At 35.8% G+C, this 141,665-nt stretch overlaps 17 protein-coding genes, 1 long non-coding RNA gene and 5 pseudogenes across 25 annotated transcripts in view; 9 read left to right on the plus strand and 14 right to left on the minus strand.

The window, feature by feature from the left end:
* Nucleotides 1–1,615: 1,615 nt before the first annotated feature.
* On the plus strand, nt 1,616–8,543 carry LOC120182133 (annotated as a pseudogene).
* A 1,317-nt stretch (nt 8,544–9,860) lies between these two features.
* Nucleotides 9,861–12,503, plus strand: LOC120182170 (ribosome biogenesis regulatory protein homolog). The gene is made up of 8 exons (XM_039187168.1): nt 9,861–10,042; nt 10,341–10,491; nt 10,651–10,702; nt 10,827–10,955; nt 11,039–11,156; nt 11,656–11,839; nt 11,929–12,042; nt 12,163–12,503. The coding sequence occupies exons 1-8, from the start codon at nt 9,942–9,944 to the stop codon at nt 12,331–12,333; spliced, it is 1,020 nt and encodes a 339-aa protein (XP_039043099.1). The 5' UTR covers nt 9,861–9,941; the 3' UTR covers nt 12,334–12,503.
* Nucleotides 12,504–13,540: 1,037 nt separating this feature from the next.
* Nucleotides 13,541–14,087, plus strand: LOC120182172 (uncharacterized protein At1g15400-like). Its single transcript, XM_039187170.1, has one exon. The coding sequence runs from the start codon at nt 13,673–13,675 to the stop codon at nt 13,979–13,981; it is 309 nt and encodes a 102-aa protein (XP_039043101.1). The 5' UTR covers nt 13,541–13,672; the 3' UTR covers nt 13,982–14,087.
* A 707-nt stretch (nt 14,088–14,794) lies between these two features.
* LOC120182134 lies at nt 14,795–16,062 on the minus strand. Its single transcript, XM_039187137.1, has 2 exons — nt 15,646–16,062; nt 14,795–14,950 (listed from the first exon to the last, which is right to left on the minus strand). The coding sequence occupies exons 1-2, from the start codon at nt 16,060–16,062 to the stop codon at nt 14,795–14,797; spliced, it is 573 nt and encodes a 190-aa protein (XP_039043068.1).
* Nucleotides 16,063–17,401: 1,339 nt separating this feature from the next.
* On the minus strand, nt 17,402–18,113 carry LOC120182135 (metallothiol transferase FosB-like). Its single transcript, XM_039187138.1, has 3 exons — nt 17,971–18,113; nt 17,770–17,875; nt 17,402–17,683 (listed from the first exon to the last, which is right to left on the minus strand). The coding sequence occupies exons 1-3, from the start codon at nt 18,111–18,113 to the stop codon at nt 17,402–17,404; spliced, it is 531 nt and encodes a 176-aa protein (XP_039043069.1).
* A 758-nt stretch (nt 18,114–18,871) lies between these two features.
* On the plus strand, nt 18,872–40,057 carry LOC120182137 (annotated as a pseudogene).
* Nucleotides 33,529–58,011, minus strand: LOC120182230 (early nodulin-93-like). Of its 2 annotated transcripts, XR_005521811.1 has the most exons (6): nt 57,854–58,011; nt 57,636–57,697; nt 57,464–57,539; nt 57,226–57,377; nt 38,462–38,470; nt 33,529–33,539 (listed from the first exon to the last, which is right to left on the minus strand). XR_005521811.1 is itself a non-coding variant. In XM_039187234.1 (4 exons), exons 1-4 carry the CDS (start codon nt 57,930–57,932, stop codon nt 57,277–57,279), a joined length of 318 nt encoding a protein of 105 aa, XP_039043165.1. In that variant the 5' UTR covers nt 57,933–58,011; the 3' UTR covers nt 57,185–57,276. The 2 variants fall into 2 exon arrangements, 1 of the variants encoding a protein (XP_039043165.1); XM_039187234.1 differs by lacking the exons at nt 33,529–33,539; nt 38,462–38,470 and having other exon boundaries at nt 57,185–57,377.
* LOC120182227 (broad specificity amino-acid racemase RacX-like) lies at nt 50,702–52,369 on the plus strand. The gene is made up of 2 exons (XM_039187230.1): nt 50,702–51,828; nt 52,046–52,369. The coding sequence occupies exons 1-2, from the start codon at nt 51,121–51,123 to the stop codon at nt 52,334–52,336; spliced, it is 999 nt and encodes a 332-aa protein (XP_039043161.1). The 5' UTR covers nt 50,702–51,120; the 3' UTR covers nt 52,337–52,369.
* LOC120182229 (uncharacterized RNA-binding protein C17H9.04c-like) lies at nt 53,226–54,461 on the minus strand. The gene is made up of 4 exons (XM_039187233.1): nt 54,347–54,461; nt 53,899–54,231; nt 53,645–53,715; nt 53,226–53,550 (listed from the first exon to the last, which is right to left on the minus strand). The coding sequence occupies exons 2-4, from the start codon at nt 54,213–54,215 to the stop codon at nt 53,540–53,542; spliced, it is 399 nt and encodes a 132-aa protein (XP_039043164.1). The 5' UTR covers nt 54,216–54,231; nt 54,347–54,461; the 3' UTR covers nt 53,226–53,539.
* Nucleotides 58,012–60,943: 2,932 nt separating the features above from the next.
* On the minus strand, nt 60,944–62,759 carry LOC120182226 (protein kinase PINOID 2-like). The gene is made up of 2 exons (XM_039187229.1): nt 62,034–62,759; nt 60,944–61,922 (listed from the first exon to the last, which is right to left on the minus strand). The coding sequence occupies exons 1-2, from the start codon at nt 62,600–62,602 to the stop codon at nt 61,061–61,063; spliced, it is 1,431 nt and encodes a 476-aa protein (XP_039043160.1). The 5' UTR covers nt 62,603–62,759; the 3' UTR covers nt 60,944–61,060.
* A 3,755-nt stretch (nt 62,760–66,514) lies between these two features.
* On the minus strand, nt 66,515–73,879 carry LOC120182231. The gene is made up of 4 exons (XR_005521812.1): nt 73,776–73,879; nt 73,478–73,688; nt 67,084–67,086; nt 66,515–66,525 (listed from the first exon to the last, which is right to left on the minus strand). It is a non-coding gene; the product is annotated as an uncharacterized LOC120182231 (long non-coding RNA).
* On the plus strand, nt 70,978–73,264 carry LOC120182228 (deSI-like protein At4g17486). The gene is made up of 4 exons (XM_039187231.1): nt 70,978–71,221; nt 72,040–72,361; nt 72,665–72,742; nt 72,862–73,264. The coding sequence occupies exons 1-4, from the start codon at nt 71,066–71,068 to the stop codon at nt 73,062–73,064; spliced, it is 759 nt and encodes a 252-aa protein (XP_039043162.1). The 5' UTR covers nt 70,978–71,065; the 3' UTR covers nt 73,065–73,264.
* Nucleotides 73,880–75,119: 1,240 nt separating the features above from the next.
* Nucleotides 75,120–78,921, plus strand: LOC120182165 (protein arginine N-methyltransferase PRMT10-like). Of its 3 annotated transcripts, none has more exons than XM_039187159.1 (8): nt 75,120–75,438; nt 75,867–76,059; nt 76,167–76,272; nt 76,793–76,982; nt 77,344–77,529; nt 77,616–77,699; nt 78,007–78,220; nt 78,568–78,921. In XM_039187159.1, exons 1-7 carry the CDS (start codon nt 75,250–75,252, stop codon nt 78,181–78,183), a joined length of 1,125 nt encoding a protein of 374 aa, XP_039043090.1. In that variant the 5' UTR covers nt 75,120–75,249; the 3' UTR covers nt 78,184–78,220; nt 78,568–78,921. The 3 variants fall into 3 exon arrangements, with proteins under 3 accessions (XP_039043090.1, XP_039043091.1, XP_039043092.1); XM_039187160.1 differs by having other exon boundaries at nt 78,007–78,215; XM_039187161.1 differs by lacking the exon at nt 78,568–78,921 and having other exon boundaries at nt 77,616–77,701; nt 78,008–78,173.
* A 2,820-nt stretch (nt 78,922–81,741) lies between these two features.
* LOC120182138 lies at nt 81,742–83,420 on the minus strand (annotated as a pseudogene).
* A 1,697-nt stretch (nt 83,421–85,117) lies between these two features.
* On the minus strand, nt 85,118–85,826 carry LOC120182148 (EG45-like domain containing protein). The gene is made up of 3 exons (XM_039187144.1): nt 85,691–85,826; nt 85,303–85,603; nt 85,118–85,220 (listed from the first exon to the last, which is right to left on the minus strand). Exons 1-3 carry the CDS (start codon nt 85,809–85,811, stop codon nt 85,214–85,216), a joined length of 429 nt encoding a protein of 142 aa, XP_039043075.1. The 5' UTR covers nt 85,812–85,826; the 3' UTR covers nt 85,118–85,213.
* Nucleotides 85,827–101,108: 15,282 nt separating this feature from the next.
* LOC120182203 (serine-threonine kinase receptor-associated protein-like) lies at nt 101,109–105,444 on the plus strand. The gene is made up of 7 exons (XM_039187201.1): nt 101,109–101,605; nt 101,929–102,064; nt 102,301–102,382; nt 103,426–103,601; nt 104,379–104,516; nt 104,593–104,732; nt 104,955–105,444. The coding sequence occupies exons 1-7, from the start codon at nt 101,488–101,490 to the stop codon at nt 105,182–105,184; spliced, it is 1,020 nt and encodes a 339-aa protein (XP_039043132.1). The 5' UTR covers nt 101,109–101,487; the 3' UTR covers nt 105,185–105,444.
* Nucleotides 105,445–105,913: 469 nt separating this feature from the next.
* Nucleotides 105,914–108,238, minus strand: LOC120182202 (annotated as a pseudogene).
* A 691-nt stretch (nt 108,239–108,929) lies between these two features.
* LOC120182206 lies at nt 108,930–113,118 on the minus strand (annotated as a pseudogene).
* A 3,907-nt stretch (nt 113,119–117,025) lies between these two features.
* On the minus strand, nt 117,026–119,800 carry LOC120182208 (leucine-rich repeat extensin-like protein 4). Of its 3 annotated transcripts, XM_039187212.1 has the most exons (3): nt 118,338–119,800; nt 117,798–118,217; nt 117,026–117,662 (listed from the first exon to the last, which is right to left on the minus strand). In XM_039187212.1, the coding sequence occupies exons 1-3, from the start codon at nt 119,661–119,663 to the stop codon at nt 117,537–117,539; spliced, it is 1,872 nt and encodes a 623-aa protein (XP_039043143.1). In that variant the 5' UTR covers nt 119,664–119,800; the 3' UTR covers nt 117,026–117,536. The 3 variants fall into 3 exon arrangements, with proteins under 3 accessions (XP_039043143.1, XP_039043142.1, XP_039043144.1); XM_039187211.1 differs by having other exon boundaries at nt 117,026–118,217; nt 118,338–119,799; XM_039187213.1 differs by having other exon boundaries at nt 117,026–117,932; nt 118,281–119,796.
* Nucleotides 119,801–122,477: 2,677 nt separating this feature from the next.
* Nucleotides 122,478–141,665, plus strand: part of LOC120182207 (kinesin-like protein KIN-13B) — a 20,719-nt gene continuing 1,531 nt past the window's right edge. Inside the window, exons 1-9 of one of the 3 annotated variants that reach the window (XM_039187208.1) lie at nt 122,478–122,490; nt 138,604–138,925; nt 139,009–139,185; nt 139,481–139,669; nt 140,183–140,284; nt 140,466–140,543; nt 140,624–140,705; nt 140,993–141,152; nt 141,232–141,534. In XM_039187208.1, coding sequence (XP_039043139.1) covers nt 138,794–138,925; nt 139,009–139,185; nt 139,481–139,669; nt 140,183–140,284; nt 140,466–140,543; nt 140,624–140,705; nt 140,993–141,152; nt 141,232–141,534 — 1,223 coding nt within the window. In that variant the 5' untranslated portion in view covers nt 122,478–122,490; nt 138,604–138,793. Of the gene's footprint in view, nt 122,491–138,567; nt 138,926–139,008; nt 139,186–139,480; nt 139,670–140,182; nt 140,285–140,465; nt 140,544–140,623; nt 140,706–140,992; nt 141,153–141,231; nt 141,535–141,665 lie in introns of those variants that run through there. The other 2 variants (XM_039187209.1, XM_039187210.1) reach the window with 2 other exon arrangements.
* LOC120182210 (probable sulfate transporter 3.5) lies at nt 125,459–126,241 on the minus strand (the record flags this gene model as incomplete). The annotated part of the gene is made up of 3 exons (XM_039187215.1): nt 125,459–125,794; nt 125,876–126,002; nt 126,089–126,241. Coding segments are annotated over 3 exons (591 nt in total), but the record flags the coding sequence as incomplete, so codon positions are not given.
* LOC120182139 (probable sulfate transporter 3.5) lies at nt 126,275–127,699 on the minus strand. The gene is made up of 5 exons (XM_039187139.1): nt 127,390–127,699; nt 127,098–127,305; nt 126,844–127,015; nt 126,659–126,724; nt 126,275–126,406 (listed from the first exon to the last, which is right to left on the minus strand). Exons 1-5 carry the CDS (start codon nt 127,697–127,699, stop codon nt 126,275–126,277), a joined length of 888 nt encoding a protein of 295 aa, XP_039043070.1.
* On the minus strand, nt 128,013–129,102 carry LOC120182209 (protein Shroom4-like). The gene is made up of 2 exons (XM_039187214.1): nt 128,760–129,102; nt 128,013–128,473 (listed from the first exon to the last, which is right to left on the minus strand). Exons 1-2 carry the CDS (start codon nt 128,973–128,975, stop codon nt 128,273–128,275), a joined length of 417 nt encoding a protein of 138 aa, XP_039043145.1. The 5' UTR covers nt 128,976–129,102; the 3' UTR covers nt 128,013–128,272.

Here is a 141,665-nt window from a genome sequence, read left to right on the forward strand (position 1 = left end):
GAGCTCAACATCGACGCCATGTTTTAACCAACAATCTCAAAACGGGTGAAGAAGAGAGAACGGGAGAAGAGAGTTGATTTTTACTGGGATTAAATTGAATGATGGTTTATATTTTATAACATAAACTGAGTCTGAATGCTTGAATAAAATATTGGAATCAAATGGTCAATTATTTATATCTCTGGAGAGGAAGAGAAGCTATGATTGGTGGATTGAAAGGAAAGGGATGACTGGCGTTGTTGTTGGCTTTTACAGACAAAGCTGTAGGATTGGAATTTCTTAACTGCTGCTCGTGCACTACACGGCAATGCCCGACGAGAAAACCAAACCCCTCGGCTAATCTTTTGCAGCTCGTGATCCGGACGCTTCACTTTTATGTGTTTCTTTTTAATTCGTATTTCTTTAGTATATTACAAATTGGGATATGGGAATTTATGTCTAAATGTTAGGGAATAAAGTCTGGATCTTTGGGTTGTTGGTAATAATGTTAAGGTTTTTTTTTTAGTTGTTTGTAATGACTAGATTCTTTGGATAAGATGTTAATTAAGGGCACTTTCAATGCTTGTTTATCTGTAAAAATCAGTTAGAAGTAGCTGATGCATGCATGAAAGGTTAGGTGGTTGCATTTTCATTTGCTTTCTCAAAGTTGTTCCCCAGATCCTTGATTTTCATTAGGAGAGTGGATTTCACGCCCTTGTGAGAATTAAGGGAGCGTATTGAGAGCTTTGTCTGCTAAATAATCTATTAGTTAATTAATTTTACCTTTAAGTTTCGTTTGCATTGTGTCATGCATGATGTGTCAGAGTCTGCCATCCCAAGGCATTGGTCATTGGAGTTTTAAGATTTATGGGAGGTGCCTAAGAAGGCAACCGAAAATGTTGTACGACAGAATTACCTATATGTATGGGAAATTCAAGATAGGAAAACGACTGTGCCACCAATTGGGTAAGAGCTTTGATAATTTACAGATATTTAAAATGAAAAAGGCTGCTGTTTGGGGCTTCATCGGCACATGCTTGTACTTGAGCCATTAATTAATGTCCTCCGGTAGTAATCAAACTCATTAATCATGAGATTTTACTTATTAAGAGGGAAACAGGAAACTGGTAAATGACGTTTGCAGAAGTGGGTGCCATGTGATTTTGTGCAATGATTTTGTTTTATGCAAGATTTTTTTGATGTATCGACAACAGTAACCGAATTCGGATAAGAGAAATCCTTTTCCAGGTTTCTATTCGGCTTGGACAAGTCTCGACTAAAATCAAATCAAACCATTGACTCATTTCACACTCATAAAATCAATAGAGAAAAACGTTAATCCTGTTCAATCCCAGATTTTAAAGCCTGGAAATAGTTTCAAAGCAAGCTCTCAATCGTGTCCCGGAACTCAATCTGCAGCCACAAGTTCAAGGCTTGATGTGGCAAATGTGAAAGCACATTTCTATCTCTTTAAGACCGTAATGAATGACTGTAGGAACATTGTGGGCGGGCGGACATGACCTAAAGTATGAAACCATTGAAGAATATTACAGGACCGTCCTTTTCCCAAAGCAAATAATAATATTTTAGGGTGAATGGATGAAAAGGTAAGCCTATAGACCATCATCATACGGTCATGATTCACCAAAGAAAAGAGGTTTTGGTACAAAGGTTACTGATGGAAGCCACATGTAGTTTTCTGCAAATTGCTAGAGATGTATTATCTATCTACCTACCAACTAAAGTCATACACATGTTATAGCGAAGTACTCGGTGATGTTTTCATTAGTTGAGGGGCAGGGATGAGGTTTGCAGAATGGATTCTATTCTTCTTCATGTCCAAAGGCTGAAGCTGTTGTAAGGTCCATAGTTGAATCTCACTTCAACGATGATCCTACCGTTGCTGCTGGCTTGCTTAGGCTTCATTTCCATGACTGTTTTGTTCGGGTCACTCTCTTCTTCTTCCTCATTTATTGTGTTGGCAATGATCACATGATTTCCGTGCAGGAATGTGAAGGCTCGGTGTTGATCTCCGGCTCATCCAACGAGAGAAGTGCATTGCCAAACCTTGGACTTCGGGATTCGAAGTTATCGACGATGCTAAAACACAACTGGATTCTCTATGCCCGGAGTCGTCTTGTGTGCTGACATCCTAGCATTGGCAGCTCGGGACGATGTTGAGTTGGTAGCTTTCTTTCTTTCCCTACTAACAATAAACCCGTGCACGCACGCACGCACAGACATGCATCGACATGAGATTTTCATTAATTTGATTCCATTTCAGAGTGGTGGTCCAAGTTGGACCGTTCCAACCGGAAGAAGGGATGGCAGGGTTTCTTCATCATCACAAGCCTCAAGTTTACCGTTCCCATTCCATTGCTTCTCAAAGGAAAAAATTTGCGGCAAATGGCCTAGATGACAACGATCTTGTAACATTAGTCGGTATGCATATACTGCATACATAGATTCTTTGCCACCAAGTTTCCGATTGTTTAATTACATGTTATGTTTTCTATGTTAGGGGCACATACCATTGGGCAAATGGATTGCTTGTTCTTTCGCTGTTGTGGAATTCGGGTTAATTTCCACCAATAATAACAAATTCACCTTGAAAACTATTATCTAGGTGACTAGTGTGAAAACGATTGTACTAAAAATCACCCCAAGGTAGATTCCCAGGAAAGAGGAGGGGTCACAATAGTCTCTCTTAAAATCCACTTTCCTTAGACAGAACTACCAAGACAAATAATTTTAATAGGACAATAATTAACAACAACTATACTCGACAATAGCTATTAAATAGACATAAAGAGAACACCAAAATTTAACGAGGTTAGGCCAAAATTATGCCTACCTCCTCGAACACTACTAAAATAATATTTCACTAATAGAGAAAATATTACAAAGAGAGAAAGAGTACAAATAGTCTTTAATAGTGAAGAATGCTTATATTTGTGAGATGCTTAACTAAGGAGGAAGATGGCTCTATTTATAACAAAAGAATTTCCCCTCCTCCTTATACACAACCAATGTGGGACTTTGCCAAAAAACCAACAAATCTCTACCTTGGCAAATTCCACACACATCTCTCAAAAATTCAATCTTCAGAGTGTCTGCAAATTTATCTTTCAATTTGTAACAATATTGACCAAGTCTAAACAATGTTTAAACTTGACCGCAGTTACCACTTTTCTCAACATATCAGCAAGATTCTCAGTGGTCCGAATCTTATAGATTATGACTCCACCTTCTTCTAGAATCTCTCGTACAAAGTGATATCGAACATCGATATGCTTCATCCTTGCATGGTAAACCTGGTTCTTTGCTAAATGAATAGCACTCTGACTGTCACAATGCACTTTGATGTGCTTCTGTTCCATTCCCAATTCACCAAGCAACTCTTGAAGCCAAATTGCCTCCTTCACAGCCTCTGTAACTACCATATACTCTGCCTCTGTAATAGACAAAGCCACTGTTGACTGTAAGGTGGACTTCCAACTGACTGGTGCTTTTGCAAATGTAAACACATAACCAGTAGTTGATCGACGCTTGTCCAAATCACCTGCATAGTCTGAATCACAATACCCAACTACACACTGACCATCTTGTTTGTCCTGCTGAAAGACCAAACCAACATCTACGGTGTTCAAAATATACCGCAAAATCCATTTCACAGCTTGCCAATGCTCCTTTCCATGATCATGCATATACCTGCTCATAACCCCAACTGCCTGTGAAATATCGGGTCTCGTACACACCATTGCATACATCAAGCTACCAACAACACTTGTATACGGAACCTTTTACATGTATTCCCGTTCTGCATCATCCTTAGGTGACATGGATGCACCGAGCTTGAAATAAGGAGGAAGAGGTGTACTAACTGGTTTTGACTTCTCATTCATGCCAAAACGTTTTAGTACCTTCCTCATATATTCTTTCTGAGACAAACAAAGCCTCCCCAATTTCTTATCCCTTGATATCTCCATGCCTAGAATCTTCTTCGCTTCACCAAGATCCTTCATCTCAAACTCCTTGTTCAATTGAGTCTTTAGTTTCGCAATTTCTGTCTGACTCTTAGAAGCTATTAGCATATCATCAACATAAAGAAGAAGATATATATATGATCCGTCTTGTAGCTTGCATAAATACACACAATGATCATATTTGCTTCTTGTGTACTTCTACCATATCATAAACTTGTCAAATCGCTTGTACCACTTTCTTGGAGATTGTTTCAATCCGTACAACGATTTTTCTAATTTGAACACCATCTCTTCTTTTTCAGCAACTTTGAATCCATCTGGCTGAGTCATGTAGATTTCCTTATCCAAGTCTCCATGTAAAAATGCAGTTTTTACATCCATCTGAACTAGTTCTAAATCCAACTGTGCTACCAAAGCCAACAAAATTCTGATGGATGAATGTTTTACAACTGGAGAAAATACTTCATTATAATCAACTCCCTCCGTTTGAGCGTAGCCTTTAGCCATCAATCTTGCTTTGTAGCGGATGTTATTCTTGTTAGGAAATCCATCTTTCTTTGCATATACCCACTTGCACCCAATTGTCTTCTTTCCCTTCGGAAGACTAGCTAGTTTTCACGTCTGATTCTTTTGAAGGGATTGCATTTCTTCATTCATGGCGATCCTCCACTTTTTATGTTCTGAACTTTGGACTGCTTCATTAAAAATGGCAGGAACGTCATCAATTGCAATTGGTGATGCAAAAGAGACCATATCAACATAACGAGCAAGTTGTCTAATTGTCCTCTTTCCCTTTCTGAGTGCAATTGATTCATGTTGTTGTGGAGGTTCTTGGGTCTGAACCTCTTCTTCATCTGACTCTTCTTCTACCATAGGAGAGTCATCATCAGTTTCTTTACTGGCTGGGTTAATTCTGCTTCCTTCAAACTCCACCTGTTTGGGAGTTCTATCTGTCTGTTCCAATTTTTCTGAAGTCAGCTTTCTCAACATGATAGATTCCTCAAAGTTAAAATCCCTGCTGAAGATTATTTTCTTTGTTTCTGGACACCAAAGATGACAGCCTTTCACACCAGAGGTGATCCCCATAAAGATCGCATTCTTGACTCCTTAACATAGTAGTATGCAGTGGAACCAAACACATGTAAGGAATCATAATCTGTAGCAGGTACTCTAAACCATTTCTTTAATGGTGTTTTACCTCCAATAGCAGTCGATGGTAAGCGGTTGACAAGGTGACAAGCATAGACCAAAGCCTCAGCCCAAAATTCTTTGCCTAACCGAGCATTAGACAACATACACCGAACCTTCTCCACTAATGTCTGGTTCATTCGCTCTGCCACCCCATTTTGTTGTGGTGTAGATCTGACAGTGAAGTGCCTGACAATACCTTCTTCTTCACAGACTTTTAGAAATGGATCATTTTTGTACTCTCCACCATTGTCTGTACGGAGACGTTTGCTTTTTCTACCTATTTGAGTCTCTACCATTTTTTTCCATTTAAGGAAAAATCCTAGCACCTTATCATTTGTCTTCATTGTATACACCCAAACTCTCCGGAAAAAATCATCAACAAATGTGACATAATAGTGTGTTCCTCCCAATGAAGTTGTCTTGGAAGGCCCCCATACATCTGAATGAACATAATCCAAAATACCTTTAGTATCATGGATTGTTGTTCCAAATTTCACCCTCGTCTTCTTCCCTTTGATGCAATGCTCACAAAAAGCTAATTTGCAAGCCCGAGCACCCTTCAATAATCCTTGATATATCAGCAATTTCAAGGATTTTTCACAAACATGCCCCAAGCGCATATGCCATAATCTGGTTGCTTCTGACTCCTGTTCATCAGTAGAAGCTGCCACTACTGCTGTCCCAACAATTGTACTACCCAGAAAGTAATACACATTGTTTCTTTTCCGGATTCCCTTCATTATCACCAATGCACCAGAGATAATCCTCATAATCTCATATTTTTCCCTCACTTCTAAACCTTTTGACTCTAAGGTTCCCACAGAGATGAGATTTCTCATTAAATGTGGTACATAATTGACACATGTTAAGGTTCTGATTGATCCATTCTGATTCCTCAAGCGAATTGAACCAATCCTAAGTGTGTCAAGAGAGGAATTATTTGTTATGTAGACAATTCCACCTTTTAGTTCTTTAAAATCAAAGAACCATTCTCTATTGGGGGTCATATGGTGGCTACAAGCTGAATCTAACAGCCATGAACTGGAAAAACTGGTTGATGACGTAGCAGCGAATGCGAAATCTGAATCTGTATCATCATACTCGACCACATTTGATTCTGAGACAGCCTTTCCCCTTTCAGGTTTGCCTTTATTCTTTAGCCTGGGACATTCTTTCTTCCAGTGCCCTTTTTCTCGACAAAAGGCACATTCATCTTTGCTCAATCTGGACTTTGACTTCGATCTCCCTCTCATTCCTTTATTCTGACTCTTCGAATGACCTCTAACAATAAGAGCTTCTGCTTCGACACTTGTGTTTTATTGTTTGTCTTTCTTTCTCAATTCATAATTATACAAGGCAACAGTTACTTCACTGAGAGACACATCAACCTTCCCATGAAGTAGAGTAGTTTCAAGATACTCAAACTCATCAGGAAGTGATCCCATCAACATCAGAGCTAGATCTTCGTCTCCAAAAGTCACGTCCATATTCATCAGATCAGTCACCAGCAGATTTAAGGTAGTAATGTGATCATTCATAGTGGTACCTAGTACATAGTTGAAGCGGAATAATCTCTTTTTCATGTAGAGCTTGTTCTGACCGCTTTTCTTCAAAAATTTCTCCTCTAGTGCCTTCTACAATTTACTTGCAGAAGTTTTCTTAGAAAATGCATATTTCTTCTCTTTAGAAAGACACGATCGAATAGTACCACATGTCAATCTATTGATCCTCTTTCATTCTTTCTCCTCAACATCATCTGGTTTCTCTCCTTCAATAGCAATGTCTAGACCCTGCTGAAATAGGGCATCTAGAACCTCACTTTGCCACATGTCGAAATGACTGGTGCTATCAAAAATCTCCACTGCAAATCTAACATTTGTCACAGCATTTCTTACGGATGTTTTTGTGTCGTCTGCCATTTCTGCTACAAATTCTATTTAATAGCTGTCAATGCAGAATGTCAATTACCCCAAGGAATTTTTTTTTTGATGTGGAAGATCAGCCTAAGCCGCAACCACAGAGCATACTAAAATAAACCAAGAGCTCTTATACCAATTGTTGTGGAATTCGGGTTAATTTCCACCAATAATAACAAATTCACCTTGAAAACTATTATCTAGGTGACTAGTGTGAAAACGATTGTACTAAAAATCACCCAAGGTAGATTCCCAGGAAAGAGGAGGGGTCACAATTGTCATTCTTAAAATCCACTTTCCTTATAGACAGAACTACCAAGACAAGTAATTTTAATAGGACAATAATTAACAACAACTATACCCGACAATAGCTATTAAATAGACATAAAGAGAACACCAAAATTTAACGAGGTTAGGCCAAAATTATGTCTACCTCCTCGAACACAACTAAAATAATATTTCACTAATAGAGGAAATATTACAAAGAGAGAAAGAGTACAAATAACCTTTAATAGTAAAGAAGGCTTATATTTGTGGGATGCTTAATTAAGGAGGAGGATGACTCTATTTATAACAAAAGAATTTCCCCTCCTCCTTATACACAACCAATGTGGGACTTTGCCAAAAAACCAACATTCTCTACCGCCCATATAACTTCATGTATCTGAAAATGCAGACCCGACGATTAACCAATCATTCTTAGCACAACTCCAAGCTCTATGTCCGAGAAACAGTGACGGTTCGAAAAGGGAGGCATTAGATATAAACAGCCAGACGAAGTTCGATGTGAGCTTCTTCAAAAACGTTCGCGATGGCAAAGGGGTATTGGAATCGAACCAGAGGCTTTGGGGAGATGCTGCTACGGGTAGTGTAGTGGAAAAATATGCAGGGAACATAAAAGGATTGTTGGGGTTAAGGTTTGATTGCGAGTTTCGTAGAGCGATGATAAAGATGAGTAGCATTGAAGTGAAAACTGGGTCCGAAGGTGAGATTAGGAGGATATGTTCAAAGATTATTTTATCATTGGTTGCATCATTTAGCAGTAACAGAATATCTCTACGTTCACATGCACTACAAAAGTCTATCAATTTTGCAAATCTCATATAAGGATGTATGTTATTGTATTTAATTAATCAAAATGGTACCTATTGATCACTATATATATTTTTGTAACCCTGTAATTTGTCTAAAAGCATCAATTGGAAATGCTTGGTATTCTCATCTTGATGGAGACTTAATTGTATTATGTAATTGATGGAGATTTAATCATTTTGCTCACTTTGTCGTTAGCTTTTTAACGGTGTTATGACGTGACACAATAATTAAAACGTTGTTATTTTGAAAAACTCAAATATCCACCAAAACATCATCATTTCAAATCCTCTTCTTTTCCCCGTTTTCTCTCTACTTTGCAGTCCAAGACCGGCGTTTGAAGACCCGGTATTTGCAGGATTCAGACGCTAAATTCTAAACTTGCTGACCCAGTAAATCTAAATACTGATAGAAGATGTAGACTTTTCACCGGTTGTTATTAGTTTCTATCAGTCTATTGGCAAGGTTTACATTAGAACAATCAGTCTTAAGTTCAGCGAGTCAAAGAGAAATACGAGCGTGACATTTTATCAATAGGCATGTTATCAGGGATGCTAACCACCGATTCTGCCATGTTGATATCCCCCATGGCTGTCGTTGCCTCCACAACCGATTCATCATGAGACTTGTCTTGAACTCCACGGTTTTTAACTTTCTTGTGTGCCCTAGCACTTTGTGTTGGTAAGGGAGACCCCGGGCGATCCAGACCAGAAAGGGGAATAGACACCGGCGCCTGAGAATCCATCATTCAAAGAAAAACCCCAGCGTGTCAAACAAGGAAAGAAAAAGAGAGAACAATAAAATGTTTATCAAAATTCCAATTAATATTAAGTTTTAATTTTGTTTTAATTATATAGTATTAAATAAAATTTTTAATTAAAATTTTTAAAAGAATATTATTTATATGATATATTTTTATAACTAATATATTTTTATAATATAAATATAATTGGTCTAAATTATATTTTAAGCTAAATATTATTGTCAACTATGTATTAAGTTTTAAATTTGACATAATGGTTGAGATCTCAATTTTAAACTTTTCAAGACAATATCTAATCTAATTTTGATTTATCGGTACAAATCATGTGATCTCTATAATAAAAAAATTATTAGTATTCTTTAAATACACTAATTCGAACATCATAAATGTCAAAAGTATAAATATTCAAAAACTCCAAACAAATGACACGAAAATGAAGTAACAGTGGACTCTATAATGGGTTAAGGCCTACAAAGTGGATGATTACTAGCAAAAATTGTCTAATATGTCAGACGAGATAAAAATTTATTTATTAGATCATTCATAAGATTAATTTGAAATCTATAATAAATATTATAGTATAGAAAAAACTTATTTCGCTTGCATTATAATTTTATCTAAATAATAATATTTTTTTATTTAAATTATCACGTTAACATGACGAATTTTAAAAATATATATTTTTATTAAATTTTATCATGTAATAGTAATATATTCTAATAAAAATATATTTTATTAAAATTCGTCATATTTATACGACAATTTTCATTCATTATAACAAATGTCTTTTCGAACTAAGTTATCTGATGCCGTATTAGGTTAAATAAAAAAGCCCGCTTGTTGTAGTGGGCTAATTTGGCCGATGATTACTAGTTGAATCCTATATCAATATAATTTGATAGCCGCATTCTTCAGCAGGTTTTGTTTTGCCATTTTCGGCGTTAGGTTTTGGAAGGACAATCCAAACCAAAGCTGAGCAGTTAGCTGAGCTCCATACAGCGAAACAAAGTGGAGATGGCAATGGAGATGGACAGCCCGAAACCTTTTCATGTAGACGTGGGAAATCTTTTGGCTTTTAACCCTTTTCATAGCTTTCCTTCGCTCCCGGCTTCCAGGTTTACTTCTCTCTCTTTCTTTTGTAATTACAATTTTCTATCGAATTAGCTGAAAGAGGTTTCCTTCTTTTGTTTCTCATTTGATTTTATCGATTTCTGCAATGGGTTTTGAATTTGATGCTATAAATGGACATACTTTGGAATTGGGACACTTGGTTTCCTTCAAACCTAGTTTAGTTGGTCTTTTCAAAGCATGCTCTACCTTTTGTATGTTGCTTGTTTGGTTTATAAAGAAGTTGTTTATGTTCATTTGCGTTCCTTTCCCTGATCTTATGTGTATCCCGGACAATATGTTCAGGGATGAGCTAGTGAAGGAATGCTTAAAGGAGGGCAGCAAGTTAGTTCAAGAAGTTGCAGATAGTCTTTTTAACTTGCCTTCAACTGAAGATGTAGATGGACCACTTGTTAAGTTGCCTCCCACAACAACAAAACTTCCTAGGGAGAAGCATGTAAGCCTTCATTTTTAAATATGCCATTTTGGTCTTCTGTAAGTAAAGAACGATTATATCCTACCAAATGAATTTGAATTTTCTTGTTCAGTTGTTTATATGCATTGAAAATCTAGTTTGTAAGGTGCCTGAATTGCTTTATTGTGCTTGTGCTTTCAGCTTCCGAAGCCTAAACCTCCCACAAAATGGGAGGAGTTTGCTAAAAAGAAAGGTAAACCATTTCACCTGTCATCTTACGTTTACATGCCTATGTTAAAATTTTGTGTTAAATCTCATTTTCCATTGGCCTGAAGATTCTCTATTTTTTTGTTGTTCTCTTTTGAGATATCTTTTAGGTATAAAGAAACGTAAAAAGGACAAAGTTGTATGGGATGAACAGACTGGTACATGGAAACGTCGTTTTGGTTATGATCGTGTCAATGATGATAAAGATATACCAATCATCGAGGCCAAGATGACTGATGGTGAGTAATTAATGAGTCTTCTTCCCTGAAGAAAATAAATATAGTTGACTTTTTTGCTGATCATGGTTGTTTTTATTTTGCAGAGCCAGGAGTGGATCCTTTTGCTAAAAGACAAGATGATAAGAAGAAACGAGTTGAGAAACAAGAGAAGAATCGCCTCCAGAACTTGAAACAAGCTGCAAAAATTGGTGCTTTGCCAAGGTTTTTCCAATCTATTGTAGTTTTCTGTATGTAGAATCACAGTAATTATCTTCAATAAGAAACTGATATCTTAATCATGTTTGAGATACTATTGGTATAAATAGCTCCTCTTCGCTTATTCTTTATCTATCATCATTATGCTGCATTAGTCTTTAAATCTTATTCTTTGATACTATTCCTTTACACCCCTAATATTCATGTCATTTTAGCACTTTCGGTGTTAGACTATGGTTGCGGACTATGCTCATAAAAATTCATATATACATCAATAGTTTGAAGTCAACTTTGATTCTTTTCCGTAGGCAGTTCTTGATGAGAAAAACTCTGGCAGATACTTTAGCTTTGATTGAACAAACTCTAGATCTTTGGTTGAGTTTCATGTAATTGCTTTTCATCAGATTCTTTTAACTTCCAAGAGGACACTTTTATCTTTTCGTTGGTTCTAGAGTTTGACTATTTGTGATGTTTTTGTTGATTTTAACTTGGTGGTTTGCTGCAGCCATGTTCAGCTTGCTGCTACTGCTCTGCCCATAACAGGAACACAGGCTCCACCTAAGAAAGTTACGAAAGATGAATTAGGGAATGTAGCTGGGATGGCCGCTACTTCTACAGCTAGTGGCGGGAAATTCGATAGGAAGTTGCCTGGAGAAAAGCCTGCTAAAAAGCAAGGAAAGCATCGCAAGGTTTGCATCCTCGGCCTTCACTTCAGTGTAAATATTTCTGATGAAGTGTGATGGCATGCTCTGATATGGTCTTTTTGTACTTCTGTTAGTTCTTACCTGTTGTCGAAGGATCAGGGATAGGCTCGCGAGAGAAGGAACAAACCGAGAGTGTTCTAAATAAGCTAATCTCTAAGCATTCGCATGAGATACTCAATGTTAACAAGGTATGTTCGAGCCATATGATTTGGCTAACGTAGGTTCATCAGTTGATATCCAAAATGGAAATACATTTTTTTTATCTGAGAATGGCTTTTAATCTAATTTCGTGTTATCTTTGAGATCAGGCTGTTACTATGTATAATGTGAAGAAAGAGAAGAAAGCTAGGAGTAAAAGGAATCAAGAAGGGAAGTCCTCATCAACCACAAACAAGTTGAAACCAAAAAAGCAGCTTCATAAGAAGACTGGCCAAAAGAAAGGAGGAGCAGGGTCTTCCAAGAAAGGGAAGGCAAAATGACTTTATCACTGGGTTCCAGTAGATCTTGTACGATCGCAATTTTGTTTACTGGGGAACAATAGAGTTTTATTTATCAAATCATGTATTGCTTAAAGGCAGGTTTTAATTTTACAGCATTCTTCCTGCTGACCTCTTGCTCCAGAGAAACAATCAAAACTAATTATGTTTCATTTCCCATCTGTTGGTGAAAATTCTCTTCCCTGAGAAAAAAAGAAATTAATCAACTAATAAATCAAGGCAAAAGGGTAACCTTTACCCTTATAATAGATTAAATTTATCAATTTTGTCCCTATTGTATTTTCGTAAAAGGCTGTAAAGTTGTTTGCTTTCAACCTAGCGTTGGAGGTAACCTACTACCCTACCTCTCTTTTATCTTATTACATATGAGAATAGGGTCAGTTATTTTTTTTATATCTTATCCCTTAAAACCTTAAATCATAAGCTCAATTTCTAAATTCTAAACTTAAACTCTAGTTTAGGATTTATAATTTAAGGTTTTAAGTTGAGGATAGGGTATAGAATGATCTAATTAAATAACTTTGTGGGTTAAATTGATGCAAAATATGATAAGATCGAAAATGATAAATTTAACCTATAACGGAACAAAGTGATCCTTAAACCATAAATTAAATATTGATGATTTTTTTTAAATGATCAAAGGCATGAATTAGCTTTTGTATGTCATATTTTGTGTGACCTTAGAATAAACTTTGACTTCAAATGGTCAAAACTTATCACCTTTTTAATTCTATTATTGTATTTACAATGATTAAAACTTTCTAATGTTTTATGTATCATCTTCAGTCTATAGTTAGCGAAAGTGTAATGTAATTTAAAATATGATGCCATTTTGGACTAAGCCTTGATGCTATTATATTTAATTAAACTAGATTATTCAAACGTTTACGATCTTAACTCAAGCGTTTAATAATTTAAGTATTACAACCAACGAGGGTTGATATAAATGGTTGAGATTTATGAATTTGAGTTGATAAGGTCAAATTCGAATTTTACCACACTTACTTTTGATAGACAATTTATAAATTTCAAAATAAAACGCAATTAAGTCTGAAGTATGTTGTGACACATGATTGAAAGAATCACCCCTTACCTATACGAAAACAAGAGTTTTGGTAAATGTTTTGAAATATTTATTTTATTATTTTGAATCCGTCAGCTGTTCGGTGTTTCAAATGGTAGACCGAAACCCCACCTTGAAAAAGTCGCACTACACCACGTTCCTCCGGACTCCCTTGTACCAATTAAAGCCTATAACCAACTGCAACCGGATTCCATAACATAAACCAGAGAAGAAGGAAAAAAGACTTTCGAAGAAGAGATGGAGGGTTTGCAGAGGTCTACGACGTCCTTCAGGAGGCAAGGGTCGTCGGGTTTGGTATGGGACAACAAGGTTGTATCGGGGGATTCGAACCAAACGAGGGGTAACACCCCGGAAAATAAAGAGAGCAGCCGAGGGAGACGAAGCCGATCAGACGAAGGCAGCGGCGGACATACCTACCGCACGACCCAGGCGGCCACTCCCAGCGTGGATCCTCCTTCTCCGAAGGTATCCGGATGCGGTTTTTGCGGGGTTTTCGGCAAACCAGATTCCGTCAAGAAAAGAAGATCAAACAAGCGTAAGGCCTGATGATCATTACGTAATTTTGTATATGTTTTTGAATGTGATACACAGCTTTCCACATTCCATTTCAAATTATGTGTGGTGTTCGCATGTAGAATTTCAACAGTTTATGTTTCATAGGATTTTGTTATAGAGATGCTTTCCTTCTTTCCTTTTCTCTTCGATTTCCCCTGAGCTCTGGGTTGATTCCATTCCAGTTTGTTCTTTAAAGGTGTCAACGTATACCAACAAAACTCAGGTAAAATTGATTAACCTCATCGCCTTCAAGTTGAGTTACTAAATACCAGACCCCCTTCAATAAATGAATTTATTTATTTCATTCATTTTGGACTGGTAACTGATAAGGCAGCCGACTTTTAATTTGTTTGTTACCCAATAGTCAATAGCTTGATTGATGAGGTGTCCAATCTTAAAATTCAAATTTTATTCAATTAATCAATTATTTTTATTAATAACCTTTGATCTTAAGTTAGTAATATATTCATTCTAAAAAAATATTTATAGATCTATCAATGCACCGATAGAATCATTTATAACACTCCCAATTTATTTTCTAAATTAATAACAAATTAAATGTCATTCTCGTAAATTAATGTGTATATATATATTATAATTTCTTCAATTATGAGCACTTCATCTTGAAAGTTACGTCAAAAAGGACAAACCGATCAAGCCAACCATTTACACACATTGCTATCACATTCGATCCATCAGCAGCCACAGAGGTGCCAAAATGGTCCGGTCTGGCTACCAATAATTCAGGTAGAAATTCATGCCAAGGGAGAAAATAACATACAGTAATTAGTAGCCTTCGATTGTCTAATTCCCAACCCTACGAACTTTTGTTTTGAATATTAAAATGTACAGTTTCTCCATTGAGAAATAAAGAAAGCAACCCGTTGAGTGTGTAACGAATGAGCCGAAATTTGATCCCACGATACAATGCCAGGTCGGTCCATAAACTTTATCAAACTCCTGTATAAAAAAAGCCCAAACTGCTAAACCATAAGACATAATTGGATGTCTAAAATGATTAAAATAACTCACGGGGATGGACTTCAACTCGACATTATACTACTCCATTGTTCTACACATGCAAATGACTTGCAGTTTTTGGATGGACATAAAAATTTATATCAGAGGTATGAATTTAAGAAATTATATTAAAAATTTTAAGTTGAGATCGCATCTCAAAACCCCTCGATCCATCGCAGCCTGTTTTTACAGATGATGAGTCGGATCGGGTCTCATCTCACTATGGATTCCCATACTTGAGGTTTATTTTTTCCCATTTTTCAAGAATGTAAGTAATAGCCAAAAATATTAGTCAAGGGTTCCATGTGCGCCTTAACACCTAGATTCTGCTGGAAGAAACAAATCGGAAAGAAAATCTCTATCTGTCCTGCAGAATATTGTCTCCTTCCTTGTGACTCGTGAGGTTCCATGAATGAGCCTCAATCATTCAAACTCAGGCAATTCCAAAAAGAAACACTTCCATAATCAATCTACCTACCTAGCTAGATAAATACTTTTGCCACTGTCATTACAGACCGTGAAACTGTGAATAGATTAAAAAAGCTTATTCATGTTTACATGAATCTACATGTACAATGCGAAACTGATCTTGAAAATGCAGAGCATGTGAAAGAGTTGAGCTTTTTGAAACATACCTTCTTGATGTTATAAGCCATGTGCCTGGAGCTAAACTTCTCCAAACTGTCGTATGTTCTTCTGGCAGAGCGGAAGGCATGCACTTGCATGAACCCTGGCATGTCGGAAACCAAAACTTTCACCTGAAGAAATGAGATCACCGATGACAGATTCGTCTCGATGTGGGACACTGACTTTCTTCCTTCAACGACCACCTTTCCTCCTTCGATACCTTTTTTTTTTATTCCCTTCTGGCCATCCTTGTCTACAGTTTGGCCATTTTCAAGTTTCTTCAACAATAAACTCGGTGGAACAGGCTTGTTATTTGCCGCTACAGGAGGCTCGGGTTTTGACTTCTGACTTCGTGTACCGGACCTATAAAAACTGCTCAAGAAACCACCTATTAGTTTCCTCTGCTTATTCTCTCTGGAAGCCATTAATCTCTCTCTCTCTCTCTCTCTCACCGTGTCTTGTTCTAATAATGTTGTATTAGTCTATGAAGTCAAGCCACGAAGGTGCATAAATATATATATATATACATAATGTCAGCAGGGGAGATGTTCGGGAATCATTAGCCAAAAGAAATAGCCATATAGAAAATAATAATTTGAATAGAAAGAGGATGGAATAATTTATATAAGCAAACCATGTGTTGTTGCCTGTGATGAAGGATAAATTAAAGGAAGATGATTGCTTTGAAGAGATTTGATGGGCCTTTTTCTCTAACGTTGAAGGTTTAGTCTGTGTCTGGGTTAGAGTTGATTTAGAGTTTGGGGGGGGGGATATTTGTCCCCAAAGTGTTGTTTTGTGAAGAGCCGGCAACCCCATGGGGATCTTCCATTAGGCTACCTGATGGAACTGTCACTTTCAAATGATTATATTTGTGTTGGGATTATACTTTATAGATTAGACGAAAAATTAAGATAGAATTACAACTAATATGATAGGTATATTTCTGATCAACTGAGTTAGTTCATAATTAAAGTGAATTTGATATCGTTTAAGTAATATTTTAGGTTTGGATATGTCCAAATTAGTTTGGGAGCGGGAGGGCAAATAAAAAAATGATGGGTATAATTCTGGTAATAAAAGACAGATTGGCAGTGACCAACTACTTCTAGACGATGAGTTTGGAATCTATTAAGAAATTATGTTCCAACTAATATAACTTTATAGGTGTAACTTTGGCTCAACCTAGGTTAATTTAATTTATATATTTCAGTCACTTATATGATTGGACCACATAGATTCAGATTTAGCCCTCCTATTTATTAACATGTCAGTAGTCGGCTATTAAACTAAAGGAGATAAAAGCCAGCAATTATTTTTTGTTTCACGACTTTCATCCTACCAGACGAGCACGCTTCACATTGCAACGTTCTCTCGATTCCAGTGGAATTGACTTCGAAGCATGGCCGGAGCATGTGCATCAGGATTTGCTTTCTTCTTCCTTTGCAAAGTTAAAAAGTGAGTCCGTAATTTATATATAAAAAAAAGTTCTTACTTAGACAAGCGATCGAAGCCATGGACCGCAAAATTATACAATCATATATTTACATGTTTTGATGACATGAATGTTGATTGAAGTTTTTGGATTTTGGTTGCTTATCTTAAGAATAATTCTAATAACTTTAAGTTCAATGGCCCCCCTTGTTCTGTTGGAATATTATGGCGCCATCAAATCTCGACACAGTAAACAATTTATCAAGACGGTGGTTGATCAGGGCAAAAAACATTAAACATGTTGACATTGGCAGAGTTCCAGCACATAAGTCACTAGATTTCTACCGGATGCTCAATCATCTGCGCCTGTATTTGTTGTTGCTGCTGCCGTTGTCGTGCGTTGCAGTCGGTCAGCGAACATGACTGGATAGCGTCGACGGGCAGCGGAATTACAGGTAGGTTGTCGCAGTTGCATAGCTCAATCATGTTACCGTCGGGATCTTGGAAGAAGAGCTGATCAACGAGGATTCCACCTTCTTCTACACTACCCTTCGCGTATTCTATGTTCAGCTCCTTCAATTTGTTCTCCAGTGTCGCCATGCTATCGCACTGGCACTGGAATCAGCTAATTACTATAAGAACGTATTCTAATAAATATTTAAGCATATATGTATCATTAGCATGCAATATATAAAACATACCTGGAAAGAGATATGATTGTCCTTGGGATAAATATGTCCGATCTTAGGCATGCTTTCAGGATTTTCTGATCGGAGAATATGGATACCGATGCCATAGCTGAACAGCCTATCCAATCACAACACTGGGAATCAATATTTCAACCCAAAAAGAAATAACAAATGGTTTAAAGAATCTCGTTGGTAGAATTAAATTAAAATTACCATGCACCAGAGAAATCGAGGGAACCGGGTCTCTTGATGGGAAGAAACCCTAGAATATCCTGATAAAACTCTACGGATTTCTCAACTGATCTACACGATAGTGAAACGTGATTCAAGCACTTCAGCTGTAGAGGATTCTCCATTCTTTTTCTTCCTGTTCTGCCTGGATTTCTTCGGCTCGAGCTAAACATAATAACGAACAACGTAAACAACTGTTGTACTGTTTTCTGTATGCAGCAGGGGTTGTTAAGAAACGGAAGCTAAAGAAGATCTGATAAAGATGATGAGATCGGACATCGCTCGACATATTTATAAAGACCGAAAACTCAATGTTTTGTCACTGTTTCTTCCAAGTTTGGTTAAGACCGTATTTATCCGTATCTTGTCATTACAACGTTAATTTGACAAGTAATGTGCATACATACTTATTTTTGTAAATCTACGTCAGAAGATGGAAAAATTTAAGAATATAATAAAATAAAGATTATATCAAATAATTAAAAGATAATGGTAGAAAAGATATTTGATTTCATATGCAACAAACGGTTGAAAAAAACACTTGGTGTTTGAAATTATCGGTCGTGTGTCTCCTCAGATACAACAATTAAATAATCAGTTACAATGATATAACTATAGAGATCACGAGCTATATATCCATGTGTATCACCAAAAACTACATAATATGATTAAAATTAAGGCATAACAATGCTTGTGGAACTACAATACCACATTTTACTCGAAAATAAATTTATAGATAATATATTCACTTTTTAATCAAATATAAATTCTTAAATAATATAATATTATCCTATTACTATGCGAATTTTTAAAGAAACCGTAAAATATTTAATTAAGAATATTAATTTGGTTGACAACTTGTGTTTGTTTGATTCTTCAAAGCATGGTATTGCAATCCAAGTTTGTTCAGGCTTTCAGCAAAGATTATAGTACCATCTACTCCTTCAATATTCTAATAACCCTCAGCTTTTAATTCTTTTCAACCCAGACAGAAGCGTTCAAAGTTTCTTATCTTGAAATAGTAAGTTGGATAAGATTTTAATTAATTCAATGTTGTTGCATGCACTGCGATACCTGTTTCAGAATTCAGATAAACATTTGTGCGACGTACAATCCTGCATCCGTTCCTGGTCCGCGGGATATATGTTTAATTTCTTAGGTCTATCATTAATCTCCAAATGCACGTAACGCGTCCACCGCTGATTGCCCCCCCGGAGAGTATTGAACCAATGGCTTTCAGCGATTATTTTCAACGTAAGCAAAAAATAGTAGGCGTAGGTATATGACGTTTTGCTAAGAGAAGTCTATAAAGAACAAAACACATGCGAGGGAAGAGTTGGCGTTGGTGTTTAGCTACCCGAGTGCACCGCAGCTATACAAAGAGTTTTATTGTTGACTGGTCTCAACTCTTGAGGTGTTCAAAGTCTGCTAATGCATAAAATCTCTGTGGTCCTATCCATATCTTTGCATCTTTGCTCCTTGCTGGAAGTCATAACTAGTCAGGTGGTACATTATCATCCAGCTGAATAATTTCTGTAAACAAAATGGTCCCAAATCCAATGAAATGAGCAAAGCTACCTCCACGATTAAAAAAATAATTGTTATTTTTAAAGTCATGTATTCGAGCACCAACAACTAAGGATATTTGAGCGTTCATTGTTAAATGACTAAGCAACTCATGTATTTAAGCGTTCATTGTTAAATGACTAAGAATCTCTAAAACATATATTACAACTTATAATCACTATACATTAGTAAAAACTCAACAATAAAATAAACTGCGATGACAATGCCCTGAATAAATAGGAGTGTTTATTATTTAATTTTAACTTAATTGCTTGATCAAATCAAAATTTATTTTGATTACTCAACCAGATTAGATATTATATCAATTAACAATTATTTTTTTAGATTTGATTATCGATTAATTTAATTTAAAATCATTTATTCCATAAATAATATCAAATTATAATAAATTTTAATTTTAATAAATAAATTTTGAATCAAATTAACCGATAATTCAATTAATTGGATTGATTTATATGACGTTTGCATCCATTTATACGAACCCAAGCCTAATTGAACCTAACCTTTGTTTCTACCGGCCTACTTAACCTTTCCGTCAGGCCCTATTCATCAGTCCATACTTCATACTAAAACTCCATGAGCAAAATAGAGGCTTATTTGGCCCATTAGCAGTCGGTTTAATTATTTAGCCTAATACCATATAAAATAAATTATTTATAGATCTACAATATGTATTACAGTGATTTTATACTCGTTGGCGAGTTTTAAAAAATATATTTTATTTAAACTTTTCACCCAATGTGATAAAATCTAATAAAAAATTATATTTTCTTAAAATTCATCACGTCAACGTAATAAATTTATATATATAATTATTATTTAGATAAATTCGTCTAAGTACGTGATGAATTTTCCTGCACTGTAACATTTATGGTAGATCCAAAATAATCTTACGATACGGCCTGATGATTTAAATAAGAGAAAATCGCCTCAGTGACCAAAAAAAAGTTATAATATACGATTTTAACCAACTTTTTTTGGATTTGCCAAAATGACCAACAAAATCGCAACGCGAAATAAAAATCGCAACGCGATCCCCAGAATCGCAAATCAGTGTCCAAAATCGCAACGCGATTCTTGAAAATCGCAATGCGATAGTCAAATTCGCATTGCGATTTTCCAAAATCGCAACGCGAATATGAAAATCGCAACGCGAACACATAAATCGCAATGCGTATCCGTAAATCGCAACGTGTATCCGTAAATCGCAACGCGTTTCCGTATATCGCAACGCGTATCCGTAAATCGCAACGATAATCCGTAAATCGCAACGAGAATCTGTAAATCGCAACGATAATCCGTAAATCGCAACGAGAATCTGTAAATCACAACACTGAAATTTTGGGTATATAACACTGAAATCATAAACTAAATCCCTAAATCGCAACTCATTCCATCTCCATCTATCACTCTCTCCGGCGACATCCGTTCCTATATCCAACGACATCCTTCCCAATCCGGCAACAGGTTTTAGTTTCGCAGCTCGTCTGTTTAGTAAATTAATTTACAACCATGAAATCATCTAATGTTGATCATGTTTGGATAGATTTGTGTTTTGGAGGGTCATGGGATAATGTTCATGGTGTTTTACAATATATGCCTTTACCCATGAATCTTCAACTAAAATTGTCTTTACAAAAGTTAACTTATGAAACTCTAATGCTACGTGTTTCAAATAAATTGAATTTAGAGCCCCTAAGTGGATTTAGGCTATCTTATCAGAGAAATGGTAAAGTTTATTTGTTAACCGACAATGAAGATGTTGAACGATTCATTGCTTACATTAGGGTTTCACAAGATGATGTTACATTGTATGTTGTTGAACCTAGAAGTAGTATTGTTGGGTCAGTAGCGGGTAGTAATCAACTAAGTTTTTCTCAAAACCCACAACCTTTCTCTAATCCAAATCCCAATCAACTTTCAGCACCAAATTCCGGTTTTCGTATTGACCAATTAGACGATGATGAGCCAACAGAAAAAATTGTGAGTACTAGTCAGTATTCGAAATTTGGTCTTGGTCAATATCCGGACTTTGCTATTGGTCAATACACGGATTTTGATGATGTTTCAGAAGAAGAAACAGACCATGCGTGTAATGATATTGATATTGGTCAATACCCGAATTTTGATGATGAAACAGCCGTTGCCGAAGAATGTAATGTTGATGATAATGAGGAGGAAGTTACGACTGTGAATGAACATGTTGAACATCCATTCTGTTATTCATATAATCCTGAAGAAGAAAAAGAAGAAGAAAAAGTCCCCGAAGAAAAGAAAATGCCACGGGCGTATAACTGGAATATGCCAGAATTACTTCAGATACCGGAAGAAGAGTTGATAAAGAAAGCAGTTGATTGTTACACAAAAGTTATTCGTATCAAGAAAGATGATTGTTTTGATACAAAGGAAGACTTGAAGATAGCTTTATATACGAAATGTGTGGAAGATGGCTATCAACTAAAAGTTAACAAATCAAGCAAAGATCGTTTCGAAACAAGGTGTATGATTGACAAAAACTGTACGTGGCGTATGATTGCAAAGAGAATAAAAGATTGCAAAATGTTTCAAGTTAGGACTTTTATTGATAAACATACATGTTCAAGAACCCAAGTTTTTCCTCACCATAGACAGGCAAACAAAAAGGTGTTGGGTGGTTTTCTGGCTGAGTTAATGTTTTTGAATGGCAGGGTATATCGGGGACATGAAATTATGACTGACATGAATGCTCGGTTCAAGATTAGTATATCATATTCTCAAGCTTGGAGAGCCAAATGTTATGCCTTGGAATTGTTGAGGGGGTCGCCAGAAGCATCGTTTGCCCAACTGCCGGCTTATTGTCACAATTTAAAGCTGAAAAATCCTGGGTCGGTAACTCATATCAAAACAGATAGAGATGGACGCTTTGAGTTGCTGTTTATCGCCATTGGTGCTACGGTTAGTAAATCAATATAATTTTGTTGACTCATTTTGTTAGTTACATGCATTTCACATTTAAATGATTATATTTCTTGTGTATATTATTTTGTAGATTCGTTCGTTTATTACTTGCATGCGCCCAGTTATTATAGTTGACGGAGCACATTTGAAAGGTCGATACCTTGGAGTAAACTTATTAGCAGTAGCCATGGATGCTAACAATGGGATATTGCCAATAGCTTACGGGGTTGGCAAATCTGAAACCTCTGATTCATGGACATGGTTTATGGGGCATCTTAGGGATTGCATAGGTCCTATTAGCAATCTGACAATCATATCCGATAGGGCAAACTCAATTGACAACGCTGTTAGAAGGTGTTTCCCAGATGCTTTTCATGGACTTTGTGGTGTTCATTTGTATAGAAATCTAAAATCAAGGTCTGCTGGTATAAAAAAGCACAAATGAACATACTGGAAGGCTGTAAAAGCTTATCGGGAAGTGGATTTCAATAAGCATATAAATTGTTTAAGACGTGTTTTGCCTCAGTGTGCTCAAACACTAGAAGATGTCGGGTTTGAAAGATGGTCAAGAGTACATCAACTTGGAGCAAGATATGGTTTCATGACGTCTAATAGTGCAGAATCAATCAACGCTCTAAGTCGTCATTCCCGGAAATTACCCATTACTATGTTAATGGAGTTTTTTCGAGCCTCTATTCAACAGTGGTACTACAAGAAAAGAAACCATGCAGGTATTATTTCTTTGAATTCGTAACTTATCATATTTATATATTTTACTAAGTATTGTTTATTTAAATTTACAGGAACATTGGAACATCGTGTTACACCATGGACTGAAAAAAAGATAACGAAACGTGTTGTGAAGTCAACGTCATGGAGAGTTGAACCATGTTCAAACACTTTGTTTCAAGTATTGGATAATAACTTAAATGGGCTAGTCGATCTAAATGCAAAGACGTGTAGTTGTATGAAATGGCAAACATCTGGTTATCCGTGTGGCCATGTTATAAAAGTTGCTCTTCATTTAAACCAAGATGATTCAAGCGCATACGCTATGGATTGCTACACTACAGAAGTTTATCGACAGACTTATGCCGAGATTGTCTACCCTATTCCACATCCTTCTGAGTGGGACATACCAGATGACTTACAAACAGTTTTGCCACCAGCCATGGACAGAAGGCTACCTGGCCGACCAAAAAGTCACGATCGTATACCGTCTAAGGGTGAAGAGAAGAAGAGATCGACATGTAGTCGGTGCAAGGAAAGTGGTCATACAAGGTTGACATGTGGATCACCAGTGCCATCAAAATCATCTTTTCCTCTACCAAAATATGGATCCTCATCAAAATCCAAAGCTCATATGGTGTCAAGCAAAAGGCAATCATCTTTAAAATCCCAATCACAATTGGCTTCACCTTTTGAGACTGTTAACTTAGGTGATTTTTAAATGCAAACGTTGTATTATGTGGATTTTATGTGTGAACTTTTAACATTTTCAGTTGAATTAATGACTCAGGCCAACCATTTTGACTTAACCAACTCTTGTTATTCAGTTGTTATCACTATTAGGCATGCATTTGACTATCGCAACACGGAAATTACAATCGCAACGCGAAATGAAAATCCCAACATGAAAATCGCAATGCGGAAATGAAAATCGCAACGAGAGAATCGCAATGCGAAATGAAAATCGCAATGCGAAATGAAAATCGCAACGAGAGAATCACAATGCGAAATGAAAATCGCAATGCGAAATGAAAATCGCAACGACAGAATCGCAATGCGAAATGAAAATCGCAATGCGAAATGAAAATCGCAATGCGAAATGAAAATCGCAACGACAGAATCGCAATGCGAAATGAAAATCGCAATGCGAAATGAAAATCGCAATGCGAAATGAAAATCGCAATGCGAAATGAAAATCGCAACGAAAGAATCGCAATGCGAAATGAAAATCGCAATGCGAAATGAAAATCGCAACGAGAGAATCGCAATGCGAAATTATAAACGCATTGCGATTTTCATTTCCGCATTGCGATTTTCATTTCGCATTGCGATTCTCTCGTTGCGATTTTCATTTCGCATTGCGATTTTCATTTCGCATTGCGATAGTCATTTTTGCCTTCAACATAATGCAGATTGAAATCAACAAAATCAACCATTACATTTCAATCAATTAAACAAGCACAAATAAGAATTATGTTCGCATCAATTACACAAATCAACTTTTACAAATCATCTTTTACAAATCAATTAAACAATCAAAAAATAAGCAATAATTCTTATTTCCGATCATCTAATATTGAATCAACTTTTACAAATCAATTAAACAATCAAAAAACAATCAATTAAACTATTGAATCAACTTTTGCAGCTCGACATCATTTTCACGCAGTTCACTTCTGAGATTAACCTGCAGAAACCAAACATTTGTTCAAACAACACTTTCTACACATCTAAAACCTACAAACAGCAAATTATTGAATTCTAGTTACTTAACCAAACATTTTCAAACCAAAAGTATATAAACTTACCAATTGTTTATGGACATTTTTATAACGCGGATGCAGGTAGGCAGCGTCTCGTATATATCGATTTAGCCATATAATGCCGAAACCACAAGCCTACTGCAGCTTTATCTCTATCGGTGGGAGGTAGATACTTGATGCTTCCCGTCGTCAAACGCTCCAACGCCAAGCATACGAGAGGACCACAATCTCCTCTGGCTCCGCTCGTTTGTTGTGGCGCGGTCTCGTCTCTAATAACTGTAATATTGAGCTTCTTTGGCTTCTTGTTTCCAGAACGAGTCCAATAATTGATCGCATCCAAGAATTTAGCCAAATGAGAGCTCCATCCCTTAATAACATCTCTTAAATCAGCCAATGATATGTAATTTATCATGCTGTCATACACTATTGTCTTAAGGGATGGGAGCTGAAGCTCGACGAGAATCCAATGTTTACGTTCCAAAACAGGGATAAACACCTGCAATCATAAGTAATAATTCATTCATTTGCGCACTTATTTCATAAAACCTTTAAACTCAATCTAAAATAAATACTAACCTTATCGACCTCCCACCATGCAGGATAAAGTTTAGCTTGTCCATTGCCCAAATCAAATGATTCATCTCGTGCATTCTTCAAGTGAACGGCGTGAAAAGACGTCGGCATAATTGTATATCGTATATTTTTATTTTTCTTAAGTTTTCTTATTATTAGAAGACGTGTCACCCACGCATCGATATGCTGTTTTACAAAAAAAGACATATATTAGTGACTTACATAAATTTAAAAAAAAATTAATCAAATTGAAATATAAGAAAAATATAAGACTTACCCCCCCATCGAAATAGCCATTGTCTTCGACCCCTAATAATACGCCCCACCAAGACCGATCAAGCAACAAATAGATATCATCGGTGAGCTTGCATATGTCAGTGAAACACCCCTGGCTCTGCTCATGTAGATAAAAATCAACAGCGGTCTTAGCCCAAAGGGTGTTATCCAGAATTGTGTCCGGTAGTTGTTCCCTCTCCTCTTCAGATACCGGTATGGTACTGGCCGGTAACTCATACGAGAGCCAACTTGAATCCATCATGTCCGGCACGTCAGAGGGTTTCTCAAGAAGCCTACATATGACGCCATGTGAATCGGGCTCTTGAATGGTGGGAGGGACCTCTTCAATGATGACAGTGGCCTCTTGAACGGTGGGAGGGGACTCTCGAGGAATGATAGGGGGGCCTCTTCAACGATAGGAGTGGACTCTTGAGGGATGACAGGCTAGTCGGGCTTCTTCTTGCGGTGTCTTCGCACTATTGGGGTGTACGGAGACTTAATAGCACGTGCACGCTGTCTGATGCGTGAACTCCGTCGTGCAAGCATAACCCGACGTAAAGCATCCACTCTATCGGGCCGCTAAATAATTAAATACAAAAATCAGTAAATAAACAGACATGATATTTAAACAGTGAAAACAAAGACAAATATGTTTCAAACTTGCATTGTATTCACCCAAGTCATTATTCTATCATAGTTCACAAAATGCATCAGATAACAAAGAAAAATATGTTTCAAACTAATACCCTGAAGTTAGTATTTGTCTTTGTTTTGTCTATTGGTTGAAGTAATGCAATCCATTCAAGTTTCAATTTGCAGAAGAAGAAATAGTTTACTTTCGCAACACGAAACTTAAAATCGCAACGCGAAACCAAAATCGCAACGCGAAATGAAAATCGCAACGACAGAATCGCAATGCGAAATGAAAATCGCAACGAAAGAATCGCAACGCGAAATGAAAATCGCAATGCGATTTTGGTTTCGCGTTGCGATCTTGTCGTTGCGATTTTGGTTTCGCGTTGCGATTTTGGTTTCGCGTTGCGATTATGTCGTTGCGATTTTCATTTCGCGTTGCGATTTTGGTTTCGCGTTGAGATTTTAACTTTCGCGTTGCGAAAGTAAACTATTTCTTCTTCTGCAAATTGAAACTTGAATGGATTGCATTACTTCAACCAAAAGACAAAACAAAGACAAATACTATTTCACAGTGTTAAAGAATACAAAGTTTAGCAGAATTGGCAGCAACCGAACAAATTTACTTTCAACCAAAAGACAAAACAAAGACAAATACTATTTCACAGTGTTAAAGAATACACAGTTTAGCAGAATTGGCAGCAACCGAACAAATTTACTTTCAACCAAAAGACAAAACAAAGACAAATACTATTTCACAGTGTTAAAGAATACACAGTTTAGCAGAATTGGCAGCAACCGAACAAATTTACTTTCAACCAGAAGACAAAACAAAGACAAATACTATTTCACAGTGTTAAAGAATACACAGTTTAGCAGAATTGGCAGCAACCGAACAAATTTACTTTCAACCAAAAGACAAAACAAAGACAAATACTATTTCACAGTGTTAAAGAATACACAGTTTAGCAGAATTGGCAGCAACCGAATAAATTTACTAAGCAATCTAAGTGAAATGGCTAATCTAAGTGAAATTACGAGTAAATTTATCATTAAATTAAATATGGAAAATCTTAAACTTACCTCGTTGCGTAGAGTATGAACCTCATTCTGCAACGATACTATCATCTCACGTAGAGCGGCAACCTCACCACGTAAAGTTGACACCTCCACACGCCATGCACCATCGTTATCGCGTAGAGTACCGATCTCCTCACGCAAGGCATTGACCTCATCACGTAACTCCCTTGACTCATCCCGTTGAGGTGGAGGTGGAGAACAGGGAGATAGGAGTCGTGGCATCTTTACCGGTTGCCTATCATGAGGTGATGGTGGAGAAGAGGCTCGATGATGTGACGGGATAGGTGATGGCTCTCGTTCTAGAGGTGTATAGTCGGGTCTATCGGGTGATGGCTCTAGGTGAGGTGATGGCTCTCGAATTGGAGGAAGTGGATGCTGCTCATCATCCGTGCCATCAAAAAAACTCTGACTAGCTTGCCACCAATCAGTGGCAAGCTCTTCCTCCGTGGGTGTCAGTCTTTGTAATGGAATGTTGGCCTCCTAAAATATAAAAACTCAAACAAAGTTAAACGTCTACTATTAATAACTAGTTTATATATTATGAAAGTATTTGTGTTAACTTACATTATTTATTGTCGCATATGGTATTAAGTCTTCCCAATCCAACAGAGTTTTCCTCTTCCAGGAAATAGCCCTGGGAATATCATTTGACGTTTATTGCATATGTACGCATGCTGGGGAAAGCCTCGAATATCCAAATCTACAAACAATATAATAACAAAATTAGTAATTGTTAAATAATTAATTATAATTTTAGAAACATTATATAGAAATTCTTACCTTAAAGGCCCAAACAAAGCCTGACAAAGTGTATTTGGACCCATCGCCCCGCAAACTTTTGCGGTCATCAAAGGCAGACGACAACTTAGTCCAGGTAGCTTTCCATATATACGAACCCCACGGAAACAGATTCCATGCATTCAGGTCCTCTACCAATATTATTAGCTCCCGATGAATAGGTTGTCTGGCCTCTCTGCCTAAAAAGCCGGCATACACAAGTAGTAGAAGGCATACTCGGACAACATCGACGTCATCCATCCGAGTGAAACCAGCTTTCTTATTAAACAATTTCTTCAGGTCGTCGACATGTAGGTTCGGCTTCTCCATTGACTCATCCGGAAAAACCCGGGATAACCATGATGGGCGGGTGATATGACGAGTGTACCGGCCTACATCATCGTGTCCGAATCGTAGACCAGTGATTAAGCAGAACTCCTTCCGCCCAAAGCAAGTATACGCTGGTGGAAAATGAAACCATATCTCTTCCTCACCACGTTGTATACTGTCGGGTAGATTTGATGTCATGGTCTGAAGCCACAAATGGGTCAAATTAGCATCTCCACCCGGATGTTGTACTCTCAGCCATGGCCCGAAGCAGGTTTCCTCAAACAATTGTCTTTGAGCAGGTGAAAGCTTCGAAGCAATTGTAGTGGCCAGGCTGACTTTATTTCTCAAGGTCAATTGAGCCGAAAAAAATTTCTACAAAAACAATAAACATACCAAGTTAGATATACCAAAAACTACACTGTGAAGATATACCAAAAACAATAAACATAAAAAGTAGTAGTTTATTCTTGAAACTAAAATTTGCAACACTGTTTTGTCTTTTGGTTGAAATGAAAATCGCAACGAGAGAATGACTGTCGCAACGCGAAATGACAATCGCAACGAGAGAATCGCAACGCGAAATAAAAATCGCAATGCGATTTTGGTTTCGCGTTGCGATTCTCTCGTTGCGATTTTCATTTCGCGTTGCGATTCTCTCGTTGCGATTGTCATTTCGCGTTGCGACAGTCATTCTCTCGTTGCGATTTTCATTTATCTCGTTGCGACTCTTCTGCAAATTGAAACTTGAATGGATTGCATTACTTCAACCAAAAGACAGAACAAAGACAAAGACAAATACTAACTTGAAAATCGCAACGAGAGAATAGCAACACGAAATGAAAATCGCAACGAGAGAATCGTAACGCGAAATGAAATCTAAGTGAAATGGTTAATCTATTATTGAGATGACCAGTAAACTTATCATCAGTTTCAATATGAAAAACCTACAATAATGCAAACATTTCAAAATAAAAATAATTAAAAAAACTAACCCTCGGAGGTTGATTTTCCATTTCTGAATATTGTGAGGGATTTCTGACCGTGAATGGTTGTGAGGGATTTCGCCGGAGATGGGGACGGAAATCTTCGGAGATGGGGACGGATTTCTTCGCCGTAGAGAGTGAGAGATGGAGATGGGACTGAGTTGTGATTTTAGGTTTTAGGTTATGAGTTGCGATTACGGGATTTTGTCTTAATATTCGTTTTTGTAATTTGAAAATAAAATACGCGTAGCGATTATAATGGCGCTTTAAATATCGCGTTGCGATTTACGGATACGCGTTGCGATTTTATGTATTATCGTTGCGATTTACCGATACGCGTTGCGATATACGGATACGCATTGCGATTTACCCATACGCGTTGCGATTTACGGATACACGTTGCGATTTACGGATACGCATTGCGATTTATGTGTTCGCGTTGCGATTTTCATATTCGCGTTGCGATTTTGGAAAATCGCAATGCGAATTTGACTATCGCATTGCGATTTTCAAGAATCGCGTTGCGATTTTGGAAACTGATTTGCGATTCTGGGGATCGCGTTGCGATTTTTATTTCGCGTTGCGATTTTGTTGGTCATTTTGGCAAATCCAAAAAAAGTTGGTTAAAATCGTATATTATAACTTTTTTTTGGTCACTGAGGCGATTTTCTCTTTAAATAATTAACCCGCATAGCGGGGAAAAAACCCAAAATAGACGTTTCGCCTGAAACTATCAAGTATGAGCTCTGAAATTGAAACCTACGCTTTCTTCTACGTTCTTCATCCTTAAATTTTCCTCTCAGATTTTACGGGAAAAAGAATGGCGGAAACCTTGAAGTCTCCTTGGATAAGCTTCCCGTTAAACGGCTCAATGCCATCGAAGAAAAGGCCTCGAACAATGCCCTCCGTAAGAGTCTCTTCCCGATCAAGTTCTGTGTTCCTTAACTGATGACCTTGGCAATGTCAACTTTTCTGTTTTTTGTTTTAAATTATTGTATTCCATAGCGAGTCGGGATACGACGAAAAATGAGTCTCGCTAATACGGCGTATAGACTTCGCGTGGGCTGTAGAGGACGATGAACAAAGGGAGAGGAAGAAGAAGAAGAGCTCCAAAGACGCTTCTGCCACGTGGAAATGGAAGAGCATGATGGAGAATCTCCCATTGGCTCACCAGGAGCTTTCCGTCATCATCGACCATATCAACACTGTAAGTTCCCAAGTTATTGCTGCTTCACTTGGCTATTGTTGCCTAATTAAATTTGATTAAAAATTGTTGAATCAAAATAGAGTAAAAACTCTAATTGATCGAGAAGAAGAAAAAACTCTTTAGAATAATCTCACAAAATTACAAAAGGGAAGAACTCTTAAGAAAGCTTTCAAATGCTTATAATTAAGCTTTGATTGTTGGATGATAAAACTCAAATACAAGTAGGGTATTTATAGGTTACAAGAAATAATCTAAACCACTCATTAAAATAAGCACTAAATAATCTAAACCATTGAAATTAAAACATGAGAAAAATACTTAATTTTCACCTAACTAAATTGATGTAAGCAATGACATCAAAACTAAATTGATGTAAGCAATGACATCAAATTAATTTAGGTGTGAACTTATTTAGGCTAATATTGAATTTTCAACACTCTCCCTCAATGTTAGCCTCCATTCTTTGAATCACGCCATACTGACAACGAAAATGTTCAAACTTTCCAACACTCAAGCTTTTTGTAAACAAGTCAGCAATTTGCTCATCTGTCTTGATTTGCCTCATCTCAATCTCTTCTTGCAAAACTTTTTCCCTAACAAAGTGGTAATGTACTTCCACATGTTTAGTTCTTGCATGAAAGACATGATTCTCCGCCAGCCGAATTGCCGATTGGTTGTCACAATACAACGAAATTGCATAATCTACTGGTTGATGTAGATTATTCATCAACTGTATCAACCATGTACTCTCTTGAGCTGCCATTGTTGCTGCTCGATACTCAGCTTCAGTGGTTGACAATGATACCGTTGGTTGTCTTTTGCTACACCAAGAAATTGTTCCGGAGCCAAGCTTAAACACATATCAAGTTGTTGATCTCCTGGTGTCATGATCTCCTGCATAATCAGCATCACAATAACCAACTAACTTGCAGTCTTCACCTTTCTTGTACAAAATACCATAGTGAATTGTATTCTTCACATATCTCAGTATTCGTCGAACTGCTTCCAAATGAGGCTTCTTTGGATTTTGCATATACCGAGTCATCACACCAACTGCATAAGAAATGTCAGGTCGGGTCAAGGTTAAGTAGATCAGACTACCTACCAATTGTCGATACATTGTTGCATCTTCCAAATCTTTTCCTTCATGTGCACACATTTTGATATTTGGTTCCATTGGAGTTGAAGTTGACTTGCATTCGAGCATTCCAAACCTCTTCAACAAATCTTTAGCATATTTCTGTTGACATAGAAATATTCCTTCGTGTGTGCGATCAACCTCTAGACCAAGGAAGTGCTTAAGTTGTCCAAGTTCCTTCATCTGGAAACGAACTGATAAATTCTCCTTAGTCTGAAGAATTTCTGCCTCATCATCACCGGTTATGATTAAGTCATCCACGTACACTAGCACGATAGCTAGCTTACCTTCATTAGCCTTGACAAACAAGCTAGAATCTGCAAGTGTTACTGAATAACCACTTTTCGTTAGAAATTCAGCAATCTTACCATACCACGCCCTAGGTGCTTGTTTCAATCCGTAAAGTGCTTTTCGCAGCTTACACACATATTCAGGATGATCTTGACTCTGAAAACCCATTGGTTGGGTCATGTAGATCTCTCGATCTAGTTCTCCATGAAGAAAAACATTCTTCACATCCATCTGCCACAAGTTCCAGTCTTTGTTGGCTGCAAGTGCAAGTAAGGCTCGTACGGTTGTAAGTTTCGCCACTGGACTAAATGTTTCATCATAGTCTAGTCCATACTGTTGAGAGAAACCACGAGCTACCAATCGCGTTTTGTACCTCTCGATTGACCCATCTGGACGACGCTTTATCTTGTAAACCCATTTGAAAGATATGTGTTTCACATCTTTTATCTTTGGTACAATATCCCAAGTTTGATTTTACTGAAGTGCATCGATCTCTTCTTTCATAGCTGTCATCCACTCAGAACTCTTCAATGTTCTTCGAACGTCTAAGGCTCTGTTGCTTATTCAATTATGGATGCATTGGCATATTTGGGATTTGGCCTTCGTATTCTTGTTGACCTTCAGAGTTGAGATTGTGGAATTGATTCTTCTGTTTCACTAGGCCCACCTTCTTCGTTTGGTTGTTGATACACGCCAGTTTGCCAAGGATTCTAAGTCACTCTTTGTTCGACATCATCGCCATTTGGATCTTCTGATTCATCTGAACTTGTTTGGAGTTGAACAGCATGCTCCCCCATCTTTTGTTGTAGCTTGTCTCTAAATTCTCTCGAATCTGGCAACACCTCCTTCTTTGAGGACTACCAAAAAGATGCTTCATCAAATACCACATTTCGTGACGTGTAGCATCTTTCACTAATTAGATCACAACATTTCCACCCCTTTCTCTGGCTGTCATATCCCACAAAGATACATCTAACAGCTTTCTTGTCAAATTTTCTCCGTAAATGATCAGGAACAAACACATAACATACACAACCAAATACTCAAAAGTAACTAACTGTAGGTTTTATGTTCCATAGTTTCTCAAAGGGTGAAACAAATCCTAACCTTGGTTGAGGAAGTCTGTTGATCACAAAGGCTGCAGTCCTCATTGCTTCAGCCCAAAACCTTCCAGGTACATTCTTTTCATATAGCATACTTCGACAAATTTCTGCAAGATGCCGATTTTTTCTTTCCGCTACACCATTCTGTTGTGGCGTGTTGGCGCAAGTGTACTGATGACGTATTCGGCATTCCCTTAGGTATTGAGAGAACTCGTTTGATCTATATTCTCCTCTGTTGTCTGTGCGCAAGCAACATATCTTCTTTCCCACTTCTCTTTCAGTTGAGTCTCTGAACTCTTTAAACTTTGAGAAAGTATCAGATTTTTCTTTCATAAAGAAAACCCACACATACCTGGAGAAGTCATCAATGAATGTTACCATGTACTGCATACCGCTAATTGATTGTTGCTTAACCGGTTCGAACATATCAGAGTGAACCAACTCCAATGGTTCTTTTACTTTAAACTTCGACTCGTCATATGGTAATTGGTGTGCTTTACCATACTGGCATCCCGCACAGACCGTGTCTGTTCTCACGTCTAGTTGAGGAAGCCCCTTAAGCATCGACTTTTTCACCATCACACTTAGCTTGGAATAGCTAACGTGACCTAACCACATGTGTCATAGATCTGATGTCTCATTTTTCCTTGTCCTGTCTACATTTGCGGACTCTGCTGACATCACGTAAATTGATTCCAAACGTCGTTCCTCCATTATTGGTGTTTCTGAGATTTTGACGTCACGATAAACCTTCACGTCTTGGGGACCAAATAAGACATAATAGCTTGATAATGTTAGTTGAGCCACATATAGAAAATTTTTCTTCATTCCTGGGACATGGTAAACATCTTGGAGTTGCACCTGGTTAGTATTATATCGAGGCGTAACTATTGTCTTACCGATGTGAGTTATCGGTAACCTTGAGTTATCAGCTGTCACCACCACACGACCTCTATTATACTCAGACAAGTTTTGCAACTTCTGTTAGTCACCCGTCATATGATTTGAGCAGCCAGAATCTACGATCCAATCATTCTTGTAGTCAATCCGTTCTGGTATTGTTACCGTAAGAGCTAATTCTTCTTCCTCCGTAGCAAATAACGCTTCAGCATCCCAACCATCTTCACTATTCTCCTTCGAACAAGAAGTAGCAGTATTACTTTCAACAGGCTTTTTCTTGGTCCAACAGTCTTTTGCCATGTGACCCATCTTCCCGCAGTTATAACACTTGCCATCGAACTTTCTACGATTACCGCGATTCTTGGATGCTCCCACTGAATGAGGGTCTCTCTTTTCTTGGTAATTTTTCACCTTGTCACCATCCTTTTTAGATCCACTGCCAGTATACCGCTGAAAAATGCCTCTGCTTTTATTGGTGTAGAGTGTTTCCTCTTCACCCTTCAACGAGACTCCTCCCATTTGCTTGGCCATGACTTCTTGACCTGCAAGCAAATTTTCGAACTCAACAAGCGATGGTTGTGTCGGCCATCCCTGTACAACGACAACAAACCCTCGATATTCGAGTCTCAAACCATGGACAATTATTCTTTTTATCATGGCTTCCCCAATAGCAGTTGTCGGATCTAATTCTGAAATTTCGCGACATATCAACTTCACCTTGTGAAAGTATTGGGCAACCGTCATGTCGCGTTGCGCCATTGATAGAAGTTCATTCTCGAGAAGTTGCAATTTTGTATTGTTCCTCTTCGAAAAGAGTGTAACAAAAGTGTCCCATGCTTCCTTTGGTGTTTTAGCATCCCGAATGTGCTCCAACATTTCTTCTTTAATTGTGGTCTTTAAAGCAAACATTGCTTTACCTGCTTTAATTTTCTACTTTCGCAAGATTTCATTGGCATCTTCTGTCGCCGGTTGTGTAACTTCACCACCACCGACAACCTCCCAAAGGTCTTGACCTTGTAAGTATGACTCCATACATGTTGTAGTTTTTGTTGTTGAGCTTCTTGATTCCTCCAACTACTTGAAGATCACCCATCTTAACGGCAAGGCTTTGACTACACCGAACAAGTTGAGTAACAAACGTGCAGAGTACTAAATTACTCTAAACACAAATAAGCTCCACAAGGTTTGTAATAACCCCGACAATAACTCAATAAATATTTTCTGATGTGGAAGATCAGTTAAAAACTGCAGCCACAGAGCATACTCAGAATTTCAATAGACCTTAAAAACGTGGCTCTGATACCAATTGTTGAATCAAAATAGAGTAAAAACTCTAATTGATCGAGAAGAAGAAAAAATTCTTTAGAATAATCTCACAAAATTGCAAAAGGAAAGAACTCTTAAGAAAGCTTTCAAATGCTTATAATTAAGCTTTGATTGTTGGATGATAAAACTCAAATACAAGTAGGGTATTTATAGATTACAAGAAACAATCTAAACCACTCATTAAAATAAGCACTAAATAATATAAACCATTGAAATTAAAACATGAGAAAAATACTTAATTTTCACCTAACTAAATTGATGTAAGCAATGACATCAAAATTAAATTGATGCAAACAATGACATCAAATTAATTTAGGTGTGAACTTGTTTAGGCTAATATTGAATTTTCAACAAAAATTAATAAATTATGAAATTTACCATTAGTTTTACGCGGTTCAAAAGTAAAACAATGTGCATCATGTATGAATACTTGAGTTCTTTTATTGAATTTAATGGCATTTCGTATTGATCTTTAATTTCTTTCTCCTTTTCATCTCAAGTAAAAAGATGAGAGCTTTAACTACTGAAATTCTATTGTGTTGACGAAAACGGGTAAAGAAAACGAAAGAACACGAGAATTTTACGAGGTTCGGTAATGTGCTTACGTCCTCGGTGCCTAGGCGGCGCTAGAATTTTATTCAATGATATTTTAGGTCTAGGTTACATCTCTATTTATAATAGAAAACCCTGGTATATAATTACAAAATTAACCCTGTACCGTACCGCGGGGGCTGCGCCCCGCACCCCCAACCCACATAATTCGTAACCCCACAACGAGACTTTCTTTGTAAGGACAGTTGATGTTCGCTGCGTTTGCTTCGCTCACTCCATCTCTTGTCCTCTTTACTGGTATATTTATGAGCCATACCTAACATATTGCCACATCATTGTCTTTATCCTTGAAATGAATGAATTCTGAATGTAACAAAGTTCAGGTGAAAATTTCTTTTCTGGAGTTTTCATTAGCTTCTTTGTATTCTTGTATTTCCGTTTCCTTGACATAGTAGTAAATTCGAAAAGAGGATCGTGCTGTTTCTTTGAAAGCTAAATCAGAAGCCATTTAAATATATGATCTTTATTCTTTCTTTTCGGAAAGGTTGAAGCTGATGACGCTGTAACGGTGGCTGGCATGACCAGGCCGAAGCCATTACCTAGTGAGCTCCTGTCTGATCTTGCCGTATCTACTGCAATCAAGCTGCAACGTTACCGGGTATTCTTCCCTTTTTGGAGAACAGAAGTGATACTTTCAAATCCTCTTCAGCTTAAGTTTGATTTGTTTAAGATTTGTGATTGTAACTACCATCGCCACTGAAAATGTCTATTTGTCTTGGTACCAGAGAATTTTTGCGAATTTCGTTTTTGAGTGTTATTTCTATCGCAGCATCAGGGAAAATACTTCAAACAGTGCCAAAGCTTTGGAACAACAGATTGCTAGGGAAGCAAGATTTTACGGTGCTCTTATCAGGTATCCCTCTGAATTGACTTAAAAGAATATTATTCTAAAAATTGGTTGCTATCATGTTTCATGTTCTTTACCTTTTTTTTCTATCTATAAGCTTAACACGCAATTTGTTTTGTGGAGGCTTTGTTCTTTTACATGCTCTACTTCTCTTATTTCCTAACAATTGAATAGATTGCAGCAAAATTGGAAAGTTAAACAACAACGATTGGCAGGTCCAGCTTCTAGCAATGAAGGCTTCACTATTGATCTTTTTGACAATTCATTATATGGTTCTACAGCAACATCTCGACAATCTTCTTTTTCTAGTATTCACATTGAACATGACTCAGCTGGAATGTTGGCTATCAACTTACCTCCAAATTCATGCCACTCTCTTCATTTTGGTTTTCTTGGTGTGCATTCTGCTGATGGCCCAAAAGAATTGAATAAGATCAGTACAGGTGGCTCAGTTGAGAAGCACGAAAGAAGTACTGGAAAGAATCAATGACTGATGATGAGATTGAGAATGTCATAGAAACACATTTTCTCCTTCGCGAAGTTCATCATTTTCTCTAATATGCTTTGATTCAGGTATTCCATATGTTGTATTGTGAAGCATTCAACCAATCTGTTGGAGTCAATGTTACTGGAATACGGGAAAATTATCTACAATTAAGCGTGGGTCAAGGAGCCTCTTTATTCATATCACTTGTGCCATCTAGTGAAGGTGATGATCAGGCTGTTGACATTGTCAATACGCGGAATGTAGACTCTGCAATTGTATCCTTGGACTCATCTGATATTCCTCTCTTGGGAGATGGAAAACCTTATATTCCTAAAGGGAAAAGGAAATGGGATTTCCCTGATCGTATCAGTTGTGAAATTTATCTGCAGCAATTGTTCATGAACATGCATTTCTGAAAGTAAAGGATGGACCAAATTTATCTGGTACTAGAGTATCTAGTCAATCAGGAAAGGATGGATATGGTCTTCTGGGCCACTTCTCTCTGTCTTTGGGTCATAGAATCTTTTCTAACAGAGTTCTTATGGAGCTGGAAAATGTGGTATTTTCCTCATTAACCATTTTATGTGGATTACTACAAGTTCTCTTTGGATTTATTTTTCCTATTTCTTAATAAATTTTCAATTGATATCTATAGGTGTGCAGGGTCCCATATCTCCATTTAATGACGCATCCAACTTGGCACTCCCGGAGATCATCTTGGACAATATTTATGAAAGTTCCTCAGTCCATTCCTCATGCAGATTTCCAATCCTCGAAATCAGACTTCCAGAACTGTAGCAATGTTGAAGGTGCAGCCGTGCAGGTGCTCGTAATGTTGTTGGCCTGTTCAAAAATTCGGAGGACATACGTTCTTTAAACAAATATGACTGCAACTTGGCTGATCTTCCTGTTATAATACTGCAGCAGGTAGGTTGCTTTTGTAAATTTGGTGGAATGACGTCATTAATATTATTTGGACCTGTCCAATGGCCGTCGACAGGTCTAGAATAATTCTGCAACCATTATTTTTAAGGTTTAAATTGACTTTTATTGCTGACATGATCTGCATGTAATTTGATATCTACATACAATTAATGTAATGAGGCTAATCAATGACCTAACATTGGAGTGAGAAGATTAAAATGTTTGTTACTCAGTCATTGAAGTAGATTAAAGTACTCTCATTTAGCAGATGTCTGAATGTGCTCTCTTCTCTGTTGGCAGTATAAGTCTTTACCCCTCCTTATCCTGAGAAGCTGAAAGAAATCATTAGTAATACTTAATTAGCTTAATTACATGTTAGACATATTTTTGTAACTTAAATAGATTTAGAATATGGTATGGTATGGAAACAACTGTCTACTAAGTATTGGTGGTTTAGATAATTTAAATTATTGTTTGTGTAAAACTAAATATTTTGTATTATCATAATCAAAATGAGGGCAATTAGTTATGCGTAGAAAGTTAATGAGGGTAGTACAAATTTCTCGCTCTACTTGGTTGTCTAGGTACCAATCATGTCATTATCCTGTGAGTGTTTCGGACGTGATTAGACAATAATGTGGAGGAGGTTCCTTTGCTTAAGGGGGAAGTGGGGGATGATGATATATAAGCTTGAGAAGAAAGTGATGTGTAAAAGTAAAAGATGTTTGCCTCTAGTTTTCTCTCCTACCATACGCAGTATATAGCAACTGATAATGAAATAGTTTTTTCTTGCATAATCACAAATAATTAATTTGTGAACTTGTCTATTTTAACATTTTCTATTAGGTGAGTTTAATGTAGACTCTAAGCTGTTATCTTGTTTACTCACATTCCTCTGGAAGTGATTAGAAGATGCGTGCATGTTCATATGTCTAGATATTTGTTGATGCAGTCCTTAATGACATGTCCTTGACTCTGGCTGCAGGTTGCAAGCCATGTTATTGGTTGGCTTCGTGAGGAAGCTCTTATGGTGGGAGTGAAAACAAACCAAGATTTTCTGAGCTTGACTTTTGAGCTTGAACAGAGGGAGACTGTTAGCCTGGTGGCTCATGTGGACCCAGAAGACACTGAAGGCGGCGTCGCTTGGTGGTTAGTAATGGAAGATGGATTTGCAGGGGATGGGAAACTTCAAAAGGAAGTGTGCGATTATACCTCCGAGTATAGAAAGTTTTTGGGTCATTTTAACTTGGATGTACTATACTCAACATTGATGGACTTGGTTAGCATGCGTGATGGAGGTGGAAAGCACTCCCGCTTAAGTTTCAGCAACACTCCTTGCAATTCAACCGTGGGTTCTAAAGCTGTATGATCATGAAAGTAATTTCAGTCTTTGGTTCTCTACCCGGTTTGATATTTTCTTGCCGGGCTTACTGGTATAGAGTACTTTATCTTATTGAGTTGTTACAGGTTCAAGGTTACTGCAGTTTAGAGTTTGATTTTAAAGCTGTAGCTCCCTCAAAGAAAAACCCCAACCAGGACAAACAGACGGCTACATTTCCAGGTTAGATTCATTTCCATTTCAAGTATCAGAACAAAAGAAAAATTCATTTCATTTTCAAACAAAAGAAGTGCGTGCCCTCTGGTTTAAGCAAACCATCTTTTCTTTCTGGAAAGTGCTCGACTTAGACAGTTCTATTATGTTTTCCTACTTTCTTTTATTTAAAACCTAAATATTTAAATTTGACAATAACATATGTACATATGATTTTCTTTATGAGTTGAAAATAAATGCAGAATTCCTATTTTTCTTTCCACCTTTGACAAGAATTCTTATTTCTGACTCTTACTGTCCTTTTCTTTCTTACCTTGATGCAAAGCCAAAGCCATAAGAAACAAAAATCTTTGACGTTGGAGGGAGAGGCATTGCCAGTGGCCTTATCTTATCCATGCTTCTTGTGGCTTAAAGTTAAAAGAACCCAAAGGTTTTCAATTTAATTTAAACATCAAATAAACTTCAAATAAAATTTTAATTAATATTTAACAAGTACTAATTAATCAAGTAATTGAATGTTACAAATATGGTAAACTAGTAAAGGAAACTGGGAACGGCCGCCGTTGGTATAAATTGAATACCTGGAGGTAGAAGTGGATAGTTAAGAAGCTTGCATCTTGTTGGAACAAGGTAGTGATATGGCGGTTATTTCCCATTTGGTGCCACATATTGTGGAGACGATTCAGTGAAATTGGAACTTTAAGATTTTGACACATCACTCGTCAAAGAAATATGGTGCGGGATGGCATGGCGAAACTTGCGTGGAAGCTACCGTTTGGTTCTCAGAAATTCTACTCTCCCCCAACTGAAGTGGAGCAAGACTCCACGATCAATAGTCTAGCTAGAGTTTAGTTTCCTCTTCTACATGGGGTACAAAAATTGCATGAATGGCACGCTTTCATCTCCAGATAAATTTACCTCGGTGAAAATAGTGCCTGCACAGGGGTTCTTTGTTGTTGTAGGTACATGATAAACCACATTCTTTGGTGAGATTGCTTGCAATTATTACGTAGAAACTTGTGCAGATTCCATATCAGAAGTCAATTGCAGATTGGAAATTACCTGCCACATAACATGCGTTGTATTATATATGAATATTACAATATTCAAGGGAAGGATTATGAGAGGTAAGACTCTGATGTTAAGAGGCCAAAATGAAAATGCATCATTATTTTTCCGTTTTCCGGATGAAAATTACTATATCAATTAGAAGCACTTAGAACCAACCCAACATAACACCGGGAAATGATTACAAACAGGGCACCGAGCTTCTCAATAGGGGAGTTATTTTTTAGGGTAAATGTTACGCGCTCCGGTATTTATTTAAAAATAATTCTCCACTATTTGACATTGAACGCACACATCGTTGGTGTTCTTGGTGCTCAAACCTGTGATCTCAAGGAATAACAATAATTTCTTTACTACCGAAGTCATTTGGTTCGTGCGAGAGAATCATTTAAATTAAAATCAATCGGTATCGTAATATTATAAATATTTATATTTATATTTAATTCACCTTAGTTTGTATTTTATAAATCCATCTCAATTAGCTGAGAGAGTATAAGAAAAGATAAAGCTGAGAAAATGTACGACTGAAAATGTTATAAAAATAATAACATTTTCGGTTGGGCACAACCTAAAATCAAAGACGGAGCTAAAATTAAATATTAACATGCGCCGAAATATTAGACTATTTAAGAAAAATATAAAGACTTATTAGGTATTTAAACTCGAAATTCAGCATGAATAAGCGACCTTAGTGATTAAGGGGATTGTTGTTATCCTTGAGGTCTTAAGTTCAAATTGTCTGTACAGCTCAGTTGGTAGAGCGCAAGGCTCTTAACCTTGTGGTCGTGTGATTGAGTCCCACGGTGGGCAATTCATAATTCTGGCTGCCGGAGGTCTCCCACGGAAGCTGCTCTCAACCTGGCGTTGGGGGCAGCCTACTATCCTACCTCCTCCTTACCCCATTACATATGAGAATAGGGTGGGATCACAAGATAACTTCTAATTTGTCTAATATTAAACTTACAATGACCTAAATTGTAATTAGACTAAAAATTTGAGAACACATACTTATCATTCTTTAGTTCGATCACTACTTGATTAAATATTTAGTAAATTTTATATTTTTTAAATTTAAATAATTATTTTTACATGAACAAAAATATTATTAAACCAAAATTATATCGAATATAAAAATTTTAATAGTGGTCGGGGCCTGCCTAAAATGTTAGCATTTTATTAATCTTTTTTCGGTTAAAAACTTTTTTATGACATTTTCGATTGACAACAAAAAATATTACCTTCTACATACCATTTTTTATTCAACCAAAAATATTAAAAAATAAACATATCCGGTCGCGTTCATTTTTTTCTCATTCAGGTTATCGTAGTACATAATGACCCCAATTAGCTCAATCTTGTATATCCACATCCACTCCAATTCGGCTATTTGACATAACTGACACCAATTTTTTCTAATATCCCTTTTCTGACACCGTTTGACTAATATTTCCCGAAGTAGCACCCTTTCGGCTGAGCTGACGAAAAGCGCGTCCCCGGGGACGCGCCTTACCCGTGTTTTCGCTGAGTTGGATGCCACGTGTGGAAGGCGCATCCCCGGGGACGCGCCTTTCGCCAGCTCGACTACCACGTGTGGAAAGCACATCCCCGGGGACACGCCTTCCATTAAATGCCATAAATGCCCCCATCCGTTTTCCCTAACTACCCCCCCTCCTCCCCTATATAAACCCCCTCAACCCTCCCTCATTCTTCACACCAAAATCATATTATCCTCTCTTATATAACTCAAATTCTTCAACTATTTGAGTTTTAAATTTGTTATTAGTGGTAAGAAATTTATTTTTATGTTAGTATTTTTTTAAATAGTTATTATATTTTATATTAATATATTTATGTAAATATTATTTTTTTTATTGAAATAATATTTATATAATTATTATTTATTTAGAATTATTAATTTTTTTGCTAATTATATTGTTTTGTCTACAGTTATAATAGAAAACGAAATGCTGTTGCGATTGGATATTGATCATATCTCCAGACATTTTAGCGATATGGTAATATTTTTTATAATTAATGTTAATATTTAAATTTATTTTTATTTTAAAGTTATTATGAATTTATATTATTTTTTTTATTTTTTATAATGTATATTATTTAGGACACTGATCGTATTTTAGAGATTTTTATTAAAAATCTACGTATACCGACACCGGAACGTATTTTGCCATATTTGGCTTCTGCCGGGTTCGGGTATATTGCAACAATTATAGGCGGTTGCAAACTCGAACCTGTCCTAATTTCTGCACTGGTTGAGAGGTGGAGGCCTGAGACACACACTTTTCACCTTCCATGTGGAGAGGCCACAATTACATTGGAGGATGTCTCTATGCATCTGGGGCTTCCCGTCGACGGAAATATGATGTGTGGTATGGCGGATGGTGATTGGCAATCAATGTGCATTGATTATCCTGGAGCTGCTTCGCCAGAGTTTAATGGAGGTAGAATAGCTTTATCTTGGTTGAAAACTAATTTTGAGGTTTTAAATGAAAATGCTTCAGAGGATCAAGCAAAGGCATGTGCTCGGGCATATATTCTACGAATAATTGGAGGAATATTGATGCCCGACAAATCTCGTAACCATGTGCATTGTATGTGGTTGCGGCATCTGATCGATTTTGATGAAGCTGGAAGATATAGTTAGGGCGCTGCAGTTTTGGCATTTCTCTTTAGAGAAATGTGTCGGGCGACGAATTATAAGAAAACTGCTATCGGTGGATGTCTTCTGCTTCTACAATCATGGGCGTGGTTCCGCATGCCTTTCTTATGCCCGATCGTGAATGAACCATACGTATTCCCCTTATTGTTGAGGTAATTTTCGAACTAAATTTTGATTTAAATATTTTCAATTAAATAGGGTTATATTTAGTTTATATTATAATTCATAGGTGGTCGATGAAAAGAAATGACCATAAAAGTATACCTACTGGGTTAGAGGAAATTCGTTTACTTATTGATACGAAAACTGGGTCTGAGGTATGTTTTTAATTTTTTTTAATTATTAATATTTTAATTTAAAATGCTAGATATAATTAGAATATTTTATTTATTTGAATTGTATATTTATATTTCAGTTTCAGTGGATACCTTATGCGAGCGATGAAGTAAAGGCTTGCATCCCACCCCACCTTAGTGGGTCATTAGAGGTATGGATATCGGTTATACCTCTTATATGTTATGCTATTATTGAGTGGCATCCAGTTGATCGCGTGCTCCGTCAGTATGGTTGTACGCAATATATTCCTGGAGCACCTAGGAATATAGACGACGTGCATAACATAGATAGACGAGGAAAGAAAGATGTTAACTGGGTGGTGAGACACAGAGATTGGATTGCGCTTTGGGAGAACCGATATACACTGTTGGCCCCTCGACAATATTACACTGAAACTGGTCATATGGTTACGGATAACTATATGGACTGGTTTAATGAAAATGGGAAGTCGTTTCTACTTTCGGCAGAAGCACTAGGGGTTAACATTCCTAGGCGTCGAGAAAGACGTCAACCGTCTCAATATCATCGTCCCCCGACGCGTGGACGGAGAGAAGGCGCTACCAGTTCTGCATCAGCCCCACCACAACATCCTTATCCGTCGATGCCGCAGGGGTACATGCCCAGCCCTCCACTTCGTATACCAAGCCCACCAGTTTATATGCCATCTCCGTAGGGTTACATTCCGAGCCCGCAGGGTTACATTCCTAGCCCGCCAGGTTACATGCCTAGCCCGCAGGGTTTTATACCATATGGAGGTGTATATACGACTATGTTTAATGATCCAACATATGGTTCATATGCATCTTATTTGGCTGGTGGTGCTTCTCCGCAGACACCTCAATCTCCATCTGGATCACAGACATCGATGCCAATGTTTCCACAGTTTTCACAGTTCCCGGGGAGCGGTGGGATTGTTACTAGCACTCCTCCAGGGTTGTTATTTTATACAGGCCCTTCAGCCCCTTCAGCGTCATCTACACCAAATGAAGAAAATGTTGCTGATGATGATAGTGAAGATGAGGAGACTGAAGAACAAGTTCCATGAAGAAATCTTCCACGAAATAGACAACCACCGCCATGTGGAACTCATTCGAGAAGACGACATCGGTGATCCAGTTGTATTTAATGTTATTTAAATAGTTATATTTCAAAATTTTATGTAATTTGGTTATGTTATTTAAATGTTTCATGGTTGTTACATACATATTTTTAATGTTATTTTTTATTCACATTTAACATTAAATGTTTGATAAATGTTTTTAAAATACAAATTATATTATTCAAAATTTAAAATAAAAATAAAAATAATATTATTCGAAATTTAAATTTAAAATATAAATTTTAGTATTTGAAATTTAACATTAAATTTCAACTTAATATTCCAATTGTATTCGAAATTAAAAGTTATATTCCAATTATAGTTCACAATACTTAAATTGAAATTAAATTTATCCATACATATGATTTTATCATTAACATATATATTAAAACGTATACATTAAAATCAACTTATGTTGAGTTAATCGATCGACGGAATCGGCCAAGAGGGGGTGAATTGGCAATTAAAATTTCGGTGGAAGCTTTTGCAGAAAATTGAAAAGATTTGTACAGCGATTTAGAGTGGTTCGACTTTCTCAATCAAAGTCTACGTCCACTACCTTAGCTATCCACACTAAGGATTTTCCACAAATTCACTAATTTGTCTTTCTTTTGAGGACAAAGAGTAACCTTACAAACCCTCAAGAATTATACCCCAAATTCAGGGGGGAATCGGTACCCCCTTGGGGGGAATCGGTTCCCTCTGAGCAATCTGGAATTTTTGGCTTTGAAATGGTTCGAAATACTTTGAAAGATTATTTTGAAATTGTTTTAAGATTAGAACTTAATTTTACACTCAAGTAAGGATTAAAAATGATTTTTGAAATATTTGGAGTAATATTTTGATATTCGAATAATTATATCAAATATACTTAGAAAATCATTTACTGATATATCTAGTGTCCCCGAGGGACATGAGTGACATAATAGGGCAATGATAACATATTCTCTGACAAAATAATGGAAGGCGCGCCCCCGGGAACGCGCCTTCATGTGAATAGTAAAATAATAGGTACTGATATATCTAGTGTCCCCGAGGGATATGAGTGACATAATAGGGCAATGATAACATATTCTTGACAAAATAATGGAAGGCGCGCCCCCGGGAACGGGCCTTCATGTGAATAGTACTCCGATTATAGACACTATTATATGCAACATATTATAAACTTTCAAAACAAACTTCAGTTCACAAGCTTTCAAATTCTCAAATTCTCAAACTCTAAATTCTCAAATTCTCTGAAAATGAGTCGTCTTTCTGCTGTTGTTTTGTATGATGGAGAAATTAAGGAAGCTTAAGAGGGGGGTTGTTTTTGAGTCAGATCATTATATCCCCTTAACCTTGAAGAGAAACATCACAATTGAGGAGTTAATCACAAAAATTTCGTTAAAGATTCGTGTAGCAGGTCAGAGAAGACTATCTTCACTTCAGTACAGATTTCCTACTGAACTTTTTCCGCTCACGTATACATCATTTCAGCTTTCAAACGATGATGATGTTTCTATGATGGTTGATGCTCATATGGGGAGTTCACAATCTCTTATTGAAATGTATGCCACTTTTATTGAGGTTCGTGCAACTTGTGGTCTCTCATATTCCTCTCACTTTGGCATTGCATATCAAACTGATCAAGTTGATAGCCCGACACAACTGATCTGTAATGATTTCACATCATTAATGGCGGGTCCAACGCCAGATACCATGCCATCAAGTTCAATAGGAAGGCATTCATCTGCAACTGCTTATGATCTCAACCCACGTGGCTTCACCAATAATCCATATGGAAACATCTCTTCTACTTCAAAGGGCAGACATTCATCTGCCAATGTTTTCGACTTATATATGGAAATGCCAACGAGACGACAGTCTATTCACATCCCACATGATACAATAACCTCAAGTTCAAGGGGAGGGCACGCAAGCGGGAACTTATTTGACCTCAACATTGGATTATCGGAGGAACCCTCATCTCCACCAGAAGAACCTCTTCGGGAGCCAGGTGCAGATGGTGCTGAAACGGGATTATTCGTTAAACCTGACTCACCACAGTTTAACGTACATTCTGATGATGACGAGGATGACGTTTCGATAAATACAACACCAGCCAAACTTCCTGCACATATGTATGAGGCTGATTATGATGCAATGTATGAGCTTGAATTTCCAGATCTTCCTGATGTTGGCAACTATGGACTTCAATCATTAGTCAATGACGGTAATTTACATATTGGAATGGAGTTCGCATCGAAGGAGGAAGCAATGATGGCAATAAAGAGTTACAATATTCGTAACTCAGTTAAGTCCCGAGTTGATCGATCTAACACGGAGAAATATGTCTGCTGCTACGTCTAACGTGACAACGGATGTCAATGGATGGTCCGTGTATCAAAGAGGAAGAGGAAGAACAACTTATGGGAACTAACCAGATACAACGGTCCTCATACATGTTGTGCAACAGGTATAAACCAGGATCATCCCAACTTGGACTCCAACATTATTTGTCAAGCAATCATGCCCATTGTGAAGCAAAGCTCTCATATAGCTGTTGCAGTGTTGATTTCTGCTATACAGTCACAATATGGGTACACTGTCTCATATAAAAAAGCGTGGTTGGCAAAACAGAATGCTATTTGCAAACTTCATTGCGAATGGGATTCCTCTTACAACGAGCTGCCCAGTTGGTTTCATGTTGTGCAAAGACTTAATCCCGGGACAATTGTTGAGTTCGAAACTCAACATCATTACGTGAATGATCGAATGGTTCGCGATCGCTGCCAATTTTACCGTGTCTTTTGGACTTACCCTCAATGTATTAATGCAGTCAAGTACTGTAAACCAGTTGTCCAAATTGATGGTACTTTCTTGTATGGGAAATACAAGCAAGTTTTATTATTGGTTGTGGTCCAAGATGGAAACAACAATATTCTTCCTGTTGCGTTTGCCCTCGTTCAAGGAGAAGACACTGAGTCTTGGGCTTTTTTCCTTAAAAATTTACGTTTACATGTTGTCACCAGGGAACGAGTATGCATTATTTCAGACCGAGGAGCCGGGATAAAAGCAGTAATGGACTCTTTGGGTACAATGTATAGACCTCCACATGTTCAACATCGTTATTGTGTCCGCCATATTGCTGTAAACTATTACGGAAAATACAAGAAGAACGATGAACGTCAATTAGTCGTACGGATGGGTATGTTACTTTTTCCCAATTTTTCTATCAATTTCTTATTACTTATTTATACTTCATATTGACTTTTACATATTCCTAATGGCTTAGGTTACGAACTCTTACCTCAAAGGTTTGAGTCGATGCTACAAGAGCTGTTTGGCAAAAATAAGAAGGGGTGCGAGTACATTATGGACATCAGCAAAGAAATGTGGACAAATGCATATGACGGGGGGTATCGCTATGGTTATATGACAACAAACTTGGCTGAAGCAATAAATTCAACCTTAAAGGGGGCGCGTCATTTACCAGTCACGGCGTTGGTTAAAACAACTTATTTTCGTTTGGGTCAACTCTTTGCAAAGCTCGGTGGACAAACTCTTACTTGGATGTAAAACGGACATATTTACCACCCAAGACTAGTAGTTGATTTACAGAAAAAAGTGGCTGCATCAAATGGGATATTAGTTACAAATTTTTCTCGCACTCGTGAATTGTTTCGTGTAACCGAAATGCCACGTCCGCTGCAAGGGATTGGAGCTAACTCTTTCAGAGTTAATCTGCAAGAGAGGTGGTGCGATTGTGGTTTCTTTCAAGCACTTAAATATCCATGCTCTCATGTCATTGCTGCTTGCTCACATTCGCATTTGGACTACAAAAATTATGTCGATCCCGTATACCAACTTTCACAAGTATTCAAGGTATATGAATTTGAGTTTCCGCCCATAGGAAACGAAAGAGACCCAAATGAGATTCAAACTTGGCTTACAATTGTACCATATCCATTGCTATTGAGGGACTCAGGTCGTCCAAAATTTACTAGAATACATTGTGATATGGATATTCGGGAGAAGTCAACAGAACAAAAACGATGTGGGCATTGTAGAAACATTGGGCACAATAGAAAAAAAATGTACAGCTCTATTATCATCATATAACCGTTAACTCTTATGTAATTAATATTGTATTTAAATGAATGTTTTTGTTTCTAATAATTTAATGTTATTGCATTTATATAATTTGTCAATGTATGTACACCTAAATAATTTTTTTTAACTTTTAAATACATAAATATTTTTAATATATTTATTTAATATAATAATTAATATTATTAGTTATATTTTTTTTAAAAATATAATAATAATTCTACCTTCTAAGTAGAGAAAAATATTAAATTAAACAAATTAAAAGTTATTAAAAAATTTATGTATACGATGACACATTTCATGTTCTGATTGGAGGATTAAATTTATTAAATTAAATTTTCAATAAGACTAATTTCATAAAATATGTAAGTCTCGAAGATTAAATATGTAATTATACTAATTTATTAACTTATGCATCAATATTTTCGTTAAATATTAATATGAGATGACTAGGTTGATAACATTTAAATAATTAACTGATAAAATTAATAGATCGATAATCAAAATCAAAAATAATAATATAACCATATGTGTAATATTATAATTTCATATATTTTTCCTATAACTACAATAAAGTCAAAACTGGTTTTCATATATTGTTATATCATATTAATGTAGATAATTCACTCCACCTTTAACACACATTAACAAAATACATTTGATAATTCTTACATTATAATCGAAACACTTTATATAATATATTATTAATTTATAATAATAATAAAAATAAAATATTTATTATTAAATAAAATACGTGGCAGTCGACCTGGCGAAAGACGCGTTCTCGAGGATGCGTCTTCCACACGTGGCATCCAACTCAGCGAAAACACGGGTAAGGCGCGTCCCCGGGGACGCGCCTTTCGCCAGCTCAACAGAAAATGTGTTACTTCGAAAAATATTGATCAAACGATGTCAGAAAGAGGATAATAAAAAAAATTAGTGTAAGTTATGTCAAATACCCCTCGAATTCACCCTATGGAATAGTGGGGATAGATTGGGACTGGAACTTTGTACCTGCGTGTCAAGATTCTATTGGAACAATATCCATATCTCACAGATTGTCCAAGAAAGACAAAACCCTTTGCTATGCGTCATTTGTTGATTGTTCATCGATCAAAATGACCCAAGCTGTCTTGTCAGCTATGTTCATTCTAGAAATTTAAAAGTTTATGTCATTATCATATAGCAAATCCAATCACCATAAAACCCTTGAAATTGTGAAAGAAAAGCACCCAGTCCGGTGAGACTTGTTGCATCACGAGCAAATATTACAGCAGTAATTCCTACAAGCACCCATAGTTGAGACTTGACAGCGGAGCCTGACAATTTGCTGCCATCACTGTCACATTTTTTCATGAAAAGGGTAAAAGAAAATTTGGGCCAAAGGTGATGGGTGTCTGTCTTCACTTGGATTTGTTAAATCATTCCTTGAATTATTAATTCTGTCTCTTGTGATTTCAACGGTGGAAATTGATGCAATTGCAATAGGTAAGACGGTGACAAGTATGGAGATTCCTTTCCATATTTATATTATTGTTCATTCATTGTCATATGCACTGATATAGAAAAAAAAAACCTTGCTGCAGAGCACAGGATCACTGGTCTGCATGTGCCCTCTGCCTCTTTCCTTTTTACAAACATAATCAGTATCTGATTGTTTGATTTCGGGTTCTTCCCCTTTGCTGTTAAAACGTTGACGAATTTCCCTTTTGAAAGGCATGTAGTATTCTGATGTGTTTTTTGGTGGGTTTCGAAGTAGATTTGAGGTGTTTCGTCGTCTACAAGAGAGGGTTTAGCCATTAGGGATGTTTGATGGAGGCTTGACCATGTCTTTCCATAAAGTGAACTGCCCATCAGCTGTGGGTTATTTAAGTAAAACCAGAACTCATTGTAGAACAAGACATAATCCATGTTTCGCGGTGCAAATGTCTTCAACTCTTGTGCAAACCGATGAGAATGGAGATCATTATGAATCCAAAAAGATATCAAGTTCACCTTCAGCGCAACTAAAAAGTCAGCCCCAGAGTTCCCTGCTTAGCCAAGCGAATACCGTCGGTATAATTGGAGGGGTTTCTGTTTTTTCCACTCTTATTTTCCTTGAGAAACTTGTTTGGTGGAGCTCGAGGAATGGGGAAGAATGTGTTCCTTTCGTCGTCTGCAGTGATCCGGCCCTAGACGGAAGCGGCAATTCGGTTCATTCATCTTTAAGTGAAATTGCAGAAAATGAAGTTACACATGAACATGTTATTGTCCACAGTCTGAAGCAGAAGAGAGTGTTTCTTGAGAAATCTGGAGCTCGATGCATTGTTATGCCATGCCATATCTCAAATGCATGGCATGATGAGATATCCGAGAGCTGCACACTGCCATTTTTCCATATTGGGGAATGTGTTGCCAGGGAGCTCAAGGAAGCAAAGTTGAAGCCACTTGATGCTGGAAGTAATGTTCGGATTGGGGTGCTTGCCGCTTGCGAAACTGCTGTCGTTCCATACGAAGAAAAACTACAGAATCAGGTATCCCATTACCCAACACTTGCCCTTATGTTCATTTCTTTATACAATTGATATACACTGTATGGTTATAGAAAGCTCAATTTCAGTCCTGGAAACTTTGGGTCATGAAATCTGCAATCAATGTCCTAGAGAAAGTGCTCAGTCTTGCTAATAGAGGAAACAGAGGAACTCCACTGTTAGCAAAGTTTTTCTAAGGACCTAATGCTTGAATTTGCAGGGGTTTGAGGTTGTTTTGCCAGACAAGGAGACCGTGGAACACATTCTAACGCCGGCAATCGAGTCGCTGAACCAACGTGACGTTGAAGGGGCTCGAAACCTACTGAGAATTGCAATCCAGGTCCTTCTGATTAGGGCTGTGAATGTTGTCATCATTGCTTCAGAGGAACTGCAGAATCTTTTACCTGGAGAGGATCCTCTCCTTAAGAAATGCATGGATCCGATGGATGCTTTAGCCAGGACAACTGTAAAATGGGCTAAATCTGCAAAGAAGGTACATAAGAGAACTTGAACAATACTTGGCATCACGTTGCCAAAATGGTGTCAAAGCTATTGCTGTCTTGTAGGGTATATTTGTCTATCAGAAATTCACGGCGTCTTGTTCATATTAAAACAATCAAATATAAATCCATAACCCATCAAAATTCCAAATCCCAAGTGTTCTAATAATGTATGAAAGGCCATTAAAAACAGCTAAATAAGAAAGAAGAGTATGTATTTGGTTCAAAAGAAACTCTTCTTTACTTTTAAGTATTGGTTGCCATCATGCATGGCTCTCTGAATATTCTGCTTGGTTTTTGACTTAAGAGGGAATTGTGGTGTTTCACAGGCATCACTAAGCTGAAAAAAGCTCAGACATTTTACGACGGTGTCGTCCCGAGAATATAATATCTGATTTATTACGTGTTCTAACCGATCAAACAATCAAAAGATCTTTAGTAGTCTTGAAAGGAGACAACAAAATACGCATACATAGATAAATACTTATGCTGATCAACTACACTCGTTAAGCTGCATAGTTTGAAAATTTTGATGTTAATTACGTGAGAGCTGAGCAATGGCCAAAGAAAATGAATGGAAAAGTGGGATTTGACTTGCTTTTGACTTGGCAATGGCCATTGCATCATGCTTTCAAAGTAAGAGCATCTGGTTCTTATCTTCATTATTGCACATGACATACATATAGTTCCAAAAAGGTCTTATGCTTAAAAGAATCATATATTATTGCGCTGAGAGAAAGCCTGCCTTTTGAGACGAACTGCTGACCGAGATTCCTTGAATCTTTATTTGTAAAGTTTAGCTATCTTAGCTTTGAATTAATTTTACTGCATTGGTTGAATGCTAAGGCTGGTGGTCCTTTGATTGTGATTTGAATTTATCTCCCCTTGGACCACCCACAAATGTAGTATTCAATAATGGATGTTTCCCCACGTTCATACAAACCCAGAGTGAAAGAAGGATAGTATCTCCATTAAAATTTTGCAAAATAAAAATTACAGGAAGAGATATCAAAGCTTCATGTCCATAAACCCAGAAACCTCTTCTGCTGATCAGTGCAGTTTACATATGGCTGTTCTTGGAAAACAAGGCCTTCACTTTTGGTTAACCTAAATATTATTTGATTCCAAAACAAAACGAGAAAAACTGATGATAGAAGGATCAGAGGTGAAGGGAAATTAGTGGCATTGCTCAGTACAATATTCTTCCTAAATTCCTAAACACCACCTGAAATGTAGAAGAGAGCAAAACAAAGTGTCAGAAACTTGCAATGAATAGTTTTTGAATGGATTATGTTGCAATGGCTGCCAAATTTTCTTACCAAAATCCCTTGGTGTCTTGCATTTGAAGCATTCGATCCTGCTAGCATAATTGTGAACTCCACACCCATATCTGCCAAAACAAAATTGCAGTCACTTCCACTTACTTGATAATTGTGATACAACATTTATCAAATTGAAGCTTCATATTATCATTGCGGAGACAATGCAGCTTATTTGTGGAATTTTATGCTCTTGACCCGAATAAAAACCAAGACATCATTTACTCAAATAAAAAATATCAATGCAAACTCACCTGGTGCACATCCAGTCACCAGCTTTCCACCCAGGAGGGGCACTGCTTTCAGACCCCATCAAACCATAACCACCATAGTCATTTTTCATGGTACCACATCGATAGCAGTTTACTCGGCTAGCATAATTGTGAGCTCCACAGTTCATGGCAGCGCAATACCAGTCTCCGGCCAAAACATCGCTCTTGTTGTACATAAGGTAGGTCGATACATCGGGGCCGCCATATTTTGGATAAGCACAGCGTTGGCATGCTTCTCTCTTTTTGAAATTCTGGTGTTGGCAAGCTGCACACATCCAATCTCCTCCTGTCCAGCTCATTTTGATCCCTGATAAACTATATTACAAACCACAAAATCAGAAAAAACAAATCAAACCCATGTTTTATTCTTGTTTATATATGATCATTATGCTAGTCGAGCTCAAACCAAGCTCGGATTGAAGAAGCTTACCTCCTCGGAAATAAAGTGCCTGAGGTAGGAGAAAAGTAGTAGCTGAATAAATAAGTTGTTAATGCAATTGGTGATTTAGGTGTTTGGGGTGGAAGGGCTATATATACTTGTTAAGGGTGGCTTGGTCTGTCATTTCTTTCTTCATGGGATTCTTAAAGCAGGCATTTTTGCTTTTTCTTTCTTTTAGAGAGTGTTTAGATAAAACCTAGCTAGCTAAGTTGTTCATATTGTTCTAATACTTTTCACTGAACTTGGGAAGATGGCTCAGCAGTACACTGCATGTCATGCATGCATGCCTCCTCTTTATGTGATTCCCTATCATTATTGCTGGAAACCAACGTGAAAATATATTCTCTTCCCATCCCTATCACCCATCAGCCAGGCGTTATGAGGGGAAGCTTTTATTTGGATATGGTGGCTGCTGTTCGCCATCTTTCTTTTTCCTATGCTAAATACATATGTGCAGGCAGCAAAGAAATTGCCGACGTGGGATCTACGTGTATAGACACGTCAAGCCCCTTCCATGCCCAAAAACTGACGTGGACGGACACTTCAAGTGCTAGAATGGGGAGGCTCATCCAACTAGTGATCAGATATACCTTCCATGAGGAGGCGTATGCAGTGACGGTAGCAGTTGGGACAGTAAAAAATAAAAAAGAAAGGGCTAAGAAACATGTGGGAAATTACATATACATAGATAATATATATATTGCAATTGGAATTTATTCCTTATAATGCACATCCATTGCAAAATTCCTTTTCTTCTTTTAATTGCAATAATTCAAAAGCTATTTGAAGATTCATATCAATTTGGAGCCGTTTGCTTTCAGTTCTCTCCTCAGTTACTCCTTCAATGCATATTCCATACGTGAGTTGTTATTTGCCGGCGAGCCGTCGCATATCTAATTCTAGTAGGTGAGTCTCTCAATTGAAATTTTCTGCCTCAAACTAGAGATTTGCTTAAGTGGTATCAAGCTGAACTGATTCCGTTAGTGATTTAATTGGATATTAATTTGATTGATATTATAATATTAAAAAAATAAAGTTTATCTCACGTTGTGGGAAACAAAAATGAAGGTTGAAAAAGGGGAATGTTATGGATGAATATTGTCCGCGGCGGACCGACGCTGGTAGGCTATAAGTATCCATCTAATAAAATATAAAAGCACGCATGCACATTATTGGACTTCCACCTGAAAAATTCCAACCTATTAATCCATCTTTTTTAATATATGATGTGATGAGCTGCTTTGACAATAATTTTTAATAATATATAATATTATGAGATATTATTAAGATAAATGTTGAGATTCGAACTCACATAAGATGAGATAACATGAACATCCTTAATTACTCGACCAATAAGTGAATCTCACTCAATCAAAGGTTGAAAGCTCTCTCTTGATTATGGTATATGGTGTATCTATTGCTTACATGGCAAACATATTCAACTCCAAATGAGCACAAATGCTTGCTTGTTTGTCAATTACACCTATGATAAGGTAGAATTTAGAGGAAGACAGGGTGAATATTCGGAGGTAGAAAAATACCTTGAAGTGCAGCCATGGAGCCCAGCTTTATTCTGGGCTTGTCAAAGGTGGTCCATTTCCCTTCAATAATACTCCAGGGAATCCACATTCATTAAGGGATTACCCAGGAAGAACAACCTTTGCTTTTCAGTTTTGTATATTCTCTTCCCCTTTTTCTCTTTGCCACGTGAAATATGAGTTTCAATCCTCAAGGCCCTTAATACTTTAACTTGTATCTGTTTCAAGTCACCAAAGATTGATTTTATCCCCTAGATGTCTTGATGATTACTAAAGTGAGAAAACGACTCTTATCCCAGCATCTATCCCCAGGTTTGGCAACAATTATTGTACCAGATTAGCCAGTGATTGTTAAGATCTGAAATGAAGTTGGGAATCTCCAAAAGGGTTTTGATTATGGTGCTAAATCGTTTACTATCACCATCATTGGAGCCTAAGGCCTTTTGCATGCACCATTAGAAGAATATGAAGCATACCAAATGCGGCATATAGGGTGCATGGATGTCGAACTAGCTGCATATGCATGTCAAGCGCAAGGATTGAAGTGTTACATTTAATCTCACTCGAGAAAAAAATAAAGGATAAACCTATTATGAGATTGTCCGGTCCTCGATATACTCACAGTTGGAATTGCAGCGGCAATGGAAGCAACAACGGTTGCCTTAGCTCCAGCAACCACGCCCTCTGATGGTTCAAAACAAGTAACAGGTCATCATTTTTTGTTGCCTGGGGGGATTGAAAAGAGCTAAAAGGAAAAGGGAGATCACCACGAGAGCAGCGTTTGGCCATAGCCAGCTTTTGGTCAAGGGAAGCCAAGTTAGCAGGTTGAGCAACGTTTTTAGCCTTTGTGAATCAACTATGATGAGAATATAAGAAACAGAGAATGGTAATAATAATGAAACGGAGTTTGAGATGGAATTAAGAAAGATGTATGATTGTGTGAAGCTTTTTTGAATGGATTGATAGACTTGCATGGTTATTTATAAGGGGAAAAGTTGGATAAAATGGGATATGGATTTGTTGAGAGTTGAGATGCAAATGAGTGCCTCAGGTGTTGTGGTTGTGTGGGAGACTTTGATGGTTTCTCTGAATTCCAGCGTCAGCCACTTGGTTTCACTTGGATTTCTGCTATTTTTCGTTTTACATACAGCCAAAGGTGCAAATTTCGCATTTGCGCGACAGATAGTGAATTTTCTTAGTGCACTTTGATTCTTGTAAAGGAAAAGCAATCTTTAATTATATTACAGATAAGATGAATTACAAAGCAACTGGAACAAATAACTTCTTAGAATACAAATTCAACTGATCACCCCCTCCATGTTAATGGCCAACTGAATGGTAATGGCTTACATTAGATGCTGAGTTTTAGATTTAAAACCAAACTCAAATTCGTGCCTCCATGTTAGGTGCATGCTTGAAGGAGTTCTTCCGTGCCGTAGCCAGAACAGTCTTGTCTGCAACTATAAAATAAGCTGCTCCTGCCGCTGCAATAAGAATCGAAGCTCTTATTAACAAAAGGAAATTTTTACTATAAAAAGATACTGGTAAGAAGGATGATGATGATGAAAACCTGTGGAGATTATGAGAGCTTGTGCGGTGTGATTGAGATTGGCTCTTGCCCATGGCAGCATCCTTACACTAGCGAGCTGCATTTGCATGTCAAGCGCAAGGGATATGTTACATTTAGTCATCCCCAAGAGAAAGTATAAACTATGAGATTGTCCGGGGCTTGGTATACTTACAGTTGGAATTGCGGTGGCAATGGTTGCAACGATGGCTGCCTTAGCTCCAGCAACCACGCCCTCTGATGGTGCAAAACAAGAAAAATATCATATCATTCAGGTTACTTCTAAAGGAACTAAAGCATGTCATCACATGATGAGGTTACCAAATGGTAGTATAATAGCCTGAAAAGGGGAAAACTTCGAAGAAAGCTAAAAGGAAATTAAGGGGAAATTACCGTGAGAGCAGCGCTTGGCCATTGCCAGCTTTTGGTCAAGGGAGGCCAAGGTAGCAGATTGAGCAACACTTTTAGCCATTGTGAAAGGAGAACAAACTGGTGGTTGTAATGAAACAAGTTTTAGTATGATCGTGTGAAGTTTTGTTGAAGAGATTGTGAGAATTGCATGGATATTTATAAGGGGAAATTTGGATAAAATAAAATGAGATGGGCATAGAACTGTGCCTCAGGTGTAGGGGGGAGAGTTTGATGGTTTCGTCTGAATTCCAGCAGCATAGACACTTGTTTTCACTTGGATTTCTGCTATTGTCGGTTCGGCTCACTGTTCCCAATTTTTAATTTATTTAGGTCCACTAATTGAACCTTTATGTCGATTAATTGTTATTACTATAGCACATAAAAGTAGGTAAACCAGTTATTAGGATGAATTATTAATCTATTTGAATAAAATATAAGATTTAATTTTTTTTTCCTTCAATTTCAAGATTTCGCCCTGATTAATCTGGTCGATCCGGGTCACACAAAACAAAATTAAATGAATTGAATTATAATAAATATATATAATATTTAATTTAAATTAATAAAAATGCATAATATTTTTCAAATTTATATGGATAAAAATTATTAATGAGTAAATTAATCATAGAGTGAATATTCAATGATTTGTGCACAAAAATTACGCATTATCGTTATTTTGATTATAAATCCTTGATTATTTCAATTATTTTTTGTAAAATAAATAAATCTAACAGAAAATATATTGCACGAATAATCTTATCTACATAGTTAAAAGAATCGTTGTTGTTTCTAGAAGTTACGAGTTTGAGCAACTAGCGATTGCAATAAAGTGATTGAGTGTATATTATTAAATGGTTGAAAGTATTTAGAACAAATATTATTTTATAATCACCTTAGTTTAATCGAAATAAAAACATAAAATATACTAATTTAATGCTGCAATATAAGAGGTCCTTGAATTTTTGAAAAAATATCAATGTTGCCCACATATTTTTTTATTGCAATGTAACTTATGTAACGATTTTATGATACTGTTGTTATATTTTAAGAGAAACGGTGGGCATTGGGATTTGGTGAATCTAGACCGGTGGTTGGTTCTCTCACTTATACGCACAAATCCATAAAAACTTTTCCAAAAGTTCCACTTTTCCCTTTTTGCTCGTACTAGAGATCGCCGAAGCCACCGGTTTAGATAAGCCAAAGCTTTCACAAATCACAAAACCATGGGTAACCTAACCAAACCTTGTAGATGATTTTTGGTATTAAATTTTCTATTACAATCGTAATAATTTATATATTAATAATTCGCATTAAATTTTAATAAAAATTTTACGTACCCATTATTTCTTAAAATACTTTTTTGGTGTTAACTCATGTGCTCAACTGAAGTGCACATGAAACAGAACCATGTGTCCTAAAACGCTGGATGGTTTTGCTCACGGTTTTAGATCTGAGTGGGTGACCAGACTCCCAAAGCAACAACCCATCCCTCAAAGACTAATAGTATTGTTTAAGCCCATTCTCATACTTCGTATGGGCTTCGGAGTACTCATGAATTTGTAAATCACCAATGCGCCCATTATTCTATTCATGACTCGTTTGCTTTATCACTAATTACCATGATTATGCAACTTGGCAAAGGAAGTAGCGCATGGTTAAGACCAAGAAAAGGAACAAGTTTGAAAGTTGAGGGCTTTCCTTTCATGTCTTAAAGAAGAACAGTTTTGTTGACTTTGTGAAAAAAGGATTTAGATGCTGCTTACCAAGCATTTTACCATTCTTAACTAGGAAGATTAGTATTGGAACCTTATGGCACCCATGTCTTGCACGATGCCCTCAGGAACAAAAAAAGGAGCACTTAAACAATAATACTTTTTCGTAAAGCAAAGTGTACATATCACTTGAAGAAAGGAAAGGATGAGATGTTCTGTATATAGAAAGATTCGTTTTGGTATTACTTAATTGACGATCCCCATAACTTCTGCCCACCTCTGTGGTGCTCTGTATCACTTCTTTTTCTATTTTGGTGACACTTTAGTCTCTTTTTATTTTACTCCCGAGTATAAGGCTTCGTCTTGATTAATTCGGTACGTACATAAAGATTCGAACTTGAAATTTACTTAAACGATATTAAGTTGGTTACCGCTTCGAACCAAGCCCGTTGGTGTCAGTTTAGTTTCCAGATGGGTGAAAGGTGAGGAATATAGAATACTAGCTAGATTAGAGAAAACGCTGTCACTTTCTCCATGCAACCAACGCACGACCAAAGTGGGGTTCAAGTTTAAGTTGAGAAACCTCGCGTGCCCCTGCAAGCTGACGACCCACCGGTTCCCAGAGCCAATATTCCATCAGTTTGCAGTTGCCTTTGCCTATCTGTTCAAAGTTGAATCTGCCTTATAATTAACCTGTTGACCATAACATTTATATATATTCCTCTCCAAAGTTCTGACCCATTTCAATAACCCTTAATCAACCCGCCTGCAACGAATAAACATGAAGCCAAACAGTGAAGAATCAAGTTGTTCCATCACCTCGAGATTACAACAGAATATGCATTCTCGGATAAGCTGGTAGAAAGTTTCATAAATCGTTACTTATCTCATGTTGCACCTCGAAATTTACGAACGGGATTATAAAATAAAGGAAGGGAATGATGAAGCATGAACTGCATCTAAAAGGAGTCAAATTATCACACTTCTCAATGTTGTTAAAGTTCGATTTCATATATAAACATTCAATCACTTTATTATATTTTCTTTATATTTTCTTGATTATAATGTTATTATTCGACCACGGTGACGGTCTAATAATCATAATGTGAGAATGAAAATTTTGATTTACTTTTGCTTGGGGCAGGAAACATGATTGATAATTTGTCTTTTTTATTATATTTGATCCGTGAAAGGACGTGTGATTGCGTGACTATGAATGTGAAGGAAAAGCTACAAAGTAAAGGGGAAAACCCTTTTTTATAATAATATTTTTACCATCATTGACAAGAGTCATAATTGTCACCACATGAAGTCCATAGATTTCTCATGGAATCACATTGGGACAATTATGGGATCCCTTCCTTTAACACGTCAGAATACATAAAAAAAAATTAAATGTTAATTAATCCAAACCATCAAATTTGCAGGAAAAACAACTCTCTTTTTTGGGGGGATATTTTAATTTACACTTCTAGAGTTAGAAATAATCAAAATGACGAGGGATTTTATATGGGGCATCTCTTTCTTCTTTCCTTAGCTTTGGAATGTGACCCCTACTGCTCCTACTCTTGTACACATCACTGGGGACTTCAGGTGGCCTTACTGATCTAATAAGAGCCCAATTCACCCCTTTGAAGAACTCATGCCTTTTGATTTCAACAGACCCCTTCAAGCTTCCTATTCTCTTCTTTGGATTCTTCACCAGTAGCTTGCTGATGAGATCTTGAACTTTGGCCATCTCTTCAAATTCTTTACCGCTTTGAACACTGATTCTGGGGAACATTAAAGGCTGTTTAAGGATGTTAATCAGTGTTTTCTCGTTGTTTTCGCCTTTGAAAGGCGTTCTACCGTACAACATTTCGTACAAAAACACCCCTAGCGTCCACCAGTCCACTGCACTCCCGTGGCCTTGCCCTGAAATCACTTCTGGGGCTAAGTATTCGTGGGTTCCGACGAAAGACTTGGACTTGGCATTGATTGGTTCGGCCACCAGCTCCGGACCAACTTCATGGCCGCAACTATGACCTTGTTCTGTGATTGTTGTGACTCTAGAACCTTTCTTCTTCCTGCTGGAAGACGAGAAACAAGACAGAACTGGTTGCATGGGGGTAGCGCATGAAGGAGTCAAGCAGTAGCTGTCGTAATTTTCAGCGTCTTCCAAGTTGGGTTTTCGACCTAGCAGCTTTGGAACAACGTCGCATTTGAAGGAAAGATCGAAATCTGAAAGCATAATATGCCCATCTTCTCTAACCAAAACGTTCTCTGGTTTCAGGTCCCTGTAAACAATGCCCATCATGTGCAGATACTCTAGCGCTAAAAGTATCTCGGCAGCGTAAAACCTGGGTTATCACAATAGCTTATAATTGAACCTCAAGTCAATGGACCATTACTTGAATAAAAAAATAGTACGTAATCAACACTTAATAATGAGAATCATGAGATAAACTTACTTAGCAGATGTAATGCTGAAACGCTTTGCCGGTTGGCGTTGCCTCGCAACATACAAGTCCCCGCCAGGGCAATACTCCATTACCAAGCAAGAGTAATGAGAAGCCTCGAACTCTGCATACAAAGAGGGTACAAACGGATGATCGAGCATACCCAGAATCTCTTTCTCCATGTCAGCCCTCTGCAACTTCTTCCTTATAGCGAGAGCTTCTCTATCCACCACTTTCATGGCGTAAAAACACTGAGGCAACCCAACCATAGGGTTCCTTATCTGGCAAAGATAAACATTCCCTATGTCTCCGCTTCCCACTCTACGAAGGAGCAGAAAATGATCGAGTCCGACTTTACCTTTGGCTCTCTTGAGTCGCTTCATGGCTTCCCATGGCGCCTGGTTCGCCTTGTGCGGCTTATGGGAACTGTAGAGAGAAGTTTCGACGGAACAGAGGGAAACCGAGCTCCGGCGGCTTCCGAAGCTTAGGTTGCTCATCCAGCTTCGGCTGGAGTCGGGTACGGTTATCGATGAGGAGCTGCTGTCGTAGTTGGATTCATCTCTGGCTATGGCCGCTGCCATTGTTGGTGTTGGAGCATGTAACAGTGGTCACAGTACTTAGGTATGTGAAAAGCCTGTAATGTTATTGTGAGGTTTTTCTCTCTTTCGCTGCTTTCCCAGGCTTTTTATATACGGAATGCTTCGCCATGAAATTTGTAATGCGGCCCGATGGAAGAAAGTTACAAAGCCCTGCTTTTTCCCTCTAACTGAGGCTTGCAACTGTTATTAATAATTCAATAAAGTGGGTATGTTTTTATGTGCTCATCTAAACGACACTACTTTTACCACTTATTACAATGGCGCCATTCTTTATTTTTCCCCATATATTTAGACATTCAAATTCATATATTTTCACCAACACCCTTTGTGGTAATTCCATTATATACGCGTATATAAAGATTACATACGAAGATTGTTTAACTATATATTTATTTATTTATACATGTATTATATTTTATTTTTATTTTTAATTTTCTGACTGTCGAAGGTTTTCAACGAAAGTTATTCTCAACTTGACATTGAGGGCAGCCTACTACCCTACCTCCTTTTACCTCATTGTATAAGTAAATAGGGTTTTGTTGTTGTTGTATTACTCTTTGTGGTAATAAAATTATTGTTATTCCTTGAAATCTTGAGTTTAAACACTAAAATATTATAAATGTGAGTGCTTAACGTCAAATAATTAAAAGTTATATTTAAATAAATAATATTTTATATTTATCTCATATTAATTCATATCTCTAAATAGATATATTTGGTTCAATTTTAAGAATAAATTACACCAATCATCACTCAATTTTATTTTATCTCATATGTCACTCATTATAATTTAAATCAATTCAATTTTATCACTAAATTTAATACATTTACTTCTTTTTTTATCATTGGTATTCTCTTCGTAACCCATCCATGATAATCAAGAGAAGAAGAAAATGAAGGAATCCTTGGGGGATTGAAAACGAAGGAAGATTGAAAAGGGTAATCAAGAGAGAGAGAAAAACCCATGGATAATGGAACTAGCACGAGAAAAATCTTTAGAACCAGCACTTCTAGATCAACGCAAACTGATGTTTCTGCATCAATAAAAGTTGGAACTCAAGCTCCAAAAGTAGAGCTGCATCAGAAGGAGAAGCATACTTTTGCCCAAAATCTTCCTCCTCTTCTTCTTTCTCAATCCCACAAAGTGTCCTTCATTTGAAACACAAGAAGAAGAAGAATACAGATGAATTGAGAAGGTTTGGAGTCGGGATTAAGATTGAAGTTTAAAATTAGGGTTTAGTCAATTTAATTTATTTTTTAATTTTAAGACAGAGGTAGCAGCACAGCTCCATGAGAGAGGTGATTTGGTTTGGGGAAATGAGGGGAGGGCGTTGGAGAGATGAGTTAATAACGTGGTGAGGTGGTAGGCATTGATATGTCTTTTGATTTGGTTTCCCCCCTTAATTTATTTGGTTTTAATCCGATGTTTTCTTTGTATTAAATAATTTCACGTTGTTAAAGAATAAATAGTAGAATGATTAAAAAAATTAATGTCTAAAATTTAAAGAGTAAATTAAAAAAAATAAGAATATAATAAATAAAAAAAATTCAATGAATATATGTATAATTTAACCTTAAAAATATGACCAGACTTATAATGAACCAAAATAAAAGGAGCTTTTTACTAGTGTGATGAGCATGCTACCCGACACAACCACTAGTCTTTGTTCTCACCAAAAGTTCTTACACAGTCACAACTCTTGTAAATCGAAATGTCATGTAAAAATATCGGCTTTCTTAGAGTTTTGTTAAAAATAACCTTCGGAAATAGCTTTTCAAGATGTTTTTATTATTTAAATAATTTATGATTACCACCATTTATACTTATCTAATTAAATAATCAGAATTCTCGGTTACAAGCATTTCTGCTTTTCCTGCTATATAGCTTGTATGCACCAATTTTCAAGCTATTTTCCCAGCAACCAAACTATAAATAATTTTATTAAATAAAAATATTTAAAATTTTTAAAAAATTATTAAAAAAGTAAATTAGTCATTTATATATATATATATTTTTTTAAAATCATTATATTATGCACATTAATCATCTAAAAATCATGTAAGAGAAAAAAAAATAAAAATCTAATCAAATAATTCAGACTTGATAGATATAAATAAACATGATTGTTGAAAGTCAAAGATAAACATCATCACTACTAAAATTGTTCGTACCAATGATAATTCATTGACAAACTAATATTATTACAACTCAATCGTGATCTACCTTCGATGGTTTTAAGCGCTTCTCAATATCCAACTTGATGGTTTAAAGCAGGAATGGGTCAATACGATAATCAAATAAATGTCATCTAAATCTGGAGATATAAAAATCTAATTAAATAATTTCATATTTATTTAAACGATATAATCTTTTTATTTTTCACAAATTTAATATAATTAAAAAATAAAATAAAATAATGAGATTAACTATTTATTTTTCAATTAATATTTTAAATAATTATTATTAATTTTAACTATTTATTTTTACTCATTTAACCATCTAATTTACGTTATATAAATTTAATATATATATATATATAAAGTAACGGAGCTTTTGGTAATTTAAGATGTTAGGTGAGAGGATTGATAAAAGCTGGGGAGCTGCACGAAGAATCCGTGCCCCCAAATTTATTTTCGCCCCAAATACTTTAGTTCTAGTGATAAGAAGAAAAGTTAATATATATTAATATGTAAAATCATTTTTTAATTAATTTAAATTCGGAAGTTAAATTAAATCTTTGGAAAAGAAAAGGTAAATTAAAAAATCAAAACATATATTAACTGAAATTTAAAGGGATTGATAACAAGTTAATTAAAATTTAATTAAATGTTAAATTTATTTTATGTTATGAATAAAACATTTTTTTAATATTTACATCTTATCTTAACGTTAATCAAAATTTCTATCTTGAATTCTTTTACTACTATCAAGAAATGAATTAATATATATTTATGATATTCTTGTTATGCATGTGAACTCGTTAGAGGGGGACCGTATGCTATATATATTAGGGTCCATGCATATCATTCTAAAAAAAATTGGGTCCATGTATATGACCTTACACGTGTCAAAATTTGTTAGATTTTGGGAAAATATCAAAAGATATGCACCGAAACGGAATAAATTATAGTCTTGGACGAAACCAATTAACATTGGCATAAATGATTAAGATTTAAGAATTTGAGTTTATAATATTAAATTTGAATCTTATTATTGTTATTTTTAATGAATAATTTTTAAATTTTTATATAAATTTTAATTGAGTATTATATACTTTGGCTCTGGATTGGGAGTACTCCTTACCTATACTTTCTCGTAAAAAAATAATAACCTTGCACAAAATTTGTAATAGAATTTGAAATGCACAAAAAACAAATGAACGTAATAATGATTTTATATTGAATAACAACAACAATAATAACTGGTATTAATTATTTTACAAAATGATGAATATACTAATTATATTAACTGGCATTAATTATTATATACACCAGTTGAAAATATTCAGAAAAAAAAAATGAGATTCTATCTAGAAACTGTAACCTGCCTCTATCATGAAATTTGTTGTATTTCATGTTCCTCACTTTTAAGCTATAATATAATATGTATCAGCTAACTTACTTATGTGGTTAAAGATATCGTTATTGTTCTTAAAATTTACGAGTTTGAATACCAATAATTATAGTAAGGTGATTAAATGTTAATTGTTAAATGATCGAGAATATTTAGAACATGTATTACTTTGTAATTACTCCGATCACTTTGCGGGACTCGATATCGAATCCCCATCCCATTATGATAAATCTTGTGTGCTTGTAAGTCACCCTAGTTTTTATTAGAGATGACAACGAGTCGGGTTAGGGTTGGGTTTTTAGTCAACCCGACTCGACTTGAAAATATGCATCTTCCACCGAATTTGATCATACTCGAAAATTTTATATCTTATATCTGACTTGACCATATCGGAAAAATATATATCATATACTCGATTTCGACCGGACCTAATTTTCTAGAGTATAAATCCGACCCGATCTAAATTAAAGATTTAATTAAAAATATTTTTTAAAAAAATATTACATTATTATCCTCGGGTCGGGTCGGGTCGATGTTTTTTCACCCTCCACCCAAATCCGACCATACCAAACTTTAAACATTAAAAAATTCAACCTGAACTCGAATTTTTTTTAAAAAAAAATTTAATTCGATTTAGTCGAAACCCATCGCGGGTAAAATTATTATCCCTAATCTTTATCCATATTAATCAAATTTCCATCATAAAAGATTAAGATATGAATTTCAAAATGTGATATTTTCTTTCAGCTGTTTCCTTTGAGAGCTCCACTTTTGTCAGCAAAATCTTATCATTTAAACTTTTTGGTTGCAATTTGAGGCAGCAAGAATTGCAGCATTGCAGATCGACAAGTGTACAGCAAGATTCAAAGCTCCATAACTCGCCCCATACATTCTTCTCCCCCACCAACCTCTTTTTTTCATTTTTCTTCAGCTACAAACAGAGAAAATCACATCAACACGTGTCGAAAACCCTACAGGATTTGTGAACTGTACTCGATATATCATCGCCTCAGTGACACGGGTCTTATTAACGACGGTGAACACATTGTTTTCTACATGTGAATCTCCATATAACTTCATTTATTAACTTTGGTTGTCTACCGCCGGATTCACTTTGGACCTAGAATACAGCTTATCAAGTTCCAAGAAACTGGTGATTGATATAAATGGAACGATAATGTTCCAGCAAAGTAAAATGGGCAACTATCAGACTGCAAAAGAAAATGGAATGAGAAAATGGAATGAGAAAATGAATAAAGAGACACTCGGTCTGCGAACTTTTCTACCCTTCCATCTGCAATAATGTGTAAAATGAACTGAGCAAAAGATGGCCAGCCCGATAACTCCACAACTCCATGTTGTCGATGCCATGGTCATTTAAACAAAAATTCACGGCATCAAGTTCAAATTCGAATCGGATATGGATGCTCACACCGAGGCGTGGTTTTTCTTTCCTTCTTTTTTAATGGGTAAACTATGCCAATGATCACTAATGTTTGGGTTAGTGTTCGTTTTCACCATTGATGTTTGAAAAGTCACAAATCAATTACTAACGTTATCGTTTGTTATAAAATAATCACTCGACGTTAACAACCGTTAACAATCCTTATTGCAATAACGGAATGCTAACGTGGCATGTTAAACTAGTTGACTTAGCATGTTTGACCGACCTTTTGACTCTTCTTTTTCTTTAGAGGAAAATACTACGTCGGTCAAATATGTTAAGTCAACTGGTTTAACATGCCACGTTAGCATTTCGTTACTGCAATAACGATTGTTAATAGATGTTAACGTCAATTGACCATTTTTAACAAACGATAACGTTAGTGACCGATTTGTGACTTTTCAAACATTAGTGGTGAAAACGAACACTAACCCAAACATTAGTGACCATTGTGTAGTTTACCCTTTTTTAATTTAGGGTAAAATAAAACATTTCTCATAGAATCTTACTCTCTCTCCTATTTTATTCACTGCACTTTTAGTTTTTCTAATTGTTCATTAAACTTTCAAATTTCTCTTGTTTTGATTACTTTGAATTATTTTATTATTATTATTGTATGACGTGACATTTATATTATTATTTAATATAAAAATATCTTTATTATTATTTCAAAGGTCGACGGTGGTAGATAGTAGACGGTGATTATTTTAAGTATTTTTTTAAATTTAATAATAATAAAATATTATTTTATTACTTTTTTTAAATTATTTGTGTAATAAATAATAATAATACTAACAATAAATGTTACATCATATAAATTAATAATAAAATAATCTATAGTGATCAAAACATGAATAATTCGAAAGTTCAATAAGTAAATTAGAAAAATAAAAAATATAATGAGTAAAATAAGAAATAGAGTAAAATTCAGTAAGAAATTATATAATTTACCTTTTAATTTATTAAAATGTAGATTTTGTTGCAACATATCGTAATGGGCAGCTCCAGCCCTTGGGGTCCAAGACATTTGTTTTGTTCTTTTATGCTAATGTTTATTTGAATTTGCAAAGATACGTCATATTTTGATTGGTCCCACACTCAAAGATCATGTCTTTCAAACATGCATGTTTTTATATAAGGGTAAATTACACCTAGAGTCACTTAATTATAAATAAAGGTAAATTATAGTTAACATCACTTAATTTTGAATTTAATAATAAATATGTTATTTTTATTCTAAAAGTTATAAATACGTTATTCAATTAAGATATTATTACAAATAAGTCATTGATCGTTAAATATTAGACGAAAGTAATAACACGACTTTATATAATAATAATTTTAGTCCTTAAAATCATACATTATATCCATTTGATCCTAATTCGAAATAACTCAATAAATTTAACGGTACACATTTAATAACTTCATACCATATACGTTTGTTTCAATTTTTTTATTATCTGGATGTGATTGTAAGGTAGTGTCTGTTCAGAATTTTATTAATCAATTGACAATGATACATACATAACTCTTAAACGCAACTTGTTGAACTTGTAATATTTAAAAATAATAACACTCTCTTTTATTATTGTGGTCGTTTAATGAGGATCTGACAACCTGAAAACACCCTCTAAACTGTGAAAACACCTTTAAGACTCGTAATTAAAACTAGTAATGGCAATGGATGGTTCAAGTTTTTAGATCTCAAAAATCTTTAGGGTCCAAGAGAGTGTTAAAGGAGTCAGATAAATTCAAATAGCACAGAAAGATGTGGGTTTGGGCTTGCCAATTTCAGTGAACTATTTATGATATTATAGGAATGTACCAATCGGAAACAATAGGCCTGAAAAAATCGTATCAACTCTTTATCGCATACCTTAGCGGCAAAACTTAATGGTTCTTATGAACCGATTGTGTTCAAAGAAACTTGTTATGACCCTAGGAGATTAGAGAAGAAAATTAGACGAAGAATGGACAGAATTGAGATTAAAGAAGAGAAGAAAAGAGATTTAAGAAAGCTGAGAATTCATTCATTCATTTCATAAGCCTCTCATGCTCTACAAGCAGGTAATTTATTTAGTTACACTTGTAGTACTACGAATCTAGCTATGTCAGCTGGCATTTACAATAACAGACTCATAACAGAATGGTTTTGTTTCATTTCTTCTTTTCAGCAGGTATTGGCCAACTGGTCTGGCCCTTTCCAGCATTACTTGAGTCTTCTCAACCTGCTCCAGCTCTTCGGGTAATATCCTCACCTGACCATTACATGTTTTAATTCCCAATTCGCATTTCTCAATCCCTAATTCATTTTCTGAATCCCCAATGTCCTTCGCTGCTTCGTGCTTCTCCTCCTCTCTCCCAACCGTGACAATTCCTCCCCTTTAGACGATCCTTGTCCCCAAGGATCAAAGTATCGAATTTGTGATAGCAATACCACAAAATCCTTCCAAGTTGCAAAAGAAGGAAGTCCATCCCAACTAATTAGCCATTGCTTGTAACCAACAACACCCAATATCACATGGATAAAATGATCTCTATGATGCACCCTAGAAACATGTCCCAATCTCATCAATTCAGCATTGACTAAAATCACTTGTACATTCCATTTAGGCAACTTATTCGTATTGTTCTTTAACTCAATAGCCAAAACCGCACCCCTTTGACTCTCCGACTTCTGCCTCCAATTGTTATGACCCTTATTGCCATGCCTAACTAAAACTTGCTGTGAAAACTTCTGATTTATATCATTTTTCTCTTCTGCAAGTTGGGATAAATCATCCTTTGCAATAGCCAATGAGTCTTCAAGTAATTTCATAGTTGTTTGGGTCTCTGTTAACTTGCCAACCAGGATGCTAGCCTCGTCCTTTACTTCCCTCAACTCTCGTTCAATCTGTGTCTTGGTAGTCTGACAATAATCAATTGTCGCTTGGGCCTCTGCTAGCTTTCCAGCCATGGTGCTAGCCTTCTCTTTTACTTCCCTCAACTCTTGTACGACATTCCTCAGACAGTCCACCTCAATAGTCTCAGCAAGCCGATTCTCAAATTGAAAAAAAAATTACAGTAAGGAATTCATTACTATTAATCCTTATGACCTCTACACGAGAGTTTCCCAATTTTGAGCTGTCATAGCCTTGTACTGAAATGGAACAATAAAGAGCTTGCAATAATTTCCCAAGCAACGACCTGTTACCTCAATCATTTGTTTTGCCCGGAAACCACATTGGGGAAGCACGATTCCAGTTATGCATAGCTTAGGAGGCCTACCAGGTCTCTTTAACATCCTGACCTCAATCCTTTTAGCCTTGACACATAGTTTGATCTCAGCGAGTCTTTAACATACTGAGATACAAGGAAAAACATATCTGGGATTTTATAAATATTTTTTGGCAAACTTGTGTTTGTGTGTCAACTTGAAGAAAAAAAGATGGGGACAGGGGAAGAAGTTTCAAGTTCTAGCTCTGGGAATCAAAACAAGTGCTACAGCGACATAACCAATATGATTTTGATTGTATATGATCTAACTGCCATCAATAATTACTTTTATTGGGTTGGTTTTGGGATTTTCCACTCCGGTTTGAAGGTTAGTTCTCATTTCTGCATTCTCTTTTTTTAAACATTGAATTTGTCTGTTTCTTTGTATGTTTTGGGATGTGAGTATTGATTATTTTAGCTTCTTATTGCTCCAAAATGCTGCATTTGGTTTCTCTTGATAGAAATTGGATATGGGTTTCTTGATATTCGTTTCAAATGATTTTTAACTTGATTATCTCTAATATGCAGCTGAAGATTAATATTCATTTAGGTTTTCATTTGGTAAAGGAAGTTTTTTTTTGTGTGTATGTGTTAGGGGGGGGGATTTGAACCATAGTAATGGTATGAATTATGGAGAAAATAAGATCTTTTGATGTTTGCTTTGGATCTTTTTATGAACTGATGAATGTATCGTCCAATTTTACAATGGTTTTTGTTGGTTTATTTGCGTGTAAAATTTTTACAGTAGTTTTTCCCCCTACTGTATGATGTTTGAAAAGTTGTGTATGCATGAGGCAATGCATTTATATTCTAGCAAGATTTTGTTGGTCTTAAAATTCCAACATTTTACTTTTGGTCTCAAAGTTCCCTCTGTTTCTACTTCTGGTATATGCTACTCGGATTAGTTGAAAATAGATTGTGGTGACTGACTCAAAGTTCCATTTAGTTAGATATAAGATTAGGTGTAGTCGGTCGATGGTACTTGGCAGGATCGAAATGCATCGAATCTTGAAGAACTTGTAGCAGACTTGAAATTAAACAGCTTATTGCCAGATATTTCGTTGCCATTTAGTCGCTTTAATATGAAATCATGTTGTTGAGGGCTTTAGGCTAAATATTTCCTGTGTTATTCCTTTTCTATTTCAGGAAACTGAACTATTATCTCCTTATTTATGTACAGTTCATGGTAAAGAGTATGGGTTTGGGGCCCATGACTTTCCAATTAGTGGATTTTTTGAAGTAGAGCGTAAGAGCTGCCCTGGTTTTACCTACCGATGTTCCATCTCATTGGGATGCATACACATGCTTTTCTATGAATTCAGAGCATTGGTCGAGAGTGTAGCTTCTGAGTATCATGGAGATACCTATCACCTTATCTCCAAGAACTGTATCCACTTTACAGAAGACATGGTTCATAGATTGACTGGCAAACATATCCCTGGATGGGTAAACCGGCTGGCTCGGTTAGGTTTGTTGATCCTTCCAGTTGTTTTCAAATTCTGTGCAATGTGCATGCATATACATGTGTGTGCAGTCATTCAATTTATCTTATCTTTCTTGTTCAAACTTTCTATAACATTGATGATTTGCTCTTCCTTATGATGTCATACCGTTGGAATTTTTATGGGGTAGCTCTAAAAGAATTGGCATATGTGTAGCTACTTTTTGTTTGATATGTTTGAAGTTTGAACAAGGTCCATGCTAGGCATTTTCCTCTGAAAAGAAACAACACGACGAAAAGCATTAAGTTTATGATTTGTCCAAAATGTAGGTTATTTATGCAGCTGTCTGCTTCCTGAAAGCCTTCAAGTAACCACAGCGAAACAGTTGCCTGAATATCCCGAAATCGGTATGCTTCCTGTCTCTTCGGTCTTTTAAAAGTTGAATCTTCCATTTACTCGACTCAAATTTATCAATCTGATCATATATGGGACTTTTTTCTGCTTCATTTGGCTGGCTTACTTCCAGAAGAAGGAACCGAAACTCTCTTGACAGCCAGCCCCGGCGACTCGACAGAAATGGATGATACAGATCCGGAGAAGCAGTTGCTGTCACCAAAAGAGGGACCTACGGACATATCTTTCATTAAAGAAGCCCAAACGAATGACTGCAGGGGGCCTCAAAAGGGAGAGCTTGCATTGCATGACTTTCATTTGAATGTTGTAATTTGATTTCTAGTATTCTTCCCAATTTTGGGGCTTCCTCATTTTTCTCCTGTTCATTATTTAAGCAGAAGACTTGGAGCTTTGTTGTTGAAGCTCACAGGGAGTGGTTATACATTAAACTTTCGGATGCGATAATTTATTGTCAGCATTTCTGATGGAAGAAATTAGGTCTTTTGCATCAGTTGAATAATAGTTGGAAGAAATTACAGGCTGTTTTACATTTTTAGCTGCAATTTTAAGTGCTCCAAATAAAAGTAAAAGGCCAATGAGCAGGAAACTCCAACATCATATTAACCCACAAATTCAAATCATACAGTTCCATGTTGACGGTCAGATAGTTAAATGTTCTCATGTTCCATCACACAGTTCCAGCAAGGTCCATTAACAAATCAAGCACTATCAGCTCAAAGAGAATCAACACTATACAATGTATGAAACCCAAACTCATAATAATTTTGCTGCCTTTTGTTACTTGCAACTTAAAAATAATTATCTTCTCCATTTCACTTGCTCCAAATGAAAAACATTTTCACGTAGCAACTTTATGTGGATCGACCGCCAAGACCCAGTTTTGAAGTTAACCAAGCACAGACCTCTTCCATCTCCTCAGGATTGGTATAATGACCAAGCCTAAATTGTTCAATAAAGTATCCAGTTTAACTTATATTGTCAAATGTACAAGAAATATGAAAGTTTTCTGACACTAAAGATCTGTACCCATTGTAGGATTTGAAAGTCGTGTCCTGAAATCTATTTGAACTCAATCCTCGAGAGGATTTATCACCGAATTTATATGGAACCACATCATCACCTGCAACCAACCATTTACATTCACACAATATTAAACATAGTCAGCAACTTTTATGCTGATTATGAAACTAGAGCTATAACACGACTACAAATGAATTCGGTAGAATGACTGCAACTGCCTAGCTAATCACCAAGTCTTTCAAACATGAGCTCAGCCTTCAGTAATGAGTAATGACAATGTTTTACTCGTGTCTGGGAATCTTGAACTTTTGTTCTTTCAAACAACTCCTGAAATGAAAACGCCAAAGAGATGTTCACTTGGATCAGCATTGTTCAGGCTTCAGAATGATTAGCTATGGAGGATATATAGACATTTGTCAGCGAGCTATTTCTTCCTCTTTGTTAATTAGGCAACAACTTATTCATCAATTACTACGAGGTATGATAAGCCTAATAAATCCATAAGGCTCTCATAAAACATGAAATGTACACAACCTGGGAAATTTTAAAGTAGATATTACAAAAGAGAAATGAGGGAGTGTCTTTCCATCCAAAAAGTTTCTTTCTCTTATATTCGGAGGAGGGAGTGTCTCCTAAACATGAAATGTACATCAAGAAAAAGAAAACCTTGGATGAAATCTATAGGAAATTAAGTTTAAAAAAAAACAAGATGGGGCAACAAAGGAACTTTTAAAGTCAGCTATTTTTTTATGACTATCAGATCGCATGGGCCTGCAAAATTCCCAGAAATTCTTTAAAAAAACCGCAGAAACCTGGGAAAATAAGATATCAAAAAAGGAAGGCAATTTACCTTTCCAGGTGATGGGAAGTGAAGACTCTTTTTGTCATCAAGGACAATATTTTATTTGATTTTTTGTGAATATTTTGTTTGGTCTGAAAGATTAAATTCAAAACATGAATATTTGTTTTAAATATTATTAATTATTTGATAAATGTTTAATTATTATTTAATTATTAGTGTTTGAATTTGATATTTATAAAGATAACAATCATCATTTAATCAGTAAAATCGTTTGATTTATGTCATTTGATAATAAACATTTAATTATCCTATTAAAATTATTGATGTTTGAATTTGTGATTTTCAAAAAATAATAATTATTTATTTTAACCACGGTGAAGTATATCAACTCGTGATTTTATAGTATAATTTGTAAGTGCACGTCTTACAAAAATCTTATATTTATTTGTATTAATTATAGAGCTAAACGAAACCCTAGTTTGCCACTTCGGAAGCTGATGACATGGCAATCGCAATCGCAATCTTATAGTAATTATGATATATTTTACTTTCTCGACAAATCAAGGCCAAAACCTCACCTCACCGCTTGTGGCGACGTTGCCCTAAGAGACTACTTTCACAATCTCCCGCCGTATTAAAAAGTTTTGTGCTTAGAGCGCTTAGTGGCAAAGAGGGAGAATGGGGAGCCGTACTAATGGCGTCGCAGGCGGTAGCATCAACGGACCGGTGGATAAAGGAGCTGACTTTGCCAATTACTTCTGCACTTATGCTTTTCTGTACCACCAGAAAGAGATGCTCAATGATCGAGTCCGCATGGACGCTTATTACAATGCTGTTTTTAAGAACAAGCATCATTTCCAAGGAAAGGTAACGCCCTTTCTTCTTTTTTTTTTGGCTTAAAGTTTAGAACTTGAATCCAAATTTGTAAAAGGAGAAACCCTTTATGTTTGGGTATCAACTAAGTGAGTTGGTAAAACTTATACAATGAACAAAAGGCGATTGGGTATTGTTTTGGATGCCTGAAATTTTCTTTTTATTTTTTCCTTTTCGTGTTTGTGGAGATAATGCTTGGGAAAGCAACGACAGTTTAAAATTTTGAAGCAGAAGCAATGGAGATGAGATAACCTGCAACGATTGTAGATTAGTAAAGCAAAGAATATCAATAATTTTAGACAGGGTTGCTCAGTTCTCTCGTTGATTACCTTGTTACCATTATATTTATTGTTTTGGGGTGGGTTGTTTTTTCAACTATGTGAAATACTGACAGAAAACTAATTTGGTGAATCCTGGTGAAGACTGTGTTGGATGTAGGAACCGGAAGCGGCATTCTTGCCATCTGGTCTGCCCAGGCTGGTGCAAGGAAGGTCTATGCTGTTGAAGCAACTAAGATGTCAGAGCATGCCCGGACTCTTGTCCAGGCTAACAATCTTCAAGACGTTGTTGAAGTAATTGAGGGCTCTATGGAAGAAGTTGTTTTGCCGGAGAAAGGTTGGTAACTTGGATCGTCAGGTTTAATTCTTAGTTACATCCACTTTGTTTTAAAAGAGTATTTAGGTTTTTTTCCCTCTGATCTTTAGATTTTGGTTAATGGGCAGTTGATGTGATTATCTCCGAGTGGATGGGCTACTTTCTCCTGCGTGAATCTATGTTTGATTCTGTGATCTGTGCTCGAGATCGTTGGCTGAAACCAACTGGAGTCATGTAAGGAACTCTTTAGAAGTTCATTTCGCCTGTTTATCTTTTTTATTTTCTTTTGAATACCCTATGTTTTATTAGTTACGCATTTTTTGTTTATTTTATGAGCTTTGTTCCCCCCCCTCTGTGCCTATGTGACATACTTTTTCTTCATAAGCAACTTTCTATAAAATTAATGTGGCTCTGCATCCAAAACCATCTTGTTGGTTAGTTAACACTTTATCAGTGTGACTTTAACTGGCTGAAGATGCCTGCACATAGGCCTTCACTAAATACTAAGTTAAGGTGTGGATTGATGTCTTGCCAACTAAAAATTCTAAAAAGAATATATAAATGAGATATGGATGTGACGTAGCTTATTTGAATCTGAAAGAACCTTTGCATTTCTGCTGTGTTACTGTACTATTTTGTGTAATGTAATATCAGCATTTTGCTTGAACAGATGCTTATAATATTTGTTAAGCTCGTGAGCATTCTTTACAATTTTTGCAAGCTCAATGTGTGACTAAAAAAATTCCATTTATAGGTATCCTAGCCATGCACGCATGTGGGTAGCACCTATCCGATCTGGATTGGTGGATCAAAAGAAAATTGATTATGAAGGAGCAATGGATGATTGGTATGGGTTTTTGGAAGATACGAAGGATTACTATGGTGTTGATATGAGTGTTTTGACAAAACCTTTCTCTGTAGAGCAGGAGAAATATTATCTGCAGGTGAGTTTTAAAAGTTTCTGATGCCTTGGTGCTCTTGATGAGTGATGACATTACATTCAGTTTATTGCTCAGACATCATCTTACTTTTTATCTGCTGCTTAAAAATCAATATTAGTTGATAAAGAAAGAACCTTTGACACTTTAGGTGTTGAATCACTATTTAGGTGAGAGATGATGAGATCTATATATTAGCTGTTCATTAACTTAATTTCTTCTATTAGATACTAAAAGGCTATTGGTAGTAATAATATCTTTAAGAACTGAGAAGGTTGTTCACTTGTTTGGTTCTTTGTCATATTCTTTTTTTTTTTTTTGATAGAAGTCATATTCTTTTTTTAATGAAACATATTCATTTATATAGACATCATTATGGAACAACCTCCATCCAGACCAAGTTATTGGGACACCGGCTGTTATAAAGGTGATTGATTGTTTAACTGCTTCTGTAAATGACATCCTTCAACTCGAATCAAGTTTCTCATCAGCTATCAGTATGGTGCCCACTCGCTTCTGTGGATTTGCAGGATGGTTCGATGTGCATTTCCGAGTAAGTCGATCCTTACTAATCTGGACTGATTGAATGGTAGGGCCTTATGTGTGTGAGATGACTCTTCTTCTTATCTGGTGCAACAGGGAAGAACGGAGGATCCTGCTCAACAAGAGATTGAGTTAACAACTGCTCCTAGTCCAAATAATGGCACTCATTGGGGACAACAGGTCTGAATTGCTCAAATTCACACCCATACTTCAACTATAAGTATGCAATTGCTAAAACATTTAGGACCAATTTTAAAATCATGCATTAGAATTTCAGTTCTAGAAAGCCTGATCAAGCAATTTGTTACTACCCTTCTGTCCTAATTTATCCATGGATTAATAGTTAGTGTTTTTTTATATACAAGGCTTTGGTTTGGTAGTGTTGCATAATGTTTTGGAATTCTAGTTCGTTGCATAAAGCATGCTCATGTGTATTTGATTCTTCATTTTCCTAATGATTCTTTGATTGCTTTCTATTGTTGGAAAGGTTTTTTTCTTTCATCCTCCTCTTCATGTTGATGAAGAGACCAACCTCAATGTTTCTTTCTCAATGATCCGTTCCAAGGAAAACCATAGATTAATGGAGGTTGAGTTTGATGTGAAGATCAGCAAACCTTCCGATAAAGTACTTCCTCCAATTAATAAGAAGTTCTACATAGAATGAGAACATCACTGAATTGATGATTTCAACACAATGTAAGGTATGTCTCTACCCTAATCTGCGCTAAGATCACAAGCATTATACTTTTCAGATGAGTAGCTGGTACTTTTGATCTTGCATGGAAGAGCTTTTCTAGTGAATAGATTCATGTTTTATTCATTCTAGATGAACGCGTTGTTAGAAACTAGAAAGCTACTAAATGTACTGAAACTTGTGAAGTTGTTGAGATAAACTTTTTTGGTGTTAAGTATGTGTTATTTCTTTTGATATATGAACATGGGTACAATTTGTAGATCTCCTCTCATTTACAGTTTTCTCTTTTTACTACTAAAGAATGAAGCAGTAACACCTCTCTAACCATGTTTTATTTTGCCCGAGTTTTTTCAGTGTTTGCATGCGAGGGCGCGACTTTGGTATGTCTAGTAATGCGGAGTGCTGACTATATATGGTTCTCCAAATTCCCTTATATTGAATATCAGGAGCACTTTGATTTATCGTTTTGCTGTTTGAATATTTTGAGTAGTCCCGTTGCGAATTTAAGCCTTGTATCTAGTTTTAGAGAGTGTAGTAAGTCGGCTTTATTTCTGCAGTTGCATTTTAAAACTTGGATTCTGGTTTGCATGCCTTCAATGTTGGTATGCAGCAGGTATGCGCTGGATTAACGGCTGAAATTCCTTTTCTTTTCCCTTTTTAACCAGGATTTTCATACAGGTTATGGAAAACTAATATATTATTGTTTCTGAATCATTTTCTGTTTCATTCCGTAAAACTTAGCCCTTTATTCTGTATGGATTTAAATCCAACGCTCTTCAATTGTGATTAATATACTCGATCATCAACATTGCTTATAGTTTTACTCGGTGTCTTTTTGAAAGTAATCATATCTGGCGGCCTGCATGATGCAGTGAAGGCGATGCCAAGATCCACCAGAAAAAACTGTGGTTAAGCTTTGTCCCCAGCCAATTTTATCATTTTGTCAGTTAGGGTAGCGAACAAGATAGCCTTGTCCGATCCCAGTCCTACTTGAGTTATGTGCTCGATCCTGTTCTTTTAAGAACAACCGTGGGGTCCCGAAACAGCTTCTTTGTAATACTTCCAAAACACTACAAGTTAGTTCAGCCGTCAATCATGTAACAATCTAATGTGAGGTTCCATATCCTTGTTTCTACACTCTCTTGTGAGTTTTAACACTTCCGTTCACCGAATCATTTATGTTCTTACAATTAGACAGTTGGATTATAATCCGACTACCGTAGACTTTGAGGATCATAGTTGGTAGCAGGTAAATATTAACACATGTTTGTTTGTACTTTTCAACGATGGCAGAACCAAATGTTGATGTTTTTGAGTCAATATGGAGCACGTACCAAGTGGTTTTCATGTAAAGGAATTGTTATTTCTTAAGGATCTAGATTCAGCACTATGGATGTCTGGTGTGTGAGCGTTCAATATCAGAAGTTTGAGAGTTTATTTTTGAACAAATATTGTTTTGTATCTATCCCAGACAATTCGGCTTATAATTTTAAGAATCTAATGCCCATTTGGTGTCGAGACAAAATTTGAATCAATCAATGGCAGACCAAATCCAGCTCAAGAAAATAGCATTGGTATCAGAGTAACATACATATTAATAGGAGACATCTGGGATTAAAATATGGCATGTTCTCATCATGCATATAATTTTTTTCTCATTTCAAATTATTGAAATCTAATGGTTTACAGGTATCTAACTACCTATAAGTAATAATTTATTAACTAGTAGGATTGTAGCTAACCCAGCCTACGTATATATTAATCAAGAATATTCGAATTTGGAAACATGCTTGCAAAATCTGTATACATGGAGACAAGTGAAAATATAACGATGTAAATATTGGGTCCACTAGAATGTTGATTTCGTGGTATATGGTAAAGGTAGGAGAAGACATTTGCCTAGATGTCAATGTCGAGAGGCATGCATAAGACAAAGCACAAAGGAACAAGACAAGCCCTCCGTTTACTATGAAGCCTAGGTTAACTGCTAATCAATGGAAATGATATTATAGTTTCGATTAATCAAACCATAGGGAAATGAGAACGTAAAACATATTATATCTTTGTTTTATGTGTTTAATCATCAACCAAGTTTGAAACACACTTCATCAAAGATTAAGGTACGTCTAAACCACTAAGTCACATTAGTAATCTTATATAATACTAATGAATCAATAAAAAATATATAGAAGAAAAACCTAAAATATAAGATAATTTTAAAATTTCTGAAAGCGACTACCTCGGTCCATTTCATAATATTCGTAGTAACAGAATAAAAAAATCATCGATTTGGGTGCCCCTTTCTTCCTCTTAGAATGACAAGAAAACTTCGTAGTTGATCTATGCATCACAGTTAGGGGAACACAAATCTTGTTATTTCCCATGAAATCTCTCTCTTAAAAAGAATGTCTGGATTACAATATATTAATTATCATTGTTCAAATTAATTATTATAGTATGTGTATTATATATTTTTTAAAAATTCCATTTGAAGTAATCAACAACTAGTTGGTCTAGTGATATGAGACATTAGATCCCTTAAGTAATGTCAGGGGTAGAAACCTTAGTGATTGTGAATGGATCAAATTGAGTTGGGAGGGTTGTCATTGCCTCTGCAGTACCTGATTTAGATTGAATTATACTCTCTCTCTTATTTTACTCACCGTTCTTTTAATTTTTTTTAATTTTCTCACTGAACTTTCGGATTACTCCTATTTTGATCACTTTGAATTATTTTGTTATTGTTTTCGGATATCGTGACATTTTTTTATTGTCGTTTAATATGAAATAAAAATAGAAGATGGTCGGACACCACCGTCGGTCACCTAGATGGTGGTCGTTTGGTCCCAAATTTCATGGGTCGCTTCTTCTCGACATCGCGAGTCCAAATCCGACATCCATTTTGTCACAACTTGCTCCAAAGTCCACGAATTAGATATTAACAGTGAGAAAGCCGAAATGTTTCAGTCGATATTCATGGGTTTTGGGAAATTTTCTGATGAAACAACCACCAGATTCTGACTTAGGAGGTCAAGACGAAGTGACCCATGAAATTTGGGATTCGAACGACCATCATCCATGTGCAGTTGACTGTGGTTGGCGGTGGTGTCTGATAACCTTTTGTTTTTATTTTATATTTTCAATTATTTTATATTAAATAATAATAAAAATGTCATGTCATACCAAAATAATAAAAAAAATTCGGAGCGATCAAAACATAAACAATTCGAAAGTTCAAGAGTAAATTAGAAAAAATGATAGTATGGTGAGCAAAATAAGAGAGAGTGTATAGTTGGTTGAGGAATGGTGTAATTTAACTTTTTGATTAAATTTGTTAATTATTTAGAGTTGATAACGATAAATTAAGTGGAAATTTGGCAGGTTTTGAGACTTGAATTAAACGTGACAATTAGGCTGTCAGCAGCTAATTCCATGTGCAATCATAGAAACCAATTTCATGAATTGCATGATATTACAAAACTGTGTTGCAAATATATATTACATGCAGATATATTGGGTCAGTTCATTCTATACTCTAAAGGCAACAATGGAGATGGGGAATTTTTTTTTTGGTACACATATGAGATGGGATGAAATCAGGACCCTTCCATATTGTGGGTAAAGCAGCATCAGAAAACGTTGGTACGTGTTGATAAGTCGGGGACAACCTTAAGGGCGTTGGAGCATGATAGAAAGAGACAACTTGGCTTGTAAAATGGCTAGGTTTTGCCAGATGCACGTGCGGACCCCGAGACCGAACGGTATGAACCCGACAGGGTGTTTCGCTGCGCGTGCCACTCCCTCGGAGAACCGAGCCGGATTGAACTCGTTAGCATCGTTCCCCCGTATGGCTTGATCGTGATGAACGGCCAAGATGGGTATCAAAAGCTCGGTCCCACGAGGGATCACGTAGCTCCCCGGTTCTGCATCGACTTTGGCCTGTCTGATCGTGGCTATGGCTGGTGGGTACAACCGCAGGGATTCATTTAAGATCATGGTCAGCTGCACGCCACAAGCTGTGAACCCAAAATCAGAATGTTTTACTGGTCTAGACCCTTTTTTCCTGAGTTAAAACTATGGCTTAAACAAGGGCAAAGAGACAATTGCCTTTAATGCAACGAGAAGGGGGTGGGGGATTAGGCTTTGTTTTAACCGTCTTAAGCTTCACAACATCGTCTTTGGAAGGTATGTCACGTGATCCACACACCCTTAGCACCTTGTCATGTGCTTGCACCTGCCACTGGGGATGCATTGCTAGAAGAACGGTGGTCCACGTCAACAAATTGGATGTGGTCTGTTTGCCGGCAAAGAAAAGTTCTTGCACTCTTCGATTATGTCATGGACTGTGATATTTGGACTCGAATACGAGGCCTGCATCATTAATCCCAGCAAATCCTTTGCTCCTTTCTCTTGCACTGTGTTCCCTAAGTTCTCTTTCCGTCGTTCGATCAGCTTCATCAATGACTTCTTAATCTCCCTGCCCAATTTCCAAAAGCTTATGTTCCTCTTGGTCGGCAAAAATCTGCAAATCACGACATCCCAAACTTATGTTCCGTCATTTGATACGTGAAAAACTAGAAATTTGAACGTTACCTATAACCGGGGATGAAAACTTTTTGAAATGCCTAGGCTGCCAGCACCATTTGTTAGGCTTGCAGGCGAAAAATGGCCTTTCCATCTTCATAACTGGTCCCGAACGCCGTACGTCTAATGACATCTTCGGTGAGTGTTTGAAACCATTCGCAAACTTCGAAATCGGTTACTCTTTGTGCCACCAATGGAACCAGCAACTAAAATGAAAACAAGAGTTTTGTTTTGATCAAAAGTTGATGCGAGAAACTAATGAAGTAATGAATGGTTAAATTAATTAATTAATTACTTTGAGATTCTCCATATGGAAGATGGGGGCGGAGATTTTTTGATGATGACCCCATTTTTCGCCTTTCAGACTAAGCAGGCCTTCGCCTTCGACCTGTTTCATAACTGGGTGGGCTTCATTCTTTTCATAGAAATCGGACTTGGAAGTGAAGATTTCCCTTATGAGATCCGGGTCAGCCACGGTGAGGCGAACCGTAGGACCAAACCAGACCAGAAACGTTGCACTTGGGAGTCCATGACGAAAAACGTTAAAACACATTTACATCATCATGTTAAACAAACAATATCTTCCGTTGTAATAAACCAGAAAAAACAAAAGGAGGATGATTTTACACCAAGGAGGGAGTGGTAGTGAGCCTCAAGTAGTAAGTATCAAGTTTGCAAAAGAGGAAAACTGAGCAGGAAAGAAATGACAAGCCATTAATGAATTCTAAAGGAAATGAGGATATATAGCAGTTAGCACCGTAGCAACACATATATGTGTAGATATAATAATGGTAAGTGACGGAGGGAAGAGAGAGGAAGACATACAACTTCATTATCAGAAACTCAACCTCCTATTGAAACAAAAGCCAAAAGGAAGATGACATACAAGCAAGATGGTAAAGATGGTAAAAGTATTTTGAAAAGGATATATATATATATATATATATACATAGAGAGAGAGAGAGAGAGAGATGAGATTAAGGAGAGAGGGTGCAAGAAAAAAAGGGGGGGGGGGGAAGAAACAGAAGTGGAACCGTCCAAAAATTCCTGAACTTCAACATCAAGCTTCGAGGCTCTGAAAAAGGCTGTAAAGTTCAGAAGGGCAAGTACCCGAACTCAAAAAACGAGTTAGCGATACCGAGTTCGAAACCGTGTCTGCATACATGCACAGACAAGCATAATATGTTGCATGTCTGGTATTTTTCTTGGTATCATGTAAAATCTGATTCATGTTGCTTTTTCGATTCTACAACCATTAGCTGACATATGAAAAGAGCAGGGCCTGGCATTCACTCGGTAAATTGTGGCCCAATCCGACCATACGATCGAGAGTAATAGCAGGGCACACCTCCTGTCCTGCTGCCCCTGGTAGATAGAAATTAACCCAATTTGGGAGTGGGGTGGGGTGGGGGGCAAATTTAAGAGGGGGTAATGAGCCCCTGAAAAACAGGACAGTGTCGTTTTGAGCCCACCCCACCATGCTGGCAATGGCTAAGACCAGCTTTCATTTGCCCCACTCTTGGTTGGAATGATGCGGATTGCCTGGTGGGCATAAATAGTGCTTGACCACAGTTTAACCCCATTGGGTGTGCTCTGAACCGACACCGATTGAGACTACTTTATCACTTAGGGTCTAACTACCAGGTAGGGTTCCTTCCTTTTATAACCGAGGGAAGGGGGCCAGAGGAGCCTTTGTTTTTTTTTTTTTTGGTTAATGCATGCTATCAACATGTCCGAGGATGAGATATGATTCGCCAAAATATTTGTTATAAATTTGTAAGACTCGTACGGCCACCCATTGATGCACCAAAACACCAAAAGGGTGCTATGAATTTTTTTTTTAACATTTTGTCACAACAAAAGAGGTACGATATGGATTTAATTTAACTTAAATTGTATCAATTGGTCTTGGACTTAATTTGACCCATATTATTTGGGCTAAAATCCCATTTCCCCCTCACTATTTTTTACATCGGATCACTTGGACAAATTGGGATAAGAATCGACAACAGTTCTCATGGTTGGGGTTTGAATTTGATTCTGAATGGAAGGTTTGAAATTAGGAGAGGGGAGAGGAGAAGAAGAGTAAGGAACATTAAAAGAGCACACATAACATAAGTATTTTTTATCACTCGACCAATTAATATATCTCCAAAATAACTCATTGTAGCTCTCCGCATAATACATAAAACGAAATCTCTAGACCATTAAGCAAAAATGAATAAAACTCATATGGTACATAAATTAATAGTTTCTAACGAATACGAGAAAAGAAGATTTCTTTTTATTAAGCTAACGTGAATACGAGAATAAAAATTTGCATTGCAGATTTGTAGATTATACACGCACAAACACATAGGTTCCTTTTCTTCCATCAAGTACCTTGAATGTAAAAGGCTTAAACCCTTCCATATCCTCAAACCCTGCAAACGGAGAAGTTAAAACCTGTAATATAGAAAAATGGTGAAAATGGGAGTAATTAGTTAATGAGAACGAGGAGATTACTGTTGGAATTCTATGTTGATAGAGTTAACAGCTATGTCGGTAATCCCACCAAAAGCCGTCTCGGACAAGACAATGGTGGTGGATTGAGTTGAAGGCGGAGACTGTGCGGTGGGAGCATAGTCGACGATCTTGACTTGGATGGTCTGGTCGGGAACACAAGTCCCAGGCTGCGAAGCACTGATGCACCGTACCAGGTATTGTCTCCCGCAGGATGCTCCATTGTCCCATATCCCATCTCCAGCTGCTGCGAACAAATTGCTCGATGGAAACTGGGTCTGATCATCACCATAACACGCCGTCGCTGCACAAATGTATACTATATCAAGTAGGGTTTTCAAAGCTTAATGACGCTGCTGTGCCTGTGGATGTAATGATAACTGTTACTTACGTAAATAGGGTGGCGTGTATCGGGCGGCAGTGCCAACATCGGCATGGGAGAAATAGAAAAGCTGGGAAAGAACAAAGAGGTAAGATACAAATTGAAATACCGGCCATTGGCGGGTCTGCATCTTTGCTAACTGAAGATGGATATGTATTTCCTGCTGGTAGTGCCGATTTCCCTCTTTATGATCAACCAAAAAGAAAGATTCGAGATGAACTTGTAAGTAACAAGGGGTTCTGGATGGCTTATATGATGGGCTTGAATCGCCAAACCATAGAGTACTCATCACGCCCAAGGACGCAATAAAGGCACAGGCCATTGCATGAACGTATAGTTTGTCTCATTAATAGCTGTAAACACCACACTTAATCTTCCAATTGACTAGCGCAAATGGCTATGTAATTTTGGATAACCACGTGAAGGACGAAGCGATGAGCCGATGTCTACGGCGAGTCTGACGTGAAAATGACAGAGGAAGCTAACCGGGAACAGTTGCTTGGGAGTATAAACATTAGGGTAAATTACATTGTTCCTCACTAAACTTTACTCTCTCTCCAATTTTATTCACCGTACTTTCAATTTTTCTATTTTGCTCACTGAACTTTATAAATTGAATCATTTTGCTCACTCTGCCGTTAACTCTCTAACGGTGTGATGACATGGCACAAGCATCAAAACGACATTGTTTTGAAAAACTCAAATATACACCAAAAGACGTCGTTTCAAATCCTCTTCTCCCCCCATTTTTTGATACATGCATCACAAGACTCACATCAAAGGAATATGGATTAACGTTTCTAAGTGATCCATACGACAAAGCATTGGAAAAGAAGAACAACAGAGCAAGACTTGTGATTGCTTTTTGAATGGGATCCTGATGTTTTTTGGTTGACATGTCTTCTGAATTTATGAACGGATGTGTATTAGCTTTCCAACGGTTCTTAATTGTCTCAATCCAATATCGGGAACTCAATATATGCCCATTGTAGTGAAGATAACACATGCAGAAAATATTATACGTGTAACACCCCCAACCCGTACTTGTAACATCCTAAAATCAGGGTCAGTGACTAAATTATAAATTTTGAAAGTTTTGTGTTCAATTTAGAAATAAATTTTAAAAGTCTTGGGATTTAAGTAGAGAATTTTAATATTGGATTAAATAGCAAAGATGGATGAACTAAAGGGGCAAAATGGTCTTTTCATGGTAAAGATTTTTATCTTCCTTTTTAAGTATTATAAACGTGGGAAATATGAGAGAGTTCCAGACTTCTCTTCTTCATTCTCTTCTTTTCCACCGTGAAGCCATAAGCAAAGGTAAGTTTCTTCATTAGTTGATTATTTGTTCAACTAAAGGTTTGGTTATGATTATTGGATGATAATTAAGCTTAAGGAAAGCTTAAATCATCTTAAAAACAAAGGATGGTGGAAATAGGAGGGATTAAAGATTAAGAGTTTTTGAATGAAATTCTGGAATAGAGTTCTTTACTCAAATTGGAAGATAAATTTGACTTGTCAATGGTTGAATTAAGAGATATGAAGTGATAGAATTGAATTTAGAACAAGAAGAAAAATTAGTGTGATTCTTGAATTCTAAGTAGAGAATTAGATTTTGAAGTTAAAGATGTATTGAATGAGTAGTAATGAGTTTAAGCATGTATATGTAAGTTAAGAATAAGAAAGGGGATGATATATGAAGTGTTTGAGAGGAAATGAAGTAATTTTCGTGCTGAAAAATGATTTCTGGGTTAGGGGGAATCGGTACCCATTCAAAGGGGTATTGATACCCGCTCAAACGACAGAATTCCAGAATGTCATGAGGGTATCGATACCCCCAGTAGGGAATCGATACCCCCTAAAGGAAAATTGTGAATATGAGTTTAATAAGTTCGTTTAAGTTGCTAGTATCTAATTACAAGGTGTAGGTATCTAATGATTGCCTCAAAATGTACATTTATGTAGATTCTGCGCGTAAAGCAATTCCGGAACATTTGGCAAGTAAGATCGATCAAGGGAAAGATAAGAGATCGGAATTGACTAGTGAGGCCAAGGTGAGTGCATACTAGTGACATGTAGTGTTTAATGGAAATAAGACTTGCGATGAGTCTATTTCCTAGAGTAATATGCATGAAGTCATAAACATGATTATGTGTTGGTTATAACTATATGTGATTATATGTATTACATTGATTGTATGTATGCATGACTAAAGATAATGATATGCTTTGTATACGCTATATGATTTATGTAAGACTTTATTATGTAATAATGGAAGAACATGGAATAAGTTATATGATAGAGTCATAAGAAATGAAATAAACATGAGAGAATAAGATAATCAAGTATAAGTCATATGATATGGTATAAGTGATTATACGAGAAATGTTAGGAGACTCTAAGAGAATAGTATGAATTCGAGGGCATAAATAAGGATACATAAGTTATATAGAGAAGATTGATAAATTAAAGGAAACTATGGTTTATGTATTAAAATGAAGAGCTACAAAGTTTTATTAAAGAGTATTGTGGAAGTCATGAGAAATTGAACTAAATAAATAGATGGTTTATGTGAGTGAAAAGGGAAAATGATATAAAATAAGTTATGAAATTATAGGAATATAGAAGATATGTCGAGAGATGTAGGGAAATAGAAATAGATGTTTATTAAGAGTCATAGGAGAACAAATATATGTAATATGATAATGAAATATAAGACTATGTGGATACATGGTTATGAGATAAAATATGTAATAATAGGAAAATATGATGAAAGTGAGTTTATAAGAAGTGATATGAACTAGGTAAACATGGGTAATAGTATATGCATAATGGAAACATGAGTTGGACAAGTAAATAGTGGTATGATTTATTATGAGAATTAGTATAATGGAGCTATATGAAAAGATTATAATGAATATATGAAATTGAATTAAGTAAAGAGATTAAATTAGTACCTAAATAAAAATACTATTAAATGATATATGTTTAGAAATACGACATAATTTATAATCTAAGGGAATACAAAGAAATGGAGCATAAGGTAGATAATATGATATCCGTTATTATATATCTATATGATATATGTCATCAGGTAATATGAAAGGACTCTGAAAATTGATATAAGCTATGAGAAAGTGTTCTAGGTGTTTCTATGTGTTATATGAAGCATATATGATCATATGTGAACAAGATATGATATGTATGTTTATATGAATATCTTAGAAATAATCTAAGCTATATGATATGATATATGTGATTATGTGCACTTTGGGATATATGTTATATGATATGGATCTATGTAACTACGTGAGAAAGTATATAAGCTATGTGACATGTAAATGTGACTCATATGAAAATGTTCTATGAGTAATTGAACTATGTGTTATGTGAAATGATAAGTATAAAAGAAAATACCCATGCTATGTGTCTTGAGAGCTAGGGGTATAGTTGGCATGCCAAGAGTTGAGGGTCTACGCGGTCCTTCGGGACATATATGTATTCTTTGGAACATGTGTGAAGTCTGGTGAGACACATACTTGATCCTTGGCATATGTATATGATTCTTAAGGAATGATATATGGTCCTTCGGGACATATATGTATTCTTTGGAACATGTGTGAAGTCTGGTGAGACACATACTTGATCCTTGGCATATGTATATGATTCTTAAGGAATGATATATGGTTATTCGGGACATATATGTATTCTTTGGAACATGTGTGAAGTATGGTGAGACACATACTTGATCCCTAGTATATGTATATGATTCTTAAGGAATGATATGTAGTCCTTATGGACATTATTATATGGCACTACGGTGTAATTCTATGCGGCACTCCGGTGCAATTCTACGTGGCACTTCGGTACAATTATACGAGCTGTGGTGACAGCATAGTGCACAACCTCTATAGACTCACATATCTATAGTTCTCACATGTGTACATGGGCTTTGAAAAGAGAACATAATTTGATATAATGATATGTGTATTTCTCGTGACATGGTAGAAGTGCATATATGTCTTGGTGATATGAGAACAATGTATGTGATATATGTATATGATTTGTGATATGATGTGTGCATGATATGATATATGTGTGATAGGGGTTATGGTATCTGTTACATAATATACATGAATATATGTTGATGTATATGTAAATGAGTTGTATAATTTGATAGCATAAAACAGTCATGCATGATTAGTGGGTATGAATTCCATTAGATGTGTTTTCTTTATGCCTCACTAAGTCATCGACTTAGCGTGTGAGTGTTTCACACGCAGGTTACCAAAAGTGAATATAGAAGCTGTGAGGAGCAATACAGGTCAGCATCTCTCTTACAAGATTTCAGATCAGAAAATAGATGAGTTAAATGATTTTTGTTATTTTGAATATAGTTGGCATGTACTAATTGATTGAGTTAAATATGCTCTGATCGATTTTGGTTATTGTGGTCAAATTATGTAACTAAACTGCTTTTACTCTAAGGAAAGTTTTAAATTTTCTTTGAATTTTTACAAGAGTCAAAGTTTGAAAAGTCAATGTGACACCTCGGACTCGTATCCAGGTCGGGTACGGGTTGGGGGTGTTACATTTAATGGTATTAGAGCTAAGGTTTAGCCGATTCTCGGTATAAACCGAAGTCCAAAGTGTCATAAAATGTGTACATGCCAACATAGAGTGAAAAATTTCTGATCTGATAGTGTAAGGAGTATGTTGTCTTGCTAATAGAATAAGAATAATTTAATACAATAGAAATCCGATCGTGATAATTTCGAAGTAAGTGAAAGATGATATTCCTGACTGTGATAGCTATTCACCTGCCCTGGCCAGGCAGGATGAAGAGCGGACACCTCAAGAAATGCCTAGTAAGATCAAAAGTTGATTTCAGAAAGCTGAAATCATATCTGAATAATGATAGAAAGTTTTCATTGTTTTGAATCGAAAACACGATATTGAGTAGTTTTGTTATTATGTGGATAAGATAGAATATGGTGAACAAGTGTCACTATAAGATTGTTAAAAAGATCAAAGGATGTGGTGAGTATTTGTATAAGAATTCAAGAATAGATGCATCAGTGACAAGTGTATAAGAGATATGGAGATAGAGTTTATGAATTTAAGACAAAGGGATAATATTGTGTATAAACAAGAGTGTGGCTATAATAAGGGTTTGCATTCTAGATGAAAAGAGTTAGCGTTGACTAACCAGATTATGTGATGGAAAATGTATGTGAATTATAAGATTTTGAGATATTGTCAGAACAGAAAAACCAAAGATGAGGTGGATCTGGATACAGTTGTATATTTGGATCATAACAAATGTGGATTTGATAAGTTAAGTAAACTATTGCTGAGATAATTCTGACTGGAATGAATGTATATGAATGGTTCGATGAAGGTTTATGCTTTAGGTTGGAATAATTGGTGGTGACTAATAGAATTATGTGATGGTAAGTGTATCAAAGGTAAAGGATTAGAAGATGATGTCAGGGTAAATTAATTAAGTAGGGTGTGAATTGAGACACGATTATGTATTTTGATCACGGAAATGTAAGGTAATAGAGGAAACAAGAGAATAATATTGTATATGAATAAGAGTGTGGGCTGGATAAGTGAGTAAATTGCACTGATTGGATTTCAACTGAGAAGATGAATATGATTAGTCTGATTAGGGCTTATGCTATAAATTGAAAAAGTTGTGATTGATTAATTGTAATAGTATGGATAATAAAGTTCTAAGATTTAAAGAAAATATAAAGTTAAGTTAATCAAGTATGAGGTGGATTTGGATATGGTTTTGATCATATAAATATGATGTAGGCAAGGAAATAAGTATTGGTATGTTTAAAAATGAGCTTTGAGGAAGAAAATACAAGTACAAGAGATGGTAAAAAAAATGAGATTCTGTATAAGTAAAGTAGATTATCAAATTTATGAAGATGCGATGAAGATCAGTAATCAGGGATAAGTATAAACGATATGAAAAGAGTATGAGAGCCTGAAGAAAATATGTGATCTATGTTATAAGGAGATTGTGATGTTGGAAGGAATGAAAGAATAAAGGGATAGGAAAAGACAAAGATGGAGGTTAAACGATCAAGTAAGACAAGAGGTATATTGAGATATAAGTTATAAGTTGATATTGAAATAATACAATTTTCAATTATTAGAAGAACGAGAATGGGTGATTATTCTTTGAACAAATACGTAAGGGTTATATGAAAAGATTGTGTGTATAATAATACTTACAAGAATTAAGAAATGAGCAAAAGCTTGATTTATATGCAAAGCACATAGAGAATGATGGAAAGGATCAATTGATCCATAATAGTGAGGATTAAGGATTTAGGGTTGATATCTATATAATGAATAATATTATATGGACTTATAAAGATGTGGACGTATATGAAGAATTGAGTATGGGAAAATGGTAGGTTGTAGCGGTGACAGGAAATATTAAGGGAAGCAACATACAAATATTAGAAGACGTGATATTATAAAGGCATGCAGTGAAAATTCGAGGACGAATTTTCTTTAAATGAGGGAAGATTTGTAACATCCCAAATCAGGGTCAGTGACTAAATTATAACTTTTGAAAGTTTTGTGTTCAATTTAGAAATGAAATTTAAAAGTCTTGAGATTTAAGTAAAGAATTTTAATATTGGATTAAATAGCAAAGATGGATAAACTAAAGGGGCAAAATGGTCTTTTCATGGGAAAGATTTTTATCTTCCTTTTTGAGTATTATAAACGTGGGAAATATGAGAGAGTTCCAGACTTTTCTTCTTCATTCTCTTCTTTACCACCGTGAAGCCATAAGCAAAGGTAAGTTTCTTCATTAGTTGATTATTTTTTCAACTAAAGGTTTGGTTATGATTATTGGATGATAATTAAGCTTAAGAAAAGCTTAAATCATCTTAAAAACAAAGGATGGTGGAATTAGAAGGGATTAAAGATTAAGAGTTTTTGAATGAAATTCTAGAATAGAGTTCTTTACTCAAATTAGAAGATAAATTTGACTTTTCAATGGTTGAATTAAGAGATATGAAGTGATAGAATTGAATTTAGAACAAGAAGAAAAATTAGTGTGATTCTTGAATTCTATGTAGAGAATTAGATTTTGAAGTTAAATATGTATTGAATGAGTAGTAATGAGTTTAAGCATGTATATGTAAGTTAAGAATAAGAAATGTGATGATATATGAAGTGTTTGAGAGGAAATGAAGTAATTTTCGTGCTGAAAAATGATTTCTGGGTTAGGGGGAATCGATACCCATTCAAAGGGGTACCGATACCCTCTCAAACGACAGAATTCCAGAATGTCATGAGGGTATCGATACCCCCAGTAGAGAATCAATACCCCCTAAAGGAAAATTGTGAATATGAGTTTAATAAGTTCGTTTAAGTTGCTAGTATCCAATTACAAGGTGTAGGTATCTAATGATTGCCTCAAAATGTACATTTATGTAGATTCTGCGAGTAAAGCAATTCCTGAACATTTGGCAAGTAAGATCGATCAAGGGAAAGATAAGAGACATGATTATGTGTTGGTTATAACTATATGTGATTATATGTATTACATTGATTGTATGTATGCATGACTAAAGATAATGATATGCTTTGTATATGCTATATGATTTATGTAAGACTTTATTATGTAATAATGGAAGAACATGGAATAAGTTATATGATAGAGTCATAAGAAATGAAATGAACATGAGAGAATAAGATAATCAAGTATAAGTCATATGATATGGTATAAGTGATTATACGAGAAATGTTAGGAGACTCTAAGAGAATAGTATGAATTCGAGGGCATAAATAAGGATACATAAATTATATAGAGAAGATTGATAAATTAAAGGAAACTATGGTTTATGTATTAAAGTGAAGAGCTACAAAGTTTTATTAAAGAGTATCGTGGAAGTAATGAGAAATTGAACTAAATAAATAGATGGTTTATGTGAGTGAAAATGGAAAATGATATAAAATAAGTTATGAAATTATAGGAATATAGAAGATAAGTCGAGAGATATAGGGAAATAGAAATAGATGTTTATTAAGAGTCATAGGAGAACAAATATATGTAATATGATAATGAAATATAAGACTATGTGGATACATGGTTATGAGATAAAATATGTAATAATAGGAAAATATGATGAAAGTGAGTTTATAAGAAGTGATATGAACTAGGTAAACATGGGTAACAGTATATGCATAATGGAAACATGAGTTGGACAAGTAAATAGTGGTATGATTTATTATGAGAATTAGTATAATGGAGCTATATGAAAAGATTATAATGAATATATGAAATTGAATTAAGTAAAGAGATTAAATTAGTACCTAAATAAAAATACTATTAAATGATATATGTTTAGAAATACGACATAATTTATAATCTAAGGGAATACAAAGAAATGGATCATAAGGTAGATAATATGATATCCGTTATTATATATCTATATGATATATGTCATCAGGTAATATGAAAGGACTCTGAAAATTGATATAAGCTATGAGAAAGTGTTCTAGGTGTTTCTATGTGTTATATGAAGCAAATATGATCATATGTGAACAAGATATGATATGTATGTTTATATGAATATCTGAGAAATAATCTAAGCTATATGATATGATATATGTGATTATGTGCACTTTGGGATATATGTTATATGATATGGATCTATGTAACTACGTGAGAAAGTATATAAGCTATGTGACATGTAAATGTGACTCATATGAAAATGTTCTATGAGTAATTGAACTATGTGTTATGTGAAATGATAAGTATAAAAGAAAATACCCATGTTATGTGTCTTGAGAGCTAGGGGTATAGTTGGCATGCCAAGAGTTTAGGGTCTACGCGGTCCTTCGGGACATATATGTATTCTTTGGAACATGTGTGAAGTCTGGTGAGACATATACTTGATCCTTGGCATATGTATATGATTCTTAAGGAATGATATATGGTCATTCGGGACATATATGTATTCTTTGGAACATATGTGAAGTCTGGTGAGACACATACTTGATCCCTAGTATATGTATATGATTCTTACGGAATGATATGTAGTCCTTATGGACATTATTATATGGCACTACGGTGCAATTCTACGCGGCACTCCGGTGTAATTCTACGTGGCACTTCGGTGTAATTATACGAGCTGTGGTGACAACATAGTGCACAACCTCTATAGACTCACATATCTATAGTTCTCACATGTGTACATGGGCTTTGAAAAGAGAACATAATTTGATATAATGATATGTGTATTTCTCGTGACATGTTAGAAGTGCATATATGTCTTGGTGATATGAGAACAATTTATGTGATATATGTATATGATTTGTGATATGATGTGTGCATGATATGATATATGTGTGATAGGGGTTATGGTATATGTTACATAATATACATGAATATATGTTGATGTATATGTAAATGAGTTGTATAATTTGATAACATAAAACAGTCATGCATGATTAGTGGGTATGAATTCCATTAGATGTGTTTTCTTTATGCCTCACTAAGTCATCGACTTAGCGTGTGAGTGTTTCACACGCAGGTTACAGAAAGTGAATATTGAAGCTGTGAGGAGCAATACAGGTCAGCATCTCCCTTACAAGATTTCAGATCAGAAAATAGATGAGTTAAATGATTTTTGTTATTTTGAATATAGTTGGCATGTACTAATTGATTGAGTTAAATATGCTCTGATCGATTTTGGTTATTGTGGTCAAATTATGTAACTAAACTACTTTTTCTCTAAGGAAAGTTTTAATTTTTCTTTGAATTTTGTCAAGAGTCAAAGTTTGAAAAGTCAATGTGACACCTCGGACTCGTATCCGGGTTGGGTACGGGTTGGGGGTGTTACAGTACTCGACCCGAATACGAGTCTGAGATGTCACATTGCCTTTTTAAAACACTTTTCCTTACAAAATAACAAAACATTTGAATTTATTTTAAGAAAATATAATAATATATTATGGAATTATGTTTGTTATAAAATTTTGAGGCAAAAACATATTTGTGAATAGTAAAATACGTATGAACAGTAATGAACAGTAACCTACTACAGTACCGTGGACATTAACCTGCTACAATACCGATTACACAAATTTTCCATATTGCAAATAGGTGCTACAGTACTGCTATAGTATTTCCGTAAAACGTATATAAGACTTGTAAAAATTTAACTGTTCATTACTATACATTTACATTTACATAAATACGTTTAAATCATTACAAAAGTCGATCAGAGCATATATACTAAACAACTCTATTAACATGCCAACACATATATTACATAAACAGACATACTTTGTAAAGTTCTTCTGATCTGATCTTCAAAGATGGTATGATGCGTTGCTGCTCTTAAGATCGATCTTCTTACTTTTCTGTACCTACATGTATATCACTTACACGCTAAGTCATAGACTTAGTGAGGCATATAAATATAATAATTATGCATTCCTTATGAATATGAACATGTAATCTATCCATTCAATCATGTAACATGTAATTCAATGTAAACGATAATAACTTGGTAACATATAACAAAAATAATGTGATTATTTTTAATAACATTTTTATAAGCCAATGTACATTACTGAGAACTCAAGGTATTCGAGTACATTGAGGTTGTGCACTATGCTGTCACCACAGCTCGTATAAGTCCTACTGAGTAGCATATGAGATTTGTCCCGAATGACCACTGTATTATCCCGAAGGACATATGAAACCCTCGACTCTTGGCATGCCAACTATACCTATAGCTCTCATATCGTATACCATGGGCATTACTCTTATGTTTCATATGTTCATGTACTCATGTCATTTCTCTTGTGATCACATAGCTCATATCACTTATCATATCACATGTGCATTTGAATCTATTCACATATATCATTTATCAAATCATATGAACATATATACCTTATGCATGTTTCATAATAATAATAATGTATGCATGTTCATAACTATTGTACTATAAAAATCAACATAGGAATTAGACTTATCACAAGTCCCATTCCATTGTACTATATTTATAATATGCACTCACCTTAGCTTTGTTGGATTTGAACCAATTCTAGAACTTATCTTTTTATCAATTGTTTCTAATCCCTCGATCGTTCTTACTTGGCACTTGTTCTGGAACTCATTTAGGCTAGATATCTACATAAACATAATTTCCGAGACAATTATCAAAAGCCTAAACCTTATCATTAACGTCTAATAGCTTAAATAAATTTAATGAACCAAACTTCAACTTTCCTTTAGGGGGTATCGATACCCTCCTTAGGGTATTAGTACCCTTATTACGTTCTGGAATTTTCACCCAAAAATTCATCAACTCATCACTGAATTTCCTCATAAAAAACTCCTTTCATACCACTAAATTCAACTACAACCATTTTAACTAACTTCTATCATTCACACACCTTATTATCTCCAATACTTCATTCAAATTCTTAAAACTAAGAATCATACCCAAATTTCAAACATGTTATTAATCAATTCTAACACTTCATATTCCTTAATTAACCTCTTGACAAGTCAAAAATCTTATTCAAACTTCAAAAACTCATTCATATCAAAATTTCATCTAAAAACCCATTTTTCAACTCTATCTATAAATCATTTATCTTGTTGCTTTAATGTCATATAAGCTTTCCTTTAGCTTATATAACATCCAAACAATTAAAACCCTCTTTAAAATTCCAAAAATTAACCATAAAAATCCAACTTACCTTGTAGCCAAAGCCACCGTGAAAAAGAGGAAAACAGGGAGAAGCAGAGAAATAGAACTTGGAACCAATTTTGCCTTCCTTTCCTCTTCCACGTGGGTTAATATAAACCCATCCAAAATTTTAATTATTTTCCTTGCAAATGACCATTTTACCCTTTAATTCATTTTATATTTACGAACAATCATTTTTGAACTATTCAATTATTCTACCTTAATCACCAAATTCTGAATTTTTACAATTTAGTCACTAACCTGTTGTTTGGGATGTTACAATATGATGTTAATACAACATTTTATAAATATTACATATTTCAATATTTTTATTGATTATATTAGAATATAATTTAATATAGGATAATTCATTATCTTTTAGGATTATATTTATTATTTTATTAGAAATTAAGATAAAATTAAAACAATTATCTTTAGTTTATTGCTATTAGGACATCTTTAATTTATTACATAGTCATGTTACAACAATGATTCCTCCTCAACTATATAAAAGAGGCTCCTCCCACTATTGTAATTAGGGATGGGCATGGGCCTCAAACCCGACGGGTTCCGACCCGACCCGAGTTTTTTTTATAAAAAAATAGATTCGGGTCGGGTTGGATTCAGGTTTAGGGTGAAAAATACCCGACCTGACCTGACTCAAAAAATATATATAATTTTACCTTATATATTTAGGAATAATTACAATAATACCCCTATGTATATTATTTTTCAATTAAATCATTATTTTTTATTGAATAAAAATAATATTTTTATTATTTCGGGTCAGGTGCATCGAGTTTATATTTTATCTCAAACAATCGGGTCGGGTGGAGGGTATATATTTTTTGGGTCGGTTTGGGTTGGCTGAAACCCAACCCTAATTATAATCATCATATTTTCTTTGAATAATAATACAATACGAGTACATTTTTGCAAGAGCTTATTGCCTTGTGCCTTAGAAGCTTCTTTTCCTTTAAGTTCTTGAGAGAGAGATCTTCACAGTTCAGTTTTCCTTCTCATTACGATTAGGAGTGCTAATTAGAGTCGTATTGTTGAGTTTGTCTTTTCATTGCGACTAGGAGGGTTTGATAGGATATTATACAACTATTTCATCTTCTACAATCCAACTTCATCTTCCTCCATTATTGTCGCCTACTATACAAAACCCTAGGGTTTTGTGTTAAGCACCATACCTACAAGGAGTAAATTTTCAAATCATTTTCCCCATCAATCCGACCATCTGATTTCAATTCCGTCTTCAACGTTGCGATCCTTATTCCATTTTAGCTTTCCAGCAGTTCTTTAATCACCTCAATTCGATATCGAGAACTTAAGATATGTCCATTTTAGTAAAGACAACACATGTAAAAAAAATCCTATAGGGGATTAATAAGAGATTTTATAAATATTACGATTTTTCAATATTTTTATTGATTATTTGTAATATAATTTAATATAGGATGATGCATTATCTTTTAGGATTATATTTCTTATTTTATTGGGAATTAAGATAAAGTTAAAATAATTATCTTTAGTTTATTGCTATTAAGACATTTTTAATTTATTACATAATCATGTTACAACAATGATTCCTCCTCACTTGTATAAAAGAGGCTCCTTCCACCATTGTAATCATCATCTTTTCTTTGAATAATAATACAATGTGAGTACATTTTTGCAAGAGCTAATTGCCTTGTACTTTCGAAGCTTCTTTTCCTTTAAGTTCTTGAGAGAGAGATCCTCAAACTTCAGTTTTCCTTCTCATTGTAAATAGGAGGGCTGGTTAGAGTCGTATTATTGAGTTTGTCTTTTCATTGCGACTAAGAGGGTTTGATAGGACATTCATCCAACCATTTTATCTTCCACAATCCACCTTCACATTCCTCTATTGTTACCACCCACCATACAAAACCCTAGGGTTTTGCGTTAAGCACCATACCTATTGGGAGTAAATTTTCAAATCATTTTTTCCATCAATCCGGCCATCTGATTTCAATTTCATCTTCAACATTGTGTTCCTTATTCCATTATCTTTCCAATGAGCATCTATTCATCAAAATCCAACCTAAAATCATCCTTGCCGCCACCTATAAGGGAGATAAACTTTAATTCTCCATTACAATTCCTTATATTTTAATTATCATTGTTTTTTTACTTGTTTTATTCTTTTATTGTCTTAACCTTACCTTTTTGTCTCAATTTCAACAACCCTAAATCTATCCAAACCTTAATTTTTCACCGCCCACATTTCTTTCTCATTCTCTCGTTCTTTGATCGACTCTAGAGCATTATAGGTTTGATTATCATTCGCTGCCACTTCTCTATCATTTTTTCTCTACCATGTCATCGACCACCGTGTCATTTTTCATTCCGGCCACCTTCTACCGACATTGATAGTGGTCGTTCAGTCTCAAAATTCATGGGTCAGTTCATCTCGACCCCCTGAGTCTAAATCTGGTGGTTGTCTCATCGAAAAATATCCCAAAATTTATGAATCTCGATTCAAATATTTCAGCTTCCTCACTTTTAATCTTCAATTCGTGGAATTCAGAGCAAGTTCCAACAAAATGGAAGTTTAATTTGAACTCAAGGTGTCAAGACGAAGCGACCCATGAAATTTGGGACAGAACGACCACCATCTACGACGGTCGACGATGGCATCCGACCACCTTCTGTTTTTATTTTATACTTGGGTGAGAAAAATATGAGAGAGACAGTAAAGTTCAGTGAAGAACGGTGCAATTTACCCTTTATATTTTTATATTAAATAATAATAATAAATGACACATCATCACACTATTAGAGAGTTAATAACATAGTGAGCAAAATGATTCAATCTGTAAAATTCAGTGAGCAAAACGATTCAAAATATAAGAGAGAATATAGTTCAACAAGAAACATTGTAATTTTCCCTAAACATTATTAGGGTAAACTACCAAAATGATCACTTTCATTTCACAAATATCCACTTTTAGTCATCAAATTTTAAAAAAATAACCATCTCATAGTTTAACCATATTATTTACATTATACATCCGTCTAATCTAATAATTAATATTTAGTAAAAAAATAATAGCTTTTTGGTTTATATATATATATACAGGGTGTCTCTTGGTGTTTGTTGAAATTTATGGGCTTTGTGGCAGTGATGAATAGAGGCAGAATTGGACTAAGATTGTAGGTAGGCTAATTATTTGGCCCAATATTATAGATAGGTTAATTATGTAACCCAATACAATATCAAATAAATTATTTAAGGATTTGTGATAAATATTACACTATAAGAAAAACTTATCACGTCGACGTTATGAGTTTTAATAAAAGATATATTATTTTTAAAAAAATTCACCCTGATGTGTTAAAATATAATAAAAATATATTTTATTAAAACTCATTACGCCAACGTGATGAGTTTTTCCTACATTATAGCATTCATTGTAAATCTCAAAATAATTTTAAAGATGATATATTAGGTTAAATTTTTTACCCAACTGACCTGTTGGGTCAATTTTGCCGATGGATAGATGAGCCGGGCCTTTATTATTATTGTTAAATAATTCCACAATGTAAAAAATCTGAATGGGCTCCCCTTAAATTTGGTAAGAAAATGAATCCAGGGAGTCTTTCACTATAAATGGAGACAAATAGCAGGCTTTTCTGTGCGCCTAGCCCCAGTTTTGTTTTCATCGCTCTGTGCCTGACTTTAGATTTCCGTAAACACAACTGGCTAACTTTTTTTGCATCATCCATCATCATCTTGCTCAGAGCTCAGGGTTAGGAGGTGTGGACTAACGCGATCGATTCCCAAATCTCACTGATCATAGCGTCTTTCCCACCTGTATTAAACTACCGCCATTCCCTTTTCTTCTTCATTACAAATCTCTCTCTCCCTCTCTCTCTGTGCGTATATTCTGATTCAGAAAAGTACCCAGAAAGAAAATAAGTCCAAGTTGTGTTTTTTAATTTTTGGGGTTTGTGTAGATTTGCTAGAGATTAAGCACAAAATTGTTTTCCCCCCTTATTTGTTTTGATTTTTTGAGTCGCGGGAAGAAAATGGATAAGAAAAAGGTTGTTGTCCCACTTGTATGCCATGGCCATTCACGTCCTGTTGTGGATCTCTTTTACAGTCCTGTCACCCCAGATGGTTTTTTTCTTATCAGTGCCAGCAAAGGTAATTACTATTTATTTTGTCCAAGACCATCGTTTTTTTTTTCTCTGTTTACATGCTCTTGAGAAGTTGTGATTTTTATACTGTAATCGGTTATCTTAAAATTGCTTGTTCTCATCTATTTTTAGGCTCACTTATGGTCTATATTTCATTGATAAGATTTCATTTTATAAGTCTTCATATGCATGTACCAATGGTGGGTATATATTATCAATGCTGAGACCGTATTTTCCTCATAGAACTAGGAGTGGTATGCACTTCTCTGGAGGGATAATTTGTTGTTGATCATATGCTTATATGAATGGGGTTTTAATTGTCTGGTTTAGATTCCAGTCCCATGCTGAGGAATGGAGAAACTGGAGATTGGATAGGAACATTTGAAGGACACAAGGGTGCAGTGTGGAGTGTTTGCTTGGACACAAACGCTTTGCGTGCTGCTTCTGCTTCTGCTGACTTTTCTGCGTATGCTATTTCATTCTTGATCGTTTTCTGTCATAAATCTCAATATGGCTGTTGTTATAATCCGGAAGTCGTTTAATTGTTTTCTAGTCAGTTTCTTATTTATATATGCAGATTTCTTGATTATTAATATCAAATGTCTTGCAACACCTCAAGTAAAATTCTTCATACTGTTGCACTTATGGAGTTATTTATTGATAAAAGGTTGACATATCCTGTGGCATGGCCTTTATATGCAGGAAAGTGTGGGATGCACTAACTGGTGATGTCTTGCACTCATTTGAGCACAAGCATATAGTTCGAGCCTGTGCTTTTTCAGAGGTAAAGTCGGTTCTTACTTTCTTTTGAAGCTTTAACTTGGGGGAATAATGGATATGCTAGGAAAAATAAAAAGATAGATATGGTGTTTGAGATGTGTAACAGCTTGGTTTACAAATAATCCATTTTTGGTAAAAGAGTATCTGTATGATAAAGTAGCTAGGTTATTGAACAGCTTTCTTGGTTACTTTGGCTCTCATTATTAGCTTGCGAAAATTATTTTCCATTTCTTCTGGAAAACCCTGTTAATAATTGGGGGTAGAAAGTCCTATTTCTAAATCAAAGCCAGCATTGTTACATTTTAGTTCTTAGTGCATCTCTTGATCTTTATTTTCGTTGATTGTGTTGAGAAAAAAACCTTTACCGTCTTTGGCTTTTGATGGCCTGATGAACTTGTAACAGGTGGTTTCACAACTATTATTGTACATATGCTTTTCATTTTTAATTTAATGAGGAGATGTTGACAACCACAACAGGTTTTTGAATTATTTCTTTAAATTTCTACACAAAACCGAGGAAGCAATTTGTACCTTCTCTGAATCTCTTCTATTTACAATAGAGATGGAACTTTTTAATATTATAAGGTCTTTATCACTCGTGATTTGGATTTACTTTTTTTTTTCGTTAACAATCATTAATTATTAGGATCTGGCAATAAAGACTATTCCAAATAATTCCAACGTAGCTTAAATATATCACTTCATCTTGTTGGTAAAAGTTCCCCGCCCTTTGGGGTGGGAATCAGATAATCTTTAAGGCAAAGATCTAATCACTCTCATTGATCTAAATATCATTGACACATAGGATGGTTGAGTTCGTACCAAACATGTAATCACTCTCGTTGATCTAAGATCATTGGCACGTAGGATGGTTGAGGTCGTACCAAATATTGGACCATCATAGGTTTGAACTGACGACTGCTTACCAAAATCCACCAATGGAATTGTTGTCATTTTGTACCCTTCGTTCATTTTTGGTGATCTGTTTATTTTACATTTTGTTTCTTAATTTTAAATCTCATTCAAGGTTTTCTGATCCGATTGCAGGATACGCACCTTCTATTAACTGGGGGAGTGGAGAAAGTCCTCCGTATTTATGATTTGAATCGTCCGGATGTGCCTCCAAGAGAAGTGGACAAATCACCTGGTTCAGTCAGAACCGTTACTTGGATGCATAGTGATCAGACAATATTAAGTTCTTGCACGGATATGGGGGGTGTCAGGTATCCATTTTCCTCCATGTTTGGGTGTTCTTTTGTGTATTTTCGTGGTTCATTGTTTTTAAAGGTGAGCATTTTGTGTACGTTTTGATTATTTACTATCTATTACTATTATGTCTCTGGATACCTGTTCTCCTCTTATAGAAACTGTATGGTATTGCCTCACTTTCCCCCCTATTTCTATTACCACGACACAAATATAGAGGTTTATAGATCAAAATCCAGGATACATTAATATCAGTGGGGTAAGGGTTTTGTAATGCTTGCTGTGTTGTTGATTTGGTAACTTCATATTTGATTTAAAAGACTTTTGTTAAACTGTGAGGTAAACTATGCATTTAGTACCTAAACTATCAGTTTTGATCGGTTTTAGTACTAAACTTTCAATTTTTTCAAAATCATACCTAATGTTTAGTTTTTGTTTCATTTTAGTACCCTGCCATCAAGAACTTTGCACGTTTAGTACCTAAACTATCAGTTTTAGTAACTAAAGTTTCATTTGTTTTTCAAAATTTAACGTTAAGTTTTTAACAGGGTACTAAAATGAAAGAAAAACTAGATTTTAGGTATGGTTCTGAAAAAATTGAAAGTTTAGGTACTAAAACGGAATAAAACTGATAGTTTAGGTACTGAATGCATAATTTACCCATAAATTGTCTGTAATATCTATTTTAAGTTTACCTAAAATGTCTGTTATCAACCCCGATCTGATGCTTGTCTTGGTTTTCTATAGCATTTCTCTCTCTGCTTTCCTATTTCTGGTTTTCTCTGAGACTGCAGATTATGGGATGTAAGGAGTGGTAAAATAGTTCAAACGCTAGAAACCAAGTCATCTGTGACCAGTGCGGAAGTGAGTCAAGATGGTCGATATATCACAACTGCTGATGGATCTACTGTTAAGTTCTGGGATGCGAACCAGTGAGTTCTGATTTCCAAGCCAGATTGGTCTTTTGTGCTGGAATTTCTTTTATTGATTAGTGCTGTGTTTACTCAGCTATGGGTTGGTCAAAACCTACAACATGCCATGCACGGTTGAGTCAGCTTCACTGGAACCCAAATATGGAAATAAGTTTGTTGCTGGAGGAGAAGATATGTGGGTTCGCGTTTTTGATTTCCATACTGGAGATGAAATAGGTATGTTCTCAAAAACATAAGCTGGACCATACTCTATGATTTTAGTATTGCGAATTTGGTGCTTGAATCCAGAGATGGTAGCATATTAGTTCCTTAAATGTTAGAAGGTATGTAGCTGTAGCTTGAATTCAAATGTATTTGTACACATGCGATCTTGTGTGTCTGATTTCTGTCATTTTTTTATGTGAAGTTGGTAAGGATTGATTTACATCATGTGTACAGCATGCAACAAGGGTCACCATGGTCCTGTACATTGCGTACGTTTCTCACCTGGAGGGGAATCGTATGCCTCAGGATCCGAGGATGGAACGATTAGAATATGGATGACAGGCCCTTTGACTCACGATGACACTGAACCGATCGCAGCCAATGGGTCGGTTAGGAAGGTGAAGGTTGCTGCAGAAGACGTTTCGAGGAAGATTGAGGGCTTCCATATTGCAGAAGAGAGTTAGACCAAAGAGAAAGAAACGTGGAAGGAATAATAAGTAACGAGGGTGATGATTTCTTCCTTTATCTTATCAGTCGATGCATGACCGCATTTATCCAAGTTATTGAAAATAGTTTTTCTTGTCAGAGATAGAGACTAGACAAAGCTGTAGTTTTTGTATTGTCTATATAGTCTTCATGCATTTAGCATATGTAGACGAAGACCAATGGTTTTATAAAAAGATATAATAATGGCACCGGTAGTATTCTGGTGCGCTTTAATTAATGTGGTTAATTAGGTTATTCATGTTCTGCTTGAGCTTTGATTTCTTTTTTCCGAATTCGATCTTCGTTATTGGTTTGAGGAGGCCTCTTTCAGCTGTTGGACCATTTATTTCTGACGTATACTGTCAATGTTGGCATACTGAAAGACCATATATGTTATTTGTGAGATTCAGCAAATCCTCAAATATTCTTCAGCCTCAAATCAACTGGGCAATATTCCCCCACCAAACTACATTCTTTGATTGTTCCTGGAAGAAGCTAGTGAGTAGATTGTAGCCTTTGCAAGTGGACTAGTTTTGTTCTATAAGCAAACTTTGGCTACATTCATAACACTGCTACTAATAGCACATTTATGAGATCAGGAGCATCAGTCAACAATGCCATCCATACAAGTTAAATCAGCTGCAACTTGCAAATCACAGTTCGAATATCTGGTCAAACGATGAGAGCTTGGATGATAGTAAAGCCTCTCACGAAATAATCTCAGTAAAAGAATGCTCTAATGTTCCCGTAGCACCCTGGAATCAATGCTTTGTTACAACAACAATAATAATCCCACTCAAACTACTTCCATTATAACTTAGAAACTAGACAACCTAATGGAAACATCCATGGGTCTTCTGGAATTTAGATGGTTGAGACCCTTGGAACATCAACTGGGAAATCATGGATCTTATCCATCCATGGGTTCTTCTCCTTTGCCGGATTTATCGTCCTCAAAGCTTTCCACACTGCACTGTTACAGTTGAATGCTGAGCCAAATGATGTTTGCCATGTCCTGTCACCCCTCCTGATCCTACCCTTAGCTTCAGAATAAGCCAATTCGTACCAAAGAGAACTGCTCGAGGTGTTCCCAAATCGGTATAGAGTCATCCTTGATGGTTCCATGTGTCATTCGGACAGCTGCAAATTCTTCTCCAATTCATTCAAAACAGCTCTTCCTTCAGCATGAATGCAGAAATGCTCAAAAGCTAGCTTGAAATCTGGGATATATGATTTGACCTTCATTTTCAAAAGTTTCTTGCGACCAACGTAGCAAAGAAAAGCAACTGCTCAGACATTGGAATAACCAGAGGCCCCAATGTGGTAATGTTGGTCTTTAAAGCGTCACCAGCAACTGCCATGAGACCCTTCGACAATGTAACACCAATCTTGCCTACAGAATCTTCTTCCTGGGTAACACAGGAAAAGCACTTATCATCTGCACCCCTGTGAGTGCGAACAGTGTGAACCAACTGGTATTTGGATCTTCTTTTATCAGACTATTTGTTAGAGAGCAGCATTGCAGCGCCTCCCATCCTGAATATGCAGTTTGATACAAGTTTCGAACCACGTTTCCAAAGTACCAGTTCAGGGTGATGTTCTCCATGCTGATAATCAGTGCATAGGAGTTGGGGTGGACTTGAAGAAGACTTTCGCAAGATCTATTGAGATCAACCCTGCACTACAGCCCATTCCTCCCAAATTGTAGCTTTGAATATTCCCTCAAGCTTGTAATGGTTGATAACCATGGCAGACAATGATGGTGTTGGATTAAACAAGCTGCAGTTAACAATCAAAATTCCAATGTCTTTAGGTTTTACGGAGGTCTTCGCCAAAAGCTCATCAATGGCACCAAACATGACAGCCTCGACTTCTTTCCTTGCTTCATGCATCGATGGGTTAGGGGGAATGTTGAGGACTGCCTCCGGAAGATATGTTGAAACTGAAGATTATCATCTGTGAATGTACCAGTCATTTGTGATTGATCTACGAACATCCTTTTCGAGCATTTACGAGATTCTTCCGGTTTGTAGCAAGCGAAGTTGACAAGGTAAACAGGGAGAGGGCAGGTCAGAAAGTAGAGGGTCGACAAGAAAACAAGAAGCGTTGAGCAGATGATGACAGAAATGAGGTTGTATTGAAGATGCTCCCAAAGATCATAAAGATCCTGGACAGAAAACGTTGAGAGCTGGGCCGCGATTATAACTAAAATTGGGTAAGGAAGAGGTACATCCCATGGGTGATTAGGTAATGGTATCCAAGCTTCACATACTTTAGCTTAACTGATTTCTTAAAATCAGGAAGGTTCCTTGATGATGGTGGGATCAAAGGTTGGTCTGGTTTCGAGTCAGCCATATTTTCCCTGTCAACATTTCAACTCGATGTATAAAATCAAGTGCAGAAAAGGAGTCAAAAGTAAAAGACAACTTAAAACCAATGAGCAAATCCAGAAAAGAAAAAAAAACAAAGTAGGCTAGTTATTGATTCTGTACCTTTCAAGTGATGAACTTTAAGGCTATCTAGGCCTCAAAAAGCTAAATCCTATATTCAGAATGATAAAGCACACATATTTTTCCTAAAGATGTTTCACATCAAATCTAACTGGGATTTCGCAAACCCAGATCAGCATTTGCATAAAGAAACACTAACTTCTTTCAATAATTCAGATCAATCGGCAAAAGAAAATATCACACAAAGGAAACCCAGATCACAACAATTCATAAGCCACTATTAATGGATTTTAAAAACTCGCCTGGATCTCCAAATTCCACCGAAGCATAGTTGAATCTCTTCTTGAAGAACGGCCACGGATACAGAGAAAGAAGAGACTATAAATACGAGGAGAGCGTGAGTGCGTCAAAGAAGGGAATAAATAACAAGAAGTATAAAAAGAAAAGCAGAAATTGCTGAGATAAAAAAACGAAACGAAAGGAACGTGACAAGAAATGGGAAAATGATGAACAGAGCCAGAGAAACAGAGATTGGCGTATTGGAAACGCGTTTTATGGAAGAGGCAACGCCGTCTGGAATCTCTCTCGGCTCGGGGATCTCGTACCAAACGCAAGTGTCGTTTAAAGCATCAAGGCGGCTGAATGATTCAACCAACTTTTTATTCCCACGTTTATTTTCAAACACATTGGTTTTTTTTCTTTAACTAATAACAATATTTAGTTTTGTTAAAAGAATACGAAATATAACAAAATAAAAAATAATTTTTAAATAATAAAATACGCATAAATAATTATCACCTAGTAAAATATGGATTAGTATAAACCAAGGACAAATCATTGCCTTGGAGCTTAATCCTTTCTGGTCACATGGTTACACATGGATTTGTTCTCTTTCTTGTCTTGTTGAAACATGGCTAGTAAGGGTCCATACCAAGCTGTTGTCGGCATGAAAACATGCCTGCTTCAGGTTTCTCTTTTTATCCATGGAACAATGGCTGGGTGACAGTAGATATATAACTTCAGCTTCTAAGTTTGCATACTGTAAGTAAGGATTACGGTATCTCATGTTCTACAATAAAGCAAAGGCTTTGCTGCCGGAGAATGTAGACAGATGGGCAGATACTTTTAATCAGCTTTTACAAATTTCATTCCTGGATAGTTTAATTAGCTACGTATCTCTGAGCTTTCGCGAGAACAGAATTCTTTACATTGCAAGTTGCTTAGGTAACGGGGTTGTTCTTTCAGAGACAACCGATTCAGCTTCTTCGATTACCGCAGGTCGATTCGAACAACGATCTGCGGCGAGTGTTCTTGCTAATCCAAAGAGAATTCTTCAAGCCAAATTAGAACTTCATTTCTCTTCAATGCAATCAGCCGTGGAACAATGTCGAGATGGAGTCGGTAACTAAGATCAGAATAACGTGTAATACAGTAATAACAACAATGTTACTGGAAAGTGCCTAAAGACATCTTAGGAGTAACATGTAATAGATTAAAACAGTGAAAAGTGAACTGCACAAGTTCCTCAAGTCGAACAAATGGCATAATTGTTGAAGGAAAGTCAAATCATACCATTGTAAAGCTCCATGTTCGTCCCGGATCATTGTAGCGAGCAAGCCAACAGCCTTCCTTTGGTTTAAGACGATCTTCAAGAAGACTGGAGCGCAATGCTTTCTCTTTCTCACGAACAATATCCTCTGTCGGATTTCCGCTGAACTTCAATGTTGCAGCAATCCCTCCTTCCACCTTCCTCAAGTTAACTGTTTCTTGAGTAGGATCTGGCAGACTACACAAGTAAAATCACACCACTGATGTCTTTATCCAATTCGGAAATACAAAACTGTCTCCTGGTGTTTTGGATCCCCGTAAAACCGAGAAGCCTCACCTGCTGATATCTTTATCTTTCTCCAATGGAAGAACAATTTGGATGGATACATCAGACAATTCAGGATCAAGTGCCTGTGTGAACACAGGAGTAGTCATTGGTATCTTCTCTGTTGTAGAATTCTTACCGGAGATGTACCTACGCCAATGGAATCGATCAACCATACAGTCATAAAGGAAAAGGTAAAATTTAGAATTGAAACCAACATTTGTATTGGATTTTCCAGAAAAATACCCAGCAACAGCATTAAACCCAGTTGACCTTGAAAGCTTGCCTCCATTTGTTTCTACGACTATGAATGGTGCATATTTCCTTACCTGCATAACACCAAGTGTTACTCACTATGAATGCTACATCATGGATGCAAAATTTCTGTAAGGATCCTACTCGAATCAAGTTTACTGAATGATTTTAAAAAAGAACACTATAGCACAACCTCATAATTTGCTGTCCTCTTCAATATCTGATATCTAGGTGTCTCCAAGTCAGGAGTCTTGTAAATCCGCAACTGCAAATGAAATAACATTCTACAACATATAAGATAGGGCAAAACCACAAATTTATGACATAAAAAATGCCATTTTGCACAACTAAAGAACCATACCTGCCTAATCACATCCCATAAACCTTCTAGTGAAAAATACTCATTGTTCTCTATAGAATCCCAAAAGTCCTACGGAACATTACATTTAGCAAATCTCACAAAGACTGGACATCAAGGTTACCACATGGCTACAAAACTTTCCGTTGTTTGGGTTAATGCCCATGAAAGAAGTTCCAGTAAAGACCAGCTCAGGCTTCCAAGGCAAAGGCATGAACTTCATCACCATAGTCCACCTCGTTGTTATCTCATAAGGTCCTGTCTATACCAAGTACCAACTCAACCAGTCAAATAAGCAAATACCCAAACTAAAAAGAATTCTGAAACTATAGGAAAAAGGTTATAATGAATCGAACCTGCTTGACCCATTGCAATTGAAACAGGGGCCAAAAGATATTCTTCAAGAAAGAAATGTTAAACAAATAACCACTAATGGTATCATGCTTCGTTATGGGGTCTCTGAACTTCACTTGCTCGTCGTATGCCGTACGATCAATCCCTTGATCATCAAACAGATGGGGAAGATCATCATGCAAGAAACTAACTAACCCTTCAACATCGATGGTTGCTTTTGGCGGGCTGCTTTGCTCCACCTGGCTTAATTTACGTGCCCACTTTAACTTTTGGTTCCTTGGATTGAGTTTTTTTCTTGTCTTGAAGATTATTGTAGGAGGCGAAGGAGAAGTAGAAGGGATAACGGTGGTGGTAACACGTTGGAAACTACAGCAGACAGGATGGATTGGCCGGAGAATTTGAGTTGAAAGGTGAGCGGTATGATATACATATCTCAATGCCTTCTCAACTTGATCCGGTGACCGGTCTTGCTGAATATATTGGAATCACAGGGTCTCAATTGAATTCCTGTATTCGACAAACCAATTGATCAAACTGAAGGCTGCCGTTCAAAGAAGTTGTAGAGATAAATCATACAACAGAGTTCAGTGAAAACAAAGGTTATGAGATTCACCATGCCGGATATTTGGCAAATTTGAACCAACTCCTGACAAAAACTACGTGCAATTCTTTCTTGAACACTTCGGGAGAAGTTGATACAAGCCCAGTATCTCACGGTGCTTCCATTTATCACTTTCTGCACCACGCCAACAAAGAATTGCCTTTCTTTAAAGAGAAGTAGCATGCAGTTGGATATATAATGATATGCCATTTCTGCTGATAGTCTTGGTATTCATTCACCCCTTTATATAGGCTAACCTTGTTCATCGTATTCCACCGACCAAATTGGTGCGAATATTCTTTTTCTTTTCCAGTGTCGCTATACTTTAGCTTTAGAAGAAAAGAGGATAAACCCAAACAAGATTGTTAACAGTTAGAAGCTGAATCAAAGAGATCCGGTAAAGGATTGACAGTGACTGTACAGAGGGGAAAGATGACTAAAGAGTGATTTCAACACTACCCATGGAGCAGGAAGAACCCGAGCCTCAATCGATGCAAGCTTTCTGCTTATATTAATGCTAAACTCTTTTGCATAAGGATCAAGATCATAAGCATTCTGTTGAATTGTATGTAAAGACACCGAATAACAGTCTCTGAGCTAAAGAAAACATGCACTTTTCGATTTGGTTCATATGATTATCATACAAGGAAGGATGGAAAGATGGATATTATATTGGTAGCCTTCACATCGTATCAGTTTCATATGCATCTTTTTATATGAACAATACAGCAAATACTCCAAGGAACTGTGTTTAGGACCTGTAAGATGTCCAATTCTTGGTCGTGGGGTCTTTGGCATGAAACTTTCAGCAGAGAAGCAATCTTTTGCCTATTCAACCCTTTCGTGTATTCTGTCCTCGAACTATCTTGCAGGTCTGTGATAATATATACATTACTCTGGATGGAACTAAATGCTTCATGCAAAGCTTAAAGAGAACTGGAATATGCATACCTCCATGGGCAAATAATTCACCTTCTTCTCCTTTCCTACTTGAAGGCAAGGTAAGTGTGCATATCTAATGGTATATCATACTTCTCTTGAAAGTACTCAACAACTGATATCACGTTTATATGCTTGTCGAGTGGGAAACTGATGAATGGAAACCATAAAAGTTAATTTTCCAGGAAAATGTCTGGAAGTAAAGTTCAAGAAATATATATGGACAAACATTAGCTCCCTTGTTGGCTGAGTTGTTAAGCCTGAAATTCGATATTTCTTGTGACTCTGTGAGTCACTTCCACTTTTACACCTCTAAGTGCTTTTTTAACCTATAGAACATGGCCAAAAAGATTAGTTTGCAAAGTCTTGGCGAAGGATTGATTTAAACTTACTACAGTGTTTAAATGTGGAAAATACAGGACCTGTGTATGATTTTCCAAGAATGCCGATTGTGATAATAAATAGCATATCAAAGAGTGGGACCACCAAGAGCCACAATATACCTTACCACGATCTGCATCTGACATTGGCCTTGAACAAACATCTTTACCCAAAATTTGAGCAAGAAAATCAATTACAGGCTGAGGTTCGATGAAGGCAGTCGTTAACATATCTGACACAAAATCCGATATTAGTGGTAACAATCGGCTGATAAAGCAACGAGTCAATCAAATTAAAATGTCTAGCAGGGTGTTTTTACCAATATTCAGTGACAATCCCATCTGAGTAGGCCTTATAGTCTGGTAAAAGCCACGCCATTATTCTAGGCCACCACCTAATGCCTTTGGTTTTCTTATATCTGGAGAATAGAGGCACCTTCCAACTGAGAAGCACCTGCACTCATCAAATTAATCAAAGAGTAACCAATGGCAAGAGTAAAACCGAAGAACAAGTTAAAACAAATAAGATTGCTACCTTTGAGACATGAGTTCCCTTAACACTGTATCAAGAATTTGAAGGGCTCCTTGAGGGGTGTCTACTTTTTGCCATCGGCCTCTTCTTCTTCCATTTCTCCTTGCAAAACTCTTCTTGTCATCGTCAAATCTTTCCCCACTTTTGATGATCATTTGGGGTGATATGAAGTAGCTTCGAGTTGATTTTTGGGTGAAATGAGATGAGGTGACAAACTTGTTTGCAGAGCTGATGGCGATTCATTGTTTTGGGGGGTTAGAAGGGAGACTATCTCCAGATCAGTAGCCAGTGAAGCTTCAACACATAGAGAAGAAGCAGACTTTGATTGCTCGATGGAGACATTTTCAGTGTTGGCTGCTGCAACTGCCTCACCAATCCCAGTATACTTCACAACATCATCATAGATGGTCAAAAATTTGTCGATGGCGGGCAAAGGATTGCTAGCCTTTGATTTAGAGGAGAGTTCAGAAAACATGCTGGAAAATATAAGGCGTACAAAATAGGCACACAACAAAACATGATGCATGAATAATGATTTAATGCTAGGTAACAAATCTGAGTTTCTGACCATATGAGAAGCCAAACAAAGACTTGTTGTTTGTCACATTATTCATTTAATTGCTAAACACACTTGATGTTTCATGCATATATATGCATGGATCCTAACCTTAAATTCCTTACAACAGACTCAGTACCAATGGCCTCTTCCAATGCCTCTGCTGCAGCTTTGGACGCAAGAACTCTCCTTTGCATAGCCTCCTGCATTCAGACAAGGTTACGATCTCAGTTGGCAAGATTTTAGCTTTGCTCTTCTCTGTAAATCATTGGAGCAATTATTTATAATGGCCTTTTCCAAGGGTTTGATTAGCTTCTTGATAATTCCTACAATGCCCCCATACCTTTCCAAGGCTTGCAAGGTCAGCAGAAATGGTATCACTATCCCATGAAACAATGCCATCAGCCCATTTCTTTTCATGAATGGTGGTGATTCCCGGTGCCCCACCCCCCGCATGTTGGTTTCTCATTGCCGCAAGAATTCTCATCATTGTATTTCTGACTATGTACATCTCTTGAACGCCTTGAAATGGCCGCCTGAAGAAAATCATGTCGAAATGCCACAAATTAACTATATGCAGAATTGCACATAATGAACTATAAATTTGAGTAGGATTTCCAGCAAATTCAACACATTCTTTTTTATATGCTTATTAGTAAATAATAATAAGATTTGGTTAAAAAGAAGCACGTCAATGATATTATCTATTAATCTGTAAACTTTGCACATAAGGGTCTTAATGCTTGCTTGATAAGATTAAAACTTAAGGGTAAAATAAATGCTTAAATGCAAATTTGTCTACCATAGAGAAGGCTGTTTGGCACATATTATATTCTGGAAAAGCTTACTAGATATGCATCATGAAAGTGCAGAGGAAGAGGTAATGCAATGATGTTTTCTAACCGACAAATAACAGGATCAGTTTCAAGCATGCAACAGAAAATCACAGTTTACTAGACAAGCTCGAACAGAAATCATAGGACATACAGTTGGTCTAATGGGAAGATCAAACAGATGAGGGATCCCAAACTTCTGGAAAACCTGCAAAGCTGGTGAAATGATCAATCAGTTATGCAGTTTTTTTTTCTTCATTTTTTGCACAAAAGACATGCCAATAATGAGCCGAGTATAGCACTATAAATTATGTTAGTATCTATTAGGTATGAAAGTTAAGTTCTGGAAAATGGTGCATGCCTGAGAGCCTGAGCCTCGACCAAATGGGTAGTAGCGTTTGTCATCTATATCAAAGTGGCACATATTTTCTACCACAGCAACACACGGCACCTACATACATTAACAATGGCACAATATTTGAACATATGAGGCAAGAAGAAAGGTTTTACCTTCTGACAACTTGCAAACCATATTTTCAGAAATGTATGTTAAGCAAGTAGAGTGTATGAAATGATTCAAAGTTCAGTGATTAAAAGGCATAAAAGAGAATCATTGTCTGATATTCATCAGCTTATTTGTAAAGTGAGGTTAGGTTGTACAGATAAAGGGGTAACGTTAAGTTTTGAAAACATGCGAACTCCTTTGGCAACATCAATAAACGCTAGCTTCTGAGGGGTGGTAACAATAACAGCAGCTGTTAACGGGACTAGCTGACATTCATTTTAAGCAACATTAAACACTAGTTCCAGGAGGCATGCCAAAACTGAGTTTTCCCATTGCTCCCAGATGTTCAAACACAACAAAGACAAAATGCACTTTGTTTGACCCTCACTTAGGAAACTGAAACATGGCTGCATAACCAAATGTGAGGAAAAACTAAGACAGAGAAGGAAAGCTAAAGGTCAAATATTATTGGGAAAAGCAAAAGCTAGACAGAACCTAATGAAGCTATTGAAGATGAAATGAACACTCCCAAGGCCAAAGCCTTGCTTAGGGTTAGCACTAGTCAACAAAGTTCTCAAAACAAAGGCAGACTAGGCAAAGGCAACTCAAAACAAAGGACTCTCTTTATCTTCAATCACCGCAAACAACAAATGTATGTATATGTGTAAGTGTATGCAGAGATTAAGGATAACATTGATTTGATTAATCAAGTTTAATTTTCCCTCAGAGGGAGATCAGATGGGATGGATGTAATAATTCAAAAACAGTGAGTGAGTTGAAGTTGTTGGCAAGCTTGTATTGATCTTCATTCTTTCAATATGGGGACAGGCGGCATTGAATTATTGCTGCCCCCTGAACTCAGAAGAGACTAGATATTTTTGGATGATTGAATATTTGAATATTACTGTAGTAGGCAGTAGAATATATTATATATCTTTTTATTTTCTAAAAGATTAATGGGACTATTATGTAACAGGTTGGTCCATGTGATGATAGCTCCTTTTAGTGGGAGGAAAGGGACGAATTATTTAAAAATGTGTTAGTCTCACATGACCTTTACTCAATTTAAAAATGAGAGATTAATGCTTTAGTCGCACGAACCAAGTGACCTCCGTGGTAAAGGAATTGTTGTTATTGCTTGAGGACCCGGGTTCAAATATCATAGATTTTAGGGGTGTGAGCGTTCAATGTCGAAAGGTTGAGAGTTATCATAGAAGATAAATATTACTATATGATGAACGTAGGAACCATGTAAAGAACAAACAACAATTGGGAATGTTTGCAGGGACGAAACTGGTGTTGGGGTGGGTTGCAGAAATAGCAATGATGCCACGGTTGAAGCCCAGCATAATAAGATATAGGTTTGTCGAAAACAGGGCAATCCTCTGCCTCTCATAAAGGACTCAATTGTGGTGGAAGATGTGTTTTTTGAACTGATTTTGATTGAGAGATAATGTTGTCAAACATTCCATGGGTCTCTCAGCTCAACCATACCAATCGGGGCAATGAAAAGGAATACATAGTGGGAATGCTTGGAAAAGGTTCTAGTAAAAACCCCAAGAAAATGCTATGCTGGCGTGGAAGAACGAGGGCAACAGTCAAACAGCACTAACCACCAATCATGGAACGCATATAGAGGGAGTTGAACATTTCAAATTCCATATTCTAAAAGAAGGCTTAGAAGAAAAGGCGTGAGCGTGAAGATATCTGTGGCTCGAAACTCCGAATGTCAAAGGGAACCAACCATTAGGGGGTTGCACATAGGGACATTAATCGAATGATGAAAGTTGCCCATTTTAAGTCCACGAAAGATCTCGGTTAGCACCTGCCGCCTCCATCGAAGTGGATGAAAATCAATCCCAGACATCAAGATGGAGATCCTAAACAAATCCCCTCTTCCCTAGAATGCTAGAACTATACAGCCAACCTAAACTTTCTTGATAAATGCTCAACAGCTGAAAATTGGTAGTTTATCAGGGTCAAAACATAACAAGGGTGATGGTTCAACATTCAGACATCAACTATTCTTTCTTAAGTATCTAATCAAGGAACCAACTTGTTCATCAAAATGCCATGAAAATGATAAACCAAAACACAATGATCACAATGGAGGATAAACGGTGAACATTAAAGGAATAACTTAATTCTGTAAATTAATGAATACATGTAAAGTGTTCATCGGATTATAGCAAAACAAAAACAAAAGTATGATATAGAACAGAAAAAGGGGAAGAGAAGAGAATAATAACAGTAAAAAAACCACAAACTAGCAGCAGAAGCATCGGCTGCAGCCTTTGTAAGCCTGGAAAACTATGGTTCTCAAATTCATCTCTATACATACCACATTTTCTACAACCTATCTCTTTTTCTCTGCCATTTTTATTCAACAACTCCAAATATCCATAAGAATTTCAACTGAATATAGAATTCTCCTCTTTCAATCTTCTTTCCACCACCTTCGAATAGCATGCATTCAAGATGTCAACTCTTTCGTTTTCCAAAATGGTAGACCTTTTTTGCAGGAGTTCCTTCAATGAGCGATGAGAATTGCTCCCCAAGGAAAAAGAAGAGTTGTTTTGGTCATGATGAAGTGCAAAGAAGGAGAAATGAGAAATTTTGATGATAGCCAAATACAATTTTGTGAACTTTCTTTTTGTGGTTTGCGTAGAAGGTTAAGAGAAATTCTCAAAAGAATCAATAGAAAGGCGGTGGAGGAGGTGAAGCGTATGATACTCCAATTACCGGTGGCAATGGCCCCTCGTACACAGGAGCCGGAGGTGGCGGGCTTTCATAAATAATTGGCGGTGGTGGTGGAGGTGAATGGTAATGAACTGGGGGTGGTGGGGAGGAATATGTTACAACGGGTGGATGTGGTGAAGGTGACGGAGGCGGCTTGTAATGAACTGGGGGAGTTGGCGATGGTGGTGGCGGCGAGTACTCTACACATGGTGGGGGTGGAGGTGGAGGTGGAGGTGGTTCTATACATGGTGGAGGTGAAGGTGGTGGTGGGGAGTGAACCGGAGGAGGCGGGGAATAAATAGGCGGAGGTGGCGGCGATAAGTATGGATAAACTGGCGGTGGTGGTGAATGCGGAGGTGGAGGGGGAGGTGAATAAAGTGGTGGGGGAGGGGAACTATAGTAGTAATGAACAGGCGGCAGCGGGGAAAACAATGGAGGTGGTGGTGGTGAATTTGGTGGAGGCGGAGGTGGGGACCTCACACAATATATAGGCGTAGGTGGTGGGATTGAAGGTGGCGGTGGTGATGGTGATGGATAAGTAGGCGGCAGAGGTGAGGGCGGGGGAGGTGATGGTGGTGGGGGTGATGGATAAGTAGGTGGTGGTGGTGAGGGCGGGGGAGGTGATGGTGGAGGCGGTGGATAGTGAACAGGTGGAGGTGGTGGAGGAGGTGAGAGCGGTGGTGGTGGAGGCGAGTATACTGGAGGTGGTGGTGAGGGTGGTGGTGGGGGAGGTGAGTAAACTGGTGGTGGTGGGGGAGGTGGAGAGTAAACCGGTGGTGGGGGAGAGTATATTGGCGGCGGCGGTGGAGGAGGTGGCAGTGGCAAAACCACTGGGGGAGAAGGCGGAGGAGGGGGAGGCAATGAAGGAACAAAAGGAGCGCATCTAAACGAACTGCAGTCCACTGACCTAGACAAGAAAGACTTACATTGAGCCGCGCTTCTTTGCAAAGGTCTTGCAGCCAAGCAATTTCTTCTGTCGTCGAAAGCTCGCAAGCTCAAGCAAACCGGCGGCTCTCCAGTGAAGAAATTGTACGAGAATGTGAAGTTTTGCAGCTTCGGCAACTGACAAATACTAGCCGAAATTTTCCCCGACAGCATATTATGAGCTACATTGAGCTGCTCGAGGCTCACCAGTTGCCCAATTTTATCCGGCAAAGGCCCCATCAGTTCGTTAAAGCTAACATCGAAAACAGTCAAGTTTCGAAGCGCACCGATTTCGTCCGGCAAACAAGATCTCAACCCATTGTTCATGAGAATGATTTCTTCAAGACCCGTCATGTTACCAAGGCTGGACGGCACGCATCCATGGAACCTGTTGTTAGCCAAGACAATAACAGAAACAGGGGAGTTGCCCAAGTTGTCTGGGATGTTGAACCTGAAGCGATTGTGGTTGATGAAAATGGCATCCAAGTCCTTGTCGAACAGTTCCTTGGGTACGGTTCCTTCAAACTCATTGAACCTCAGATCCAAGAACTTGAGTGAAGGCAGCTTGAGAACCACTTCAGGGAACTTACCAGCAAACCTATTGTTGCTAAGATCCAGCTCGAACAGCAACTTCAGTTTGATAAACTTGTGGGGAACAGTGCCGCAAAAGCGATTGGAGTTGATGTGAAACAATGCAAGATCAGTGAGTAACCCGAGCTCCTCCGGCAAGTAGCCAGCAATATCACCATGGTTCAGATCAATGCCGGCAACGGTTCTGATCTTGTTGTTATCAGGCGCAGGAGCACAGAAAACCCCGTTGTAATCACAAACACCAGATCCAACCCAGTCACCGGTGAGATTAGAAGGGTCGGAGAGTATAGCTTGTTTCCAAGCTTGTAAAGCTATATAAGCATTTCTGAGCCTGGGGTTCTCAAACACAAGAGATGGGTCGACAGTGACATTCTCCCCTCTATCACCAAACTCATCCCTGTAATACAGAAGCTGCCGCTGCTTGATGTACGACACCTCTTTCTCAGTGAGATCTCCTTGGCTTGAAATGGGATTCTGCTGCTCGCATGAACAAACACCGACAATGAGTGAAAGGAGAAGCCAGATATGAGCAAAATGGAGCTTGACACTACTCTTGTTCTTCTTCATCTCACGTGAGGCATCTGCTTCAACCAATGCCACTTTGTTTTTTTTTCCCCCTCAGTCTCTCTTGCTTCTGGCAAAGTCTGGGTTCCCAATGTGGGTTCACTTTGAGATCTAAGGAAGAAGAGAGAAATGGTGGATAGAGAGATTGGGTTTGAGGAGAGAGATACAAAGAGATGAACTTTTAATAGGGTATTTTGGAGAAGCGTGTCCGCGTGAGAGAAAGGGGATTTTTTTTAAAGAAATAATCCACCAAAAGACAGCTAAATCACATCTCAATGCCCACCAGAAACTCTCCCTTTCAGCCTCCTTTTTTAATAAAGAAAAAAATGGTAGCTCATTAGGAAGGCTGACTTTATTCTTTATTGAAGCCCACACAAACAAGCTAAAGCTAAAGCTAAAGCTAAAAGAACAAATCCATACAACATTAAGCAAAATATTACCAAAAACGCTAATTAACTAATCAATAATTGTTGCCAACAGAACAGAATAATGTAAGAGCTGTTATAAGGTTGTCGGTGGAGGAGCCATATTCCGGCCACAAACACAAAATGTCCGACCGGTAGCATGTTTACATCACGAGATTAAAGTGAAGAAATTTCACGAGTTATTGGTTCGTAAATCGTTGGTGGTGGGCAATGAATGGCATATGGTCAACATTTAAAATTTAATCTTTTGGTGGTGGTGTAGTTTTTTTTATTTATGTCACGCTTTTACTGCCTTGTTCTCTTCGTTTGTACAATACATTTACTTCTATTCCGAAATTTTCAACCTATCTAATATAATTATATAAATATATGGTAAAGCAGAGTACTTGGCAAGTTGTGTCGGATGAACGTTTACATGGATGGTCTTTTATTTGACACGTAATCAAACTCTAATTCACCGGAACCTTTTGCATGTTACGGTGGACTTTGACACTTTCTGATTGTTTCGACACCGCACCCTGTGATTATTTCGACCATGTTTTATGATTCTGATGTGCCCAACGGCATGATGGGAAATCCATATACATAATCGGTTATGGTTTTAAAAATATTTTTAAGGTAAATATATATATTAATAATATAAAAATTTTAAAATCAAATAATTATAAATAAAATTTTAAAATGGGCACTTCATACAAAAAAGTAACTAATTGAATAAAATTTAAATTTTAAAGAATACATAAAAAATTACAAAGTAAATACTATCTATAAAATAATAATTAATAAATAAAAATTTAAATTTTAAAATAAACACGTACTGCTCCGTCAATGTTAATAATAATGACCGTGAATTCTATCATTGCTTAAGCATCCAACTTACGTAACTACCTCTTTTATTCATGTGGTCCCCTGCATTTTACCCGCATCAAGTGGCTCAATGCAAAGGAAAACGACATCAATCAAGGGACCGTTCGGGCCACCATTTACGGGGCCCACGCGTCACATTTTGCAACGCGGGCGCGGCTTTGAAATTGAGAGATTAAGGACGTAAAAATTAGATTCAATTTCTAAAATTGACTGAAATCTATTTGAGGTAAATTTGTTTGTACTTTGAGTTGTATTGATTCGATATTGATTTGAGTTTGAATTCTGAATTAGAGTTGGATTTAAAAATTATAGTTTTAAACTCGATCTACACATGATATGAGAACAACTTAAACTTGAATTGAACTATGATTATTGATCCCGAACTGTATCTGATTAATATGAACCAAAATCTGAGATTAACCTGATAAATAATTGGTATTACCCGACCTGTTATGGATCTAACATGTAATTGACTCAACGTGTAAATGATCCGACTTGTTAGTGAATTGATCGGATATTTACTTTACTTGATATTTACATTATTTATAAGTTACGATTGAAAAAAATGTAAGATCGATAAATTGAAAGATTTTGAATTTATAATAAACCATGATATTTAATACAATTATTTTCTATAAGTTAAAAATAAATTAATAGTTATGGTAATTAAATTAATAAATTTAACTTTTATATTAATTATAATTTTTATATTATAAATCTTAATTATAATCATTATATTAAATTTATTAAATATTATTTTATTAAATTATATAAAAATAATTTAAATATTTATAAGTATATATATATTAAACTTATGCATATAAGTATATATATATTAAACTTATGCATATAAGTATATATGTTTTTAACGGTGAAAGAACATCAATTTTAAAAAATAAATAATACATTTAAATCAAATATGTTTTTTAATTTCGTAGAACAATCATTTTAGTAGGAATCTAGGGGTACTCCTGAAGATTAATTAATTAATGTTAAGAATATGTACGCGAATTCCGGAGTCAAAATATGCTTTAATTAAGGATTTATGCAGTCTTTTGTCTGTTTATTTACATTTCGTCGGTAGCGAAATAAATATTTTAAGTAAATAAATAAAAGAAAAAAATCAAATTAAATAAATATCAAATACAACTAACAATCAGTTAGTTTAGTGGGATGAGATACTAAATTCTTTAAACAATATCAGAGGTTCAAATTTTAGTAATTATGAATGGAACAAATTAGATTAGAAGAGTCGTCTTTGACTCTGAAATATTCTATCTAAATTAGTTGATTGATAGATTAAATATAAATGATTATACTAAAAATAAATAAATACCGAATACATTCTCTAAATTGGCGGGTCTATCACATTGGACCAATTAACCTAAACTTACGCCGAAACAGACGATGGGGCCACTGCTACAAACTTGTGGGTACCAGTCTTTGCGGGTTAAGACTCGTATCGTATGTAATTATTACCTTTAATGTTTATAAATTTTGTTGTTTTGATTTTAATCTTTAGCAAAAAAAAATTAAAGGTCTCTATATTTTTTCAAAAAATAAATTAATGTGATCATTGTATTATTTTTCTTGTTTTAAATGTGACCTTTCAATTTAGAAAATAAATTCAACATAGTCTTTTGACCAATGTTTTTCGTCTTTGACCATTACAATACTGGCGTAATAGTTCACGATATTGACGTGACAGTTCACATACTGACATGATAGTCTATTTGTCATGTTAGAATTACTAATTTAGTTCATGTGTCATCCTGGAATGGTATGTCAGCACCATTAACTATCTCATCAATATTGTGACCTATGACGCCAGCAACAATCAATGACGAAAAAACGTTAGTCAAAGAGTCACATTAGATTTATTTTATGAGTTAGAATACCATATTAATTTGTTTTCAAAAGTACATAGACAACTCATGCATTTTTGCCTTGATCTTGTAAATAAAATTTAATCCTCAAGTTTTAAAAATATTTTAATTTATTTTTAATTTTTAAATCATTTATTAATATGCTAGATAAGACAAATAATATAGTATCAATACTTAGATTAACAAATGATTTTTCACCTCAAATTCATTAAAGATTTAATGTATTGAAATTATTTATTTTAAATATTTTTAATTAAAACTTAATTTAAAAAATAGTAAGGACAAACATGAAAAAAATATTGAGAATTATATATATATATATATACACATGTGTAATGTCACTTACGTAAAGATACAATTTATATTATAGGGTGTAGTTTCAAAAACGCATTTGACATAATGATAGTGTTGAGTAATGAAATTGAGAAAATAAGTATTCAATTTGAATCGATTATAATTAGGGTTTTTTAATTTACAATTTGGTTTCGGTTTTAAAATTAAATAACTAATTCGGTTTGGTTTTGGTTTTTTATATGGAAATTATTTGAACCAAATTAAAAAATAAAAGAAAATAAGTATCCAAACACATTCATTTTAAATTTATTATAAGAAAAATTTAAATAAAAAATGTTAAAACTAATAATAATTTTTTATAAATTTAAATTTATATATTTACACTCGATTTAAGTTTTAAATTTAATTTTTTTTTAAATTGAATTTGAAAAATAGTGAACAGTCAAAAACCGTAAACCCGACTCGACCCGACCCAATCCAAGCCAAAAATCGTAATTTTTATACCATTGGATTTTGATTTCGGTTCCATTTTCAAAAACCAAACAAAACCGAATACATCCCTACGTAACATATTTTTTATTACGTGACACATAAAATATTAATTCAAAAATTAATTTAAAAATAATATTAATTTGAGAAATGTTTTTTGAAGAATGATATTTTAGGTAAATAGTCCAAAATGGTATGTTTGGTTATTTTCAATAGTTTTACTCTGATAATGACACTGTTAATCAAAATAAATGAGGTTTATCAATTGAGCGAGTAGAAAGGCACCGGAAACAATTGATTACCCAATCATAAGCCCCATGCTTTTACCTGCCAACCATGCTGTTAAAGATTTGTCAGCAAATATATAAGTATAATACACAACCGAAAATATTATAAAAATTATAATATTTTTAATTAGAAGTAACCTAAAATATTAATTTTTAAATATTTTTCGGTTGAATTTTTTTTGTAACATTTTTTGTTTATGTTACTTTTTGCATGACATTTTCAGTTTAAACAAAAATATTTAAAAATAATAATTTAGATTGTGTCTAATTGAAAATATTATAATTGTTATAATATTTTTGGTCGTGTCTATTTTTGTTGTTATTCCTTAACCTTAAATTAGACTATCCTAGGGTAGAACTCAAATGCAAGCTTGTGTTTTTCCTGCCCGACCTATTATTATTATCTGAAAAAGAGGTTGGGAAAAATGATGTCAAAGAATCCCTGTGACTGGAATCTTTATCTTTCGGTTATTGTTTAGTGCTTGGTGCAAATCATGCTTAACACATAGAATATCAGATGATTTGTCACACTTTCTCTTTATCTAAAAAGATGGGTTGCTTAATTGAAAATACTTATTTTTTTGTCAGCAAACCCAGTACCCCAAAAGAAAAGGGAATTAAGGAACATGCATGTACACTGGTGAATATACATTATTAATCCTGATAAATACGAGTTAATATTTTTTTAAATATAAACTCTTAATCTTTTGATATTAAATGTTTACACTCCTGACATCATCTATGGTGTTAGAACTCAAATCCTCAAAGAATAACAACAATTTTTTTTATCACGGAAGACATTAATTCGTGCACCAAACATATATATAATTAGTTGAGCTTGAAAGTATCAGTTCACACCTCAATGCACCTGCCTCTTCCTTTCTACCAACCACACTATAATATACATTGGTCGGTAGCAATGCATGATTGAACATGTGATAACATTACTAACATGACCTCTCCAATGACAATGAATTTAGCCGTTGGAGAAGTTATTCTACGAATTTGAATATCTGATTAGTATGAAATATAAATAGTGACCTGAATTATGGAGTTGAGGAAAATAAAATCAAAATAAAGGTTTATACTAATTATTGTTGGTGAAGCTGAAAATCAGTGCATGACAGCAGGAATATGGTGTGTGGTATACAATTGCACATTTGGAAGTAGGAGGCTGAGAGCGTGTAGTTTGAAGTTGTTCAATCAACTCTAAACCAAACAACCTTCCTAATGCAATTGTCAAATTGCAATAAAAAAAAGAGTAAACTATGCATTTAGTACCTAAAAATTTTAATATGTTCAAAATAATACCATCATTTAGTTTTCATTTCATTTTAGTACCCACCGTTAAAAACTTAACACGTTTAGTACCTAAACTCAGTTTTGTTCCGTTTTAATATCTAAAATTTTATTTTCTTTTCAAAACTTAATGTTAAATTTTGAACAGGAGTACTAAAATGAATTGAGTACTAAAATGAAACAAAAATTAAACTTTAGTTATGATTTTCAAAATTTAAATTTTAAACGATACAATACACTAACTGACTCGGTTTCAAAAACATGAAGCATACAGTACTAGGTAGTGGAAGAAATTCTTACGGAAAGCATGAGGCCGACATCCATGCTAATGAAGCTGACGCCTAGGAAAGCAGTCATGCAGATGACAAAGTCGAATTTATCTACTTTAAAGAGGTGAATCATCTCCTTGTAATTGATCAGTCCGAGCATTGCAGACATGATAATGGCGGATAGAGCAACGAGAGGTGTGTAACTGAAGAGAGGAGCCAAGAAAAGGAGTGTTAGAATCATGCAAAGCCCCATTATGACATTTGACATTGCTGTCCTGCACCCGGCATTGAAATTCACTGCTGTTTTCGAGAACGGCCCTGCCGTTTCGAACATCTAAAAACATCAGAATGTTCTTATATAATCCATTCATAAAAAACCCTGAAATAAATTAAACATACCGGTTGTCAAGTAGCATATAGTGAAAGATCCGATAATGTTCATGAAACCAAAAGCTATCATTTCCGTGTTCCCATCAGTTTGTTCATTTTTCATTACGGCAAAACTTCGTCCTATTGCCATCCCTTCCTGCAAGTTTCATTTTAACGATGATTCAATTATCTGGTTTTCACAGCTTCATATATATTGAATGATGAAATGGTTGGGATTCTTACAGTCATTGCAGTAAGACCGATGACAATACCGGCACGCACAGTTACAGGAAGGTATTGGGGATCGAAGTTCAAGTATTGAATTGAGGGAGCATTCAATCCCTTCAAGTCACCAACCTGATACCCCAATAACCAAAGGCTAATTCCCCACAAAGATCAATCTGTGGTTTGGGAAAAAAAAGAAAATAATTATAAAGACGAACTTACGATGTCGATTCCATGTTTCTCTGCATGGGCAAAAAATGCAAAAATATAACCAACCAAGACAACCACCATTGGACCAATAGCTGACACCCAGAACAGTGTTGGTCTCTTTTGTCTCTGGAAATACATGGCAATTAATATGGCTATTTTTTTTTATATAAATGATTCGACTATCTTTGTGAATTCACATATGGTAATTGATCATCATATGGTATTCTTACTTCATACTATAATTGTGTCACAATCTTTGATATTTGATTTATTTTGTGACTCAGCATTACATCAGATGATAACGATGAGATATACAAGTCAATATAAAGATAAAAATAAATCATCACTTCTTTCCTTAATAGGAATGGGCAAGCTCACCAGGTATCGAGTGAATTGGAGGAAAACAAGGAAGATGACACCAACCACAGCACTTTGCCACCTCCACTGCTCTCTCAAATATCAGTTCAAAATTTATTAGAATTTTCAAGCAAGCATGGTGTAATTAATAGCCGACTTAATAGAATTTAATGTCGTTGAAACCAATGTTATCTGATATCACCAACCTCGTCCCTGTGGCGAAAAACTGCTTGAAGAACGGACACAACATCGGTGTGAGTAGTGAAATGTTTTACACCGAATATACCTTTCAGTTGTTGGAGGCAGATTATTATGGCCGTCCCTCTCATGAAACCAGTGATGGTAGAATGTGATAAGAAATCAACCAAAATTCCCAGCCCGAAAACCCAACAAAATGAAGGACTGAAAGAATGAAATCAAGTAGTATTGATGACTGGTTATGGACTTGTCATGTGTTAACCTCAGAAAGCCTAAAGCAGTCTGGAAAATCCCGGTGAAGAAAGTGAATGTGAAAATCAAGTGAAGATACAATGTGGGGTTATCTTTCAGTGATGCTTTAGTTCTGATGGTTTCAGATACAAGCAGTGCACACGCCGCCACTGTCCCTACTGCGAGATGCTTTGAACTCCAGAAAATGGCGTAAACTAAAGGCGGTATAAAGCTCGAATCTGCATCCAACACTTCATTCTCTCAGAAACGTTTAAACGGAGCGGTTTTATAATGAAACTGAAAATGGAAAAAAAAATACTAACAGAGGCCGTAGATGGGAGGGATATTAGCGAATTTGGCGTAGCTAATGCCTTGAGGGATTGAGAGGGTGGTAATGGTGATACCGGCTAGTAAATCGTATCTGAACAGACGTAGATTATAGTCGGGTAACCATTCAAACAAGGGGATAAAGTATTGGATTGTTTTCTCGAGTTTGCGCAAAGGCTTTTCATGTTTCAACTTATGGAAGGGGTCATCGGGGAAGAAAGTTTCTTTGCAATCAGCTTGGAAGGCGGCAGCAAACCCTCTGGGGGCTGCGAAATTCACTGCCTGGGTCTGGCTGGGATTCGTCATGCCTAACAATGATGGAGTGACTGGTGGTGTGATAAGGGAAGAGAGCATTGCATTTATATATACACACACCAGTCATCCAATAAGTGCCAAAACGGTGTAGAGTAAACGCGAATTTGATAAAAACGGCTTCGGACAATGTCTTTTTGATGGACAACGTTGTTGAAGTAAATTTGTGTTTAAATTATAAAGCATAGATTCATTTTATGTACAATCTCATTGAATTTCATCCATAAAATTCCATAACCCTTACATTATAGTATTGCACTCAAAATATCTAAAGAATTTGGCAATGGTGAACCTCATTCCCTAAAAGCAACTAGAAGTATATTTCATATCAGAAACTAGTTAACTACAATACTCTAAATCAGGAAGATGGACCTAATTTCCCTATATTAGATGCCTGCACAATCCCCTCAACTCGAATATGAAGATACCATCCAACTACATGATCTAAAATATATGACTATGACATCTATATGTACTCCATATATGAGGCAGTAGCAGCAAGTGGTAATCGCAGCTGGAAATCTAATACAACAAATTGCAGTAGCAAAATACTAACACTTTTGTTTCTCAGGACTGCTTTTCCGGAGGATTATCGGATTCTTCTTCCTTGTCGGGGTCTTCCTCTTCCTCCTCTTCCTCTTTCTTTTCTTCCTCTTCTTCATCTTCTTCAGGAGGGTCATATGGCATTGGTGGGGGTAACGGTGTTTTCATAGGGCTGAACTGAGGGAATATGTCAGGTTTACGACTAGGTTTTGGCCTCTCCCACTCCTGCCATGTAAACCGATCGAGGTCGTCATGTTTGATCACGCCGTCTTAGAAAATAAATGACCAAACCAGAGATACCATATTTATCAAAGCAGCATGTTCATTCCATTGATTGAATTATCTAATCAGTACCCATCAATCAAACCAAACCACCTCAACTAAGTATTACTGTATAAAATTAAACTCATCTCATAAGAATCCCACAAGCCTTTTATTCACAGAGATCAACATAAATACCATCAGTTGTTTAGAATTTACTAACAGCAGAATAAACAGAGAAAGAACATACAATGGGAAATTCGAGAGGATTGCGACGAGTCAATTTCTCCTCCTCGGGAGCCATACAAATCACCTGGAGCCTCTTCCCCATCGCCCTTTGATGGCCCTTGGAGACGGAGACGGAGACGACGAGAAAGCATCTGAAACCGCAGCTCTTGGAAATGGATGGTGCCGGAGCTAGGGTTTTGGAAGTTGGAAATACGGATAGGCAGATGGAAGATGACATGGTTGTCTGGTTGGTTTCTCGGTGGTAACAGTTTCCCCAGAGAAAAAGAAAAACAAAGAAGTTAAAAGGAAGTAACAAGTTAACCGCCTTATCTGCGACGCGTGCTCATCTCGGTTCCGTGGGTCTGCACACGACCTTTAGGTGACGTTTGTTTGACATGAATCTCTTGAAATTAGGAGAAATAGAATCTAATTTTACTATTTTCTTATGTTTAGTTCAAGTTTTCGAAAGGAATTGAAATCTCTCATAGCTTCAACTTTCCATCAAATGAGGAAAAATGAATTTCATCCAAAAATGGATGGAATTCAATTCCCTTGTTGGAGGGAATTGAAATTTAATCATACTACCATCATCAATCTTTTGATACCTTATTTATATATTGAATAAAAATATTTTTTATTATTTCAAGTCGGGTCGGGTTTCTAATTCATATATTCGGGTCGGGTCGGGTGAAACTTTATTTTGATCAGGTCGGGTCAGTTTTTTTAAATGTGATATTAGGGTCGGGTCGAGTTCGGGTTTAGGGTGAAAAATATCCGACCGTAATATATATATAATTTTAACTTATATAATTATGAATAATTATAATAATACCCCTCTATATATAATTTTTTTCAATTAAGCCACTGTTTTTATTGAATATTTTTTTTTATTATTTCGGGTTGGGTCGGGTCGGATTTCTAATTTATATATTCGGATCGGGTCGGGTGAAACTTTATTTTGTTTGGGTCGAGGTTTTTTAAGTGTGATATTCAGGTCGGGTCGGGTTTTTTTAAGTGTCATATTCGGGTCGGGTTTAGAGTGAAAAAAACCGGACCCGACCCCAAAAATATATATAATTTTACCTTATATATTTAGGAATAATTACAATAATACCCCTCTATATATAATTTTTTTCAATTAAGTCAATGTTTTTATTGAATAAAAATAATTTTTTTTATTATTTCGTGTCGGGTCGGGTCGGGTTTCTAATTTATATATTGAATAAAAATAGTTTTTGGTATATTTTTTTGTAACTAATTAACATACTCCGATTGGAATGTATCGAAATATTGATATATCTTTTGGTAACTTATTAACATATTTTGATTGCGATAATATTAACGTATGATGTTTATTAGCATGATTTTTATAATTTATTGAAATGAATAATCAATTAATAAAATGAAAATTTAATATTTTTTAATTTTTTATAATATATTGCTACATGTAAGTTGTAAAACAAACTAAAATAAAACAAAAAAGCAAGAAGGACAATTCTGTCATTTTACATTACTGAAATCAAATTCATTTGATATGTCTGCGAACCAAACAGAATATGGAATTGGATTCCAATTTCTGACAGATTCTAATTCCCTCAGAAACATTCCAGCGAACCAAACGCCACCTTAGGTTTGGTTCAAGGAATGTTGTATTACGAGAGGAATGTAATCCTCATTCCCCGTTTGGTTGGCCGGTAATCTCATTTCCGATAATCTTTTATTACTAACAGTGGATTTTTTGGGGTATATTACTGGGAATGTGATTACCCCTTCCTTAGGTATTGTTGAATTACCGGCGTTTTGGACTAAAATGTCGTAATTTTTTTTCTTTCAAAAATATAATAATTCTGTCGTTGAATAATGAAAATTCTACGAAAGTTAAATTAAAAATTTATCCTTAAACTATTTTAGATTTTTAAAAAATCTATAATTAAAATTTTAAATGAAGTTCAAGGGTTAAAATAAAATTTTGCCCTTTCATTAAACCTATTTATCTTTTCAATTTTGTAAAAAAAATATAAATTTTATGAATTTAAATTTTTAAATAAAATATATAAATTAATTATAGTAATATTATAGTAGAATTAAACTTGTTAAAAAACAAATAAATAATAAGGATAATTTTGTCAAATATATATTTCCATAATCTTTTATTCCTTTAGCCAAACACGGTAATATTAAATTACTGCTAAACCAACCAAACACAAATTACAACATTCTCAGTAATCATATTCTCTGGTAATCTTTTATTCCTACTGATAATCTTACGTTTCGTGAACCAAACGTAGCCTAAGGTGGCGTTTGGTTCGCTGGAATGTTTATGAAGGAATTGAAATTTGTGAAGGAATTGGAATCTGTAGGAATTAGAATCCAATTCCATATTCTGTTTGGTTGGCAGGAAATGGAATTGGAATCCAATTTCATATTTTTTTGGTTCGCAGACATGTCAGATGAATTTGATTTCAGTAATGTAAAATGATAAAATTATCCTTCTTGTTTTTTTGCTTTATTTTAGTTTATTTTACAACTTATATGTAGTAATATATTTTAAAAAATTAAAAATTAAAATTTTTTATTTTATTGATTAATTATTCATTTCAATAAATTATAAAAATCATGCTAATAAACATTATAAGTTAAAATCATCGCAATCAAAATATGATAATAAGTTACCAAAAGATGGAGCAATATTTCGATACATTCCAATTGGAGTATGTTAATTAGTTACAAAAAAATATCAAAAACTATTTTTATTCAATATATGAATTAGAAACTAGACCCGACACGACTCAAAATAATAAAAAAAATTATTTTTATTCAATAAAAACATTGACTTAATTGAAAAAAATTATATATAGAGGGGTATTATTGTAATTATTCATAAATATATAATGTAAAATTATATATTTTTTTCGGTTCAGTCCGTTTTTTTTCACCCTAAACTCGAACCCGACCCGACCTGACCCGAATATCACACTTAAAAAAACCCGACCCGACTCGACCAGAATATCACACTTAAAAAACCCGACCCGACCCGAACAAATAAAGTTTCATTCGAACCGACCCGAATATATGAATTAGAAATCCGACCCGACCCGAAATAATAAAAAATTATTTTTATTTAATAAAAACAGTGACTTAACCGACCCGACCCGAATTATATATATTTTCGGGTCGGTCCGGGTTTTTTCACCCTAAACTCGAACCCGATCCGACCCGATCCGATCCGAATATCACACTTAAAAAAACCCGACCCGACTCAACCCGAATATCACACTTAAAAAAACTGACCCGACCCGAACAAAATAAAGTTTCATCCGACCCGACCTGAATATATGAATTAGAAATTCAACCCGACCCTAAATAATAAAAAATTATTTTTATTTAATAAAAACAGTGACTTAATCTGACCCGACCTGAATTATATATATTTTCGGGTCGGTCCGGGTTTTTTCACCCTAAACCCGATCCGACCTGACCCGAACATATGAATTAGAAACCCGACCCGAAATAATAAAAAAATATTTTTATTCAATATATGTGTTGAAAACATTTTGATATTTCGATATAACAAATTAAGTTAAATGAATTTTAAGAATTTTCAAATGATTTTCTAAGTATATTCGATATAACTATTCGAATATCAAAACATTACTCCAAATCTTTCAAAAATCATTTTTAATCCTTACTCAAGTGTAAAATCTTAAAACAATTTCAAAATAATTTTACAAAGTATTTCGAACCATTTCAAAGCCAAAAATTCCAGATTGCTCAGAAGGAACCGATTCTCCCCCAAGGGGGTACCGATTCCCCCTGAATGGTTTGGCTCTGAGAATTTCAGTATGCTCGGAGGGAACCGATTCCCCCCAGGGGATACCGATTCCCCCCTTGTATAACGGTCGAAATATTTGAATTTTACACTTAGGGAACCGATTCCCCATAAGGGTATCGATTCCCCCCACGCTCCAAGCTGTTTTATTAATTGTTTTCACACTAAAACGACTATATGATCTTCACTAATCATCCCCAACGCTCAGAAGTGATTCAAGGTGTATTTAAACAAGTTCTGAAGCCTTTGAAAGACAAGAAATCATAGAGAAACAAGAGTGAAAGCATCAAACACCAAGTTTGTGCAAATCAATCCAATTTTCCTTTCAATATTCATTTTGCTTTCAAAGAACATCATTTGTGCTCATTTATAATTATTTGTGAGTGTTCTTTTCTTGTTCTAGAATTGTGCAAACAACTTACCTTGTGAGGTTTTCCTTGTAAGTTTACAAATTTGTAATCTTCTCTTTGGGAAAGAGTGTTCTCAAGAATTGGGGTATATTCTTGAGGGTGTTGTAAGGTTATCTCTTTGGCCTCAAAAGAAAGAACAAATTAGTGAATTTGTTGGAAAATCCTTAGTGTGGATAGTTAAGGTAGTGGACGTAGACTTTGATTGAGAAAGTCGAACCACTCTAAATCGCTGTACAATTACTTTCAATTTTCTGCAAAAGCTTCCACCAAATTTTTAATTGCCAATTCACCCCCCTCTTGGCCAATTCCGTCAATCGATTAACTCAATAATATGAATAAGTTACCAAAGGATTGATGAGGGTAGTATGATCAAATTTCAATTCCCTCCAACAAGGGAATATAATTCCATCAATTTTTGGATGGAATTAACTTTCCCTCATTTGATGGAATTGAATTCCATCAGGGATTCCAATTCCCTTGAAAAACTGAACCAAACATGGGAAAGTGGTGGAATTGGATTCCAAATCCCACTAATTCCAAGGGATTCCATCCAACCAAACGCTATCTAAATCTCCAATAGCCAGAATCCTAACATGTGGTGGCTCAGTGACTCTACAAACTCTTATGGATCTATATTACCATTGGTGACCCAATCCATTGGTTTATATTTAAAGTCAATTTTAGCCTAATAACTTAGATGGATTAATTATTTATTCCAATACATTAAAGGGTAAATTATATTGTTTCTCATTGAACTTTACTCTCTTATTTTTCTCACCCAACTTTCAATTTGATCAATATGTTAATTGAACTTTACAAATTGAATCATTTTGCTCACTCTGTTGTTAATTATTTAACGGCGTTATGTCATGACACAAGCATCAAAACGACGTCGTTTTGAAAAACTCAAATATACTCCAAAATGACGTCGTTTTGGTTAGTAAAACATGAGAGAGAATAAAGTTCAATGACTCATAGTGTAATTTACCATTTTTCCTTCTCTTCTTCATTTTCTCTCTACTGGCCACCACATCATTTTGATTTCGGCCACCGTTGACCATCGTAGATGGTGGCCGTTCGGTCTCAAATTTCATGGTTGGTTTTTCTCGACCCCTTGAGTCTGAATCAGGTGGTTGTTTTCACCGAAAAATATTCCAAAACCCGTGAATTTGGACTGAAACGTTTCAATTTTCTCACTTTAAATCTCAAAATTGTGGACTTCAGAGTAAGTTCTGAAAAAATAGAGGTCGGATTATGACTCAAGGTGTCGAGGCTAAGCGACCCATCCCATTTTAGGACCAAAAGACCACCATCAACGGTGGCATGGCCACCTTTCTGTTTTTATTTTATTTTTATAATTATTTTATACTAAATAATAATAAAAATGTCACACCATTAGTTGTTAGAGAGAACACAGTTGAGTGAGCAAAATGATTTGATTGTAAAGTTCAGTGAGCAACTTGATCAAATTAAAAGTTGAGTGAGGAAAATAAGAGAGAGAGTATAGTTCAGTGAGGAACGATATAATTTACCGTACATTAAATAATAATAATAATAATAAAATCACCAAATCCTGATTTTTTAAAAATAATAATAATAAAATCAAAACATTTTAATAATAATAGTATCTATAAAAGGAATTCAAGATTTTTCATTTACATAATTAGTTTTATTATTTAAGATTTTACATTTAAATGAAGATTCCGTTTAAGAAAAAGAAGGGTTATTCATGATAGCAGCGGACATCATTGATAGTCATGATTTGGCACTATCTACAAAACAAGAATGGAAATATTCAGTGTCACCGACAGAATTCGATTCAAATTAAAAGCTCCCCCATGCCCTGTTTGTAGTAATTCCCACTTTAAACTAATCTCTTACTTGATCAGTAAATCAATTTCAAAAGTTTCCCTCCCTCCTATCCCAACGTGGAATTTTAAGTTGTTTATCCCAAAAAGGATGGTTGCATTTACTTGATGGTCATGAACGGTTGGACCAACCAAATTGAAGCAGACTGCCTCTGCCTCACCTCAGATAAGGAACATAAACATGAATTAACTTATTTCAATGATTAAAAAATTATTATTACTTTTAAAAATCACGGGATCAAAAATATTAACAACATATATTATTTATAATCACATTACCTTAATAATATATATATATATATATATATATATATATATATATATATATATATATATATAAGCAACGTAAAAGAGAAGGCCCACAAATACGTTAATATCAACATCAAACTACCTAATATATCAAATCTAAAGCAGAAATCCAACGTACTATGCATTTAATATTATGGTAAACTACAAGAATAGTTATTAAGTTTTCATCATTAAGACATGGATAGTCGTTAGTTTGATAATATAATATATTAGTAAAAGAATTTAATAATTTTTATTCCTAAATTTGATCTTTAAATTATTTCGAATTTATAAAAAGGCACATAAATAATATTTTATCTAAAATTCATGGGTTAAAATAAAAAGTAAATTATTTGACTAACGTGTTATATCATCAAATAGTGTAATGGTACGGACAAAACAACATTGAACCTTCGGGTGTATTGATTTTATCACTAAACTATTAAACAATTTCATTTTTGGCATTGTTTTTTTTCAAGCGGTAACCAATCATCGTACACCATCGATCGTATTTCGCAATAAGATCAATATCAAAATGTTCGCATTTAACTTCTATTTATTATCATGTGATTGATTTTCCATGAAATTCACTCGAAATTGATATTAAAAAAACTTATCATTTTTAGAGATTTATGGACTTTCTTATATTTGATATATTTTGGAGTGTTTGTTCAAAAGCCCGAACGATGAGAATAATTGTCTCGAGAAGTCAAACAATATACTTCTAAATTAGTTTCATCAAATGATCATTAGAAGATATCATAATATTCAAATGTCAAGCTTTTAAACGTATTTTCTTCGACTTTTTAACGGGTTAAATGATAAATCAACCATATGAGAAGAAAAAAGAGTGAAACATGAACATTTTGATGTTGATATCAATGAGAAATACAGTCGATAATAGAGAATGATTAGCTCCCCGCAGCTAGAGGTGAGTATACGGGCTACCAGTCCGTTTAGCCCACAGGTTTTGACGGTGGGGGCTTAAACGAAGCAGTTTAAAAAGCCCGCAATCATAAACGATTTTGAATTATAAGACCCGCAACCCGTCCATTTAACTCGCGGGTTAAACAGGCTTACCCGCGGCCCGTTAAATAAAAAAAATTAAATGCTTTAAATACAATAAAAAATAATGTTCTAACTTGTTACACCTTTACAAATGATCTAGTAACTTGAAAAGGAAGACAACACCGTCAAAAAAAATAAATAACATTTAATTTTTTTAAATAGTCGGAAATGATTATAAAATAATATTTTTTAATCATTAATATATGTATAATGATAAAATTACTTAAACTCAAATTAAAAAAATAATATTCACTTATATCACCAAATTGAAAAACAAATTAAACAATAACCACATTATACTTTTATAAAACACGATTATTCAATGCTATAATATGAAGACACAGAAGTGTCTGCATGTAGAAATTCAAACAGAAAAATTCAACAAAGACAAACATTATACAAATCTAACAATTTTTCTTTTGTAAAAGCCTTTAAAAGTTGAAAAATTATATTTTCAATTTTTTATTTTACTTTTTTTCTTCTTATTTTTAATCTAAATATTACGTGTCATGTGATATATTATTAGAATATCATGTGACTTTTTATAATTAAATAACGAAATGGATAACATAATTCATGAAAAAAATAAAGATCAAAATTAAATAAAAAAATCTTTAAATACCAAAGTGATAATGATGTAAATTTTATAATACTAAAATACTATATAAATCTTTTAATTTTTATTTTTTAAAATAAAGAATAATTTGATACATTGTAAATGAAAAAAAAATATCAAGCAGCAGTAGAATTATGACAATTACTCTAAGAAATTTAAGAACTACAATGGTTATAAGTAACATCATATTTATATGTAATTTATTTTCCTTTTCTATCAAATTCTTTAAGTTTTTTTTTAATTTTATAAATTTTAAATTAAGCTGACTATTGCGGGATACCCACGGTTATACCCATTAAACCCGCGGGTTTAACGGTCCGGGCTAAAAAGCCCGTAATTTAAATGAGCTTCAGTTTTTGATGTCCAAAACCCGCACGGATCACGGGTTAAACGGGTAGCCGCGGGCCTTAACCCATATACCCACCTCTACCCGCAGCGGTTGAAAATGTATGTCTAAAATGAAATTATCTAAAAGTTTAATGGTAAAATTGATACATCTCTAAAGTTTAGTACCTAAAACGACGTCATGTTGGACATCAATAATGACGAAAAGATATATTTATTTCATCATAATGTCAAAATTAAATGATATAGTAGCATAATTAAAGTTAAAATCAAAATTTAGTATTATAATAAGAGAAATTAAAAATCTAATGATATAAACGATATAGGGTCTAAAATTTAGTGATATATATTTAAATTAAAACAAATATATATTTTTAAATTAAAAAAAGCGTACATAAAAAAACACGTCCTATGTCATCCAATTGCAAACCCTAAAAGCGGGGTCGACAACGACAAGCACTCCAACTCCCTCTCTATTTTAGGCTTTTACCAATCCAACAAAGCCGCTTTGGCCTCTCCCGTCCAGCACAGTCCCCTTGCTGCCTGCAATTTTAAATCATTTAAAGCAACTCACTCCACTCTCACGCGCAGCTTCACGGGCGTGGTATTCCAACCCTTTCAAAACTCTTTTTTATATTGGTAAATAGTAGGGATAATGCAATCAAATAGCCCTTGAATTATAGTCCTCAAACCCTTAGAGATAATATCTTTTGTTTAATTACATCGGTTTTGAGTGTGTCTAGTAGAAAATCAATTATAGAATAAGAAAAGAATAATGAAACGAGAATGTTTTGGTATTGATCTTGCCACAAATGATAACCAATAATGGATGGTAATTGGATACCGACAGTGACCTGAATAATACAATGTCAAAAATTGAATTGCTTAAAAGTTTAATGACAAAATTGATACATATTCAAAGTTCACTACCTAAAACATCACTTTGGGCATCGATGATCAATTAGTCATTACCAACACGATGTCATTTTTTTCGCATCATTTGAATTTTAACGGTCTAGTGACATAAATAAAATTAAAATCAAAGTTTACTATTATAATTTGAGAAATAAAAAAATTAGTGCTATAAATAATATACTACCTAAAGTTTAGTAATATATTATGTAGTTTTTTACCTGAAATGACCATCCAGCTTAATTGGTAAAACACAAGGTTTTTAATATTGAGGTCGTGGAATTGAGTCCCATGGATGGTATTTCATATATGGAGGTCTCCCACGGAAGCTACTCTCAACGCGTTGGAGGTAACCTACTATTTTACCTCATTTGTGTAGTATTTTACCTATTTTATGTGTTGCACACGCGCCGCTCCTCCTCGTTACCCGGCCCTTTAATTTCGAAACTAGTATATTACGAACTATGATGATGCTCATTCTCTCTCTTATTAAAATTCAGTACTGGTAATTTGAAGGGGGGAAAAGAGAGAGGAAAAGCTAAGAAAGAAGGTTTCTAAACAATAACACACCAACCATCACTTGTATTTCCTTTGTTTCTCTAGTTAGCTTTCCCTTTCCCCTTGTCTCTTCTTTTTTCTATATTTGACTTTTGTTTGGTTTCGATTGTGAAATTTCAGTTGAAGAAGCTCTGCATACTTATCGTAGGCCGGCGAGAGAAAATGAGCTTGGTAGGGAGACAGATGGCGAGATCTAATTCGACCGCTTATCATCAACGGCAATACTCCGATAACTTCCCCGAAGCGTCGTTCAACGCCAAATGGCTTCAGTCCTCCAATCTCCCTTCTTCTCAGGTCCTCGATCTTTCACTCTCTCTATCTCTTCACGTTTCTTGTGACGGCATCGTATTTATTTTATTTGTTTGCTGTTTGGTTAGGAGTTCGGTTTCTACGGCGGAGGAAGAATGAACAGGAAGTCACCGGAGCCGGGGACGCCGCCGCTTTCTTCAAGGTCGTCGAGCTTGAGGAAGAACAGCGATGAATACGTGTCCCCGAGTGAGCTCAGCTCCGGTTTACTGGATCTTCATTCATTTGATACTGAGCTGCTTTCCGAGGTTTTATTCTATTTCTTCTATTGGATTGTTGTTCCCGGTTTCATTCTCACTCATATATGCCTGATTTACTTAGCGTTGTTTCAATGAAATTCTATATGCTAATGAATGCATAAAGTTTGGTTTGATCCTCTGGTTAATCAAGTGATTAAGTGTTAATTGATAGCTGCATTATATTTTCCTCAAACCATTAAAAAATCACATTTATATTAATATAGCGGGTTTTAAAAATTAGTTATTCGAAACTTTATTTTCTTACCTGGATAATAAATTTATTAGTCCTTTTTTACAATTGCAGGTTCCTAATCTGTACGAAGGATACGGGCTTCAGAAACCTATTCGTGGTAAAAAATTTGATGATTCTGAGCCGTATGTATCTACCATTAAACTTCCAAACAGGCCACTAGGAATGGCTGAGAATAGCCTTCTCAAAAGCATTGCAGTAGATAAAGAAAGATCTAACAATGTTGCCAAGATTAAAGTCGTGGTATGCTTCTTGAATCCCTTCTTTGGGTTGTGTCTAATATCGTACTGAAAATATCAATTCAATGTTTTGAGTGATTGCAGTAAACAAGTGATCCATCAGTTGGGCCAAGAAATATGATGAAGTTGTGTTGTTTACGAACTTTAATGCTCATTTGGGTGATGAATTCATGATCTTAACAAGTATTATATACAATTCAATGTGACATAGAGAGCGGTGCTTTTTTCTTGCTGCAGCAAATGGTTCTTATTAAATATCCAACCTAAAACAAGTTGATAGTCAATGTAGAGCAACTTAAATATAGGAACACTAGACTTATTAAGCATACAAGCTAAAACCTACCAGTAATAGATGGTGAGTCAACCTGAATATGGGATGCCGGGAAGACTAAATAGATGTGAGATAACATCACCTTAAAAGATTGATTATAGATAGCTGGTATCACCAAAGAAACCATGTCATGGCCGCTTTTGTTTTTGTCATTGTTAAAATAGCTTATATTAACTTCCGATACAGGTGCGCAAGAGACCATTGAACAAAAAGGAAATAGCAAAGAAAGAGGAAGATATCATCACTATAGATTCCAGTGCACTAATGGTTCATGAAAAAAAGCTAAAGGTGAGGAGCTGATGGGCATTCTCTTTTTTCCTACTCTTTTTTCCTACAGTTATTGTTGAAAGCCTAAGCAACTCAGAGTAATCTCGACCTGCAACACTTTACATCTTCCATGGTTAATTATAAATGACTTAGTGGTATTCTTTGACTCTTTTGCATGAGGTGTAATGATTCATAATTGCAGGTTGACCTGACAGAATATGTTGAGAAGCATGAATTTCTTTTTGATGCAGTGCTGAATGAAGATGTTAGCAATGAGGAGGTGAGTACATGACAAGAAGTGAACATCCTTTACAGTTTCATTCAGCTAAATTAACTAGATTTCATTTTCTATTGTGGCAGGTGTACTCAAAGACTGTGGAGCCAATAGTTCCTCTAATTTTCAATCGAACAAAAGCAACTTGTTTTGCATATGGGCAGACAGGTAACTAATCTTATAAACGTATTCTATTTTAGTGATAGAATACACGCATAGAGAAAACAAGAAGAAGAAGAAGTCCATTTCTTAAGTAATCAGATTTACAACTTTCAAATGTAATTTTGTTTACTCCAATAACATCTTGTATAGGTTAGTTTTGCTTGACATTCTGTGTCAGAAATTGTCTTTTTGCAACATTCATATGGTTCCACTTTGCACTTTCAGTGTCTTATTTCTTTTTCTGTGTATATTCTTGCAAATGACATTTAGTTGGTCCTGTGTTTTTTCTACAGGAAGTGGAAAGACTTATACTATGCAGCCACTGCCTCTAAAAGCATCTCAAGATATATTTAGATTAATGTACCATACATATCGGAACCAAGGGTTCCAACTCTTTGTCAGTTATTTTGAGATATATGGGGGAAAAGTCTTTGACCTCCTTAATGATAGGAAGTAAGTTATTCCCATATGGAAACCTAGCCAAATTGTCGTATTGCATATAGTTTAGTGATTAGATTTCTACCTGTCACAGAAAGCTTTGCATGAGAGAAGATGGTAAACAACAAGTATGTATTGTGGGTCTTCAAGAGTACAAGGTGTTGGATGTTCAGACAATCAAGGAGTTAATCGAGAGAGGAAATGCTACAAGAAGCACTGGCACTACTGGAGCAAACGAAGAGTCTTCAAGGTCACATGCTATTCTTCAGCTTGCCATCAAGAGATCGGCTGATGGCAGTGAATTGAAGCCTGCTAGACTTGTTGGGAAACTTTCCTTCATAGATCTTGCTGGAAGTGAGCGTGGTGCTGATACAACTGACAATGACAAACAGACGAGGTAAACAAACTTTGAATCCATGCAATCTAGGATTATGCTTCTTGAAAGCAATTTGCTCCAAATATAAAATTAAGTGAATGCATAATCTCTATAAAATAGAGCCCAAGTCTCCTAGATAACTTGATATCCTA

This window comes from Hibiscus syriacus, unplaced genomic scaffold (assembly GCF_006381635.1).
Source record: "Hibiscus syriacus cultivar Baekdansim isolate YM2019G1 unplaced genomic scaffold, ASM638163v2 tig00112632_pilon, whole genome shotgun sequence".
NCBI lineage: Eukaryota > Viridiplantae > Streptophyta > Magnoliopsida > Malvales > Malvaceae > Hibiscus > Hibiscus syriacus.

Coding starts and splice junctions, on each gene's coding strand:
- LOC120182170 (XM_039187168.1), top strand. CDS start 9,942: ATGGCAATGGAGATGGACAGCCCGAAACCTTTTCATGTAGACGTGGGA. Junction 11,157..11,655: donor AAAATTGGTGCTTTGCCAAG/GTTTTTCCAATC, acceptor GGTTTGCTGCAG/CCATGTTCAGCTTGCTGCTA. Junction 11,840..11,928: donor AGCAAGGAAAGCATCGCAAG/GTTTGCATCCTC, acceptor TACTTCTGTTAG/TTCTTACCTGTTGTCGAAGG.
- LOC120182172 (XM_039187170.1), top strand. CDS start 13,673: ATGGAGGGTTTGCAGAGGTCTACGACGTCCTTCAGGAGGCAAGGGTCG.
- LOC120182134 (XM_039187137.1), bottom strand. CDS start 16,062: ATGGCTTCCAGAGAGAATAAGCAGAGGAAACTAATAGGTGGTTTCTTG. Junction 14,951..15,645: donor TGGCTTATAACATCAAGAAG/GTATGTTTCAAA, acceptor TTTTTTATACAG/GAGTTTGATAAAGTTTATGG.
- LOC120182135 (XM_039187138.1), bottom strand. CDS start 18,113: ATGGAGAATCCTCTACAGCTGAAGTGCTTGAATCACGTTTCACTATCG. Junction 17,876..17,970: donor CTCGATTTCTCTGGTGCATG/GTAATTTTAATT, acceptor GTGATTGGATAG/GCTGTTCAGCTATGGCATCG. Junction 17,684..17,769: donor ACAATCATATCTCTTTCCAG/GTATGTTTTATA, acceptor AGCTGATTCCAG/TGCCAGTGCGATAGCATGGC.
- LOC120182227 (XM_039187230.1), top strand. CDS start 51,121: ATGTTTGATGGAGGCTTGACCATGTCTTTCCATAAAGTGAACTGCCCA. Junction 51,829..52,045: donor AAGAAAAACTACAGAATCAG/GTATCCCATTAC, acceptor TTGAATTTGCAG/GGGTTTGAGGTTGTTTTGCC.
- LOC120182229 (XM_039187233.1), bottom strand. CDS start 54,215: ATGAGCTGGACAGGAGGAGATTGGATGTGTGCAGCTTGCCAACACCAG. Junction 53,716..53,898: donor GGTGACTGGATGTGCACCAG/GTGAGTTTGCAT, acceptor TTGTTTTGGCAG/ATATGGGTGTGGAGTTCACA.
- LOC120182230 (XM_039187234.1), bottom strand. CDS start 57,932: ATGGCTAAAAGTGTTGCTCAATCTGCTACCTTGGCCTCCCTTGACCAA. Junction 57,698..57,853: donor GGCCAAGCGCTGCTCTCACG/GTAATTTCCCCT, acceptor TTGCACCATCAG/AGGGCGTGGTTGCTGGAGCT. Junction 57,540..57,635: donor TTGCCACCGCAATTCCAACT/GTAAGTATACCA, acceptor ATGCAAATGCAG/CTCGCTAGTGTAAGGATGCT.
- LOC120182226 (XM_039187229.1), bottom strand. CDS start 62,602: ATGGCAGCGGCCATAGCCAGAGATGAATCCAACTACGACAGCAGCTCC. Junction 61,923..62,033: donor TTCAGCATTACATCTGCTAA/GTAAGTTTATCT, acceptor GTGATAACCCAG/GTTTTACGCTGCCGAGATAC.
- LOC120182228 (XM_039187231.1), top strand. CDS start 71,066: ATGGGGACAGGGGAAGAAGTTTCAAGTTCTAGCTCTGGGAATCAAAAC. Junction 71,222..72,039: donor TTTTCCACTCCGGTTTGAAG/GTTAGTTCTCAT, acceptor TTTCTATTTCAG/GAAACTGAACTATTATCTCC. Junction 72,362..72,664: donor AAACCGGCTGGCTCGGTTAG/GTTTGTTGATCC, acceptor TCCAAAATGTAG/GTTATTTATGCAGCTGTCTG.
- LOC120182165 (XM_039187159.1), top strand. CDS start 75,250: ATGGGGAGCCGTACTAATGGCGTCGCAGGCGGTAGCATCAACGGACCG. Junction 76,060..76,166: donor AGTTGTTTTGCCGGAGAAAG/GTTGGTAACTTG, acceptor GTTAATGGGCAG/TTGATGTGATTATCTCCGAG. Junction 76,273..76,792: donor CTGAAACCAACTGGAGTCAT/GTAAGGAACTCT, acceptor TTCCATTTATAG/GTATCCTAGCCATGCACGCA.
- LOC120182148 (XM_039187144.1), bottom strand. CDS start 85,811: ATGCAGACCCGCCAATGGCCGGTATTTCAATTTGTATCTTACCTCTTT. Junction 85,604..85,690: donor ATACACGCCACCCTATTTAC/GTAAGTAACAGT, acceptor ACATTTGTGCAG/CGACGGCGTGTTATGGTGAT.
- LOC120182203 (XM_039187201.1), top strand. CDS start 101,488: ATGGATAAGAAAAAGGTTGTTGTCCCACTTGTATGCCATGGCCATTCA. Junction 102,065..102,300: donor GCTTCTGCTGACTTTTCTGC/GTATGCTATTTC, acceptor CTTTATATGCAG/GAAAGTGTGGGATGCACTAA. Junction 104,517..104,592: donor AAGTTCTGGGATGCGAACCA/GTGAGTTCTGAT, acceptor GTGTTTACTCAG/CTATGGGTTGGTCAAAACCT.
- LOC120182208 (XM_039187211.1), bottom strand. CDS start 119,663: ATGAAGAAGAACAAGAGTAGTGTCAAGCTCCATTTTGCTCATATCTGG. Junction 118,218..118,337: donor CACCGGTTTACTCTCCACCT/CCCCCACCACCA, acceptor GTTCACTATCCA/CCGCCTCCACCATCACCTCC.
- LOC120182139 (XM_039187139.1), bottom strand. CDS start 127,699: ATGACGAATCCCAGCCAGACCCAGGCAGTGAATTTCGCAGCCCCCAGA. Junction 127,016..127,097: donor ACTGCTTTAGGCTTTCTGAG/GTTAACACATGA, acceptor TTGGGTTTTCGG/GCTGGGAATTTTGGTTGATT. Junction 126,407..126,658: donor TCCAATTCACTCGATACCTG/GTGAGCTTGCCC, acceptor ATGTATTTCCAG/AGACAAAAGAGACCAACACT.
- LOC120182209 (XM_039187214.1), bottom strand. CDS start 128,975: ATGTCATCTTCCATCTGCCTATCCGTATTTCCAACTTCCAAAACCCTA. Junction 128,474..128,759: donor ATCCTCTCGAATTTCCCATT/GTATGTTCTTTC, acceptor TTTACATGGCAG/GAGTGGGAGAGGCCAAAACC.